Source organism: Chenopodium quinoa, unplaced genomic scaffold (assembly GCF_001683475.1).
Source record: "Chenopodium quinoa cultivar QQ74 unplaced genomic scaffold, ASM168347v1, whole genome shotgun sequence".
Classification (NCBI taxonomy): domain Eukaryota; kingdom Viridiplantae; phylum Streptophyta; class Magnoliopsida; order Caryophyllales; family Amaranthaceae; genus Chenopodium; species Chenopodium quinoa.
Genome location: NW_018745684.1, coordinates 8,336,558 through 8,480,736, shown reverse-complemented (window position 1 = coordinate 8,480,736; position 144,179 = coordinate 8,336,558). Strand labels below are relative to the sequence as shown.

Here is a 144,179-nt window from a genome sequence, read left to right as displayed (position 1 = left end):
TTTTTATATATAAGCTATAATTAAATTTCTTAAAAGGATTTTTAATTACCCATTAATTGGGAATAAAAGTAAGGGTTTAAAATCAAATTTCAGATTATTTTAGAGGGTTTATAAGTGATTTAAAGAGAGTATATATTGCTGGAAATTTGTGTGAAAGAGGTATTAATACTTCTTTATAATTTTGGCTTGTAGGAGACTTTCAAGTGTGATTTTATTTAGTCATGGCGATTTTGAGATCATGTTCAAGGTACATTCGCGTACTTAGTAACTATTTGAATATGTAGAGGCATGTTAGGCTTTGTGTAATTAATTCCAAGTATTATCATGATAGGTGTTGGTTGGAATTGTTGATTTGGATTGATGTTGGTGATTGAATTGTGATGTATGAATTATTTATGGTGAACTGGTGATTGGAATTAATTATATTGGCATGTTGGATATGAACCACACTTTTATTATTGGCATGATAGAGAGCATGTTTACTTAAACTAAGTGTTTAATTTGGTTTGGATTATTGAAAAGGATTTTTATTGTGGTTCATATAATTTTTATTGATGCTTTAAGCATGGGAATTGAGTTAATAAGTGTCTTAGTACACATGAATAAATTTTTATTGCGATGCCTATATGCACTAAAGGTGTTTCTAGCACCGAGGAATAGGATTTGCGACGCATTATGCGTTTAAGGTGTCTTTGACACTGAGGTAGATTAAAAAGGGTTCAACTATTACTTTTATGTGGTCACTAATTATTCAAGAATTAAATTGGTATGTTTGATTGCTTGAATGAATGATAATGTTTGATTATGTTATGGTTTGAGAGTCATCACTGAGTCTAATAATATGTAATAATGTAAAGTGAAAGAGATTACACACCAAACTCTTGGAACGTATATACCTTGAGTATGAACATATTGTTATGCGACTTTATATTTGACCATAACTTCTACTAGGAGTACAGGACGTTGTATTTTCCTTTTTATTACTATATTATGCGCAGGACGTTCAGTCACTTTATGTGACATTTGCCTACCTAGTTAGCTCCCGGTGTAGTTTACCTCAATTTATTTGAGGCAAGGATTTGGTTGGAAACCCGTTCGATGTGTAATCAAAATAAATGAACATTGGTATTGGTCTAATTAGGTGTTGAATGTTTTGTATGCTTGTAAACAGGTGCAACACGGTAAGTTGTGTGATGTTAGGATGAAAGCATGTTAGTGTGTTTTATTACGCTTATGTACTCAGCTTTGCTGATTGTGTGTTTGTATGTTTGTTTGGCCTTGTCTTTACCTTGGCCCTACGAGAACCCATTTCTAATGGTGAGTAGCGGGGACAAGTAGAGAGAAGCTTTTCAGGTGATGAAGCATTTTCATGAAGGGCATAAGTGAAGAGCGAATCATGCTTAGTTCTCATAGGAATATGATGTGTTTTATTTGCTTTGAATATTATTTATTTTATTATGATCATGAGACTAACGCAAAGGTTTTAAATTTTGATTGGGTTTTAAGGGCTTACAATGGTTCCAAATTGTAGGTTGACTTTGTTTGACTTTTACTTTCATTTGGTTTGACTTTTTAAGTTGACTTGTTTTTAAATGGCTTTAAAAGTAGTCTTCCGCTGTGTGTGAGTTTTTGATATTTGCCTTAGCCGTTTTCACAGTGGCGGTAATGTCTTAGATTTTCCTTTTTCGTATTTTAAAAAGGGCAAAATGGGTATTGTAAAGGAAAGGAATTTCTAGGGTGTTACATATTGTGTCATATTCCGCAAAATACAAGTTAATCAATTTGATCAACTTGTTTCGTCAATCAACAGGGTAAAACAGTCTTTTCCATCATTAAACCTGAGACATTTGGGTAATAGCATTTATGTTGACTCAACAGCTTTGCCACACTCGCACGTCTACATGTATATGCTTGAGTAACGACGTTTCCAAGGTTGATCTATCGCACCGTTACGTTAATTTTGGCCGTTATCTCCTCAGCTACCCCATATCTCATCAATGCACCTACTCCCCTTTTAGGTATTCAATTTTTTTGTTTTTTAAATTCATGTATTGATATTACCCAAATTGTGTCCTCAAATTGGGCGTATTACTTTGTTTTAGCACTATGACCTCAAATTTAGATTTGGTTTTGCTATGTTTTATTTAAACCAATTGTATAATAATGATATAAACAAATTACACAGTACCCCAATATCATATTGCTTAAGTTTGGTGGTTGTGGCGCCCCGGCCAGACGCCACCCAGCAGTTCGTAACTTTTTTTTTAATTTTTTATTTAAGGTTTTTGTTTTTGTTTTTGTTTTTTTTTTTTTGGTTTCTGAACTTTGATACTAATTTGAAATTAAATATGTGTTAATAATTTCAAAAAAAAAATCAATGACATAAGAACTTGACGGTGACGCTCGGCTACATCACTAACGTACTCGGCTACAGCACACTCTAACGTACATTAAATCAATTGCACTCCTACTCAGTAGCTGACTAATTGCCATCATTCATAGCTCCCCTTATGTGGATGTTTGATGTTCACTTTATTTACAAAAGAGCCATTTTGATTGACAAGTTAAATTGATCAACAAGATCAATGGGGGTGCGCTCGTCATATTCACATGCACGTGAAAATAGAGAGAAAAAAAAAATTAAAAATCAAGAGGACCACATTATGATTACCACTGGAAGCATATAAAATACAATAGGATGAATTTTTTTTAAAGTACCATTGAGAATATCCAGTGGTACTATTTGACCACCCAATAATATTACTCTAAATTCAAAGGGTGAATGACATATTACCCCTGTGAGACATATGTTTTGCAGCTCACTGTTAGTTGTTTGAGACGACTCTTTGATCATGGGGCTCAAGGTAATGACTTGGTCACCATGTTCTCTCTCCTAACATACACATTTTTTCTTAACAATATTCTATTTTCTTTCTCTTGATGCTCATCCAAAATAGATATTAATGAAAATGATCTTATGCTTCGTATATCACTGAACATATATTTTCATTGAAGTAATAATAGTACAGAGTATTATTTTTTTCATAGCATCAAATATCCTACTACCTCCATTTCATATTATTTGCAACGATTAGATATTATCTAATCACACTTTTATGTCAAATTGTTGCAAATAATATGAAATAGAGGTAGTAGTATAATTAGGGGTGTACAAAAATTGGCCCGGACCTGAAACCGGACCTGAACCGACCTGAACCGGACCGGACCTGACCCGGACCTGTTGATTCAGGTCCGGTCCCGGTTCTTAAAAATCCAGGTTCCCGGTCCCGGTCCGGACCCGGTCCAAACCCGGGGTTTTCAGGTCCGGACCTGAAACCCGGGAAAATCGTAATTAAAAAAAAAAAAAAAGAAGAAGAAAACCAAACTCTGAAAAATTGAAACTGAGTTTTTGTGGACTTATTTGTATTTTCGGTGGACTCATTTGTATTTTTGGTGTTTGAGAATCGGGACTTTATAGACTTTATGTAGTTTTGTAATTGATAATTTTGGTTTGTATGTAATTATTAAATTATGCAACAGGTCTAAAAATCACAAAACAGGTCCATATGCAGGTCCAACAGGTTTTGTATTAAAAAAAAAAACGAAAAAGACACAAAACAGGTCCATTCAGGTCCAAACCCGGACCGGACCTGATTTTTCAGGTCTGGCCCGGAACCGGACCTGTTAATTCAGGTCCGGTCCCCGGTCCTCATAATTACCCAATTCAGGTCCCCGGTCCAAACAGGTCCGGTCCAGGTCCGGTCCGGTTTTGGACCGGTGTACACCCCTAAGTATAATACAATGATAACATTTTTTGACACTCTTTTAATATAACAATTAAGGGCTTGTTTGACATCGTTTTTTGTTATCGGGAAACAAGAATAAGATGTTTCCACTTTTTTGTTGTCAATTTTTAAAATTATCACATTGAATGAGTTTAACTAATTTTTGAAAATTAGATAATACACCCGGGTGCACCATGGTGCACCCGGGTAAACAAAAAAAGGCGGAAAGAACATATAGTGTTTGATAAAGAACATACCTATGTTTGACAAAGAACATACCTTTAATATGTTATTCGAGTGTGATCAGTGTGTTCTTTGAGTAAAATTATATGTTCTTTACATTATAACTTATGTTATTTAACATATGTTGATAAACATATTTTTTTTTGGGTTTAATAATACAAAGTATGTTCTTTGAATTTGGCGTGTATGTTCTTTAAGGTCGTAGTGACGCCCAAATTCTATTTTTTATTATCATGTCATATTTAAGTTACTTTTATTATCGCACATTCTTTGAGTTTGATTAGTGTGTTATTTAGGTATTAACTATATGTACTTTACAATATAAATTATGTTCTTTTTAACATTTGGTATTTTGAAATTTGATATTGAAATCTTAAATTATTTTTAATTGAAAATAATGTTAGAGTAAAAAAAACTAAATTATTATGGGAAGTTGATTTTTTTTTTGGAGAGATAGAAAACTATTTTTTGGGGAAATGATATCTTTGGTAAGGATTTTTTAAGAGGTGATCAACATTGGCATGACTCACATCCCGACCCGATCCGGCCCGAAATAGGGTGGGTTTGGGCAAACCTAAAAATGCATTTTTAGTTAAAACTCGATCCGGGTTCGAAAAAAGCCCGAAAACCCGCTACTTTTCTACGGGTTTGAGCACGAGAAATTATGATATGGCCCGGCCCTACTCGATTATTTATCACTTCTAAATTTTTTCCGTTAATAATGTGTAATTTTTCAGAAAATTTTATCGAGCTTTTATCTCGTTCTTTTTATTATATCTTTATGTTCTTTGGTAATGCATGTTTTTGTCAAATACAACCATGTTCTTTGTCAAATACATGTATGTTCTTTATGAAACACAGGATGTTCTTTCCGCCTTTTTTTTATTTATCCGGGTGTATGATGAGCACTGTACACCCGTGTGTATAAACCACAGATTACTAATTTTTAATTCATTATACTTCTTTCATTCTTTTATTATTTCACCATAGGGGCTGGACACATTTTTTTCGGTAGTAGGAAAAAGGAAGAGATAGAGGGGTAAAAGGACAAGATTATCCACGTAATATAAACATACACTACAGAATCAAGGGTTAAAAGTAAGGGTATATTGGATATTTGTACTGTGAATACATATATTTTGTTTCCTAAAATAGATATGGTGCAAAAACGGAGGAAGTATGACATATATCATATGATTTAAAAAAAAAATAAAAAAAAAATCACAGCAATACCAAACAAACCCTAATGGTCTAATGTATTTGTAGATATTTTTTTTTAAGAGAATGACAATAATAGAAAAAAAAAATGAAAAAGAAATACATAGAGAAATAACTAAAAGAAAAAAAAAACAAAAAATTAATAAAAATCACAATTTTGCTTTTCCTTTGCATTTTTATGGAAACTTTATTATACAATATCCACCATGGCATCCACGTCAGATCAATCTCAGACCATTAAAATCCCTCGTCCAATATTCATCCCATACGCATGGCGGGAACAAGCTAACGCGTGCTCAACAGAAAACAGCAATCGCTCCACAAATTTGACTCCCATGTAAACTTTCTCTCTCCTCCAACCAATTACCTTCCGCCACGTACCCCATAAATCCTCCTTATACACAACCCTCACCTTCTTCCTTCAAGAGTTCCAGAAATTAGGAGAGAGAAAATCAAAATCCACCCAAAAACTTCAGCAATCATCAATGGCGGTGTTAAACGGCGTCGTACTGAAGCCCTCTTCTTCTTCTTGCTGTTATTACACTACCCAGATTGGAAAACTTTCTGGGAATGCAAGAAATTCATGTTTTTTGAATTCTGAAGTTTGTTTTAGAAGAGGGAATCGAATACCCAGTTTGAGGGAATTTAAATTAAAAGTTGGGAATCGTGGGTTTGAAGATGAAGGGCACTTAGATTATTATAATTCTGGGGTTGGAGTTGGGGTTTCGGTTTCCTCTGTTTGTGGAGAGAAAAAGGGAAAGGGGAAAAAAGGGTGGAATGGGATTCCGGTGAAAAAGAGGATGAAATTGTTGAAGGGTTTGGTTAAGGATTTATCGGCCTTTTCTGAGTTAGGGTTTGGGTTGAATTTGGATTCTGATAATAATCTGGGTTTTGCTGTTGATGATGATAAATCCAGAACTATTTCTGTAAGTTCACTTTCTTTCTTATCAATTTTTTTATGTTGTTTTTTGTGAATTTGGAATTATTTCTTAAGTTAATGATTAATACGAGTATGTGTGTTTAATATATCTGAGTTTTGCACAAACTTCTATTAACACGGGTGTATTGTATACAATATGTTGATTCGGCCCTGATTGCAAAGGGTCGACTTTTATGTGATTGGGGGAGATTGTGTATTGTCGAATTGAAATTTAAGTTGGAATTTGAATTGGTATTTGCAATCAGAGGGATTTTGTTTCTTTAAGTGAGGATTTCCTGATGTAGTTTTCAGTTTTTCTATTAAGTTGTGAAAGGACGAAGTTTAATCTAATGAATTATTCAAGGGTTTTAAAAGCTTTTTCGATTTTGTTTTTGGCAATTGATCCTTGTACAAATATTTAATTTATAGTTTTCCAACCCTCTTTTAGTTGTTGTACTTATTGGTTTAATTTTTGGACAAATTTGTGCAGCAAGCAGCAGAGACACTGTTAGCTCAATTGAAGCTGTTAAAAGCAGAAGAAGAAAAGATGAAGAATTGTAAATCACAAGACTGTGAATCCTCCTCTTCCTCTTCGGAATCGAGTGACAGTGAATGTGATGAAGTGATTGACATGAAAACTGTGAAAAACAAGACCATTGTTCGACCTTATGAATCTAAAGAGATTGATTTAGTCAGTGAGAAACCTGCTCAATGTACAAGTGAGCAACTATCTCTAACCTCAGAGCAGAAGTGCAGCAATATGATCCTTGATTTGACCTTAAACAAGGATGTAGGAATCGAAGTTCTGGACTCGGAAACTCTGCAGCTGCATCAGCCGAGAGTGGAAAGTATAGGGAAGAAGATCGAGGTTTGTATGGGCGGGAAGTGCAAGAAATTAGGTGCCCCGGCATTGATGGAGGAGTTTCAAAGAGCAGTAGGCAGTGAGGGAGTTGTTGAAGGGTGCAAGTGCTTGGGCAAGTGTAAAAGTGCACGTAATGTCAGACTTCAGAATGGTAATGTAGGTGCTGATACTGTGAAAACTAGTAACCCTCTCTACATTGGTGTCGGTTTAGAAGACGTAGAGTTGATCGTTGCAAACTACTTTGAGGAACAGGCTAAGGATCAATTGCACGTTGCTGTTGCTGCTGTTTCTTCCTGAAGAAATTTTGTTGCCATTGCTGACGTCTCAGATTCAGTTGTGTAGCTGATATGCAGGTTGAAACAATTCACGGAGATTAAGAATTCCGAACTTGTCTGAAGAATTATTTCAGTGTCTGAACTGAAGGAGGAGACTAGTGAGAAGGAGCTGAAATATTCCTGTCAATGTTAAAATTATTACTTTGGAGAGTGTGATTCTGATTAAGGTTTTCTTCTTTTTGATAAACCTGTTCATTGTACATAACACTCCAATTTACTGTATTCTATATACTACGTAGTATTGTGTATTGATTGTATTTTAGAAACAAGAGAACTAGAAATTGAATAGAACAGTGATTATTTACTCAACTAGAAATTTCACTACTAATAATTTTCAATTTTTTTTTTTTTTTTTTTTGAAAATTGTAATTTTCATTTATTATTTCTAATTTATTTGATTTTGTTTTTTAAACAAGTGTTCTAAAAGACGAGCATTTTTTTATGAAATAAAGTTTATAAAGAAGCTCTTGGGTTTCCTTTGCAGCAAACATGAACTAAGTTTGTTCGATCTATTTGATTGAGCACACTTGGTTTTGATCCGTTTGAATCAAAATCTAGCTTAGGTTCTTTATCTCCGTCTGAGTTCATTACCCACAAAACCCGGTACAAACACATCCCTCATTTTCTCATTTGTACACATTAAGGACAAAGAAACGAATATTCATTATATATATGAATCATCAGTATATAGGAGAGAAATATTTAATGGGGATGTTTTGAGATAAAAGCAACATTCAAATTACAATGAGAGGTTAGAATGAATTACCAATGGGTGATTAAATTGGTTCTTTAATTAGTGTGATTAGTTATCAAAATTCAAAAGGAACTCATTCCAACAACAATTCCAAACTAGACGAATAGCAGGGGAAGAAGGGAAGTTCAGTTCTGAGATGCACAAGCTTGTTCTAGGATACAGATATATCAACAGATGGCTTCTTCAATTTACAAAGTCGCCATGAATTATGTACATTTACAAAAGGACTAATTATACAGATATATAGTACATCACCTTGTTAGTAAAAAAAATATATCAGTTTCTCGGATGTTTCAAACTAGGCTCAGCATCAGTTGTATCTGAGGTACCGCATCGTTTTAGGTAACCATCAAGTGTTTTCTGCTTCATAGGGCTACAAGTAGGCGAGCTGTGTAGTGTTTTCTGCTTCTGAGGGCTAGAAGTAGGCGATCTGTGTGAGCTAAGTATTTTCTGCTTTGCAGGGCTAGATCTTGGTAGGTTGCATGAAACTTCCATGGTATTCTCTTGTCCGTCAAGAACCTAATATGTCCATGAAAAATTACAAATCCAGATTTCATTTTAGCAACAAGAAGCAAAAAGTGCTAAGGAGATACAAATAGACATGCAATTGGTAAAAAAATAAAACCTGTCCAAGATTTTCTAGTTTGCTCTGAACAACGTCCCTTCAATACGGAAACAAAGAAAAAAGTACCACATTAGTTAGCATCATCATCTTTTGATCATTTTAATAACTCTACTAAATTCAAGACAGATTATAATGCAAGTCACATCATACCAGATGATATCATCAACAGTATCATTTGCTAGAAGGTAATATACGTTGACCGAAGAGACCTAGCAGAATGGGAGAAAAGGCCACGATTAGGAAGTTTTGGCTACCTCTAAACGTACATTAATGATATAAGGCAATAATAACTGAATTTCGACTAATAGGAAATGTGACTGGTTGAATACAGAGAATTCAAAAAAAACTTTTCTACTTTGCTAAATTAGTTACCTGGCCGATCCTATGAGCACGATCTTCGGCTTGTATCAAGTCACCGGGGGTCCAAGATAACTCAGCAAAGATAACTGTGCTAGCGGCTGTTAGAGTTAAACCAACACCTCCAGCTTTAATTGACAGCTGAAAGAGGAAAACAAGAAAGTAAATCTTAGAAGTTAGCTTAAAAAAAATATTAAAATTTTTTTTAAAAAAAAAAGAAAGAAAAAAAAAAAAGGTAAGAGTTGTCATACAACTGCAGCCTTGATTGCTTCATTTTCCTGAAATTCTGTAACCAAAGATTGTCTTGATGCTGCTGGTGTACCACCATCGATGCGGATGCAGCCAACCTTTTTCTTCTGGAAGTTCAATAATGAATCAAGAACATGTCAACATAAAAAATATAATTATATAGCACATACATAATAATGGTCTGACCAATAGGTGAATAAAAGAGGAGCTCAGTGGTAGAGCCTACCCCCCTCCTCAGAATGAGGTCTTGTGGTTTTATTTCTATTAGAAATCCTCCTGGCTCCAAGGGGTGGGTCATATAGGCCAATGAATTTGATGAATTATGAAAAACAGGAGTCAAAATTTACCTGTAAAAACTGGTGTATTGCTTCAATCATAGGCTGATGGTGCGCAAATATTAGAAATTTACATCCAGCCTGGCTCAATAAATCCAAAAGGAAAATATGTAAGCAATATGAAAGAATCATCACAAAAGCTAACATACCCAAATATGACAAAGGATAAGAGATCGTGAAAATTAACACTTTGTTTGGATTGAAGGAGATGGAAGGAAAAGAGGGGAAGAGAAAGGGAGGGGGACAAACTCTCTTGTTTGGGTAAAGGATTGGGGGAAGGAAGAGAAAGGAGAGGGAGGGATCCATTTTCCCTCTCTCTTTAATAAGCATAATCCCTCCAAAATTGGAGAGATTTGGAGGGAAAATGGAGCTCACCTCCCCCTCCCTTTCTTTTCCATTCCCTTCCCCTTATTTCCCTCCCCTTCCTTTCCTTCCTTATTTGCTATCCAAACAAAGTGTTAAAAGAAAAGGACTACAAAGAAACACTTGAAAAAATGGCCAAAGAGAATAAAGAACCACAAGGTGATAGCTTCAGGGAAGAGAAGACAAAACAAACTGAAGAATAACGCATCTTTTTATTTTTTGTGTATGTATAAGTAAAATGACACTTTTTCCAACCAACGAAAGCAAAAACCGCTTTCGAAGTTGCAAGCCTTTCTTTAGTAATACTACCTCTGGCTTTTTAAGTTGAAACGTATTCCATTTTAGGAAGTTTATTTTAAGTTGACACGTTTCCTATTTGGGTAACTTTTATACTTTGCATTTACTAGTCTTCCTCCACTTGCTTTATCATTCTCTCTCCTCTCCTTAATATGTGCGCCTAAATTGAACGCGTCAACTAAATAGAAACGGAGGAAGTATATCTGTTCTATTCTTGAACGAATCCAGCATGCGAGTGCTAGTGTTGCTGAATGATGATATTTCTTAAGTGCTCTTCCAATAACCATGGCAAGCATATAACGTAGCCTCCTCTATATGCCAGACATTCCGCTTACTAAGTTCAATTGTATGGAATTAGTAAACGCACACAAACAAAAAAATTGAATAATAAACTATAAATATAATAAAGCGAATATGTAATCAGGTTGATTATATGCAGCAAATTCCAGCCCCTTTGTTTGCTTGATTATAATAAATTATTTACTTCATGAGTAAATTTAGTATGCTGTCATTTATTTGTCTCCCCTATATAGAAAACTTCATGTTTTTCTTGATGGAAATCTTTGTGGATGTAGGCTTATGGTTGACGTAAATTAAAGCAAGTTCTGCTGCAGATATCTTTCTAAACCCAAGACAGCTACTACACATGTTGCTTAGATCTCCAATATTTTAAAATGCTAATCAGCTAAATATTTTTGTAGGGATATTTGTTTAACCATGACTTAAAGCCGAACAAGCATATGGTTATTTAGGTTTTTTTTTTTTTTTTTTTTTTTTTTTTTTTTTTTTTTTTTTTAAAATACTCAAAAGAATATTAACTTGTTCAGGAAATATGTTTAAAATATAGTTGCCATATGGCCTTATTGGCTTATTCTAATGAGAATCTTTTCCACAAAAATTAAAAGAGTCCAAAGTTCTTTGGTAAAATCACACAGATTGACAAAATAAATAAATTTAGAGTAATCCTGTAAATAAAAAAATATATTGATTTTCCTGATCCTTGTTTCCCTCCTTTAATTTATTCTTATTTTGATAATGAACTCACCTCAATGACTGTTCCCAGGTATTCCTTAACTGCTGGAATCTTTGCTTCTGCAGAATCAGTATATATCTGTAGAATAGCAAGGCAAGAAGGAAAAACATAGAGTTACTTTACATAGCTTAAAGATGCAGCTAAATGTGACCGTGTTCGTGAATTTTAGTAGGAATAAAGCAAAAAATGTACCTTATTAATCAAACCCTTTTCAGTAAATTTGAGAGACTCTTGTTCATCCTTGGAACTGCTAGCTTTAATCCTGTCTTTCACCACCCCCAGCTATAAGAAAAGATATAAAAGTATTGCAGTGTTCAGAAGATAGGAATTTTTCAATTGATTGCTAAAGCATTAAACAGAGTAAGTGGTAAAAACAATGTACTTCACTACTTCCTAGGGTCCTTGGTAAGGGTACTCATACAACACTACCAAAATTTTAAAATTCATTTGCAACAAGTATCTGAATCAACAATAAATAATCACTCGGCATTTAAACTTGAAAGCTAATTCACACCATGAAATGATGCATTACCTCGAGAAACAATGCCTTAATTTGTCTCAAGTCTTTTTCAGCCAGATCCAGAAAGACCTAATAATCACCATGCAATGTCCTTCAGTCACTTACAAGTAAATTGAAGATCATTTATTGTATCAGAGTCCAATAAAAGGATGCATAAGATATAGCTGATTTATAGCTTAACATGTAAAATTCATTCACCAGTTCCAAATTTAACCCCTCTTCTATGCTTCATATAATTATTATTTTTCATTTTTCTTTCTGATTACAGGAGGGGGTGCTCCTGACACCTTATCATGCCGTGATTGCTGGTAATACGAGAACAAAAAATTACCACATGATGAGTTCAATCAATCAAAGCCTCAATCCCATAAATGGGGCACATGATGAGTTCACATTGAAGTACTTTGGCAAAGAACAATATCAAGCACAGGAAAATCTTAACAATTTTAACATTAGCTTTGGTCAAGGTAAAGAGTAAAGCCAAAAGAAGTCTTCATAAGCAATCCATCAAAAGGAATTTTTGAACACATAATTTATGAAATGGGCAAAAACCATCAGAAACCAAAAGGCGTCAGCAGCACTGCAGCAGTGTGGTGCAGGCTAGACAGCAGCGTTACCTGCTGCCTACGTTTTACAGGAAGCTCATAAAGAACATCCTTCTTCAGTCTGCGTATCATGAGTGTTGCTTTCATTAAATTGTGCAATTCTTCATGGTTACTTGAACCTTGGTATAATCCAAATACTCCCTGAAAATCAAGGAGAAATTTACATGGCTCATCAAAGTAAACAAATTCGGACGCTGAAGCATGTGTTTAGCAAGCAAGTGAATCACTTACACCCCTGCAATATCGGTTGCCATAATCATGGACATTCTTGTAAACACTAGGATAGAGGGCTTCTAGCTGTATCCAAAATAAAAAATAAATAAATTATAAAACTAAGATAATATAATAACTAAAAAAAACTCAATAGAACAAGAAAAGAGCCAAATTAAGGTCAAGTATCAAGCATGGGTAGATAGAAAATCACCTGCTTGAATAGCTCGATAGGCCTTGACAGAGCAGGAGTTCCACTAAGCAAAATTACATACTGTGCTTTCTGAAATTGAACAGAGAAGTTTCACAGGTCAAAAACAGCAGAAAGAGAATACGGGCAGGGAGTAAAATGCAGCACTTCCTGTAAATTGATCTAAAGGGAAAAAATAGACCCCTATAACCGGGAGAGAGGCAGTTGTCCTCTTTGCTTGAGCATTCTTCAGATAATGTGACTCATCTGCAATGACAACCTGCGTAAATACATAAATTCCAGAGGTGCTTTCTTTATTATTTATTTATTGAATTTTTATAATAAGGTAAATTCATCAACCACAGATAAAGAAAGAATCAGAAAATACAAATTTCATCAATGGCAAGGGTAGCAGCAAGCTTTACATGTTCCCAATTCCACATCAATGATTTATTCTAGCAGGCCGAGGTAAGAGAGGGAGCTAAGAAACCAATACCAAATATAATGAGCAAAAGTGAGACTTGCAATCACTAGTACACTCGAATGCATTGTGCAAAACATACTTTGTATTTATAGCGCTAAACCCTTTTAAAAACTACTTAAATATGTACAGTAAGTAGCTTTCCCTTAACAATGTCACATATGCAAATTTTCTCCTTAACTACAAAATATTCCTTAAAAAGTAAACTAAGAGGTCTACGCATACCAGAAATAGGCTTAGGAAGGATTTTGATCTCCAAGAAATTTCTTTACGAAACCCTAATCAATCAACTCCAGAAAACTAGATTTTTATCTGCCAAAACTTTCCCAAGCTACTAGATATGCTTGAATGCTAGGCCAATAGGCCAAAACACATTCCCTAGCCACCAAGAAATATCAAGCAATACCCTGTCGTGTTGATTAAATAGGTTTGTAGGCTCATTAGCGCTGTCAAAAATAACACTCTGGTTTTTCAGGCCTGCTCTCTTGGTTCATGCCTTTATTATGCCCATGCTCCAGCAACACCATGCTCATTGATTGCAAAACAGTAAATAAATAAAAAATAAATTAAAAAATAAATATAAAAAAGATGCAAAATAAACTAACACTGCCGACACATATTAAAAACTACTGTAAAAACCACCACCTTGAACAAAGTTTTGTATACAAGTCCATCAAAGAGTAACAGTTTACAGCTAAAAATAAAAATATAGTCACCACATGCAAGCTTTTTTTTTTAAGACGTGAGTGGGGAGAATAGGGAAATACTATGAAATTAAGGCACCATGAATCATATTTCAACATACGCAAAAAAACAGATATATTCACCTTAAACTCTGATGCCATAAGAGTCCCTTGTAGCTTGGGAACAGAGTCGTATGAAACAATATTGAACAAACCATCAAGACGAGCAGTCCCCTTGGCTGTGGAAACCACTGAAAAAACCCCTCTATTTGATCCCGAACATTGAGATAATAACACCTGCATATTATTCGAGTCAGATCCCAAAACAAAGAGGCACACATTTTGCCATCCCCAACAAGGATAATCACAAACAATAACAGGCAACCGAAGAGCAGTCAAAATCTGATGAAAAAAATGCAAGCTTATTGAGATAACATAATATAACATGAAACAATAGGATGATGTAGGTATACATAAATAAACAAGAAAAATTCACCTTCTCAACCAAATCAGAAACAAGTATGCAAATTTAGAAAGCAATAAACACATACATCCATACAGACATGGAGAACAAGAAGTCTTCAATCAAACAAAAGAAATTCATTTTATCTTCACCAAAACATAAATTAGAGTATGCAAGTTTAGGTATCATTGATGCCTTTCTATTCCTATAGGGCAGCCTCTTCCTCTCACTCTTGTTCACGGAGAGGTTGGAGGGGTGGGATAACATCCATGAAGATAGCAGGTATTGTCCCTTTTTAGGAAAATTGTCTTCTGAGCCTCTGAGGAGGAGTGTAGGACTGGTTTTTGTAAGAATTGAAGTCAACATGTCCCCAATTGAAACTTATGTAAAATACCCCCACCTCCCAATCCGCAAAAATTGGTAAACCAATACATTGTTTCAAACTGCAAGGGAAAAATGATTCCCACGACAAGTAAAGCCTAAATAACATTTGAGACATGGTGACACTTATTCCACACTTTAGCTCTCTTGATATTACAGGCCAGCACTGCATAACTTTTGAGATGTGATTATTCACAAAAGCCTCTTTTGAGAGTTTGAGATGTGATTATTCAATGTAAAAGAAAAGCACAAACAACCCAAGCATCCAACTCAGAATTATCAAGAAACCAACTGCAGGATACCCTACCCGCTCCACCAACAAAAAGTAGGAGATTTCAACAAGAAAATCCAGAAAAGTATATAAAAAGTATACATACAACAATATCTGACGGAGGAATCTTCAGCCATTCATGTATCATCTGTCAACAAGAAGAAACACAATAGAAAAAAGGATCTCAGTTCTGAGTTCGCCTACATTAGGCTATTGCAGCTAGATTATGATATAGTTGGATATACTGCAAAGTGAGAACAGGCCATAGCAGTAAGACTACCATACACAAATGAAAGTTCTGTGAATATGTCATAGCTGCCACAGAGAAAAGGTATTGCTTTTAAACAGAGATCCAGTTGTTATAATATGGATTTATACATTCATACATACAGTAGCTACAGCGGTTGTAGTTTAGCTCTATGTATGTTAAATATGCTATTATAGTTTGATGGCGACACAAATGTATCTGCAGTGCAATACACTTTTCAGTTAAGACTTAAAACACCAATGGTAGTACTCACAGAAGCCCAGTGCAAACGCAAAGAAGAAGGTGTAAGCACCAAAACAGGCCACGCTTCACGGACACATAAGGCTACAGCAATTGCCTGCAGAAAATGGCATCCAAACATTAATATTTTGAATAATTAGCAACCACTTAACTCTTATTTTTGCAACTTTTAAACAGCTTGGAAGCTCACTTTAAAACAATAAAAGGGAAAACAATACCATGCAGTAATCAAAGGAGAGTTCCCACCCATAACAAACATGTATAACTGAAGTATACACTAAAGAAGCACAGATATATAAAATTACATATGCGCACCTTGATGTTCATGTAGATTACAAATCCATGCTCAACCTTTGTTAAACAGACTCCGGCCATATCAAACATGTATGCATAACAATTTACCCTCAAAATGACTTACAGACAACATAAAGATTCATTTATTCAAGGTATCATCATGACATCGTTGTCTCAGCAGCTTAAAATAACAAAGTTTTAATTAATATTCGGAAAGTATAACGGTATGTGATATACTTTGCCCTTGAGGGGAATGTTGGTTTTACCCTCCCCTTGAAGTTTAAAATCCAGTTTTTAAGAATTGTGAAGGAAAGAAAAGCAATGAAAATGCTTTAGCAATTAAACTTGAGAGAATGATTAATTTTACGAATTTAACCAAATTATAACCTTTTTGTCCAATAGAACAGATGCATATCACCAAGGACCATCATTCAAAAGTCAAAACAATCTAGTGAATAAGGCAGGTAGCTTTAGTATTACCATACTGCAACCTAAGAGTCCTGTGGGCATTGCACATTTAGGTCGAAATGAGAAAGGAAGAACAGCAATCAGTGAAATCAATACACCAATCAGGCAATTATCACGATGACCAACAATATTGTTCCCATCACATAAAAGTGATAATCGGCATCAAATGTTGAAAACAAATGCTGCTTCTAATTATATTGTCAAAGTGGGAGCTGCAAACAGGCGATCAGCATATTGAGAAATATAAAGCCCATTGATGGAATTGCTTCAAGTCATGCCTTCATCCATTTTCGGAGTAGTATATTAAACACAATTTGTATACAAATTACAAGCCTCCAGAGTTCGCACACAAATTACGTGAAACCTCCAATTACCTGTAAAGTCTTACCCAGACCCATTTCATCTGCTATAAGAGCCCGACCTCCCCGCTGCAGCACAAACCTGATAAATTATAGCATTATGAATCAGAAATCAGCTCCTTAGTCCTTACTACAGGAGTACAGAGTCTACAGCAGGTCTAAATTAGGAGCAAGAAACTTGATTAAAAAATGAAAGACAGCAAAGCTGTTGTAATTAGAAAAAGGTCCTTCTTTAAGCAGTACTACAAGGACAGAAAATCTTCATATAGATTTACACAGAGCAGTATCAGGGTCATCTAAAGTCTGCAGGTACCTGACGCCCTCCCGCTGAAATGGTAGAAGCTTCGTTTCTATATAGCTTGGAATCTTGTCATATTGATCTTGCAAAGTAAAAGATTAAGTATATTATTATTAATGCACACTAAATAACACCCCAAGCATGAGCCATAAGATAAAGAATGTCTTTCCAGTGCATAGACAGATAAAAGACAACCAATCCACAGAGATTTTCTCATTCTCTACTCTCGAAATCAGCAAAGCAGTAATATACCTTGAGCCATCATCTTATGCACAATTACCCAGTTCCTAGAACAAGAGAGGGAAACTAACTAGAGATAAAATCATTAATTTTCTTTAAAACCGGGGCAAGACCGGCACACATTGTCCTCCCTACTAAATGAGAAGACGGTAGACAAACACAATCACAAACATTCTACAACGAGGCTTTTCTCCCTTAATACTGTAAGTTATTTTCTTTCAACAAACAGGACAAATATATTTATAGGCTATGATGTTATGTCAAATTGTCAACAAAGTTAATCATTGCTGGCCATATCAACCAGAAACCGATTAACATTGGTTTTGAATCTCAATTTTGTTTGGTAATTGTGCTAAATATTTGGGAAAGTGCGGCATCATGAAAGGCACATGGACCCTCCTTCAATGAAAGATTATCTTAGTTCAACAGCTTCATGCTCTTCATGCAGGGCTCACTATTCTTTTTATATTTTATTTAGCTGTACACTTGCAATAAGAATCTTGTTTGATAGTTCTCCTATGGTGATTAGTTGATGTAGCTAAGCTAGAATTTTAATGTATCTGTATTGTACTGTGATATATCTAGAATGTGGTTTCGCTAATATCTGCAACGTATTTTTAATGTATCTGGACTTCTGATGCTTCTCACATTAATTACGCTTCTCTCATCTCTCCAATTAAGTATGCTTCTCACCAGGAAGAGAGAGAGAGAGAGAGAGAGCACAAAGAGTACAGCATTTCACAACACAATGCCAGTCAAGATTCACCTTGCAGATCCGGAGCAGCTGTTGCAGCAGTTATAGCTCTCCGAACTAAGGGGTCCAGATTTTCCACCTAGAAGTCACAACACGAAAGTGCATCATAAATTAGCTGATTCTCACCTATTTATAGCAATTCTAAATAGATATCCATATTGTGAAAGAAATATACTTTGTACTTTGTTAATGGACACCTTTAACCTAAGGGAACAAACAATGAAAAACTAATGACTTATATAAGCCAGAAAGAAAAAGAACCGTGAGACCAACATTACTGTACAGTTCGAACTTTGAACAGCCACTAGATGTATCAGAGATAGAGGAAATGCTTCACCTCAATTTTCAACCCTGGAGTTTCCCTGAGAATGTCTTCAGCAGTTGACAAAGAAGACAGCGGAAATAACCATAGCCTGTCATTTCAGCACCATATCATAGAGCAAGTAAGCACCAGGTCTTTAGAAACAGTGAAACACATAAAGAAGAAGAGAAAACCTCTCTTTTGCATTCCAGGTAGCTTTAGGAATCTTCTTGACAGCATTTATAAGAACCTTGTGAGCAATGGCAGTGTCAGATACAACCTTGAGAATGTAGCAAATAACCGAAACAAATAATGGCCAGCATACCTGGTTATACGGAAACCTGATAGCTATACTTCCACTAGCATGAAGAAAGAACTTGACAGAATGCTTTGGTCCCTCCTTTGAAGAGTCATCTAATCAGACATCAAGAATTAAAGCAACATTGAAGTATGCTCTTAAGCCGTTAAAATGCTTATATATACTGTGATTATAAAGCTCGTGTTGTAACATAAAACAGCCATAATTTTCCGTGGAACTCCACTTCCAGCAAGCCACAGCCACATTATGAGTGTTATTATGGCAGTATATACTCTTTGTACTTTATTGATATGCACAATTCTGCTGCACTGAGCTATTATTAACCTTGTAGTAACCATAAAACTTGAACTCTGAACCATAAGCATTGCTATTGTTTTTTTCAGGTTTCAGCCCATGCAAATCATCACAAGTGAAAATGTGCTTGAGAACCAAAATTGAATTAGCATGGACATATAATTTACAGAAACTCACCAGCTGTTTTTGGTGCCACGGATGGTGGCAAGACTCTGGACCCTGAAGGGCCATCCACCTGGATATCAGAAGATTGACACAAGTGCATTATCTTATGCAACAAATAGGGTGAAACTAGCAGTAATAAAGCACAACAGTAGGATTTTAAATACGGAGTACTAATTATCCTATCCTTTTTCATTCTTCTTCTCCGCCTTATTTCTATATGAATAAAGAGGAATTATCATCCAGTAGCATAGACCTTTTCTTTTATTTCCACCGCATATTGTAAGAAAAATGAAAAGTGGAATCATCACCTGGTAGCATCAAACTTAGCTATAAAGCATCCTCACGTTTCACCACCAAACCACTACTACTTTATTAGAGATGCATCAACACTATTCCCTTTTTCGTATAATTCAAACTCAAGAGTCAGGCCTATAGCATACTCTACGACATTTTCTCAAGTCATTCTAGATAACATTGTTTTCCTTCCCAACAATCTTAAATTTTTTAAGACATTATAGGTTCTCCCTTCTCTCATCTAATAATCTGTCGTTTTTTTATTGCATAATTATATCCAAGCATCCAGGTCAAAAGTTTATCTCAGTATAAACGACAAAATTATGTATTATTCCCTTTCCCAATGTTCTATTCTGGTACTCAACTTAAGTCTTCTCATTTCATAATCCTCTCTACTTACTTGTGCACAATACTAATTATAGTTTAGCTTAACGGGAACATTTTACATTTGTAAAATACCTGTATTACAATTCAGTCTATCATGAACACAAACAGATAGAGACTAACATATGCTAGCACACAATTCACACCTTCCCCCCTCCAAGAGTCTAATATTGATGAAAAAGCCCCATCAAAGATTACTTATGACATCTCTACCAGATCCAATTTTCTGTTATATGAAGCATCCATCTAATCATGTCTATACTCTTTCAACAAATACGTTGAATACTATTTTTTTTTTTTTAAAAAGGTCAAAGAACCTCAATCACTACAGGAATTTCATTGATGTCATTGAGGCATCCAAACAGCCAACTGAGTACTGATTACATGTTACTGTGCAAAACTTACTGAATGACTGATGATATTCCACCAAGGTTAGGAAGCTTTACAAGGAAGTTCATTAGTATAGAAGTTCCTATAAGTATGATGCACTCTGGTGATATGACAAAAATATCTTATTCTATAAGCAGTCCTAAACAGCTAAACTTAGTCCTTGAACCTGATGCATCATTTTCTCCTGGTTATGGATCACAATATTCAATTGCTCTTTCATAGGACAACTTACCTATCATCTTTGCCTGTAATCCAGGCTTCACTCTTTTCACGTGCAATATCCTTGCCTGAATTTATTGGCCATTTTTTATTAACCCTATTCTGAAGTTATCTAGATGAAAAGTGAACTAGATAGCCCTTATCTGAAATACTTCTGATTATTTTCAAAAATCTTACTCTTTCAATCCCCATCTCTATATTTCTAATATACTATAATGGGAAAATGGGATATCCTAAAATTTCTTCCTACTATCTAGTATCTACTTTAAATTCCCACCGTCATCTGATGTGAACACCACCGATTTTTCCTCTATCCATCATAACAACCCTTTTTTGCTCACAATCTCTCTCTACTCTTAATCCATCTCAATAATTTTTAATTCATATTCAACCACTTTTTGGCCCACACCCCAACTAGATATACTCGTATGCGTGAAATTTCAGTAATTTCAAGCAACTATAGAGTATTCAAGTGAATAGATTTTTTAACAACAAAGGTGCACCTTATTGATAAAAGCATTACTATTGAAACTCCAAATCTCTCTTAAAGCAAACCCCAACGGTCACAAAGATTTAGCATCTTGGCACACAATATCAATTTGATATATGGCATAACCAAAGTTGCCAAAGCTTTATTAACTTTTTTCAAAGCATCAAATGGCTTTCCAATCACCACTATCACTAAATAACAATTTTTTGAGCACTACTGTTATAATGATATTCGAATTTTTACTTGCTACTAGGTTTCGCTCCATTTCAACTATGCTTGAAAATCAATTACTCTGTATATGATTAACAAACTAGTGTATTCTCTTTCACATATACATGCACCCATTGGCGGACTTGGGCTTAGACCTGGTGGGTCAAGTGACTCACCAGGCCCAAAAAAAAATTTTAAGTTATTTTAAAAAAAAAAAAAAAAAAAAAAAAATTAAAATCAGTTTTCCCCAAAAAAAAACCAAACACGAATTCAGTTCAAGACTTCAAGCCCTAGCCTTCTTCAGTTCTTCTCTTCGCCATTGCCAATTCGCCTCTTCCCTTCAATCCTTCATCAATCATCTGCAACTCCAGTTCTTCACTTCTTCATCAAAGAGTAAGTTTGTAATTTTTATTGTTAATTTCTAATCTTCAATTTAATTCATTCTAATTAGTTAATTTTATTAAACTACAATCGCAATCTTCAATTTAATTCAGCCAATTCGCTATTTCGCTGTGCGGGCTGTGCTGCTGGCTGCTCCGCTGCTCGCCGACGCCTAGTCGCCTCAATCAGCGCCTGCCGCCTCCGGCACGGCAGTCCGGCAAGGTATGTTCATCAATTTATTCTTTTTTTTTTGTGAATTTTTTATCAAATTTGCATTACTTGTCTCTTAAAATTAGTATATACGATGAATGTTCATTGAATTTGCATTATTTGTGTAAATTGTGTTTTGACTGTTAAATTGAACTTATTAGTTTATCTGTTTTACTGTTTATGTCATTATTTGAAATTGTGAATATGTGATGTCGGTATTGCCGGACATTGTGTTAGACAACAATTAGACTATTTAACTATTAGTGTAAGGAAGATTATAAATTTATAATTAGATTACAGTGTGGACTGGTTAGTGCTTAGTGGTGCTAGTCGCATATTCGGCTTGAAGTTCCGTATAGTCGTATAGATTAGTGGAGATATTAGTTTGTTGATTTTAGTCTTGTCAATTTTTTAAGCTTGTTAATTATTAGTTAGGATTGTAATCTTGTCAATTTTCTATTTGGATGATCTAATGATCTTTGTAAATAATTTTTCTGGGGAATATTGTTTGATTTAGTTGATTATTCATTCAATTTTCAGAATGAAGAGAAAACGCACTCCAAATGAAATGCAAAACATTACTAGCTTCTTTGCTAAAAAGAATCCTACTTCAACTTCTCTTCCACATCCAACACAAAATGAACAAACTATATCTCCGCCTCAACAAAGTGAACAAACTATATCTCCACCTCAACAAAGTGAACAACATTCATCTCCATCTAATTATTCAACTCAAAATTCCCCTCAAAATGAACAAGGCCAATGTTCTCCTAATGCCCCAATCTTTGGTGAAAGATTAAGTGAACATGAATTTGCTAATCTTCCACAAGATCCAGGAAAGAGGAGAAAGATGAGTCAATTCCATAAAGATGATAGAGATTTAGTGAGAAGAATTTACATTCAAAGAAAGCCTTGTCAGCCCAAAGACTTTATATTTCCTCAAACTTCAATTTTTGGCAAAAACCGTCGCTTTTGTGCTAAGTGGTTTGATACTTGGACTTGGCTTGAGTATAGTGCTAAGTAGTATTATATGAACATTTGGTTGTATTTTGTACTGTTTGAATAATTGGATGTATTTTTTAGTACTATTATTTGGTTGTTCGGTAATTTTTTTTTTTTACATACTTGATTATCGATTGTGACCCACCAGTCGGAAATTCCTGGGTCCGCCACTGCATGCACCTATACAATCCTTTCAAATAATAAACATACTACAAAAATTTCGACAACCCAAAATAACCCTTATTCAAACAGTATTGTTAAGAATCTCCTCCTTCAATCAATACATAACACTCATTAAAAGTAATTGCAACAGAATATATACATAAGTAACATAACTCTCATGAGCTTAAGCGCGATAGTCTCTCTAATATCTTGACTTCACTCATCTCCCCTTCTCCCAAAAAGCAAAAAATTCAATTACAAACCCAAAAAAATCAAAGAAAAATACAAAATTCAAGGTAATTCAGCAAATTAACTAATACTTTTTCATGCTAGCAACATTCAAAATTTCAATGAAATTCAAAATGAAAAAAAGGGCAAAGGAATCAGCAAATTCCAGTTCAATTAAACCCTCAAACACCCCTTACCCCAAAAAAATTACAAGAAATAATTACCTGAGTTGGAATTCTGGAAGAATCCTTGAAAGTCTGAGTAGAAGAAGGGGCGAGAGAATTTGGTAATGGCGGAAGCTGCGAATTGGCGCCGGAAACGCTAGGAGTTGTCGTTGTCGTTGATGCAAAATTAGTAGTAGAATTGGAATTGGAATTGGAGTTTTTACGAAGAGCAATTTGACGAAGAGCGTCTTTTTCGAGGGATTCAAGTTGTTCTGCACTCAAATCCCATTCATCTAACTCCATTTTTACACTTTCTCTCACTATCTTCTTCTTCCGCTGCTGCTGCTCAGTTGTTTTAGGCAATGTTCATTTGTGTGTGGAATTCAAATCAAGAGTGTTTAAAAAGGTAGTACGCTTTAAACTGCGACGTCTCTTTCTTCTTTTGTCATTCCAAAAGTGTAACGTGGAACCCCTATTAAATATTCCGAACTTCGCGACAAAGGAACTAGCAAATAGTTATTAGGGATGTCAATGAGGCGGGTTAGGACGGATATTGGCTTCTCATTTTCATTCTCATCTAAAATTTTCATCCCTATTCCGCGGCGTGTCCAAATTTCATCACATCCCCTCCTCACCTCCATTTGGATATCCACATCCACCTAATCCTCACCTAAGACCCGCCTAATCCCCGCTTCACATATACACTACATAATTAATATAGCATACAAATTTTTTTTTTTTAAAAAAAATAAATCAATGTCAATGTTACACACCTTTTTGTTTTAATATAAGTGTATTACAAAGTATTATATTTACTATTTAACAAATTTTTTTTTATAAAATATTATAAAAGTATATAATTTTGTTTTTAAAATTATATAGAGTCAGGTATGGGTCACGGGGATGTGGCGGGTACGAACTGGGGCAGGGCGGGGATGGGGCGGGTACAACCTAAAATCCACCCCCGCCCCCATCACCCATGGCGGGTATGGTTTTCATCCCCATCTCCGCCCCATCACCCATGGCGGGTATGGTTTTTATCCCCAAAGGTGGGTCTCCTACTTGACTCGCCCCACTGACATCCCTAAGTTAGATGGTGCACCTGATTATTAACGATGACCTCAAAAGCATAAGTGTGTACGATGCACCCAACTTTTTTTTTTAAAAAAAAAAGAAAGAAACCTACTTTAAAAATATCACAAATTGATGGTGTCAAAAAGTAAAGTCTTCCTCAACTGATGTGATTTTTTCTTCATAAATGTTTTTGTAAAGGCAAAGCATCAAGGGGGATTTTGTACTTAGATATCATCTACAAAGGCAAAGATTCAAGTACACATAGGGGATGTTTTGGATAGGCTGACTGGCGAAGAGATTAAGTATGAATCGAGGAATACTAACAAAGCAGCAGATCTTTTGGCGAATAATTGTAAATTGAATATGTCTATCTATTGATGTACGTTTTATTTTAATCTAATCCCTGCCTTGCATCCAAAAAAAAAAGTATCACAAACTCAGGAAAATATATAACATAGAAATTAAAAACAAAATCCTATAAGGATATAGAGACTAAACATAAATTACATTCTCGATTATTACCCCACCTACATTACTAATCACACTAGCTTTGCCACCATCATGTATAAGTGTATAACCCTACTTTTTTTTTTACCAATTAACCCTATCCGTTATTACCCAATACCCATTAAATAAACTCACCCCCACCCTCCCAAAAACCCACTATTACCCGACCTAAAACAACAATTCTCTTATAAGCAAAACTTAGGGATAACAAGCAAATCAACAATTCTTTCTCTCTTTTTTTTTTTTTTTTTTTGGCATATTTCTTTTAGATGTGTGTTGCCAACTCATGATTTCAAATAAAAAAGTCTTCAATAAAAATTATGAAAATTTGATTTTTGAAAGGTAGATTTTGATCAAATCTTCTAAAGAGCTCGGATAACCATGTTTTTTACATAAAAAAATAATAACAAAAGAAGTCAAGGCAAGCTTTAAGAATTGAGTAATAGAGCCCAAAGTCAAAATGTGTCAATTAAATAAACAAATGAAGTACGATATTATGTTTGTTAATATAGTGTTTTAGGTTATGTTCTTTTGAATTTAATTGTATCAATTTTCACTTTGATTCATAATCTTTTGATAAGAATATGAAGTATAAGGTCATACATAGGCCCATAGCTCACACCAAAAAAAAAAATATTCAAACCCAAATAAATAATTCAAAACCTAAGAATATATGTTCATTTTCCATCCATTGATCACAATGAACAACAAATAAAATCATATTCAGAAGTATAATAATCTTATAAAACAAAACACTCACTTCGTAATATATAGTAGTACGCCATCGTTTGTTTTCTATGGTTACGGAGTACTCTTATAATTACCTAACTTTCATGCAACTATTCTCATTTACCAAAATATTTCATAATCCCAAAGCAACTATTCATATTTACCTAAAAGCAAATATATTTCCATTTATCAAAACCTTTATTTACCTCCAAAACAAATATTTTCATTTTACCTACTTCCAAAACATCTTGCTTAATACTTGTAAATAAAATCAAACGTTACTTTAGAAAAGAAACAAATGGAGTAATTCATATGAGTAACCAAAATAATATGGTCCATCTTAAAAAGAATACCAAGTACAAATTTAAATAACATATTTGTCCAGTTTAAAAAAAAAAAAAATCGGTTTCATTTTAGTTGATACATTTTGACTTCAAACACTAACATAACTTACTTTGACTTTGGACACTATTCACATAACTTACTTTAACTTTGGCCATGTTTACTTGACAGTGTAAAATAGGGGAAATGAAAATTTTTCGAATTTCATAAGTTGGATACTTGTTTGGTTGACATGCACAAAAAAAAAAAAAAGGATGTGGAAATTCATGCCAAAACACATGAGAAGGTAATTACCAAGCCGTCATTGGTCAATAGAAATTGAAGGGATTTTTAAATTCCCACATTGCCAACCATGCAAGCAAACAAGTTTTGGAAATTCCTTCATTAGGTAAATAACTTTTTATGATTTCTTAAAAAATAAAATTCATGAAATGCAGTTTCCTACGAAAATTTAATTATCACGTCAACCAAACGAGACCTTTGTGTATGATTAAGTGTTAAGAAGGACACGGTCATGTGAGTTTTATTAGTTTCATACTTTCATCTGTCTATTTTTCAAATATCAAAGTTTTATACGATTACTTACTTATGCATCAATAAACATAACTAAATAAAATGTATAACCTAAGTATGAAACAAAATTACTGCGAAGATTCTGATTTTGACTTGTATGTATAGACATGACTCAAATTATATAACTAATATATAAAGCTAAATTTTTAGCCAGACCACGAGACAACGACATTTGGCGTTTTAACTTTTTGCCAAGTGTAGGCCACAAATTAATTATTAGTACCAGATTAGAGCCCGTGCGGTGCACGGTAATAATAATCCTTTTTCCCATAATTTATTTGTGATATAATATAAAAATGAGGCAACTCATGTAGAATAACAAAAATGTAATGCATATAAAAAAGATGAAATAATAAGGTAAAAATTATTAAAACTACAATTGAGGGAAAAATAATTTATTGTTGATTAGTTGTGTTAAAAATATTTAAAAATAGTATACATTATATTACATTAATGATGCATGTTATTCCCAATAAAACTATACAATGTAGATGTCGTATGACGTTTTATTAATTTAGTAAAAAAATATACAATATACTTCCAAAAAATAAGCTAAGTAGAATAGTTTTTAAAAAAAATAAAAAATTAAAGCTGACATCATATATTGTATTCATATTTTTTTTAATGATAGCCTAACATATGTCCAAATTCTAAAATGATTGATGTAAGCATGACCTGTTTTAGTAATAGTTAATAGATTTTTTGAAGGAAAAAAGTTATAAGTTGGTAAATTATTACAGAAATATTTAACAAAAAACTAATTCATGTTATAAAATAAGGAGAAAAATATGAGAGATGGAGAGAGAATAGATCAACTTATTATTCCATAGAGTACGGATATATATATATACAATATAACTAGGGTTTGCTTAGATAACAATAAACCCTAGATCTAGAATATTCCGGAATGATACAAGGAGGATAATGGATATCCACAAATATTTCATAACACTCCCCCTTGGATGTCCATTATCGAAGAGTGTGCCTCGTTAAAACCTTATTAGGAAAAACCATGTGGGATAAAAAAAAAACTAATGAAGGAAAAAGAGTACAACATTCTTCGTAATACGCTCGAGATGCCGCCTCATTAAAAACCTTACCAGGAAAACCCAATGTGGGACAAAACCATGGTCAAGGGAAAAAGAGTGCAGCGCGTATTTTCTCCCCCTGATGAATACATAACCTGAGATCTTCTAGTGTCGCAACAATGAATCCAATATGATTGGATATCTTCTAATATGCAGTCAAATATCATTCTTGGTCTTCGATCCTCCTAAACTGAAAGTGCATCTCCAAGTCTTCAAGTGAACATGTGCAGTGTCTTCATTTCACCATACATGTATTTATCTCTAAATCATTCCAAACTCTGTTTGAATAAAATTACTTTAAAAGTTAAACTTATGCGATTGGGCCTTCTTTTGGAGGTCGGGAATAATAGAAATTGATGATCATTATTTGATCAAACATTCATTAATAATAATTTGATAACAAAACTTGATATTATTGATGTCGTTCTTCAATTTCATATGAATTGTAATATAACACATGTATTTAGATACGCTAATCATGGTTCTTCTGGACCATAAGCAAAAATTCTCACGCATAAGTATTCCATTGATATCCCTAAATGTTTCATAATTGACACGATAGCTCTCTTGCAAATACAAAAGCAAATCTCACTAACTTACATATGCTCAAACTTCAGGTTGAGAAATCAATGATGTAGTCACATAGACTTTTCAAGAGTTTGATAATAATTGCAATATTCAAGATATAAAATTTGTAAGGCTATAAATACGTTGCATATAAGTTCTTCGGGAACTTCTCTTACATGATTTATAAATAATATTAGATCAACGTCATGTATAATTTCATCATAATTATAAGCCCGTTGGAATATAAATATGTCTTTCTAATTTTCCATCAAAGTTGTAAATATGCTTTACTATACTTTGAATGAACATGCACATACACCACAAATATTGTATATAAACTAATGCATGCAATATGAGATATATAAAACATGATAACATATTAAGGAAAATGTACAATAAGTAATGCATCTAACAACTACTGACATATGCAATGAACAATCCGTTAACCTATGACTTATACATGCATATAAACATACATAGGACTCAAAATAATGCAAGACACTGGACAATGTGGATTTAAAATCCATATTTCATTGAACTTTTGGTCCATAATAAACTTTTGATCATTATATGTCAACATCAAAATGGACATATATTCCAGATCCCTTATTCACTAGTCCATTCTATCATGCATATGCATTATTTGTCGGTTCCATCATATACCGGTATCATCATATAATTCCTTAGGGTGAAGTTGTAATTTGCATGCTATTTCGACAATGATATCTGAATACATTTTTCATTGGTACCATCATTAATTTTTTTCTCTTACATCATAAGCCATCTATTGTAATAATTCAAATATCTATACCACCTTTTGGTATTTATACACTATGGTATTTATATACTATTACACTATTAAAAGTGTTAACTGCACTATCTTGCCACATATCATATCTTTATTTTGGAACCAATTATACAACCCACACTTCAGGTGTAGTAATTCAAATATAATTGGCAAGATTTTATCTCAATGTATACACATAATATGACCAAAAAGTATCTTCAACGCCATGCAACATGAGTCATAACTAAATACAAATCAAATCATAAATGTGCAACATATCTTGATAATATATAGACAAAAGTTGGCATATAACTTTTCAAACTACCTTTTATAGGGATCATCAATTATATTTTCCGATTTTCCAACTTTTGCTATTTCTTCTCCCCCTAAGTTGGTAAAATATCTTATTTATAGGGGCGTCTAATTCTATACCAACTTAGTATACAAATTTGCAATAAATTCTTTTCATTGGGAGGATCACAATCAAAATAATTATCTCTGAAGATTTGTATTAAACAAGTTTTATCTCTTCTAGAGAACAATTTCAATGAAGAATCATTTCTTCATTAACTTTACATTGCATGTGTATTTATTGTAACACATTCCATAATATGTTCTCTTCTGGAGATCAATGTCAATGGGGAGATATGTGTCGTGCAGTTGTACGTTTTTCTTTCTTTTCCAATTTCTTATGTGCTGACATATAATAGCCCCAATCAAAAGAATTATTATACAAGCATAAATCACTTGCTTGGAATTCTACTAGGTAGTCATCTTCGAGATCTTTAAAGATTTAAATAGAGTATTTGGTGAGATTCTGGTCACCTAATAGTTGACAATAACATATTTGTTATTCTGGTGAACTTCTGGTCACCCATTACTCTTGACATTTTCATCAATACAAATTATTATAAATCACTATTCCATAATAGCTCAATCTCAATGTTATGTCTTGCCATTTAACTCATTTCATATATGCAACATTGAGAGAGCGTCAGCACATTATCAAATGAAACTTCAAGTTTCTATAACGGGTAATTATTAAACCCGGATGGCCTAATTTAATTATCACATCCAGTCCCTTCTCTAAATTTGAACTCTAGTCAGTATTCCAACACTAGTGACCACTTTGCTTAAATTACTTTATGCATGACCATGAATATGATGTGATATTAGAACACCAAAATGTGTTTCTTTATATAATTGGCAAGACAATCAACTAATACTTGATCTAAAATTTTATACTCTGCTGGAGCTTTGACTATAATCTTGATATATGCTAAGCTTATTGGATAATTCTATACTCTTCTAGAGTACTCTATATAATCATGATACATATCCGTTTTACTAAATATAATCTCTATAAAGATCTATCAAAATGTATTACTTCCTCAAATTTGCTATTGTCAATAATTGCTTTTTTTTTTTCTGTTTGAAGATTCTTATATTCGAAATCTATTGGGCTCGGCTATGGCTACCACGCTTTAGGCGTGCTTTAGGGATGAAATCTATTCATATCCATTTTCAGGATGGTATCATTTGAAATATATTAATTAACATGTGGCCACTTTTATTAAATAAAACATTAATATATAAGTTAATGTATCTATCAAACTGACCATCAATATATTTTATTATTTATGTGCAAGGATTACATAAAATAATGGTATAAATACTATCTCCCCCTAATCCTTGCATGTGGGGGCATTAAATTAATCCAACTACCTTTAAATCTCTTGCACCTTTTAAGCCATAAATTCTTTTATCAATGCATGTATCAAGCAAAGTAAAATGATTCTTATAAGACTCATATTTGTTCCTCTTGCCCAATTATATGAACCTTTATACTAAAAATTCACAAATTAATATTGTAATAGAATTAAAGGAACTAAAATAATATTCACTAAACCAAATAACTTAAATTAATAAATGACTGATAATAATAATAATGAAATATCCGATAACATAAAAAAAAATCTAAAAACAAATGTCCCATAAAGCATAAAATCATAGTACTACGATAAAATTCTATAATAAATGCAAGCTAATTAATAGAGTTTATTCGCCAATGGATCATAATTTATTCAATTATTTTCTTCAGAATTAGGAAAGAAATCAGCTGCTTCCAGGTGAGTTTTATCACCGTAATCAAAATCACCTTCGCCATCCTCGTACACCAAATTTGTTTCCACTTTCTTTCCTTTCTGTTTGATTGATTGTTGATAAAGGTCTACTAGATGTTTTGGTGTACGACACACACGAGACCAATGGCCTTTTCCTCCACAACGGTAGCATATATTTTCATATTTATCCTTCTCATTCTTATTTCCATCTTTATTGTCCCACTTCTGGTGAGAGTATGATTTTCTAAAATGACCACCTCGACCACGATCATGTCCATGTCCGCGGCCGCGACTACGACCTCGACCACGGCCTCGACCACGACTGCTGGCGTGATCTCTATCCTTTTGCTCTTTCCCACTATGGGATGTCGCATTCGCTTCAGGGAATGGAGTAGAGACAGTTGGGCGTGATTCATGATTTTTCATTAATAGTTCATTATTTGCTCAGCCACAAGAAGACAAGATATCAATTCAGAATATTTTGTAAAACCCTTTTCACGGTATTGTTTCTGCAGGACAACATTGTTTGCATGAAAAGTAGAGTATGTTTTTTCTAACATTTCTGCATCCGTGATTTTCTCTCCACATAATTTCAATTGTGATGTAATTCTAAACATGGCTGAATTGTATTCACTCACAGACTTAAAGTCTTGTAATCTTAAATGTAACCAGTCATAACGAGCTTTTGGTAATATCACAGTTTTCTGGTGGTCATACCTTTTCTTTAGATTACTCCAAAGGACTTGTGGGTCTTTAACAGTCAAGTACTCAGTCTTAAGGCCTTCATGAAGGTGATGGCGAAGGAATATCATAGCTTTAGCCTTATCTTGGCTTGTTGCAGTATTGTTTTCTTTAATAGTATCACCAAGTCCCTTTGCTTCTAAGTGTATTTCAGCATCTAACACCCAAGACAAATAGTTGTTTCTAGTAATATCAAGAGCAACAAATTCGAGTTTTGCAAGGTTTCACATGATTCACTGATATTTAAAACAATATTATAAATTAGGAACTAAGATGAAATATATATATATATATAGTAATAATCACTAATAAAATCCACCATCACCTAAATTAGGCTTCTAATTTGAGTCAATACCAGTAACACCCAGAGAAAACTATTAATCAACCAAATTAACAAACAAGAATTAGGAAAACTCATGGCCAATTAACTGTTATCAAATTGATTACACCTTTCTACAAATTTTCAACGCCACAACACATGAAATCTGATTATTAACTTTTATATCAGGGTAATAATCCCATGCTATTTTTACACAAATTGCAGGCAACAACTCACTCTAAATTACTCCTCGAAAACCGTTCTATACTTCATAAAACACCAATTATATCAATTAAAACCATGACCCAATTAAACTAAGATTCAAGCAACTAATTTAATCATTATAAGTTATGAAAGTCAACTCCCTGTTTCACATAAACCCCATGAAATCATCAAATCCAAGTGATATAAATACACCACGAAACCGAAATGCACAAATAGCTATCAACTACAATGATCATAATTTATACATGGATTTTGATTCTTGAAAATTAGACAAGAAACTAGAAGATAGCAGGCTCATGATGCATATAAGTCGCGTAAAATCGGTAGGGGGAAAACAGTCCATAATTTCGTCAAATTAAAAACCGATTTTATACAAGGTAAGCCTAAATCATGCATTCTAAACTAGGTGAAATCTAATCTAAGGGATAGTAGTAGTTACCTTAAAATTAGAAGTGCAAGAACGTGTACAAACAAGCCCGACGAACAAGAACCGGTGGTATCGGCAGAGCAACGGTGGTTTCGGCAGAGGGGTTTGGGAAATTACCTTTCTGGTTGGTGTTCGTGAAATCAAGAGGTAGCAATACTGGGGAAAATTTGAGAGCATGTTGGGAGTTACTTTGATTGTCGTTTGAGATGCTTCAATTGATATTGAAATCAATCTAGAGTAATGGTGCTGATAACGTGTTATAAAATAAGGAGAAAAATATGAGAAATGGAGAGAGAATAGATCAATTTATTATTCCATAGAGTACGGATATATATATATATATATACAATATAACTAGGGTTTGCTTAGATAACAATAAACCATAGATCTAGAATATTCCGGAATGATACAAGGAGGATAATGGATATCCACAAATATTTCATAACTATTCAATTATTATTGGTTCATAAGATTTCAAAATCAACACAATAAATAGTTTTTTTTTTTTTTTTTTTTTTTTTTTTTACCATTAAACCCCACCATTGTACAACTATATATAATGGTACATTTGAATGTTAATATTGTATTTTTGGCTCTGTTATTTTATACTTTCCATAATATTTCAACCTTCTAAATTATAACTTATTCTCCCTTAATTAAAAGGTCTCAAAATCTTGTGTAACAAATTTAAGTAAATAGAACACAAAATTAAAAGGAATACAATCATTTAAAGATAATATATAAAATTAGGAATAATATTAATATAGTTTTAATATATAAATAGTCAAATATTCCAAAAATAAAATATTTTTGCTAAAAAGGAAGGGAGGTTTTGGAGGGAAAAAACAGCACCAGGAAGAGACACGTGTCATTCCTGGTGTCTGTTTAGTATGTTATATTATTATTATGTTATTATGACATGTAGGGTAAAATTGTTGGATATATTTAGATAGATTTTATAAGATAAAAAAGTTAGTTTAGACTTTTATTTTTAACAAAATTTGGATTTAGTTTTAGGATAAATTTTTAGTTTAGAGTTTTATTTTCAATAAAATTTCAATATTTCATATGTATAAATTAAATTATAAATTCAAATAATTATCTTATAAATTCGTTAATTTCTCACTCGCACACGACAAAAAAGCATTAATGTGACACATTGATATGTATAGTATTAAGTCAACGAAATATAATATAAGACGAAATAATAAAATCAAAATAAGGAAAAGGTAGGTTACCAAGCTGAAGATGACTAACAAACTGGCAACATCGTGGAGGATATGAGGGGGTGTTTGGTATGGAGTTAGTATAGGAAATGGAATGGAAATAAATTAGGAGGGGAAAGGGTAACAAATAGTGTTACCCTTACTAGTTGTTTGGTACATCAAAGGAAACGAAAATAATTATCACCATTTCGTTTCCTCTTGTTTGGTATAACAAACAGAAACGAAAAATAAGAAAAAAATAATACAATATTGTCTATGCTACATATTTTACGGTTAAAAAAAATAACCTAGATAAAAAATATTGTCTATGCTACATATTTTACGGTTAAAAAAAAACAAAATATATATATATAAAGCAAAGTTGGCACTCATTAATTATCCAAACATTGACTAATAAATGTCCATCATCATATGAATAATCCCAACACATAACTTGTATTGCTCAAGTTGCAAATGTTCAACAAAAAAAAAAGACATGGCAGCAACCAAATGCTACTTCTTTTTAAGAAGATCAATTGCATATTGTTTTTTCATATTAAATGGTGCTTGATAGAAGATGCAAAGCTTATGTTCTTTCGCCATCAGAATAGTAGCAACCTCTAAAGCTTTGGATGGAGAAATTCCATCTAACTTCATCACCTCGTCCAATACCTTGTTCACCTTTTCATCCATCCTTTGCTCCCTTTCTTCCGCTTTACACCCTGCACTAGCCATAGTCTCGAGATTAACATTGATATTTTCAAATATCTTCCCAAAATTGTTGGAAACATCATGGAGGGAGGCCACCAAATCATCATCATCATCCCTACACAAACTCTTCAAATTTACCTTGTTCTTTCCTTTCACCTTAGTCTCCTTCGCCTTTATAGAGCGTTTTCCGCATTGAGTAGTAGAATCACTTGCGGAAGAATGACTTGTAGAAGCCTTCACTTTTGCCATTTTTGAAGGAGTTATATGATCATCCTCTATCTTCATGGGGCGTTTTTCGGATTGACTTGTAGAAGAATAAGTGTCCGAATGAGTAGAATTCACATCATCTTCTTCATCACTCTCGACATTGAATGGTTGCTTATCAATCTCTTGATCCATTTCTTCTATAGCTTCAACAAACGACTTACTTGCATCTCCAGTAGCTTTGTCTTTTGCGTATATCTCCGCAAGAGTTTCATAGTGAATGAATGGAACTCCAAACAACCCTTTAGCTTTCTTATGAGTCTACCATATAAGAGAATGCAACAAGTCAAAACATGAAAATCAGAACTGAACCAGGTAACTGATAAAATTTCAGGCTTTTACATGACAAATCCAAATGTCAGTATCAGCAGATCAATCCTTTTCATGTTTGTACACTATATTAACAATAAAATAGGTTCCATAAGTCTTAAGATAAGACTAGTATCATAGCATGAGACATTCACAAAGCTGAAGTACAAGAATCTAACTAGCATTGCTTACCTAATGACTGAACATAGAATCCATGTAACTATTAGTGGATCACATCATGCAGTCCTTAATATTTGTCAGTGTACTACATATGAACTCATGTCATATAAATTGTCCAATAACAGTTTTACAGATTGGCCTTTAATAGCATTACAATCTTCAGAAGAAGAAAAAAATGAACAAAGAGGAATGAAATAGCAGTTCATACCTTCACCCATTCATCGTACACGGCCTTCTCTACTTGCAACAATTTCTTTTCAGCATCCGATCCAACTTATTCATCACTTCCAACTTATTCATGTAACATTTCTTAAACCCATTCTCACACTTCCACTTCGGATCGCAACTCAACTCATGCAAATATCTTATTAGAACCGCATCTTCTTCATACGTCCAATACCTTTTATTTTTACCTCTTCCTCGATTGCTAGCCTCCATTCTAAACAAATTGTAGATTAGAAGGTAGATTAGAAATGAACATAACATGAGGTAAATTAAAAATGAACATAACATAAGGCAGATTAGAAATAAACAGAACAGAAGGCAGATTAGAAGTGAATAGAACAAAAGGCAGATTAGAAATGAACAAAACAAAAGGCAGATTCAAAGTGGCAGTGGCTTCAATATGAATAAAAACAGAAAATACACCTATATATATAGTGTAATCGAAGGGAAAACAAACATACATTTTTTTGCTATTGACCATGTCTACCTCTCGCCCTCCAATCATTAAACATATCTTGGGCTAATTTGTTTCTAAAATTGGTCCAATGATCCAAAGTAGTAACACTTGTAATAAATTCCCTTTCATCATTGGACTCACTTTCGGAATCATCATCGGATTCATTCAATTCATCTTCGTTTATATCATTTGTAGGCATGAATTTTCTAATTAGATTATGCAATAAGCAACAAGCCATCACGATACGTTCATGAGTTCTTATAGGGAAAAATGAAGAACTTTTAAGAATACTCCATCTTCCTTTAAGTAGGCCAAAACATCTCTCAATCACATTTCGCGCCCTAGCATGTTTCATGTTATAGAACTCCTCGACACTTTCGGGTTGTCGATCCGTCCATTCTTTTAAATGGTATCTTTGACCTCTATATGGAGCAAGAAAGCCCTCACAATTCGTATATCTCGCATCAACCAAATAATAATTACCTTCAAAGTTATTAAAGAAAAGGATTACTACCTACCAAAACTAACAAAACTTATACACTCACAAAAGAATGAGCTTCACTTACCTTGAGGTACCCTTAAACCGTTTGGTCTAAAGAGAGCATTGTGAAGTACACGCATATCATGGGCCAAACCTTCAAACCAGGAATAGCATAAATAAATTGCAAATTGGGTGCACAAACACCCAATACATTCATAGCAATTGTTCCTTTTCTTGTTCTATATTTGGGTCATTCTTGAGAAGGCACATTTACATTAATGTAAGTCCCATCTAATGCCCCTAAACAATTCTACAAAAATAAGAAAAAATATTACTTACAAACAATCAAAAAGAAAATCCTAGCAAAATTTAGGGGCTTAGAAAAGACCAATACCTTGAAATATTTTCACCTTTCATCTTCACAATCATCCAACATTGGTGTGGGATTGTAAAGCAATACTTCGTGTAATTTGAGAAAAGCCCTTAGACAAAAGTGAAATTGTCGGCTCACGGTTTCTCCATTTCTAAAGAAATATTGTCCAATAGACCTATTCTTCTTATGGTGAGCCAACGTGTATAAAAACATGGCTACGATCTCTTGAAGCGACATGTTTTTTGTTCCACTCAAACCCCCAATGTCTCTAAGCATCTCACAAATAATATTGAAAGTTCTTCTATTAACGCGAAGCTCACTCTTGCATTTCACATCACTCTCTCTATAAAGCCCTCTCAAAACTAACATTCGTAGCAACTTTTTGTTTCTTTTTCTTTCTTTCAATTGAACACCCTTTATTTTAACAACACACATCATATGCCACATCCAATACATCATCAAAACAATAATAACCATTGAAATAAATCGCAATTAAACCCGATAAACAGCAAAACAACAACAATCAACAAAGAATGCTCCACCAATCACGCAGATTAGCAAATACAACATTGTAATTATATCAATATCTAGTTAATCAACAAAGAATGCTCCACTAATCACGCAGATTAGCAAATACAACATTGTAATATATCTAAATCAGAGTCATTGATATTGTCGAGCGAGTATAGCAATAATCAACAATTATAGCAATAATACAATAAGAGCATAACATATGAAAATAGACTTTCTGAACACAAATAGGTATAGTATATATATCTTGATCACTCTGCAGTCACCAATGGTCTACTGCAAAATTCCACAAAACATAAAAGGTACTAGAAAGGTTCTTTAAATACAAAATTCATGGTTCGTTGTCTTCTTTTTCTGTTCATTAACTCCATCAATAGGACACCTCAATGTACATATCATTATTTCCATAGCCATCAATGTCAAAAAGAAAACACCAGTGAAATTTTACCCACATGTGGATTAATTTAAAATATTTCAATACATAGCAGTATTTTTTTATGCCATATTTCATGCTTTCTTTCTATATTTTTGATTTACATCAATAGTACATCACTTGACAAGTTGATAGGGAATAACATAATCCCTCACAAGTCACAAGCGCATTTCAACATTGTGGAAAATGCACCCAGAACAAGCAGATGAATCAGCATGCAAACTACATTTCTGTAAAAGACTTGTGTTTCTAACTCTAAAGACCAGATCATCTTATCCACTATCACCCCCATCCTTTAGGTAGATGATAGCTACTCAAGAATTATCTAACCATCATGTATCACCAGAAATTTCCAAATTATAAGGTTCTTCATAATTCTAATCGTATGAGCGAAATTAGTAGTCAATAATTCATAAGCTAAAGCTAACTGGTTAAATAATCCGGGTAAGTAATCGGGCAGTAGCAGAGTATTTTGATTCAAAATATGGGTAAGTAATCTAGTCATGTTGCTCTTATAAGCAAATAAACCAAAATCATGGGAAAAAATTTAGGGGGAAACACAATATAACCAGCAATTATAGGCAAAAATAGCAATATAAACCATCAAATTCAGCAGAAAATCAACAAACGAGAAAAGAAAATGTCAACAAACAAGCAAGTCACTGATGTTATGAAATCGAACTGATGTTGTGAAATCGAAATTGATATCAACGAACAACCCTAGAAATTGATATCATATTAACACTAGAAATCCATGAATTTCAATATATAAAATCAAAATACAAACAATCATACTAAAAATAACTTACAAATTCAAAAAAACTTACAAATTTGAGGTAGAAGATTGTAAATATGGAGCAAAATCTAAACAATAGCAGTTTTCTTAGGAGAATTCTCAAGATAATTGTCGAACGAATTTGGGAATTCTCATGAAAAATGTAGAACGAGAGGAGAGAGAATATTTTGTCTTTTTGTGTTAAAGGCAAGTAACGTTAATCGTTTCCCCAAGATTTACCCAGGAAACAAAGGGTGGAAACGGTTACCACATGGTAACAGATTTTGTTTCTTTACCCTTGAACCAAACACATTGTAAGGGAAACGGTAAGCCGATTTCGTTTCCACCCATACCAAACACCCCCTTAGAGTGCTTAGATATGAGAGATTTGAGACAAAAAAGAGGTTTCATGCAAAGAGGGTTTATAATTTGAATGTTTTTTTTTTAGCAAAGCTGGGCATAATTGGTGAGTTAGGGGAAGCTACATACGTTGCAATGTACTAATAATTACGATTAATTTAATTTAATATTTAATGTTAGACTTTTTATTTTTGTAAAAAAAATTTCCAACATTTCTTATGTCAAAATAAATCATAACTTTCAAAAAATATCTTAAAAATATGTTATGGAGTATTTTTATATATTAAAATTTGTTTTAAAAGGTAATTATAAATGAGATCCATTTAAGATTATTTAAATCTTAAATTCATATCAATCTCCTACTTAGCTTCCATATATATGGGCGGCCGTATTACCCGCCTGTCAAACATGAGTATAATTAAAGACAACTTATCATATAATCCAATAACATGAAAATAGGTGCAACGAATCCAAACTAATTTCTTTTAATTGCTCTAGCCATGCTACTTGTGTCACTTTCAAGAGCTACCAGATAGCCTAAAACCCTTTCCTTGCCCAAAACCACCCACATATTTATGAGCGGTAAACTATTTTTTAGTTTTTCAAGTATGATTGTCAATGGATTATTATTTCATGAGTAAAAAATATATATATATTATACATATTTTTCTACAATGTGTATTGCACTCATCCTAAATAAAAAGGAATATTCACATTTTACATAACATTGTTTGTATTAATTATATGTTTTAAAATTTTGCTTATAGATAAAAAAAAAAGGTTTATCTTAAAATTCAATAAACAATCACAAAACTAGTTTAATATAAGGAAAATTTCACTTTTGCTACCATCAAAATACACGTATTTCACTTTTGCTACATGTTTAAATTTTTATTTTATTTTACTACCACACAAAAACACCTTTTTTAAATTTGCTACCTTTTAACGGAATTTGTGACTGTTAGCGTTTGGGGGCCCCACTTAGTTAACTACCCTCCCTTATCTTCTTCTCTCCCCCTGACTCTACCCCTCGCCAACCTAATTACTCCCTTTCTCTTTGTATTGAATTCCCTCAACCCCCAAATTTAACTCCCTTGAAGCTGAGTATTTTTTTTAACCACGAATCTTTCTCTCTCATCTATCAGCATCTCCATCTTTCTTTATCTCAACTTTTCTGCTCATTGAAGGTTTAACAAGCTTGCGTGGAAGGTTTTGACTAGTATGACGAAGCAGGGGAGGACGACCAAATGGAAGGAGTCGTTATCTCCATTATTGTTGGAAGCTGTTGATTCTTCTGACAACGATTGATTACAAGGTACGAAACCCTATCTATTTATAGTGGTCCAATAATGGGGGTAATTTTGCAATAATGTATGTGAGTTGGGGTATTTTTGGGAGAATCTGCAGTAAGCCTTAGATTAGTGAGCTTTGATTATTTTAAGCAATGTTGTTTGACTAATTAAAAATTGATGTTTACATAGTCATGTGGTAGGGTATGGGTGTATGAAATTGCCTTTTTTTTGTAGCAATTGAATAGATTTAGTTACTATTAGGAGTTAAATAGTGTTTGATTTTTTATTGCTATATTGTAGATTAAAAAAATGGTTGATGGTGATGATAATGTTGATATTAAGCTTAGAATATATGGGGGTTTTGTGTTTAAGAACCGTAGGGGGATCCAGTACCAAGTGTATGAAGTTGGGTTCACTTATTGGAAAATAGATGTTCCTCTGACTCACTTATCTGTAGGATATTTAAGATACTTATGTGCTGAAGGGATTAGGGACATTGGATGGGATGTACCTAACATATATGTATTGTGGTACAAAGAAAAGGGTAAGACTTGGATGACTGGTAAAAGGAAGATAGAAACTATTGAGGATGTACAAGGGTTATTAGAAGCTAGGCACAGGGATGGGTATTTAGAGGTATTTTGCACAGTTTCTGAAGACCCTACCCCTAGTGAGGACCCCTAGCAGATTGTAGGTCCAGATAATTACCCAACCTCAAACCCACATGATTCCAGTTCACAGCAAACTGCATCCAAATTAACTCCACAAGTGTCAGGCCATACTCAAACTGTATCCAACCCAACTCAAACACATCCACCCCAAAGACAACACTGCTTTGTGACTTCTAGCCCACCTCAAACCCATGAAAATTCACAAAAAACTGATCAACTTGTTGTGAGAAGGAGCCCAAGATTTGTTGATAAGGGGAAGGGTAAGTTGATTGAAAAAGGTGATGATGCTGATGTGAGGCTGCACAGGGGTAAAGGGAAGGGAACTAGGAGAAGTAAAGCAAGGAGGGTTCTGCAGTTGGAAGAAGAGGATGAATCAGATTCTAGGTCATCAAGCTCAGATGCAACTGATCTAGAAATTGATTGGGAGCCTAGGGAAGATTAGGCAAACAGTGTTGATGATGAGTGGCATAGGCAAACTAGAGAAGGCATCTTAACTGCAGTAGAATGTAGCTTGGAGGTTGTGAGACATAGGGCTGGAACTTTAGAGGGTGTAGTTGTGGAAAGGGAGGAGAAACTGAAACAACTAATTAAGGACATTGGTTGTAAGGAAGTGGAAGTGCATGATGAAGGTTATGAATTAGATGAGCTTAGAAGTTTACATGGGTCAGATGAGGAAGAAGATGATAGTCCCTAGTTTCATGAAGAAACTGATTTCAAAAAAGCAGTTGTGCTAGTGAACAAGTTGTAGTTCACCAACAACACTATTTTAAGGAAAGCCTTGAGGACACATGCAATAGAGAACAAATATGAGTATTACTATCTGCACAATGGTGGTGATAAGATAACCACATTCTGTAAGAGAAGGTGTAGGTGTGAGTGAAATTCCAAAAGAAGCAAAGTGTCAGGGAGCTGCAAGTGTAGTGATAAGGTTAAAAAGTGCAATTTTAAGGTGGCTGCTAAAAGATTGTACAACAGTTATGCTTGGCAAATCAAAGATTTGAGGCTAAAGCATAGGTGTATGAGGAGTAAGATGAATTCAATGGAGAATAATGCTGAGTATCTTGTTGAGAAGTATGTTGAGGAATGGAGGCACAACCCAAGTTGGAAGATAGAAAGTTTTAGGGCTAGGGTGTTGAGTGACTTGGGCATAACAGTGGGGTATTCCAAAGCTTGGCTTGCTAGAGTTAGGGAAAAGCTGGTGATTTATGGGTCAGTTGTAGAGCAATATGCCAGGGTTTGGGATTATGGAAAAGCTGTAATTAAGTACAGTCCTTGCTCTGGGTGTGCATAGTGGTAGAAGGGGAAAAAAGCAGCCCTGAACCACCACTTATTATGAGGATGTACATTTGTCTTCAACCATTGAGAAGTGGTTTCATAAAAGGATGCAGACCTCTGATAGGTGTTGATGGTTGTCATCTAAAGGGAGCCTACCTAGGACAAATACTTGTGGCTGTTGGAAAAGATGGAAACAATAACATATATCAAATTGCTTGGGATACAGTTGAAGTGGAGAATGAATAAGGACACATGGTGCTGGTTCTTGGAGTGTTTGAAAAAGGACCTTGGTGATGTGTGTGAAGGTGGTGGTTGGACATTCATGTCTGACAGACAAAAGGTGAGCTTATATGGCCTAATTAGACTATATATAGTAACTAATATGATGTGAGTAGTTATGCACTAATGTGTTGATTGTTAATACAGGGTCTCCTTGAAGCCTTTGAATTGCAAGTCCCATTTGCTAAGAAGAGGTTCTGTGTCAGGCATATCTGGGCCAACTTCAAGCTTCAATTAAGTGGATCAACCTTCAAAGAGCTCTTCTGGAATGCTGCTAGGGCTACAACATTGGTGAGTCACTAAACTTGAGTTGAATGTAGGAAATGCTTACACTTTGATTGATTTCTTAAACTAAGTTCAATGCCAATCTGCTAAAACTGAGTTGAATGTTTGCTTGCTTAATCTTTGATGTCAACCTTGTGGGCTGATTTGAATGTCAATCTTGTCACCTGAGTTCAAAGTGGTTTGATTCATTTTGCTACTTTTGGCTGAATTTGGACACATTGGTCAGTTTTGGTACATGAAACATTGATTTTGTTCTCCTATTTTTTGTTTGATGTGGTAGGTTGACTTTGAGGTGGCAATGGAATCAATAAAATTCCTGTCTGAAGATGCATATGTGTATCTAGATAACATTCCTGCTAAGCACTGGTCTAGGCATGCATTTTCTTCTAATTGCAAATCAAATATGCTATTGAACAATGTCTGTGAGACATTCAATGCTGTTATAAGAGATGCAAGGGACAAGCCAATACTCACTCAGATGGAGTGGATAAGAAGGTATATGACGAAGAGGCATAATGAGAAATGGGAGGCTGCCAAGAAAATGGATGGGAAGCTGATGCCCTATGTGACTAAGCTTTTTGAGAGGATTGAGAGGGCTGCAAGGCACTACATAGTGCAAGTTTCAAGAAGAGACTCCTATGAGGTTGAGCTCAATGGTGATACAGTGCTAGTTGACTTAGGTAAGATGACTTGCACATGTTACCATTGGCAGAAAACCGGTATTCCATGTGTACATGGGTTTGCATGCATATTAGACAAGAGGGTGGACCTAGAAGACTTTGTGGATGTGTATTACACAAGGAAGACATATATGTATGCATATGAGGAAGCTGTGAAGCCTATGCCTGGACCCAAGCATTGGGAGAAGCATCATCTCAAAGAGCCCCTGCCTCCAGCAGTAAGAGTTATGCCCGGGAGGCCAAAGTCAAAGAAAAGAAAGATGGAGAGAGGACAGGGAGCACCTGAGTGCAGTGACAGACAACCAAAAGCACAGAAAAGACAGAAGAGGTATGGCAATTATGAACAACTTTGTCATTATGCCAACACTTGTGGTAATGCACCAATGCAAGCTCTTGTAGCACCACCTTAGGCCAACAAAGCATGCAAACCAGTTTTGCAAAATGATTGGATGAAGGAACAAAGAAGGAGGAAGGAGGAAAAGGATGCTAGGAAGGTATGTAAATTATCCTGGCCTAGTTTTTCTAACTTGCATAAACTGTTAGATTTTGATGGTTTTTCTTTTTCTTCTTCTTCTTCTTCTTCTTCTTCTTCTTCTTCTTCTACTTCTTCTTCTTCTTCTTCTTCTTCTTCTTCTTCTTCTTCTTCTTCTTCTTCTTCTTCTTCTTCTTCTTCTTCTTCTTCTTCTTCTTCTTCTTCTTCTTCTTCTTCTTCTTCTTCTTCTTCTTCTTTAAAAAATTTATTTTTAATAAAGACTGGTGGAAATTCTTCTTCTTCTTCTTCTTTAAAAAATTTATTTTTAATAAAGACTGGTGGAACTACTGGTCCATGGAGCATAGCTAACAAAAAATTCCCTCAAGAGAGACCATCCCAAGAACCTACAGCCTGCACCCAAGCACCTAGGCATCAACAACAACAACAGCAACAACACACTCAGCAACCAAGCAAGGGAAATGGAAAAAGAAAAAAATTAGGATGTACTAGTTTTTTAAGTACCTAGACTTTTATCCATGTGTTTAATGTACTCTGCAACTATGCTACTAGTTATTTTAGGTGAACTTTGATTTGGCATTAAAAATTGTTTGTAACAACTAAGTACTAGAATTTAACTTTGATGTTTTCCATGCACTTTAGTGCTTAAACTGCTATGAAAAGGAAGACTATTTTATTGCTACAAAATAACATTGCAACTTTCATTCATATAATAATTCAAAGTCTTACATATGGAAGTTGTTGTCTTAAACCAACATCATCTAAATACACAATCATTACCTCTGACCCACTTGCACTACCCTAATCTCATTTGAATACAACTAAAACAAGTACAATCAAAGATACACAACAAATGGTAATTGCTAGGACAGCTGTGCATCCACCAACATAGATTTGTTGCCCTTGCTTGTTGTATTTCTTCCTCTTAGAACTTAGAGCTTTGCAGTTCACTAGCAAGTTGTCATTCTCAGTTAGCAAACACCTTCTTTGCCCACTTAAATCTTCAACTTCTCTTTGCAGTGACTTGATTTCTCCCTTTAGCAATTTTTTGTCCAGTAGAAGTTGATTGATTACATCCCTTTGCCAGTCAGTGCCTTCTTCCTCATCCACCCACTTAAAGCACTTGCAACCCCTAATTTCTATTTTAGGATCATAGAATTTGCAGGCTTTGAACTTCCTTTCAGGGCTCTCTCTTGTCCATGATGTCAGCCTAGCCATAGGAATTCCACAGTCACACTTCCTCTGTTTGAAGGGAGAACACCTAATCAATGACATTATAGCCTGTAATTCAACCAAATTTATCAACAATTACATCCATACATTCATTATTTACCAAACATCACCATCAATTTCGTCCATGCATTTCCCAATTGAAAACCCCTAATTTCAATTGGGATATGAACCCTTATTCGATTAAATTAAATTAACTACCAATTAAACCAATTGATAATCAAATTTAGATTCTGTATCATTCCTAAACACTCAGAAATACAATTAACCAGCAATAATTTGAAGGTAAAGTGCAATTTAATCTTCTAATTGGTTTCACATAAAGGAATTAATTGGCTTAATTAAAGGTGCTCACCTTAATAGCCCTAAATTTCAAACTCAATGTCCACCATATGAGCTAAATCGCTTCGCAATTGATTGAATTTGTCAAATTCTCCGGCAAAATTTGTTTTTCGTCAAAGGGGAATTGATTGATTTTTGTTTATTTTTTCTGTAAGAGTAGAACGTTGGGGAAAATAGGTTAGAAGCAATTATTTAAAGAGAGGAGAATGACAAAAGACCCGTTGAAGTGGGCCCCAAACTGCTACACTAACAGACTTTTCCTACAAATAGCAAATTTTAACGAGGGTGTTTTTGTGTGGTAGTAAAATAAAATAAAAATTTAAACAGATAACAAAAGTGAAATACATGTATTTTAATGGTTACAAAAGTGAAATTTTCCTTAAAACAAACTTGATGTGACCTTATCAAACCTGACCTATACACCCGAATTCCACCCCCACTCGGAGTATTAGTCCTTTTGACCGGTTGCACTATGTGATTTGCATTAAACCAGTTAACTGACAATCCTCTTCATTGCGAAACCCTTGAAACAGGCAAAACAGGCAAAACAGCCATTCTCTTCCATTCAAGAGATTGAACCCAGGTATTTCATCTGTATTCTCTCACTTTCTCTACTTTTATTGCTTGCCCCTCCATTTATTTCTTCTATACTTTTGCTTAATTGCCGTTATTCTTCGATTTCAAAGCAAAACAACAAGTAAGGCTTATATAATTACTTAAAAACTAGTTAATACATTAAGTGAGCTGTTATTATAGACCTGTAATTGATTACAGAATTCATGAATTTCCCTCTTGCATGTTAGAATATTGCTGAATTGATGTATATTTTGTTAGATGAAAAATGTTTTTTTTTTTTTTTTTTTTTTTTTTTTGGGTATATTAATGTATATTTTTGGAGGATGGGATTTTCCTAATACCTGAATTTGTTTTTCTAATGATTCTAATACCTGAATTTGTTTTTCTAATGATTCTATAGTGCTTAAATAGCATGCTTTAATTGCAGTGTGGTGAATATTATAGATTTAGAGTGTTGCCAAATGGCCCAAATGCCAATGGAGTACTTCAGGTTCTAGGATTGAGTTTTGGGAAGTTGGGGTGCAAATTAATTTTTAAATTCATAGAACATATATGCGAAATATAGCATAAGACCGGATCCAAGCTGCCGAATTTTCTGTATACCTTACTTCTGGGCATTGTGTTGGTTTAGTGCTTAATCCAAGTTTCATCAAGATGCCTACAAAAACGGGGGAGAACTCCGATAATGCAGTGGAGCTATTCCTTAAAATAGGATTAGATGAGAAAGTGGCTCATAATACAATTGCCAACAACAAGGTTACCAGTAATCTGTTGGCCGTGATTCATGAGGTAGTAACTATATCCTGTACACTTGTTTCCGTTGCATATGTCAATGTGTCTTTTTTTCTTACCGTCTCTCTGGGAAATCAGGCGGGTGTTACAGATGGTTGCGACCGGACTACTGGAAATCTTCTGTACACGGTAAGTCACCTAACTTTAAAATAAGGATGACATATAGTTCAAGTTATTGAATAAAACCTGCCCGGAGATTGGCTTTTTGCTGTGTTTCCTCCATGTATCTTGAATTGAATAAAGTTGCTTTGCTCAACGGTGATTGAAAATGTTTTGGAGCTTACTTATGTATATAGGGGAAAAGTTCCTGTCAAAATTTCCCGTGGCTTGCTTACTATCTTTAGAGTCATACTGTCACCTGCTTGAAATATAATTATGTTAATCATCTCTTCCTTTCTTCATGCATTTAAATGACAGGTTGCTACGAAATTTCCTGCCAATGCCCTTGTGCATCGGCCAACCCTCTGTGAGTATGTTGTTTCTTCAAAGGTTAGCGCTGGATATCTTAAATATTATTGCCTGTGTTCAACTTATAGTGGTGGGATGGTTGCTACACAAATATTCTTTATTTTTTAAATAATATTGTCAGTTTATTATTTAGCGAATTAACGGTGATGTCTACAATATAAAAGTTATTTTTAGTACTGTTATGTTTTTGTAAAGCCTTCTGTTTCCCAAATGATTTATTTTTGCAGTTGAATTTTTGTAGGTTAAGACACCTGCGCAATTAGAAGCTGCTTTCTCATTTTTCATGAGTGTGGGTCCTGCAAAATTCAGCTTAAGTGACTTTGAGAAAAATTGTGGAGTTGGTAAATAGCTCATCTTGATGGGTTGACTTATATTTTTCAGATAGATGGGTTTATAATTATAATAGGTATGTATGTATGTTAAATATTAACTCCATATATTGATCAGGTATTGAGGTTTCTAATGAAGAGATCGAGCATACTGTTGGTGAAATCTTTGAAGAGCTTAAGACAACAATTTTGGAGCAACGATATAAAACAAATGGTTGGTATCTCATTTTGTAACGATGTTATGGTTAATATACTCATTTGCTAAATGTATAATATGTAAGTGTTAAGAATTCCTGTGTTAGGAATCGATAGGGATAATGAGTATTATTCAAGTAATGCTTGGCTTCTTGCATTTATTTGGGACTGTTGTAGTAGTCAGTTTTGTGTATAAGTTTCTTAAAAAAAACCATTTTGTCAAACAATCTTCTTTGACTAAGTCATGTCATGTTAGGTTAGGTTAGCTAGTAGCTATAATACTTCATTCTTTTGTTTTTTCAGTTGGTGACTTGTTTAGACGTGTTAGAGAGAGACAACCATGGGCTGATCCAAAGATTGTCAAGGTATTTTTGAACTTAATATGAATATTGACATATATATATATATATATATATATGTATATATATATATATATATATATATATATATATATATATATATATATATACATAAATGAGTGAATTATATATATGTTTTTTTTAATATTTATTTTATCAATCATGGTTTCATATGTTGCAGCAAGTGGTAGATACAAAGCTTCGTGAGTTACTTGGTGAAAGGACTGCAGCAGATGATGAAAAGCCAGTAAAAAAGAAGAAGGAAAAGCCTGCAAAAGCTGAGGTTGGTTTTCTGAGAGATATAGGTCTTTTTTTTCTTTCCTTTTTCTTTTCTAATTTTACTGTGCTGCCTTACCCTGCTCTTGTGTCTTGTATAGGAAAAAGCTGTCGTTGCTGCTGCAGCTCCGCCATCTGAAGAAGAACTTAACCCATTTTCTATCTTTCCATCTCCGGAAGAAAATCTTAAGGTGTTTTTGGAGTATTTAATATGCATTGCTCTTTTACTATGTTATTGTTATAAATTTAAGTAATTTTGTGTTTCATTTATGCGCAAGTGATGATACAGTATCTTCCCTACTTATTATGTTTCAATGTGTAGTATTTGAAGGGGCTTATGTGCATGCCATAAAGAATTTTTCTTATTACCTATTCAAAGTTTCTATGCATAAGAATATCTACCTGATAGCATTTTAAGCCTAGAGTTTATCTATAGTGCTGAATTTTAACTGTTTTCATTAGTGATTCATTTTTATTAATTATTAATATTAACAGAAAATGTTAAACTTTTAAAATTTATTTATTGATTGGTTCAGTTAAGTCAAATGCATGGACTTTTTCCAAGCAAATGACTGTGCTAAGTGAAGTAAAAAGAGCTATGAAAACATAGCTTCTTTTGGAGAAAATACCAAGGATTTTCTTTTCCTTTGTGTGACATTGTACCATTTTAAAGTAGTTACCTTGTCTTTCTCATTCACGGCCGTCTTTATGTTGGTCTGCTTATTTTTCAAGATCTTTGATCTCAAGCCTTAATGTGCTTGCTGTATCTGCAAGGAATTGATAAGGTGATACTTATGTTTTCAGGTGCACACCGAAGTGTTTTTTAGCGATGGTTCTGTTTTGAGAGCTTGCAATACCAGGGAAGTTCTTGCCAAACACTTAAAAGTAACCGGGGGAAAAGTTCTTACCCGTTTCCCACCTGAGCCGAACGGGTACCTTCACATTGGTCATGCCAAGGTAGCTTGCAACTTGAAGCTGTCAATTTAGTTGAAACCTTTAAACCCTTTGTTAAATAAAGAATGATTTTTTCTTAATTTCTTATTGTTATAGGCAATGTTTGTTGATTTTGGATTGGCAAAGGATAGAGGTGGACACTGCTATTTGAGGTGGAAAACTTTGTCACTTGATAATTTTGTGAAAATATCTGTTTGGTTCATTATCTGCTATGCTGCAGTAATTTTCAATATATCCCTTTTCAACTTTCTATGGATTTCATTTACTTCTTTAGCTCGCAATGTTTATGGTATGTTGTACTTCATAGCTGCATGTTTGTCAATGCGTGCTATTTGTCTTATGTATCATTCTTTTCATTATTTGAGGTGTATGGACTTGATAACTCTTTTGTGCTGTATAGCATACTAGGAAAGTCTGAGCACTTTGTATAACTGTTTATGGGTTCTGAGAAAAGCTTGATTTTTGGGATTATTAGACTTAGTTTTGTGAGCTCTGATATACCTAAGGTGTACTATAGGTATGACGATACAAATCCTGAGGCTGAAAAGAAAGAGTATATTGATCATATTGAAGAGATAGTCAAGTGGATGGGATGGGAGCCGTTCAAGGTAAAGTATTCTGACCACACAAACGATACAGTTGCTTTCCTTACAGAGCAAACCAGCAAGACTAGGAATCTTACCCTCCTGCTTGAAACTTTGCAGAAAACTTATACCAGTGACTATTTTCAAGATCTCTATGAACTAGCTGTTGAACTTATAAGAAGAGGTCATGCTTACGTTGACCATCAGGTTTGCAATTATATCCTCTGTCTTTGTGTTATTATTTTCTTCATGAATACTTATTGGTCTTTCTTTCTTCTTCTTTTTTTCTTTTTTATTTTATTTTTGGGTTGTGATAAACTTTCGTCTTTTCATTGGACATATATGGATTTTTGTGCTTGACATGTACTACCTCCGTTCCTGAAACTTCTCTGTTTTAGTCCGTTCTTGGAAGGTCTTCACACTTTTACATTATCTATCTATTTTTGACAAGAGTCTTCCCACTCACTTTCTCATACCTTTCCTACTTTTTTTTTTCCTTACACCACCACATTTTTACTATCTCTCTTTTGCTTTTTTCACCTTTTTCTTACTCCCACCCCCTTTTTTACACTCTCTGTCCTACTTATGCACTTTTTTTTTTCCTTCACTCACTCACCACATCAACACTCAATCACCTATTGCATTAATTTGTGTGCAAATAGCAACTATAAAGAACTTTCAAGAACGGAGGTAGTATCTATTTCCCTTACGAAGTGTTGGATTGCAGACTGCTGATGAAGTAAAGGAGTACAGAGAAAAAAAGTTAAATAGTCCTTGGAGAGATAGACCAGTAGAAGAATCATTAAAACTTTTTGAGGAAATGAGAAGGGGAATGATTGAGGAAGGAAAAGCAACGCTAAGAATGAAGCAAGATATGCAAAATGACAATTGTAATATGTATGATCTTATTGCATATCGTATCAAGGCAAGTGCTATGTAGTTTCTGTACACATACCTGACTAATTGTTACTTGACTTTTATACTATTTATAGTGATACTTATGTGAAATAATATTCCCTCAACCTACCTTCTGTATTTGATTCGTTTATTTTTTCTTATGGGGTTCGTGCAGTTTACTCCTCATCCTAAAGCAGGAGATAAGTGGTGTATTTACCCTAGCTACGATTTTGCACACTGCGTTGTAGATTCTCTTGAAAATGTAACTCATTCGGTAAGTACTTTTTTTATTTATTTTTTATATGTTTATACGCTCTCTCTCTCTCTCTCTCTGGCTATTTACTTCTGGTATACCGACTAAGGGTACTTATCTACTTAAGAATTTGTGGTTATCCCCCTTTCTGGATTAGCTTGTTGAGTTGTTTATTGTCAATACATTTGCTTGACTAGTGGAACGTATAGTAGTATTTGTTGAAATTATATTAATGTAATTTAGAATTTGCTAGAGAATGTTTTGCTTTGATAAAGTCAAAGATGGTTTGCTCATGCTAGCAAACATGATGGTCATGGACCATTATGTGTACGTGTACCTCTTTAATTTCCCTTCAATTGTGCCTACTTCTGTTTTATTTTCACCCCTACCAGCTATCATTGATTCATTATTCTTTATCTGGAGAAGCCGTGTTTTTCCATTGGAATTTCCTCTACTGTTTTTAGGCTTTTAATGCACTTTACCTTTCAAAGGCCAATGCTAACCAGTCCGACATTGTCATTACTACTGGTAGCTGTTATAGTCTAATAGAGTCCAAGGCAAACTCTTTTAATCCTAACTATCTTTAATTCTCATTCATTCCGTGCTAGCATCAATCCATCGAAGTCTGTTGAGAGGACAGAGATGCAAAAAGCTTGACTTTAGCTGTCCTTATGTCTCCTGCTACCGATGTTAGACTAAAAAAATGACCATTGTAGGAACTTTGGAACTGCCTTTAAGGTAGTCTGCCTGCTTGACAGAAAGAAGTAGGGTTCTTTGGTGCTGTTGAGTAGTTCCTTGACCTATAGGCCATGTGGTGAGCGACGAAGAAGTACGTCATACACTCATACCACTTAGGTATGCAATGAGCCAACTCTCTGCTTCTTGGACTAAAGGGGATTGAAAAGCTACTATAGATGAAATGCTTGCTGGATTGCTACATTATGACTGCTTGCAACTGGTACTTTTGCCTAACGTAGTTCAATCAACCCCTTAATAAAAGACTAACAGCGGAAAAAGATCATAATGCATGCTCTTGTTGCCCCAATATGAAGTTCGTGAGTTGCTGCCGTAGCTTCTTCCCTTATTCTTCTCCCAAATACCACAAAAAGGCAGAAGGAGTGGGATATTGTGTCCTTCTTAATGTCATTCATTTACATAGCCAAACTTGTTGGAATTCTGAAATATAAGAATAGATTTTCCGGTGAATGCACTTCTTTGAGTAAGTCTAAGCTAATCACCCATGTAAGGGCTATTAGGTTCAATCAAGATCTTAAGGCATGAATGTTTCAGTTCGAGTGAGAGTGGCATGACAAGTATGCCTTGAATCTGATCAAAGACTGATTTCTTAGACAGGAAAATGTTTATATTTTTATCTGTAGAATTAATGAACTCCATAATTTAATCATCATTTGATGGTATATCCAACCCAGAGCAATAATAGTTGCCCGTGGAGACTTATAAAGAAATTGTCCAAAAATCATGATGTGTTTGAAGTTTAAAACTTCATTTTCATGAAGACAAAAGATATTTCAATCAGTGGAGAAATCTCTGCCACTGACGGTTTCTTTAATTCGGGCTACTAAAGATGCTGGGTCCGTGGATAAATAACCATTATCCTAGGTTTATGGAAATTGTCTTCTCATGAAGAGCAGATTAACTGTGCAGGCAGACAATTTTAAAGTGGAAATATCTAGTCGTAATTGACAACATGTATATTTTAAGTTCTTTGGGAACTGTCCTGTTCAATAATTCTGAAAAACCAGCGTTTTCATCACATTTTCATGCTCACGGAATATTATTTCTTTGATCATTTTGACAGGATTGCTTTGATATGGGATTTACCCTCTTCATATTCATCCCAGGACATAATATTGATCCTTTTCTGTCTCTTATGTTATTATCTGAATCATATTATTTCTACTTTCTTCAATTTTTGATGCAGCTCTGCACACTGGAATTTGAGACACGCCGGGCTTCATATTATTGGTTATTGCATGCACTTGGCCTGTATATGCCTTATGTATGGGAGTACTCGCGGTTGAATGTGACGAATACTGTGATGTCAAAGAGAAAAGTAACATTCTCAATTTAGTAATTCCTAATAACTTCAATATATAAAAAATCTCTGTGTTTCAGCAACATGACTTAGTTTAATATCAATGTGCTCTACAGCTTAATTGTCTTGTTACTGAGAAGTATGTTGATGGGTGGGATGATCCTCGATTGATGACACTTTCTGGTTTGCGCCGAAGGGGGGTTTCGCCAACAGCAATAAATGCCTTTGTTAGGGGTATAGGAATTACTAGAAGGTGAAACTTTTGCTGTTTCTCTGCGTGCATTTGCTTTGTCCCTAGGTCATTATGTTAATATTTTCACTGATTGAAAATTTTGTTATTGCATACTATTACTTTGGCATTATATTGGTCTCTCATATATTATTGAATACTTTTTCTTAATAGTTGTGAGGGAGGTATTAGTTCTTGACAATGGAAGTAGATTGTCATGGGGGGGCTTCTCTCTACAATGGGAGAGACAATCAGATAGAAGGTAGATATTGACTGTTTGTGTGTTATTTAACTCCCATTTTCTTTGGCTGCAGTGATAGTAGTTTGATTCGTTTAGATCGCTTTGAATATCATGTCAGAGAAGAGCTAAATAAAACTGCAGCTCGTGCGATGGTGGTCCTGTGTCCTTTGAAGGTCTGGAATATTTCCTTTAATCATTTTCCTAAGCCCAAGTATCTGTCTCGTGTGTCTTATAGGCTCTCCTAATTTTAGGTCGTTATCACCAATCTAGAAGCTGGTAAAGTTATTGACCTTGATGCTAAGAGGTGGCCAGATGCTCCATCAGACGATGCTTCAGCCTTGTACAAGGTCAGCACCAATTTTACTTCTTTAGTTGTTATGCAAAAGAATGTTAAAATAAATGCAAGCAAAAACAGCCTCTTTTAGCCGTTGCTTCAATTGTTGCTTTTTGTCCTTCAACACTTGTGTCATATTACTGGGAGATTCCTGAATAATAGTGTGGGTGACTTCATCTCAGGTGCCGTTTTCAAATGTTGTGTATATTGAAAAGTCTGATTTTCGGATGAAAGACTCGAAAGATTATTATGGCCTTGCTCCAGGAAAATCTGTCTTGCTGAGGTTAGATTTGTATAAACAAATCCTAAAGTTTTATTCCCTTGGAACTTAAAAGTAATTAGTCAAATTCTATCCACAATATGCAGATATGCGTTTCCCATTAAGTGCACGGATGTAATAGTTGGTGATGACAATGAGACGGTTGTTGAAATTCGTGCGGAGTATGACCCTGAGAAGAAAATGAAACCTAAGGTTTGCGCTCTCGTTAATACTTACATAGTTGCATGTATGGGTATTTCTGTTCTAACAATTGAGGATTTATTTACTTTTTTTTTTCCTAGGGTGTCCTCCATTGGGTTGCTGAGCCTTCTCCGGATGTTGGTCCACTTAAAGTAGAAGTCAGGCTGTTTGACAGACTTTTCTCTTCTGAGGTAGTTAGAGCTGGAACTTGTTTTCCATTTACAATAAATATCCAGTAATAATCAGTTAATCAATACTTTTCTAATTTTTGATTGTTCAGAATCCTGCTGAGCTTGATGATTGGCTTGGTGATTTAAACTCCAACTCAAAAGTTGTAATACCCGAGGCGTATGCAGTTCCTCCACTCCGGAATGCTGTACTCAGTGATAGATTTCAGTTTGAACGTTTAGGTATGCTCATTGACTTCCCGATCTCCCAATTCTAGCTCAAACATTGTACACTCATCTATGCTATATATTAAAAGGCGTTTCTAAAGAAGTTTAGATGTCACATGGCACCTTTCTCAATCAATCAAGTCTGTGCTTAAAAATATGACTTGTACAAGATTTGAACCCACGACCTTTAGTTTTAAAAATATAATGTTAGCCACTAAGCTATTACCATATTATATGTCATTCTATTAAAGTTAAATATAAATAATGATTTCAATCATGAAATTAATGCAGTAACTCGGGGCATCGCCCGGGCCGAAAAACTAATATAATAATAATTACGTTGTAAAAGCATGATTTTGTGTTCATGATCTCATTATAATTATCTTTCAAATAAACTCTCTTTACAAAAAGGAGTTGACTCCTCCAAAGCAATACTTTTCTTGCATCATCTGATTGTTTTTTTTTTTTGTTTTTTTTTTTTGCTATTTTTGGTTTAGGTTACTTTGCTGTAGACAAGGACTCTACTCCGGAGAAACTGGTATTTAATCGCACAGTCACATTAAGAGACAGCTATGCCAAGGGTGGGAAGTAGGCAACGGGTGACTGGCCTGGTCAAGAGAGTGTTCCTTTACTGTTGGTATTGGAGGAAACGGAGACCTGTAGATAATGCTGTGAGTTAAGCAAGATGTTGTCTAACAGTATTATATTTCACTATTTGTATTACAAGGAGATATTCGATCTGCAAACATGCATCAGAATTTTTGTTAAATTATGTTAAGACTTTCATTATCAAAATTTTGGCACTTGTGAGAAGAATACATGGAAATCAACCTATATGACAATTTTCTTGCAAGATCTAAAAGATACTTCGTATAATTTTGTCTTTAAAGAAAAACGTGTTCTTTATTTCAAATTTGATTGTGATATATGCTTATAGGAAGGCACTTAGTTTGACAAAGCATGGTTGAAGGATGAGTTTGAATGGATCGATTAGGTTTTGGATACCACTCTTGAGTCCTAAGACTTTAACTAACTAAACTCGTTGATATTCAAAGTATTGTGCCTCATTCTTCTTTCTATTTGTATTAGAAAATTGTTGATGCTTCGTTTGCCCTTATGGTTCTTTAAAGAAGAACTGATTATAATACTTCGTCAATAATAAACTTATTGTAATTCCATGTTTCATTTGAATACATGACTACTTTAACACAAGTAACCCGGCCTAAACTAAATTGATTTGATCACACCATAATACAGTATGACCATCAATTGCTTTTACGAACAATATTCAAATTGAATGACTCGTCACCTAACGTATCCTGAGTTGAACCGGATCCAAACAATGCAACTAAACTGATAGTGGTCACGTTGAAGTGGATCCAAACATCGTGAATGAACTGATAGGGAGATACGGAAAGTACTCTTATCTCCGGTAAGGTCAATATAACCATTTCGGAGCTGGCATGAAATGGATAATTAGTCATCGAGCCACCAGGACGACAGCAACAGCTGAAACCCAGAAATCCAAAATGCTCAATGATTCTGACAAAATTCTAGCTTGGAGTTTTTCATACTGTTATGTTATGAAAGTCCACCAAGGAAATTTCCTTGTTATTTCCCACTTCAAGCTTCAGCTTCAATCTTCAATTAGATAAGCAATACAACAAAATATAATTATAAGTATAAATAGTTTTAAGCTTTCATTTTTACTTGGTCTCACTCTTTCAACTTACAAGCTTTTGGGTACAGGTATGCAATGAAGTAATGCTTTTTTTTTTTTTTACTTACTGTAAATTAGAGCTATATATGTAGGAATTTGTGTTTTTTTTTTTTTTGTTTTTTTTTTGTTGAAACATATATATGTAGGAATTTGTTTAATTCTTGTTTAGGGAGAACTTTGGTTGTAAATGTCGTATGGCTTTATACTAGTGAAAAACTTTCCGTTCAAGCCTAAAAAGAAAAGTGTTTATGTGTTATACACTTATACTCTATATGGCCTATATCTTATTATATTTGTGTTACTACTTACTACTATCAGGCAAGTTTATTTTCTTAATCAAACATCTTACTGAGTTTCCGGTTTCTAGAGTACATTTGATCCCCTTAGAGCGTTGTAAGATCATCGATATGATAGTGTCTTACAATGTTGCATACTTGCATGGAAATGGAAATGCGAAAAGAAGTTGTAGAAATGGAGAGATAAGGAAACACTTAGACAAACTTTCATGTAAACAAATAGGAAATGTGGAAACACTAATACAACAAATCAACTTTTTTCGCTTGAAGATGTAAAACCTTATTGAGTAATCTTAAAATGCAAACAATGTGTCGTACAGTAGTTAGTTTGGGTATGTTTATAGGGAGCAGTAGTATAGAAAGCTCATTTCGGGATTTCAAGATCCGCAAGGGTCAAGTAGGAAGAACTTCCAAGTCATATGAAGAAGACAATACCCTTGAGTTTTCTTCGCGATAATCATGAGCTTTATGAGAGTTTTTGTGCATCATATCTGTTTATAATATGATCTTATATATTCACTTGAACCAGAAGAGCTAATGAAAGACTGTTTTTCCTGTACTCGGTTTGAGATAGGTAATTTAAAAGGTACAACTCGAGTATTTAGTGAAAAATCAGAAGATGGGAAGGAAACTATGTCTTACGTTCATGGTCATATGGTTTTGCTCTTGGACATTGTCTTCTTCTCTCGTTGAAAAATCTAACGAATGGATTAGCATTGAGCTAAAGAAGTGGGAATTAGACCTGGAAAGAGTGACTGCTTCAGGCATAAATGTTAGACGTAATCATAAGGATTTAGATTCAGCCATTGTATATTTGAAGAACTTCATGGATACTCAATATTATGGTGAGATTAGCATAGGCACCCCTCCTCAGAAGTTCAATGTGGTCTTTGATACTGGTAGCTCAAAACTTTGGGTTCCGTCTACTAAATGTTTCTTTTCGGTGAGTTTGTGCTATAGTTGCTTTACATGTAATTGGTTTTACTTAACATCAGCAATCAGAGTGTTTATATTACATCTTTTGTGTTTACGAGCAGATTGCTTGCTACTTTCACTCCAGTTACAGCTCAAGGATATCAAGAACATACACCAAGATTGGTAAGTACTCATGTTTTTTGATGCCAAGAACTTTTGTTGCATAGTGTTTGGTGAGGCTATTTTTCACCTAGCTTACAACTTCTTGTCACGAGGAATTACTTAAAACGAATGGAGAACTGGATAGTTATGAAAGCATTGTATTTTCTAAACAATTAAAACATCCTTTCACTTATAAGTTGTAAGCTAGCTCTTGTCAAAAAAAAAAAAAAAAGTTGTAAGATAATTGAAAGCATCGTCTATATATCCCAAGGAAGCGCCAAGTGTGCTGAGCTGCTTATTTGATTTTCAACAGGCATACCTTACAAGATACCGTATGGCTCTGGATATATAGCGGGCATCTATAGCCAGGATAATGTCGATGTTGGTGGTCTTATTGTCAAAGATCAGGTTTGTTGTTTCTTTTTCTTTTTCCATTTTTTTTTTATTATTTTTTTTTTATGGTGGGGTGTATAGCTAACCACAAATTTCAATGCTGCTTCTTCTCAACTTTTGCCTATGTCTTTCAGGTGTTTGTCGAAGCATTGGCAGAAAAATCAATAGATCTAATTTTTATGAAGTTTGATGGGGTGCTTGGCTTAGGATTACAGGATATATCTGTTGGGTCAGAGGCACCATTATGGTACATATTATTCGCATTCTGTATGTACTTTATTCCTTTTCCTTTCCTGATACACAATGATCGCCTTAGTTTCATCTATTCGACATTCCAGCTTGTATATAAATGAAGTTTCGTAGAGCTCAAAAATGGTCTGGTCATGTCAGGTTTGTGTTCAGGTCAAAATTAAACGAGTAAGGAAACCCATAATAACTTGCTTCAATTGTTCAATTGGTTGACAAACCTGTGGAGTGTTGTGGTCACTGCTCACTAGAACTAAGCTCATCCTAATGACCTTCCTACTGTACTCCCTTTATAAACTTTGGAAGAACTCTGTATGTTTTACTGCCACTTTATTTTCATTTTCAAGTTCAATTCCAACGGAGCAAAATTTGTAGTTCTCGTGTTGGTTCGTGTCAACCTATCAGGCTATTAATTCGTATCAAGTTAGACCAGAGAGACAGATTGTTAAATTTGTAGAAGCACTTAAACTAATCAAGCCCTTATTGCAGCTACTGTAATAACTATCTGATTGGCGCGTAGAATGCAACTTAAAATGCCCATAGATGCTGAATTAGCTTTTTTGCCTCTGATGATCTCTGCTCCTGTTCACCTGTTGTACATATCTTCTGCTTCCTTGTTGTTGCATTATCATAACAGTGATCTGTCATTCTTTTTACTAGGTACAATATGATACAGCAGAAACTTGTGAACCAGCAAATCTTTTCTCTATGGCTTAATCACAACCCACTTAGTACCGAAGTTGGGGGTGAAATTGTTTTCGGTGGTATTAACTGGAGACGTCACAGGGGTGATCATATTTATGTACCAATGGCTAATAGTGAATATTGGCAGGTATTTATAATTTAGGTTATGAATGTTGATATCTTGTTTTGTTCTTTTTTCATGATACTTCAACCATGATCTTTGTTATTGTCTTAACAGATCAAGTTTAATGGTCTTGACATAGCAAACAGTTCAACAGGTACATTAACCAGCTGCATATTTAGCTAATTTACGTTCATGGTTTTATACAATTATTACAATGATATGTAAGAAGAGGGCCGGAATCATATACTCCCTCCGTCTCTCAATAAACTTCACTTAATCCGCCTTTGGATTTTGCTGAGACTGTCATTTCCTTACAATATACAGGTCACTGTTCGGAGGGCTGTGCTGCTATAATCGATTCTGGAACATCCTTACTTGCTGGTCCAACAGTATGCTTTATAGACTTGAAATTTCGCGACTGTTTTGATAATAACTTAGGCAGTTCTTAACCAGTTGATATCTATGTCAGATGATCATCGCAGAAATTAATCATGCAATTGGAGCAGAAGGAATAGTCAGCTTGGAATGTAAAACTGTTGTTTCAAACTACGGGTCTCAAATATGGGATCATCTAATATCAGGGGTTTGTCCGGCGTTTATTTGATTTTTACTCGATATCTGCTAGTTTCTTCTCTCTTGTATATTTGAGAAACTTAGTCACATTCTTTTCACTCATCTCCAGTTAGAACCTGAAAGAGTTTGTACAGCAGTCGGCTTATGTTTGTACAACAACAACACGAGTTATATGAGGTTATTGTCGCGATTGCCTTGTTACATCTTATATAATCAATTGTGTTCACTCTGTTGAATTCTAACCAAGTCCTTGGAACTCATGCAGCGACGGAATTCATACAGTTGTCGATGGTGAATACGAGGAGAACTCATCAACTGTCAACAACACTGCATACTGTAGTTTCTGTGAGATGGCAGTAATCTACTTACAAGTGCAAATAAGAGAACGGAAAGCAAAGGAAATAGTACTCAATTTTATGAATAAGGTAACATATTGATAATGTTTCACTTTAAATGTCCAGGTGAATCTGTGTAATCTGTGACTGATCATAGTCTTGTTCAAGCTATGTGAGAAACTTCCAAACCCGGGGCAAAAATCGTTTGTCGACTGCAAGAAAATCGGATCCATGCCGCCGATTTCATTCACCATCGGGGACAAAGCCTTCCCTCTCATGCCAGAGCAAGTTAGTTTTCTCAACTCATTTTACCCTTTGTATGTGTTTGGTTTGTTGCTACAACTTTTATGTTTTAAAGCATTGGTGAAAGCCCTAAAGGAACTTGTTTTATTTTTCAAATAGAGAACTTATAAATAAGTAAATATTTAATCATTCAGAATTTAGGTTCAATATTTTCTTGTAAGGATCTATAAGACATACTTTTGACAATTTCTCTTTTAATATGTATGATTATGTACTCCGCCGGTTCTCCTTATTGATCTTATAAATAAATAGGTAAATACATGTAGTGGGATAAGCAATAAAGAGGCTATAATGACGTAAGGCTTATAGGCCCCTGTCAACTTATTGTATTAGGTCCTCAATTCAATACATTAAATACACAGACCATTTATATGACCACTAAAATTTAAGGACCCTGTTCTGCCGATCACCTAATGCACCCCAAAAACCATCATTAAATATAAGAGAAGGTGAAAGAGTTAATTAATGACGTAAGGCTTATAGGCCCCTGTGCAACTTATAATAATGGGCTCTCTATTCAATATATTAAATACACAGACCATTTATATGACCACTAAAATTTAAGGAATCTGTTCCGCCGATCACCTAATGCACCCCAAAAACCGTCATTAAGGATAAGAGAAGGTGAAAGAGTTAATTTATTTGCCTATAGCCCTATACATATCAATTTTTTGAATTTCCTCCCAAGAGTTCCAACAAAATGGAGCATCACTGCATGATCATCATGGTATACATAGCTAGCATTGATATCAATTTTTTTTTTTTTCGTGCAACACATTTTGCACAACACGATATGGAGAAAACTATGTATGACATTGACATACGTAGTATTCACATTGTATGTCTAATTTAGACAATTTAGTTTTGCAAAGATGTTTTTCCTTGGTGTGCTATCTATGGCCAAAATCCCCGCAAAAAAAGGCCAAAATCTAGATGTATGCTGTACGAATGTATGACTACGTTTTTTATGGAAAACATTTTTCAAAATTAATTTTTTTTTTTTTATTTTTAGGAAAAATACACTTTAATAATCTCAGTTATTGCCAATTTTCTTCTAATAATCTCAAGTAAGGTTTATTTTTTAATAATCCTAACTATGACCTGACTTTGCCTCCAGTAGACCCAAAAATCGATTACTTGCTGAAAACGTAAACCTTTTTTTTTAATTTTTAAACGCCACATGTCAGCACATGATTGACTTAATATTAAAAAAAAATAACAAAATAACAAAAACCATCCCAGCCACCCCCTCCTCCCTTCACCCACCGTGAAACCCACCATGAAACCTTAGATCATTGCAGCTCTCTCGTATAGGGTACCCAAAATTTACCCTTTTTCTTCGCCCAACACTGCGGCTCCGCCGCCACCACCATCGCCCCGATCACCTGTCCCCTCCAACCACCCGCAGCCCCACGCTGTTGTTCACGACCACCCACGAAACTCCCTTCTCTCTCCCTCTCGTGCCTCTTTCTCTCTCCTCCGCGCTGACGAACTACCACCAGCGCCACCCACCTGAATTACCACTGTTCCTTACTGCTACGCTCCCCCTCCTCCTTCCTCCTTCCTCCTCCAACCCCCAAAACCACCAGCCACCGACACATACAACAATTAAATTCGACCTCCAATAACCGACGTAGGGAGGTTGGGAAATTTTGCTAGCGGATCTAGGCGGAAAAGAAGATAAGGAGGGAGGTTGGGGTGGTTTCGCGAGCGGGCAAGTAGGAGGGAGGGTGGTGGTTTCACGGATGGTTGAGGGTTAGTTTAAGGTGATTTCGGGGGTGGGGCTGGGGAAGGTGATTGTTTTCGGTGGAGTGGAAGGGAAAAAGGGAGGATTCTAGTGAGGTGGTAGCGGAATCCGGCTGGGCTAGGGGGATGGGGGTGGTTGGTAGGGAGGAGAGGTTTTTTTTTGTTGAACCAATCACGTGATGCCACGTGTCACAACAACCTGTTATATTAGGTTGATAAGCGGCTGGGACTGCTAGTGGCAAATTGACCTAATAGTTAAGATTATTAAAAAAATAAACCTTAGTTGGGATTATTAGAAGTAAATCACTCATAGTTAGGATTATTAAAGTGTATTTTTCTAATTTTTATTGTATGGTTTATAAAGGTTGGAAAACAATTTTGCAAGAGCGAAAAACATTTTTATTGAAACGAATGAATGCTCTTTCCTCCTTCTAGCATGTACAAAAACAAACAAATAAAAAATATTTTTTTATAACTGTGTTTCCCATTGAAATTTTTTCCGTGAAAAATTATTTTCCTAGAACAAAAAGTATTGGCCTTAAGGAGTGACTCCGTTTCACATTGAGTTCACCCAATAACTACTTCCTCTATTTCTTTAATATTTTCATATTTTTGACTCATGCACAATTAACATATTCTCTTGACTTAATTTTGTTACTATTATGAAATGAATAAATTTTACTCCATTAGATTAGTTACAATGTTTATTATGTAATATATGTCACATTGAGTACTTAATTTTGTTACTATTATGAAATGAATAAATGTCACACTAGTACTTTGTGAAATGAATAAATGTCACACTGAGTACTTTGATTATGTAATATATCATTAGATTAGTTATAATGTTTATTTTCATTTTTTTTAAAAACAATTTTTATTAATATAGACAATTAAAGATATTAATAGTCAAAGACTAAAAGTCATGTCTTAATAAATATGCCGGTTAAAGACCTTAAAGTAGCACAATCACAAACGAAGTTAATAAATAAATACAATACATAAAATTTCTAAAGATTGGATGTAGGATTAAGAAGAAGTTGGCTATTATTTTTTTATTTTTTGAGAAAAGAAGTTGGCTATTATAATACGCCATCATGAATAAGTACAATTTGGTCTCTTTCTTTGTCATATGTAACTTTTTCTTGCGCTAAAGTCTTAACAAAAAGTGCATCCCCTAATGCATTTGTCTCCAAATGGTACAGTACATCCTCAAAGTAAAACAAAGTGGTTCACATGTGTGTCTCAATGGGTTTGTTGGTGTTGACGTCCCTCCACCACAAGGGCCTATTTGGTAAGTCATCTTATACATGTACTTTCTCTGTTCGTTTTTTCTACGAGTATTTACAACATATACTTGTATAATCTATATATTCGGTACTTCTTTGTTTGATTCATCTTAATATATACTCTGTGATTTTAAAATATCAAATTAATGTAATTAAAATATTACAAGATATGTATCGAGAATTGAGAAATTTCAAGTAGAAAAAATCAGAAGTACGTAGTACAACATATTACCAAGCTTGGTCTAATGAAGAAATTTGCATCTCACGTCAAACTCCACTAGAGACACTTTTGGGGTGGAGATTTCCTAACCCTTTCCCCTATTTTCGAAGTGCCTATCCCGCTAATTCAAACCGAAATTACCTGTGAGAGATTTTGATCCGATGGAACCATTCTCCTTACCAACCAAAACAAAAAAAACAGTTCAGTTTATTGGTACTCTATTTGTTAACTTACAAGTTGAGTATTACTTGTATATACATATATCCTGTGGTTTTTACAACCGTTTAATTGTTGTTTTGGTGGTAGGATTCTTGGGAACATCTTTTTGGGAGCTTATCACACAGTTTTCGATTTTGGGAATCTTCGACTTGGATTCGCCAAAGCTGCTTAAGTACTACTCTGTGACCTCCTCGATAGTCGACATTGTGAAATTCTAATTAAACATCCGATTTAGTAATTTACTCACTTTAAGAAATTGGTGTTGTTTTTATTACTGTAATGAACCTTAGCTTTAATTTAATGTTGGATCTACTAGTAGTCTAGTATTAAGGATATGACTAGATGTTTTCATACAGTCGACTTGTCGAGTGCTACGATTCATAGAATATCTTTCAAGTGAATTACGTTTGGTTTCATCAATTTTCCACCCAACCAAAAAAATAAAAAAATTAAAATAAAAAAAGTAACCACACTTGACACTTCTACTACCTCCATTATATATTGATGTTAGTACTTAGTAGCGAGGACAAAGTCAAACTTGACTGAAAAAGAGGGCCGGTTTAATAAGCGCGATTGAGGATGAGACCCGGTGTAATATACATTCATGCTACTTTAAAAAGCGACACCACATGGGCCATGACCCTCTTAGACCTGAACTTTAGCTTCGCCATGGTTAGTAGATTGAATTAATTTTGGCACTATTTATAACTTCAGTTTAATCGTCATTGTTAATTTTTACTTAAAAAAAATATAGACTAATGACATCACTTGATATTAAATTGTAATTAGATTAAAACTCTAATTCTAATTTTTGTAGTCGTATTTTACAAGCGCCCCTAAAGAAAGATGATTAGAGATAATGATCAAAATTTCAATCATCTTTGGTGGCTTTTATACTTGATTGATAAAGAGGATTATTTTGACGAAGAATTACACCATATTTGAATTGCCAGCTGCCCCTAACTATAAAACACTTTACGCACCCAAAGTTTTTAAAAAGAAAATCTAAAGTCCAACGCTTAAGTGGCGTATCCATTCAATTCAATGTTGGTTGGTATTATTTACCAAAAAAAAAATGTTGGTTGGTATTAGATTAATTAGTACAACAATTTTTCTATACCCTTAATGTTTCGGGTTTTTCTGATGTTCTGCGGGAGAGTTACAATTCCGAGACTGGAACCGGACGTCTGTACCTGCAAAACAACGGAGACTCCTGGTGGTGGGAGCTCCGCCTCCAACGATCAAGTTAGTACTAGATTAAGGAGTAATTAATGCGGAAATTAAAGTGATTGGGTCTATCTAGGTGAGAGTGTTTAATGTAGGTAATCTGCTTTTTTAGCGTGATCAGCCTGTAATCTCCCTTAATGAGGATTAAGGGAGGTATTTATAACCTCGGGAAACGTGCCAATCTAGGTTTAAGTTAACCTTGGGCTGATTGGGCTTCCCTCGGAAGTTGGGCCTGGGTGGCCGGTTTCTCCATTAGGCATGGAGTATGCCACGTGTCATGACATAATAGGTCCAAGGTGGACGAATAAGCGTGTGCCACGTGGCAAGCCCTGACAGTTCCAACTGGGGGACACTTGGCAGGAACTGATTGGCCCACGTGGCGCATTCCGATTGGTGGGAGCAAAATCCCCTAATCATTTGCCCCTCACAGGTGGCACGTGACTGGTCACGTGTTACCTGTGACAGGTGTCGCACTGTAACAGGCGACGGCCTGCTACAGGTGTCACTCGGCGAAAGGCCGAGAGATTCTCCCGCCCAAATTATGAATTCTGGAAGTGACCCTTCGCCTTCTCACTTCGCCTATATAAGGGAGTGTTGACTTCAGTCATTCACACTTGAGAACTTTTTGAGAGAACATTCGGACCCCTGAACTTGCTCTGACATTTTGGACCCTTTCTGCCTACCGCCTGCTCTGACAAGCCGACTGCACAGGATTTTCAGAACTCCATCAACGTCACTCGTTCAGGTAACCGTCGATTCTCTTACTCTTAATTTTCCCTTTATTTTATTCTTTTTTGAAATGGCACCACGGAAGCACACGACACGACCTAGGTTAGTGATCAGCCGGTCACCGGGGACGGCTGAATCTAGGACTAGGAGTGCCGCCTGCCCTTTTCCGGACCCATCTTTGCCCTTTATACAAAGTCCGACTGTATCTGTGTCTATGCAGAGCATGATGGCCAGAACAAAAAAGACTGCCAGGATCTCAAACTCAGACGGCTCCTCCCACAGGGTGCCGATTAGTGAAACATCTGACCAGGCGCCAGATGGGGAAGTGAAACAAAGCGGCTTGAAAGCCGGCAGTTCTGAGGGAGGAGTCAAAGTGACCCCTTCCCATTTTACAGTTGACAATTCTTCATTCTCTCCTGCTCCTTTTAAAGGGGAGGAGGCGGGCCCCTCCGGGAGAGGGGAGGAGTCGTCCTCTTCGGACTCGTCAGAGGACGATTCCGAGTCTAGCTCTTCTGGCCATGCTTCTCTGGACACAGAAGAGAAAAACAGTCGCCTGCAAGAGGCGAGGCTTTCTCACGCAGTTGAGAAGGGGGACGATTGGGCGGAGCCATCCGCCTCTCACCGAGAGCAAAATACCCCCTACTACTGCACGGTACCTCGGGGCCGGATCACGGCCATGCAAGAGAAAGTGGAGAGCTTTATCGCAAACCACACAATGGGCCCCGACTTTTTAGTGTTTGTGCCGGATCCAGAAGACACAGTCGTCTGGCCGGCTGGTACCAGTTATGATAGCGCCTGTTTTGGCTGCTACGAGGCGGCCATCAAGGCTGGGCTGCGCTTCCCACTACATCCGGCTGTTCAGCGGATCTTGGATGGGTATGAGTTGGGGTTATGGCAGTTAGCCCCAAACTCCTGGGTCAACGTACTCGGCTATGTGGCCGGGTGCGAACTGCACGGGGTGGAGCCGAGCTTCGAGGCTTTCGCCCACATGAACTATCTCAGCCGGACCCCTAAGGCAGGCGGTACCGACTGGTATCAATTGACGAGCCACAGGGGCTACCTCATGACGAGAGGTAAAGCAAACAAGTGGAAGGACTGGCGGAGCACCTTCCTCATCATTGAGAGTTCAGACATAGAGCTGAACAAGCGCTTCAACAGGTGGAACAGGAATCCGCCCCTTCTTGCAGGCGGCCGAAGCATGCCGCCTGTTCCCCCCAAGGCTAAGAAAGAGATCCTAGATAAAGGACTCTTCAAAGTAGAGTCGAAGGTGAACTCTACTTCAGGGGTACGAGAGCAAGTACCCCTGCATTGCGTCCCGAGCTTCAAATGGCTCTACGACGAGTACTTTTTGGCCGCCTGTGGCCTCAGAAGTCGGTGCTCAAGAGGTAGCCGGCCTGTCGAATACTCTGTTGTTTCGTGCATTTCTTGTTATGACTTTTATTAACTTTGATATTTGTTTTTACAGCGGACGCCATGAGCAAAATTACCGCCTCCAAGACTGCGGCGGCCATGTTGCGGGCCTCCATCATGCAATAGTCTTCAACCGACTCCCCCAACAAGGGGGCACCCTTGGTGGGCTTCGAACCTTTCACCCTCTTTTTGGAGTTGTGTTTATGCATATACTGACTTTTCTTCTTTTTTAGACGGGCGCTCCAAGAGCTTCTTCTTCCCAACAGCCGGACCCCAAGGCCCGGAGGACGACTGTTGCGAGCTCTCCTGGTTCTGCCAGGAAACATGCGGCGGCTGAGAAACAGCCGGCCACTTCTTTTAAAACTCCAGCTGGGCCGCCTAGAAGTATGAAGTTGTCCTTGTAAATTTTAGACTTGCTCCCTTCTTTACTAGGTCTAATCCGTTTGTTTATGCTTGATGCAGCCGGCCCTCAGGAGCCTGACTTGGTCGAGGTGGCCAAGTCTATGATCAAGGTCGTTCCTCCAGCTGAAAGGGAGGCGGTCAGGGGTGTCGGCACCCTTGACCTAGACGGGATTGCAGGGGTCCTTGCTGAGGTATACTTGGCATATTTTTGAGTATTTGAATTCCAGGACGCCTGTTTTCTTTTTGTTTGGAAACTGACGCCTGTTCCCCTTTTTACTTAGGCCCTGCTCCGAGTGAACGGCCTTCGCAAGCCGCTTGACCGGAAGAACAAAGAGGTAAAGGCTGCAAAAGCTATGGCCGCCTCTGACTGTGATAAGGCAATGTTTCAAATTGCCCAAAATGAAGTTCTGACCATTGATATTCTTTATTATCAGGCGCAGGCTACCGCCGCTATCCGGGCTCAGTTAGAGGCGGCCCAGAAGAGGAATAGCGAGCTGGAGGCGACCATCAACAGCCTCAAGGCCGAGCTGAGACCTCTTCGCCAAAAGATGTCCTCATACGAAACCTTGGAGAAATCCTTGGCGAGCGTAAAGGTACGCTTGGTGACCCAGGAGAAGAGTCTTACTCAGGAGCTCTCGGAAAAGGCCGAGCAAGAGAAGAAAGAGCTGGTCCGGGAGATGATGGAAGACTCTGCTCAAATCCAGCGCATGACTTGGGGCCGCCTCTTCCCCAATGCCGACTTTTCCTCATGGGAAAAAACGTACCGCCAATGTTCTGATACATATAATCAAGAGATCCTGGCGGCTGCTGAGGAAGAGGCGTTGGAGGAAGCGTTGGAGGAGGAGCCGGTAGTGGCGCTTGTGCCACTTGGGGGTAATGCATCAAAGGATGCAGCTGAAGCCGAGTCCAACAAGAAGAGTGCTGACCAGGCGGCAGCTGCTAATATTGAAGACCTGCCCCCTTCTTAAGCTTTAAGTCTTCTTTCCACGGCCTGCGTGCCGTTTGTTTGTATTTACCCGGCCAGGGGGCCGGGGCTCTGAATATTTTGCCGGTCTTTGATGACCGGCTTCTTTTTAATGAATTTTTTGTTTTGCTTCAAATTTGTTTAAGTATTGAATATTCTGATATCCAATTGTACACTATACCGACTGCTTTACATGGCCGATAGTTGCAGATAGGTACGGATAGTTAGTCACGCCGCCTATGCCCCTGGACGACTGGTTGTCTGTTTCCAGGCTAGACGATCAGTCGGCCATTTATCCAATCGGTATTCGAACCATTTTACTGGATCCCCTTTAGGCAGGCGGTCCTGTCATTTGTAAAATTAACCAAGTAGGAAAGTGGTTTGACCAAATAAACATGGTTGTTACCTAGTCGCCAAGTAACTGAGTAGTAGAGGTATCAAGCGGTGGGTACCGGTTGTTCCCCCTTTTTTCGCCAATGTTTGTTGGCAAAACTCATAGGTTGTTAACCTAGCAGGAGTAGTGGTTGAGAGCCCCTCTTTGTTAGAAACAGGCGGACGACTCATACCTTTTAGGCTCCATACTAAGTTTGAGAGAGTGACTATGAGTTAACTTTGGTGTTACTCAGTCGTCGTCACCCCTGCTTGAGTAGTAAAAGTACCAGGCGGCTGAGGCCGGCTGAACCTTTTGATTCGCCAATGTTTGTTGGCTATTAACTCAAGAGGTACCCCCTGCATTTATCCCAAGTAATACAGGCGGTCATCTGACTCAGATGTCAACTGCTACCACTGGTTTGGTTAGTGATAGAGTTATCCTTGTCTCAAAAACGGCTACGTGGTTGCCCTTGGGGACAGTCGTATAGGTGCCGTGTAATTAGTTTATAGAGCAATGTTCCACCCAAAAGGGAGCTGCTCTCTGCGATGAATTTCATCCGGAGGGATGCCGCCGGACGCCTGCTATGATGTTGGGACAGGTCGTATTAGTTTTGAAGATTGGATCAGTTGGCTTGGCGCCTGGACTGATCATTCGGCCTGTGGCCTTGGTTAGTTCTTGGTGAACGTAGGTGCTAAGTAAAAGGAGGGTAGCCGCCTGTTTAGGCACAGGGTCGGCCAGGCCCTGATGATTTTTAGTTAAGTATAATGGGGGTGGCTGTGTGTTTGGAACCAGTCGGCCCTCTTCTATGGAGAGTAGCCGACTATATGTCCAGACGGCATGCCCCTATGGTGAGTAAAATACTCAATGGAGAGTAGCCGACTGTAAAGGTACAGGCGACATGCCCCTCTGAAGATGAGAAATACTCAATGGAGAGTAGCCGAATGTAAAGGTACAGACGGCATGCCCCTCTGAAGATAGAGTAAAATACTCAATGGAGAGTAGCCGACTGTAAAGGTACAGACGGCATGCCCCTCTGAAGATAGAGTAAAATACTTAATGGAGAGTAGCCGACTGTAAAGGTACAGACGGCATGCCCCTCTTAGTACAAAATTGAATATTATGCAAACTTTTATTAAGTAGCCCTTGACTATTTACATCATTCAAAAGAAATATTTCTTAAGATTATCTACATTCCAAGTTCGAGGCAACGGTTGGCCGTCTGGTGTTTCCAGACGATAGGTACCGTCCCTGACCTCTTCACAGATTCGGTAGGGTCCTTCCCAGTTGGGAGTTAGTTTGCCAGACTCATTCGCCCTACCAACTGCTTCCATTTTTCTAAGTACAAAGTCCCCCACTTTGAGTGGACGCCTGTGTACTTTTTTGTTGTATGATCTAGTCATTCTCAAGCGGTAAATTTCATGGCGCAAGACAGCATTGCCCCTCCTTTCAGGAAGTGAGTCTAATGCCAGGCGCATGGCTTCCCAGTTTGCCTCTTCGTCATATAGCATTACTCGAAGAGTCGGCTCGTAGTGTTCTATTGGAAGAACAGCTTCCGCACCATAAGTTAGGAGGAATGGAGTTTCTCCAGTCGCCCCTTTTTCAGTCGTCCTAATGGCCCAGAGAACATGTGGTAATTCATCCGCCCATAGGCCGCCTGCTCGTTCAATCTTTTTCTTGAGACCGTCTGAGATGATTTTATTAAAGGCTTCTACCTGGCCGTTTGCTTGTGGACGGCCGACAGATGCAAAGTAGTGTGCAATTCCTTGGTCACCCAACCAGCTTTTGAGAACAGGCGCCTCAAATTGGGGACCATTATCAAAAACCATAGACATGGGAACTCCGAACCGAGTGATGACATTTTTCCAAATGAATGAAATTACATCCTTCGTCTTGATTCCCTTTACAGCCTCCGCCTCTACCCATTTAGTGAAGTAGTCGACGGAAACAAGTATGTACCTCCTTCCGCCTGTAGCAGGCGTATATGGACCCAGAATGTCCATGCCCCACTTAGCAAACGGTAGTGGGCTATGAATGGTAGTGAGGTCAGTAGCCGGACGGTGAATTAGTTTGCCAAACCTTTGGCACTTGTCACATTTTTTCACCATCTCCATCGCATCTGCTTCTAAAGTAGGCCAAAAGTAGCCCTGCCGCCTTGCCCGTTGAGCAAGCGTCCTACCGCCTATATGAGAAGCACAGTAACCAGAGTGAAGATCGTCTAGAATCTCTCTTCCCTTTTCTGGAGTAACACACTTTAAGAAGGGTTGAAGGTACCCCCTTTTGTGAAGTTCTCCCTTTATTATTTCAAAACTGGATGCTCGTTTTTCCAGTGCTGCCGCCTGTTGATGATCATCCGGCAGGGTACCGTTTGTCAGATATGCCCTGATTGGATCCATCCAGGTTGAGCTTCTGTCTAGAATTCCAATAGGGTCTTCCTCGATGCTTCTCTTCTCCATTACTTCCCAAAAAACAGTTCGAGGAGTATCACAGGAGGCGGATGATGCTAATTTTGAAAGTGCATCCGCCTGGTTGTTTTCTGATCTCGGCACTTGGATCAGATGGAAATCCTCAAGGGAGCCGACTGCTTGTCGGACCGCCTGTAAATACTTGATCATGGCCGGATGGGTTGCTTCGTATTCGCCATTGTACTGACTCACTATCAATTGTGAATCGGAACAGGCGTCTATCTTTCTTGCCCCTGCCGCCTTGCACATGCGGATTCCAGCTAGTAAAGCTTCATATTCTGCTTCATTGTTTGAGGCCTGAAAACTGAAGCGTAGAGCATACTCGTACCTGTCGCCCTCTGGCGACTGACATATGACGCCTGCTCCACAACCATTTGAAGTAGAGCTTCCGTCCACATATACCTTCCAGACTTGGTCTGTAACTTGAGAGTCCGGAGGACGAGTCATCTCAACAATGAAGTCAGCAAAGGCTTGCCCCTTCACTGCTTTTCTAGGCTCGAATGTAACTTCGAGGCTCTGAATTTCTATGGCCCATTTGATCATTCGGCCTAACGACTCTATGATGGTCAGTGGCCGCTTGATAGGTTGGTCTGTATACACGACGACTGCATGTGCCAAAAAGTAGGGCTTCAATTTTTTAACAGCCATGAAGAGTGCAAGACCAAATTTCTCCACTAAGGGATACCTCAACTCGGCATTTTTCAGTACATGACTGACAAAGTAGACCGGGAGCTGACAGCCGTCTCTTTCAGCAAGGAGAACAGCGCTTAACGCATGATCAGAGACGGCCAGGTACATGTAGAGTACTTCTTTGGGCAAAGGGCTAACCAGCCTCGGCAAGGAATGCAAGTGAACTTTCAATTTCTAGAAGGCGACCTCAGCATCTGGCCCCCATTCAAACCTTGCCTTTTTCTTAATTGCCTGGAAAAAGTATAAGCATTTGTCGCCTGATCGGCTTAGAAATCTTCCCAAGGCCGCCAGACAACCTGTTAACTTCTGAACCTCTCGGATGGTACGAGGCGACTGCAAATCAATGACCGCCTGCACCTTCTCAGGGTTCGCCTCTATTCCTCTCTGATTGATAAGGAATCCGAGAAATTTCCCAGACTCAACTCCAAAGACACATTTCTTGGGATTGAGCATGACATGGTGCCGCCTGAGTGTGGCGAAAGTTTCTCGGAGGTCCGACATATGATCTTTCTGAAGTTTAGTCTTGACAATCATATCATCAATGTATGCCTCGACGTTTCTCCCAATCTGATCAAAGAACACAGTGTTTATCATTCGCTGGAAGGTAGCCGGGGCATTCTTAAGACCAAACGGCATGACCGTGTAACAGTATAACCCCTGATCAGTGACGAAGGCCGTCTTCTCCTGATCTTTCTTCCATAAAGGAATTTGATGGAAACCAGAGTAGGCGTCCATAAAGCTCATCAAAGCATGGCCGGCTGTTGAGTCGACCAGGTTATCAATTTTAGGCAGAGGGTAACTGTCTTTGGGGCACACCTTGTTTAAGTCTGTGTAGTCTACACACATTCGCCAGGTGCCATTCGGCTTTTTAACAAGCACCACATTTGCAACCCAGTCTGGGAAGTAACATTGCCGAATGAACCCTGCATCAAGTAATTTTTTAACTTCGGCGGCTGCCGCCTGAATTCTTTCTTCGCCATGGTTCCGCTTCTTCTGCCGTACCGGCTTCTTTTTCGGATCCACGACCAGTTTATGTACCGCCAGATCAGGACTAATGCCTGGCATTTCATGGACTTCGAATGCAAAGATGTCCTTGTATTCTTTCAATAGTTTGTGAATGTCGTCACCTAGGACTCTCAGAGCAGTCGTCCCAACTTTGACTGTTCGGTCAGGACGCGAGTCGTCTAGGATCAGGTCCGTATGCTCACCAGCCGGCTGAGGGCGGAATTCATCCGACCGCTCCTCTGCCAATGATTGCTATTTTCTGTCTTTTCTTGCGGCCCCTGTCTGGGATGCCTTTCTCTTCTTGCCGCCTGCTTTTTGAACAGGCGCACTCTCCTTGACATTGTCAAGGTCTATTTTTCCACCACTCGACCCAGTGGCCATAACAGTGGGCTTGACATCCGAGAGATAGCACTCTCGGGCCATCCTCTGATCTCCCCTTAGGGACCCGACTGTTCCATTATCCCTCTCAAACTTGAGCAACATAAGAGATGGGATTATAACAGCCTTGGAATTATTCAGGGTTGGTCGTCCCAGAATCATGTTGTAAGCCGAGAGTTCTTCTACTACCAGGAACCAGACTACCATGTGTCGTCCTTCCCCTTTTTCGCCCAGGCGGATGGGTAAATCCACTCGTCCCACTGGGTGGACGACTCCTCCTCCAAACCCTACTAAAGGGTGGGATGTCGGATGTATGCAATCAGTCTGATATTTTAGTTTCGACAAATATTTGCTACTGATGAGATCTGAGGAGCTTCCGGTATCTATGAGGATTCGGCCAACTCTCTGGTTGGCCACTTTACATTCAATAACGATTGGGTCGTCATGCGGCCCTCTTACCCCTCCTCGATCTTCTTCAGTGATGACAATCTCAGGAAATGAATATTTGGAGGGGCGTTCTTGGTGAACGGAATTTACATCTAACCGCCTCATATTGTCTTTGTTGCCCCTAATAGTGGGGCCGCCTCCTGAGAAGCCGCCTGCAATGGTGTAGACGACTGCATCATCTGTATCGGAGCTGTCGGCCTGTTGATTCTGTTTGGCCGACTGCTTTTTTGAGGAAGTGTTCCTCGTAGATTTCTTGACATAAGTGTCAAGATCACCTTGTTCAGCCAGGCGGTCCAGATACCGCATGAGACTGATGCATTCATTGGTGTGATGACCAACATCTTCATGATAAGCACAGAATTTATCTTGGTTCCGGTTGTTTGCAGAACCCTTCATGGGGACCGGCTTCTCAATTGAGATCCGTCCCTTGATTTCCTTTAGGATAAACTGGCTATCCTTGTTAAACGCATACTTTGGGGAGTATGGTATGAATTCTTTTTTCTTTTTCTGGGCCGGCTGTTTAGAGGAATCAGCCGCCCAGACCTCTTTTCTTTTCTCGTCTTTGTTTGACGACTGTTTCTGTCGTCCTTCTCTTTTTGTCGAACCTTTTCCCGTCCGACTGTTTTCCCGTTCTACAAAGATCAGTCGCCTGTATATAGGCTTCCGCTTCAATCAAGGCCTCTTGAAGAGTCGCCACCCTCTTTCGGACCAAATCAAATTTGAAGGTCTACCCGTCTTTGAGACCTCTGAAAAAGTCAGTATAGGCTACTTCATCCGGTAACCCTTGAATCTGTATTCTCATCAGGTTAAACCGCCTGATGTAAGAACCAAGCCCCTCCTTCTCGCCCTGCTGAATTGTTCCTAAATCAAGGGTCGTCTTCTTCGCAGGGATGTTCATGGCGAAGTTGGAGGTGAATAAGTAAGCAAGCGTCCTGAAGTTATTTACACAACCAGTCGGCAGGTTGCCGAACCATTGTTGTGCGATTCCTTTGAGAGTCGCTGGGAAACACTTGCACCAGGTGGGATCACCCAACCCTTGAAGGTACATCAGGTTGGTGAATGCCATCAGATGGTCTTCTGGGTTAGTAGTGCCGTCATAGGCGCCTACTAATACATTTTTCACTTTGGCCGGCTGAGCGGCTTCAGTAATTTCCTTGGAGAAGGCCGACGACTGTTCACCAAGTCTAAGCAACCGTAGCTGCCAGTCCATAGGTTGGACATTTTTTGCTGCATGTCCACCAAACGGAGGTGGCTGTAAGAAATACTGTTGTTGCGGTACAAACGGTAAGTTTGGTACCGCCTGGTCGCTATGAAAGCCGTACTGACGGGAGGTGCCGCCTGACTGACTCTCATGATACGACTGAGCATGCCTCATCGAGGTATTTCGCAGACTGTCTTGGAAGTTTGAAGTAGAGGCCGACTCTGACAATCGGTCACTCTTCTTCTGCTCTAGCAGTAGCCGAGCGTCTGTGTATGTTTTCCTCGACCCGTCCGCCTGAATATGACGAACAGGTTTCCTATTTCCTGGAGTAGGAAAACGGTATTTTGTGAAATCAAGGGCAGGTGGCTCCCACTTCCTAGATTTAGGATGAGGGGTCGCCTCTCGCCCTTGAACTGGCTTCCTCTTCCGTGAAGTGGAGGGTTTCTTAGCCGACTGCTCCTTGTCCAGAGCAGGCGGCTTCTTGTTGATCAACTCTTGAATTTCTCCCTTGAAGTCCCTCATGAAGGTCATGCGTTCGTTCCTTGTGATGGGAGCAGACCCGTCAGTCGGCTGTTGCCGAACAGGCGGTGCGCCTGCTGGCTCGCTTCCAGTTTGAAGATGTTCCCGTTCCCTCCTTTCGGTATGACGGGTACGTCGGGCCCTTAGGGTCCCGTCTGAAGCTGTGTGAGCTTCAACTTCAAATTCATTCTCAGTATCGTGGTCCGACTGAACTAGTGGGTCGTCCAGGGGACGCCTCTCTTCAGGAGTCGGTACAAACGTGGATGCCATCTCAAAAGTACTCTCCCCACAGACGGCGCCAAATGTTTCGGGTTTTTCTGATGTCCTGCGGGAGAGTTACAATTCCGAGACTGGAACCGGACGCCTGTACCTGCAAAACAACGGAGTCTCCTGGTGGTGGGAGCTCCGCCTCCAACGATCAAGTTAGTACTAGATTAAGGAGTAATTAATGCGGAAATTAAAATGATTGGGTCTCTCTAGGTGAGAGTGTTTAATGTAGGTAATCTGCTTTTTAGCGTGATCAGCCTGTAATCTCCCTTAATGAGGATTAAGGGAGGTATTTATAACCTCGGGAAACGTGTCAATCTAGGTTTAAGTTAACCTTGGGCTGATTGGGCTTCCCTCGGAAGTTGGGCCTGGGTGGCCGGTTTCTCCATTAGGCATGGAGTATGCCACGTGTCATGACATAATAGGTCTAAGGTGGACGAATAAGCGTGTGCCACGTGGCAAGCCCTGACAGTTCCAACTGGGGGACACTTGGCAGGACCTGATTGGACCACGTGGCGCATTCCGATTGGTGGGAGCAAAATCCCCTAATCACTTAACATTTAAAGAAAAAAAAAAAAAAAACTCTTGAATGCATAATCTAGGATGTCATTTTGTCAACTTTTCATCTGTTCTTCAAATCGTTAATCCTTAAAATCTATACAATTTATTTTCAAACTTTTATTTATTTATTTTTTTGTAAGGATTTCAACTAAAATTATTTTTCATCACAAAGGAATATATTTATTTAACATGGATACATTATAGATTTAATTTAATTTAAAATATGTTCAATTCAATATCGATTTTTATTGTTTATTAGATTGAAATAGTTGTCATAAGTTCGATTTAATTCTAATCAATTTTTTAACACTCTTCATCGTAAATGATAACTATCAATTCAGAAATCAAACACTTTAAGTTATATTTTTCCTTTTTTTTTTTTTTGGTCAAAAAGACTTGTATAATTCAATATCAAATCTTATCATAATGATTATTAGTGATTTATTTTGTTTTCATAATAGAACAAGTATATATACTCCGTATAAAATATACATACTCCGTAGTATAATACTATGCCGTCTTAGGTCCTAGACGTAATATGTTAGTTAGTAAGTGACTAATGTGAGATACATTGCACGCACTTTGTCACCACTTTCTCTCTCCATATTGACCATATATACTCTCGTAACATACATCCCTCTCCCTCTCCCTCTCCCTCTCCCTCTCATATTTAGTGGTTCCAACTTCCTAGTTTTGTCAAACAATTGTAACTAAAATCATAGGATTAAATATACAATAAACGAAGTCACAAAAACATCTAGATATATTGTCTATGGAAAATCCGCCGCAACAACCGCCTTCATCCGCTGTTCCCGACCTCAAAAACACCAACAAGACGGCTGAGCTTGACTCTCCACTCCACACTATCGGGTTCGAAATCGATGAGTTGTCGCCTTCTTGTGTTTCCGGCCACCTCGTAGTCACCCCTAAATGTTGCCAGGTTGATTTACCTCTTTTTTCCTCCCGTCAATTCTTAAAGTTCCATTCTTTATTAATTGTAACATTATTTTATTATTTCAAAAGTTAAAGTTTAGAATTGTTACGAAAATTATTTTTATTTTTCTCCTTACAAACTTTACATGCATCCCTCTTTACATTCACATTCAGTATAAGTATTTTTTTTTATTACTATTTTTTTAATTTTTATGGAATTGGGATTTTTGTTTTTCGTTTTCGTACAAGTCTTCATTAACATTATTCAAAAAAAAAAAAGTTTTCATTAACATGGTACATCCAGGTCTATTATGTAATTTTCAAGTCTTCATCTCAGGTTATAATACCGTATTCAAAACGCAAATCTTTTTGGTTTTTATTTTTTCTTCCGATAAAATTATTATACAGAGTACATCTTTATTCATTCCAAAATATAAGTTATGGTACTCCTTTTTTTTTTTTTAGTTAGAGTAGAGATTGCACAGAGTTTTAGGAAATCTAATAAAATAAGATGTCAGTGAGGTAGACTAGGTTATACGGAGTAAAAAATTGTGAGTATGTATAGATAGTGGTTTATTATTTTATTTTAAAGTAAAGTGGTGTAAGAAGGAGTGGAGATTATTGTCTTATTGGAGGAGTGAGAAATGATAAAAGTGAGTGGGCATCCGCACCATCAATGAGAAATTGATTTTGGCACACCCTTAACTAATTTTGGCACACCCTCATATGAGAAGAGCATAGAAAACTGTGTTTTACATAGAGGTGTGCCAAAATCATATTTGGTGTGTCAAAATAATTTCCCATCAATAGGTAAAGGTTTTCAAAAGGGGAAGTGTAACTTTTAGAAAAGAATGGACAAAAATAGCAATTAAAAAAATGAAGAGAGTATATGTTATTTTGACCATTAATATATTATTTAAATAGGTCAGTTCCGTGTGATGCACGATTTTAATAATAAAAAATTTCTTGTGTGTAATATAAATATTTTAAGCAAAACATAACAAACCGTGGTCTCTCTAGTTAGATTAATTGAGCTAGAATGAAGGACATAATAAATCAATCATTTTCAAATATTAGCTTTACCATTTTTTTTTATTTTTTATTTTTTAAATGATGTCAATAATATTTTTGGAGGGAAAATTTATTATAAGAAGCTGCCACATGAAAGTGATGATGCTAGCGGTAATTACTTTAGTATTAGTTATAGACCTTGTTTGGTTGACATGTGAATTAAATTCCCATAGGAAATTGCATTTCATGGGAAGTTATTTCCCTAATGAAATTCCTAAGAATTTCCTAAATTTGTTTAGTTGGCAACGTGGGAATTTAAAAATCCCACGAATTTTGATTGACCTGGGGGGTTAGGTAATTTACTTCCCTTATTTTGTGGGAAATTGAAATTCCCATGAATTTCCACTTTTCTCATTTTTGCTTTTTTGTGTCAACCAAATAACTCCTCAATTTATCAAATCTCATGAATTTCCACTTCTCCTATTTTATGTTGTCAACCAAATAAGGCCATAGATTACGTATTTACAAAATTATAAATGTTAATATTATAAAATTATATGTTAAATCTAATGAAATACTGGGACAGCCGTTCAAGGTGTTACATGGAGGAGTATCGGCATTGATATCGGAGGCGCTGGCGAGTATAGGGGCGTATTTGGCATGTGGGATGAAAAGAGTGGCTGGAATCCATTTAAGCATCGACCACATGAGGAGTGCTCAAGTTGGTGATCTTGTTTTTGCTCAAGCAACCCCTCTCAGCTCTGGTCGCACAATTCAGGTAACTTTCGATTATCAAATCCATTCATTTATGTCAAAATTATGCATTAATTGGTATAATTAATCTTTCTATATACGGAGCTAGTACATTAACTAGGACAATAAGAGTAAGTGTTACGGAGTATTTATGAATTGTCTTTCCCCTTCCTACTAAATTAGGAGTATCTCCGTTACTCCATGTCACTTGGGCTCCGCTTGTGAGAGGCTCTGGTCTGGAAGGGCCTTCTCCTTATGTTAAAAAAAAGGAAAAATACACTTTAATAATCCCAAATATGGGTAATTTACTTCTAATAATCCCAACTAAGGTTTATTTTCTAATAATCCTAATTATGGGGTCAGTTTGCCTCCAATAATCCTAACTGGTCAACGATGAGTTAATAATGTGTTATAACAGGAGACCATGACACGTGTCAACACGTGATTAGTTCAAATTTTTAAAACAATTAAAAAACATAAAAAAAAACCCAAAATCCCAGCCACCCTCTCCCCCCACCTCCACCCCGGCCCCTAACCTTGTCGGAACCCTAACCCCAACCCTCAATCTCGCCGAAAACTGACCGGCTAACCACAGAAAATGGTTGGCTGGCCTCTACCACCCATCATCGACCCCTGAAACCGCCCAGCTAGCCCTCTCTGACCCCCAAAACCACCTTAAAGGATGCGATTTCTAGCGAGGTGAACCTCGAAATCGACCACCTTAAAGGTCGTCGCAGGCGTGGATTAGGTCTGGAGGTTGAAGATGAGGTAGAAGGTGGTGTGACGTTGAGCGTGTTCTTTTGCAACGGCTTCGGAGTAGCGGCGAAGTCCTAGGCAGCTTCGGTGACTTATCGTCTCCGGAATTTTGAGTTTTTGTTGTCTTAGCAGGGAGGTGGTTTCAGGGATCGGGGGTGGGTCAAAGGGGCTCGCCGGCCGGTTTAGGTGGTTAAGGAGAGGTGGCCGGCCGGATTTCGATAAGGTTAGGGTTTGACGGTGGCTAAGGGTGGCTGGGATTTTTTTTGTTTTTTTTAATGTTTTTTTTTTATATTTTTTTAATTTTTGGACTAATCACGTGTTGACACGTGCCTATTAAAACCAAAAAAAAAAAAAAAAAAAAACTATTCAGCGGGTTATCAGTTAGTGGGACCATTAGAGGCAAACTGATAGCATAGTTATTGGGATTATTAAATGAACCTTAGTTGGGATTATTAAAAGTAAATTGCCCATAGTTGGGATTATTAAAGTGTATTTTTTCCAAAAAAAAAAATTATACAACCTTCGTTAATATTTAGTTGCAATATTTTATATCTCACAAAAATTACCCCTTTGTTGCAATTAAAAGTTAATGGAGGTAGTATTTGGGCTCAATTTATTAATTTTGTTTCTTTTAATCCCTCTATACTCCAAAAATGTCTAGGAGTCCGGGAAAACCAAATGCCATGTTTGGTAAATGGTTTTTTTTGGTGGTTTTTTTATTAGCTTTTGGCTTTTTTATGTGGTCAAACAACCCAAAAAAGTGTTTGATAATTGGCTTTTCGGTCAACGAAAAAGATGGCTTTTAAGCCAAAATGAAAAAGCTGCTTTGAGTAGCTTTTTTTTTTGGCTTTTGGCTTGTTGGCCCACAAATTATCTAATAGTAAGCTAACAGCCAACAATTAAATTTACCAAACACTTCTATAAACAACTGGCTTAAACAGCCAATTTCAAAAGCCATTATAAACAACCAAACATTCCAACTGGTCAAACACTCAAACAAGCTAAGTAAACCAGCCAATCATCAACCACCAACAGCCATTTGCTAAACAAGGCCAAAATAATACAACAAAAAACGAAGAAACTAGTTAAATTTATGTTCCTGTATTTCCAAAATTTTGATTTCGTCTGATATAGAGTACACGTACATCTTAAACACTTGGGTGTACTTAAAGCTAGGTGTATTATACATTAAACTAAGTATTTAACGGCTTACTATTTGGATAACAAGATGACAACTCATGATTTCAATTATCCTGACCTCTATTGTCAATTCTAAATTGTTTATTGGTTGTGTAGTAGTCTAGCTAGTAGAGAAGTACAAAACATCATCTTAGACTTTTAGAGTTTTAATGTTAGACTAGGATATGTTATAAAAAAAAAGTGTTAGACTAGGATATGTTTTTTCAACGTCAATTAGGTGGGTCTACAGTATTGAAACTTTGTACTTTTTGGATTTTTAGTTCATTTAGTTATTTCGGTCATTTTTTAAAATGGATTTTTCACCAAATAATCTTGAGTTAATTTTTTATTCACCATATACTTATAAAATTTTTTAAATTCATCATATACATTTGAGTTTCCCAATAATGTCACCAAATGCCCAAATGACTAAGGGACGTTAACTTCGTTAGTCATTAGAGTAAAGTATGCCACGTGGCTGTATCTTATTGGTTGTCTTTTAAATTAATTAAATTTTAAAATAATTATTTAATTCATTATAAAAAAAACCAACCCACCACAACCCAACTAACGCCGAACCCCCAACCACCACCCTGTCCCCGTCACCCCGCGCCAGCGCGACTTTTCCTCTGAACCCCCACGCCGACGACCCACCCCAGCTACCCAGTGCCGGTACCCTTTCATTCCTCTAAACCACCTTTTCCCCAATCCTCAAAACCTCCTTTCTCCCTCGAAAAACCCTCCCTACCCTATGCCGACGAACCTAAATCGCCCCTCCCCTTTCCATCTTCACCCCGAACCACCACGCGGGAACCCTAAAATAAAAAACCCTAAAATCAAAATCTAGGTTTTTGATTTTGGGGTTTTAGGATTTCGGGGTGGTGATTTTTGGCTAAGGTAGGCGGCAGCGACGTAGGGGAAGGGGTCTGGCTGCTAGCGAAAGGGTTTCGGGGTGGTGGTTAGTTTTCGGTGAAGGTGGAAAGGCGGGGAGAGGTTTTTATGGTTTAAGGCAAGGGAGAGGGGGTATGGTGGTTAAGGGGAAGTGGGGGCATCGACACGTGGCTGGGGGAAGGGGCGGTGCCGGCGCGGTGGGGAGGGGAATCTAGTCACCGGCGGCAGGGAGGCTAGGCTGGGCTTGGTGGCGGTGGTGGGGAGGTGGCCTAGTGTTGGCGGAAGGTGGCTGGAGGTGGTTTTCTTCTTTTTTTTTTTTGAATTTTTTTTTAGTTTTTTTTTAAAATATTAAAAAAAAATAATTTTAAATAACCAATAAGATGGCGCCACGTGGCATACTTAATTCTAATGACAAACGAAATTAACTGTCGTGAGTCATTAAGGGCAATTTGTGACAATTTTGTGAAACTCAAGTGTATATGGTGAATTTGAAAATTTTCACGGATTTATGGTGAATAAAAAAATTACTCATGGGTGTATGGTGAAAAATTCGTTTTTTAAACTCCGAATATTCCATTTATCGCTTATTACATTAAAGTCAATGAAAGTGTATAAAATTATTTGTTGATTAAAGTGCATGTAAGTGATGTAACACTAAAAAAAAAGAGGGAGTAATCAATATCCACATAAGATCTACACTGATAAGCATAAAACTCCTAGTATTATAATAAATGAAAAGAAATTCAAGAAGTATGCAACAATACTAAATTAGGTTGAGTAGTTTTTTGATAGGGGTTTGAAGAATTTTGAATTTTCAAAGGATAAAGGATAGTCAAAAGTGTATGGATACCCTTATCATTAGCATGTGGTGTGTTTAAAGAGCCTAATTTTCTTGGTGGATTGCTAATACTCCGTATTTATTGGAGATATTAAGCAAAATATAGAGAAATTATGACTTAGAAAACACACTTTCAATGTATTTATTACATTTATATGGATTACATTTAATGCCTAACTTTTAGTTGAAAAAGAACGCTATTAAGCCTAAACAGTAAATAGTAACTAGCATGTGCCTTAATAGCCTTAGTAAAGCCATGAACATTAGAAAACTAAAGCTAGGTGGGTAATTAAACATGCCCCACGATTTACTCCATTGACCTATTAACTTAATTCAACTACTACTAATAATTTAATAAGTCATAAATTACTTTTATTTAGGAGAATTGTTAGGTGTTGATACATCAACTTATTGACTATAATCTAATTCATTTTTGAAGCAACTTTTAACTTTCTTTATGGCCCAAATGAACCATAATAGCATTACATATTACAAATGGAGGAAGAGAGGTTTGAAGATGTAACTTACTTCGTATTATATACAATTTTTCAATCTTTGCCACTAAGTCAAGAATTCATTGTTCATTCACGACCGCCTCTCGATCTCTCAGGCTTGACAGTCTTGGCTTTTGTTGTTAAAAATGGCTCAAATCATAAAACACCAAAGAAAAGACACAATTATTCTTAAATAGGTAGGTAAGCCCAACTACTAGTAATATGGTATGGTGCTTGGACATTATCTTCAGCCATATATCAAGATAAGATGATGCTTTCTCATCTTTAATTAGTGTGGTATGGCATGATGGCTTCTAAACCTAGTCACGGGTGTAGCCCACTTAACTAAGACCTTGTTTGGTTGATAAGGGAAATAAATTCCCATAGGAAGTTATATTTCATGGGAAATTATTTCCCAAATGAAATTCCTAGAAATTTCTTTAACTTATTTGGTTGTGACAATGGGAAATTAGAATTCCCATGAATTTTGATTGACCTAGGAGGGCCTAGGTAATTTACTTCTTATGTTTTGTAGGAAGTAAAAATTCTCGTGATTTTCAACTTCCCCTATTTTTGTTTTTTGTGCCAACCTAACAACTACCCAAATTACAAAATCCCAAGATTTTTCACTTTCCTCATTTTTTTTTTTGTCAACCAAACTAGCCCCAAGTGATAAATGAAAGCGATTTGTCATTTGGATCATGTCATCTATAAGGTGAGTGATATAGACACCTCCCCGCCCCTGTGTTTCACAATTAATTAACATAACAGGATTGTTTATAAATTAGGGAATTCAATACTATTTCTGTTTTACTAAGATTTTCCAACTTTTTGTTTTAAAACATTTTTAAGTTCTACTCGCATTTGATTTGTCAAAGAAATTCTATTATTCCACCCTACTTGACCCATTTTATGAGGCTAGTCTTTTTATTACACGTGCAAGTAACCGCTTATATTACTTTATTCATTTTCCTTAGATTAGTACAAGTAGTTGGGAAGAGTTTCGTGGTAGGAGGGAGTACTTGTTTAGGACCATATGAATTAAGTTTTGAGAAAGGGATTGACACTTCAAAAGAAAGGTTTTGTCTTAAGTACCACTTGTTCTTTAATTTGTTACACACTTATGACCTACTGATTACAAAATCTCCCATACTTAGTGGAGCCCAGCGGCCCCAGCCCAAACTAACCAGACTCAAAACGAACCCATACTAGCTTGTTTACAATGAAAGACAAAATTTTATATGAGACGTTCTTATACAATTAGTTGTTTCTATGACTCTATGAGGTTACAAAAAGCTTACAATGGACCGCGTTAGAAGTTACTATATAGGTTGTGTAAAATCATAAGGGCGAGATAGTTACACATTCACCTAAGATTTATCTCATTGAAATGTTGGTTATTGACAGGTTTGGGAGGTAAGATTATGGAACGCCGATGAGACGAGTATGAAGAAGGATCACATAATATCATCAGCCAGGGTTACTCTTGTTTGCAACCTCCCTGTACCCAACCATCTAAAAGAGGCTTCAAAACCTTTTCGCAAATATGCAAAATTGTAGGTTTTGACATTGCAAAGAATGGTGGTCTTGCAGTTAATGTTTTACTCTCTTATTTGTGATTGAATTAGCAGCAGGACTGAGAGAAAAATGCACATACATTTTACATTGCCAATTTTACAAGATCATGCAAATTTTCAGTGTTTCTTTGTTCTTTTTTTTCTTTTATTATTGGGTAGAAAAAATGTGTATAATTTCAGTTTTAAGATAAATACTCAGGTTTGGATGTTTTCATGTAAAGAAAAGAATGATTGGGCTAGCAAGTTGTTATGACCTTGTCCTGATTTTTATCCTCTGCGATTCTGCATTCTGTTAAATCTTTTTATCAATAATTATGTAGAAGTGCATAATCAAAATACACTCGTCGTATGATTTTCAATCAGTATTCCGTTTTTTGTAAAAGAATTTGGTTTGTGTACATTTTTTTTTGTTTGCAAGGAAAAATCAATTTCTAAGTAATCAGTTCTTCAATTGCTAAAATGAAACAATAGCAGAACTAAGTGTGATACGTATACTCGGATAAAAATAAGTCCACCAATTAAATGTTGGTGCAATGGCAATTGGAGCTGTACTTGGTAGTGAGAACCGCGTGTTCGATCCCTCACAACAACAATTGGGAATTTGGAAGGGATTGAAACCTAACCATCCAGAATTGAGCCTCGAAAGGGTGAACCAAATGGAACACAAAAAAAAATAAAATTGAAATCCAATCCCAACCAAATTGAATTAGTACCCAACTGATTAAAATTCAATAAAATAGAACTAAATTAGAGTTTACTACTATCCTCCTAAAACTAGGCCCAAAATTATATCAAAACCCAAAATAATAGCCCAACCCCATGAAAAAAAAAGAAGATTACAAACAATATTCAGGAATTCAACCAATTTTGCTTAACTTTGTGGGGTATACTAAAGAAATGGAAGGTTTTTTTTTTTTTTTTTTTTTTTTTTGACAAGAAGCTCTAGAAAAGAAAAACAAGACATAACGATAAAACCATAAACTAAAAAGACCAAAACGCAAATGTCTACGACGAGCTTGAACAACTAGTTAATGAGCTGGGACAACCGGGGAACGTGGCACCTTACGGATCACGCAAGCAGGGAAACGCTGAAACGAAGATCGAATATCTTGAAGAATCCACTGGCAAGAGACATCCCCATCACGTTGCGGTTGCAAGAAAGAAAAAAGGGTCGAGCTGTCAGTGTAGACCAAAAGACGACAAAAACCCCAACGATCAGCTGCCCGTAGGGTCCATAAACAAGTCAGTAGCTCTGACTAAATAGAAAAAGAGGAAAGGCAAGCTTTGGAACAACCTCCTAAAACCAAGGGTGAACACACATCTCTAAAAATCCAGTCTGCTCCTGCATGGGAATTCCGAGAGTTCTACGCTCCATAAAAAATAATGCAGACATCAAAACCAGAAGAAGAGGAACCCTGTAGGCAACAATCAGCAATTGTATCATACCTATAATGAAGAATGCTCCCAGAAGAAAACACTCAACTTCTAAATTCTCGCACCAAAGCACTTCTAGCAGTCCATTCCTTTGCCAAATGGAAAATCATAGCTGGAGACACCACTGCACTTCTAAAGATCTTATAATTACGCTCAAGCCAAATGGCCCAACAAAAGCAGATAAAGGAAACCAGAACATCCCAATTTTTCGAGGTACGAAGATCAGAGATTAAATCAACAAACCAGGCCAGAAAGGGCTTATGAAGTAAAAGAGGAGGTGTGAAAGAAGTCGAAGCAGAGACCAAAGAGAAGAGGTAAAGGCGTAGTCACGAAATAAATGAGCTGAAATATCTTGTGCCTGATGATAAAACACACAAATAGAATTTACAGGCAATCCCCAAAGTTGCAGATTTCCCAAAAGAGGTAAAGCGTTGTTAAGTAATTCCCAACAAAATCACTAAAGCTTCAAAAGAAGATGCAAACCCCATAACTGCTTCCATCAGAAAGGTGGAATGATAGGTGTTGGTGTAAAAGTTAGTGATTGACTTAGAAACATAGCATAAGTTGATTTCGTGGAAAAGTTTCCATCCCTAGAAAACTTCTAGTAGACAAAATCGTCCATCGACTGGCGTGGGCGCTCCAAGGCCAAAATGCAGAGCGCCGACGACGAATCAAAGAGACGATGAACGGAAGTCGAGTCCCACGCGTAAGAATGCGGATCAATGATAGAAGAAACATGTGACGGTAGAACCGACACACCCGGAACCTCCCTAAAGGCAATTGGATCCCCAGGAACCCAATTATCTTCAAGAATCCGAACCCGAGAACCAGAACCAACCTTCCAAGCAATACCGCCAGAGAGAGAAGACAAACTTGTAAGAAGGCTACGACAAGTCTAGGAGGAACGAGGAACGATACAAAAAGACCGAAGGGAAGGGTAATTTGCTAAAAATAACCTCGAAACCAAAAGCTGAGGATGATGATGTATGCACCAACACTGGCGGGAAAGAAGAGCAACATGCGAAACTTTCCAAATCATGAATACCCAGACCACCCAAACCTTTAGGCAAATGAAGAAGCGACTTTGGACGTAACGCCAACCCTCGAGAGGAAGATTCAGATTTCCACCAAAACCTTGCTAACAGAAATTCTACCTTGGAGCAGGCTAAAGCTGAAACCTTGAAAACTGACAAGAGATATGATTGAACGAGGCTACCAATATCGAATTAAGGATTACTAATTTCGCTGCCGAGGAAAAGCCTAAAGCTGCAAAATCAGAAAGACGCTTAACAACCTTATCAATCAGAAAACTAAAGTCAGAGACTTTACTTCGACTTAACTCCACCGGAAGTCCTAAATTGGAGCCTAGAGAAGTTTTCACTAAAGGTGTAGATTGTGAGAAAGATAATCCTTATAATCATCAGGAGTATTTGAACTGAACTTAACCAACGACTTCTGTAAATTAATCACTTTTCTCGACAAACCATAGAAATCAAAAAGTAATGACATTAGGTTGTCGCAAATGGTAGGAGAGACTTGCAAAAACAACAACGAGTCGTTTGCAAAGAACAAATGAGAAATTGAAGGTGAACCCCTAGCGATACTTATTCCCTGAATGAGAGATTCCCTTTTTCCGCCTTCCGAAGCATGGCCGAAAGAACTTCCATGCATAAAACAAAAAGATAAGAGGAAAGAGGATCACCCTGACGAAGACCACACTAAGGCTGAAAAGTCGTGGAAGGATTACCATTAACCAACACCTGATAAGAAACGGTGGAAACACACTGTCGAATAATGTGAATCCAGTAAGGAGGGAAACCATAAACCTCTAAAATCGTAAATAAGAAATCCCAACAAACTCGATTATAAGCCTTGTTCATATCCAACTTAATGGCCGCGAAAAATCTCTTCTTCGCTTTTGATTTGTTCATGAAAGAAATTACTTCATGAGCAACCAAAGCGTTATCAGATAACAGGCGACTAGGGACAAAAGCATTCTGAAAATCATCTACTAGACTCGGAAAGACCAAACAAAGCCGACTAGTAAGACATTTCGCAATACACTTATAGAATACGTAGCAGAGGCCAAAGAAATGGAAGTTGATAATTAACGTTTGGATCATAGGACTTTCTGCTATGGCTATCATTATTTCAGGTTGATTTTCAGAAATAAACTTAAATTAGATGGACCAATTATGTTATTATCCTAATTATTATTCCTAGTGGATCTTAATGGTGCCATAATGTTTCCGAAAGTTGATTATGGATTTATGGGGGCAATAAAGATGGAAGATTTGAGAACTACAGTAATTATGTACTCCCGTTGTGATCGTCAAATGCCCTGTATGGTAATTAGTTGTTAGTTGGTTGATATAGCTAATTGTATTAATTGGTTTGACTACCTGGTTATATTAGATTATTTGACTAGTTGGTTGTAGATAGCTGATTGTGTAAAAATGTTTGGTAAATAACTATTTATTGTTAGTTGTTTCAATGTATTTAATATTCAAAAAGTTAATTGTTCAATAAGCTAATTTAAAAAAGCTCTTATAATAGTTTTTTCTAAAGATCTTTTTGACCTCAAAAAACTCTTTTAATAAGCTATTTACCAGACACCAAAATTGAATTTTTAAAATGGTCAAATTTTTAATAGTGTTCGATAAGCTAAAATCTTTTCAAAAAACACTTTATTATACAAGACCTTAATCTTATTGGTGCAAAAATACAAACAAGCCAATGAACTCTATATCGCTAAAGGTCAGTTACATACTTATGTGTAATATCATTATAGCTCGTACTACTAACAAGATTGCATTACAATGGGTGAAAGACAATCCATCATGTACAATTTACATCGGTAACAATCGTTTTTCACTTCACTAAACTCTACAAGAAATTTTAAAGATATCTCCTTAGTAGCTTGATTGATCAACAAAGCTTTACCAAACATTCATTATTCCTTTGTCTTCGTATGCAATAGACAGTTTCAGTAAACGCAATCAACTAAATGTTGTTCCTAAATCCTAATTGATCTCTTCTAGTCAATTTCTTAGCAATACAACCTCTATTATCTCACATAGTCACATCGCACCTCTTTATATTGAGAGATTTTGAATAAATGTCCAAATCTCAACTGAAAAACTGAACTAATAATAAGATGATGAACAAATTTAACGCTACTGATGGAGTAGACAATATACTACTACACGTAAAAAGAAAATAACACTGTCAAATAGTCATCTTATACTTGGTATAACTAAAGTATATATATTGGCATGGAGTACAACGAATGGATACATGAGTTTGTACTCAGTATTATTTTATACCTAACGATGCTAAGTTCTCAACTACCTTAATTCCCATATTTATAGTTTGATAAACGTGTTTAGTCACTCCCTATGCCCCTACAAGTGGACAAATTCATCCCTCCCCCAAACTTCTCTACAACCACCACAAAAAGATGATTTAAACTCCATTGAAATCCCACTTAACCACAAGCGCGCCTAAATTGAATGAACCAATCTTTTAGGGATGACCTTAAAATGAGATATAGGACAAATCATTGATAATATATTTTTTTTGAACAACCCATTCATACTGTGGTTCAAATACTTTGACATTTAAACTTTAGAAGAATCAGTCAAGTTACTTAAAAATTATTAAACCCAAAGCATTGGCCGAGTTACATACCTACAAGTCTACAACTATACAAAATTACAAGAAAGTTAGGATAATATACATTTACCGAAAAAGATGCACCAAACAAAAAACACACAATATACCAAAAAAAACTTCCATCACATCCATGACACATTGACACCCACAACATAATAACACTATATTTTTATAACAATTTCTATCTACAATAAATAATCAAAAGCAAAAGGTTCCAAAGTTGGCCAACGCTGAAAAAACCAAATGGAATACCAACCACCTTCTTCTTCGAAGACGGAAGAGCTTGACTTTCCACTCCACGCAATCGGGTTCGAAATCGACGAAGTGTCTCCCGCTAAAGTCACCGGACGTCTTCTAGTCACCTACAAATGTTGCCAGGTAACTTTAATTTCCTTGCAATTTTTTTGTTGATTTGTTTTGTGGATGAATTTGATGATGATTTTGTAGAGTTCATAGTAAAGTACAATGTACAAAGATTGGCTAAATTAGAAGTGTCACAGTTTCAGCAATAATTCAGCTGTTACTTTCTTATCTGCTATATCTGTCCTAAAAAAGTTGCTACTTTTTATTTACTTTGGTTAAGAAATTGGTACGTAACATCGTAATACTATAGTTCTGTAATTCTTACCAAGTAGATTTCCAACTATTTTTAGTTTGTTGCATTTTGGGTTTATATTTATTTTATTAATAATAATTTATTAGCTGATATTTAATTGGTTGATTCTTTGGTCCAAAATTATATCATGTTCTCTTCAACCAAAAAAAAAAAAACTAGCAATCTTTTGTTTTTATTGTGTTTTTTTTTTAATTTTTTTTTTATCTTAATTTCTTTTGTGGCCTAAAATACTCCGTCTCATAATATGGGCAAACTGAGCTACCAAAGAATTTTTAAGGAGATGTGATATAAACCTTTATGAAAATAAATATCATACTGTCCTCGTCATATTTTTTTTTTTTGAAACATATATTCACTCTCTCCTCGTCATAAATTAATCATTCATAATATGGTCTTATTTCACCCAAAAAAACTTAGTCCCAAGTACTACTCCTGTAGGTTAAAAAAAAATAGGTACTATTCCGGTAAAATTTCATTTTATCCAGAAAGTCATATTTCTAAATTTTAAATAAAAGTCACATTTCATCTTATCTACTCAAAATTTTTAATTCATTTTATTATAATTTTTAATTAAATTAATTTATTTATTTAATATTATGGTAGTCATATTTCAAAAAACCACGGTAAAAACATTCATAATTACTCAAATTCTATCATCTCATTATTTTTGTTTTATTCATCTTTTAAAAAACATGTGCAAAATGCAAATAAGTTTTTATTTTATACAGTATTACTAAGGAGGGGTTTGGTTCGGATAATGGAAAGAAAATAAATAAGAAGAGGGAAATAAATCATTTAATTATTATCTTTTCATTTGTTTGGTTTGACCATGGAAAGGATTCGGTTAAACTTTACTTCCTTTGTTTGTGTTTGAGGAGGGTAAGGGTATTTATTACCCTAAGTTTTTGAGAGGTAACAAATGAGAGGTAACCATTACCCTTAAGTCACGATAATTATTACCAAACCTTCTAATCAAACACTCGGTAACGGTATCGGTTTAATCGAATCCGTTTCCAATCCAAAAAATACACTAACCAAACATGCTCTAAATGATTTTATAATTACTCTCCACTTGAAATTACTTACTCGTATTAGTAAATTGTTTACAAATATGTCAAATGTATATCTAGAAACTTTGATGCAGCACTTGAGCATTACTGATACAGTATTACTTTGACAAGTTGGGGAATATTACTTGTTACTTTAATGTGAGGTACAAACTTAATAATGTACAAGTACTTATTCAATTATTTGTTACTTTCTAGCATGATATTGTATGAGTACTGTCATTAGTAATCTTGTAAGGTTAATAATTTCAGATAAGTTTTAATATGTTAGTAATAATCTTTAATGATTAATGGATACGCAGCCATTCAAGGTGTTACATGGAGGAGTATCGGCGTTGATATCAGAATCATTGGCGAGTATGGGAGCACATCTAGCAAGTGGGCTAAAGCGAGTGGCTGGAATCCACCTTAGCATAAACCATGTGAAGCGGGCTGAGCTAGGTGACCTTGTTCTTGCGGAGGCCGTTCCCATCACACTTGGCCGTACCATTCAGGTCTTTCTTATGCTTTTGTTTCTTTTATTTATGCTTTAGTTATTGTCCTTGTGACCTTTTGAACCAAGTTTTATACCGTATGATTACATGAAACAAACTCTTATCACAAATTCACAATAATTATAATTTGTTTTATAGTCACAATAATTTGATTTTTTTTTCTTCTTTTTTTTTTTTATGGCGAGAAGGCCCATCCTAGAGGGTAGGGGGGTTGATTTACTTTCTAGCAAAATAACTCAGTGAAATTTAACCTTTGCCTCACATCTAAAAGTCAAAAAACTAGTAAACTAATCCAACCTCCTATCTCTCATTCAAAAACTTAAAATGATGGGAATATCATCCTGTCTATCTAAAGTTCTTACCTGTACAAAGTGTTAAAATTAATATTTTGAGGGCGGTGGACAATTAGGTGAATATTAGTATAAGATGTTGATGTATCAAGAAATTCTTAACACTTTCATAGTAAAGTATAATTATATTTTGTGATAGATGTTGATTTATTGATTTAGATACATTTTAGTAAGAGGCAAAATTCCACCTACCATACTACCACCCTTTTTAATTAAGTCTTTATTATAGGATAAAAAAAACGTTGAACTTTAACTAGGATGGGAAAATTTAGGAGGTCCACTAAGTCCATCCTCATCTACCAATTGAGAATTTGAGGTTAGGTGTGGGAATAATTATTGACTTGCTAGCATCTTCCAAGCAACGAAAGTGACTAATGTATTTGTGTACACGATTTTTTGTTTGTTATTAGTAACGTGCAAATAAAAATGATGAAAACTAATTAAAGATTGATGGATCATCTTCCTTAGGCTACCGACATGCCATAGCCTCATACGTAGATTATCATATATGGTACAACCAATTGTATAATGCAAATGTAACATTCTCATTTATTTAGCAATAATGTTTAGTTGAAACCTATGTACGGTATAAATGGTAGTACGATTGGAGTTGAAGATGATCAAGTGGGGTATACAAGTACAATTACCAAGTGCCCTTCTGATATTTTGGAGGGTGTTTAATGTTTTTGTGAAACAACTTTGGAGTTCCTTGAAGTGGCTGAACCAATCATCCTTGATAAAAAATTGTGGAAAAAGGATGACACATCTTTTTGGGAAGAATTTTGAAAAAATTTGTGTTAATTTAACTAGTTTAGAGGTTTAATTGCTTGAATCCACATAAAAGCTACAGAGTATTTTGGTTGTTCGGTAAAAGAGCTTTTTTAACGAGTTGATTGACCTCAACTAGCTAATTTGTAAAAAGTTGAAAAGTAGAGCTTTTTAGATTAGTTAACTGTAAAATTTTAGACAAATGAAAAACGTTCTATAAGTGATTGTTTTTAGTTATATACAATTATTAATAATGGTCTAAGTAATGTATATAAATAATGTAAAAGTTAAAATGAAAATGACACGGAGTCACGCACTGACTGCAATGTGCAAGAGTAACTAATGGTGAATATGTCGCATTTGTTCAGGTGTGGGAAGTGCAACTATGGAAAACAAACCCCAACAACTCAGAGAGCAAATCCTTGGTATCATCTTCCCGTGTAACTCTGATTTGCAACCTTCCTGTGCCAGAACATGCAAAGGATGCAGACAAACATCTTCGAAAATATGCCAAGTTATGAGTTTCAAGTGATCGGTAACACAAGACTGTAGATGATGAAGTTGACATGTTGGTGTATATAAATGGTCTAAACCCAGATCACTCCCAACTCACACGACACAAGAAGGCTAGCAGCATTGCGCCATTGTTATTTTCTCTCGTCCGATCCCCTGTCTGAGGGGTGGTACATAGTTGGACGAGTGGATCATTCTGACTTGGTAACTTAAAGATGATGATGATAATTTAAACATTTGGATTGAATGCATCAAATCATTGAGGTTATTACATTATTATGCAATACTTTCTCAAAAGATCCACCTTCTGTTACTCGTACTCTTACTATGATCTCCATATTAGGAATGCGAAAAACTCAAAATAGATCACCAAAAGTAAAACAGAACTTCCCTGACAGAAAAACCAAACATGTATATAGAAAAAATTTCTGGACAAGATTGAGCTCTTGTGATTGGCTAAAAGCCTAGCAGAAATGATCCGTGATAAGCAAAAGACATGGCAAAGATCAGCTGGAATTTCATCACCGGACATTTAACACAATGCTTCTAATACTCGTCACATATGAACTGGCAATTTACAGTTCATTTTCTAATGTGAAGTTGAACAAGAAGGATTGGTGAAGCAATAAATCAGATCTATTTTTTCTTTTTCCCACCCTTGCCAGATTTTGCAGGTGCATTACTAGAGCTAGAAGTTGATTCTTGCTTCTTTGTAGTTCTTCCAATATGACGAGGTACCATTTCTGCAATTTTCAGCATCAGATGCTTTCCTGTATAGTGGCAGTCAAAAAGTGAAGATAATAAGTCACTGAAAAAAATTACATTTGTAATACCAACGTAAATATAATCAATATGTTGCAGCAAGAATATAGGTAACACTGCACATGGGAGACGAAATTTCATTAAAAGCATTCTTCCACCCAGCATAGTTTCCCTCTACAAGGTACAAAAATACGTATTCCCTACATTTTTTTATCATTCAACAAAATCACTTTGGCATTGTGACCCATGTCAGGGCATAGCAGTTTAATAGCAGAGGGAGGAGAATGGAGAAAGAGTGCTCCTAACTTTTATACAAGAAAATCGAATACCTTAGTTCAAAAAAAAAAAAAAAAAAATAAAGTAAATAGGATTGAATAGTGGATTGAATAATCAGAAAGAACAATAAATTCACATTAGTGAAGGAAGAGGAAAGGCTCTAAGGCTAAGCCAATAGATGTCGAAAGTTTAAACAGTACAGTACAGTCCAGCATACTGTATATTGTATACTAATCTTCCAAAGCAAATATTATTTGGTCATTAAACCAAATATATATACAGGTGAAAAAAGTTTTTGAGATCATGCTATTGTCATCCAAAACATCAACAGAACACACAGGAAGCTTTCCTTTTCAAACAGAAAACTCAAATAATTACTGGGCAAGTTGTGAGATAATTGCTTTCATCAAGAACTCAACCTCAGACACAACCACCAACAGCAGGACCATACTTGGGAAGTCGGGAGTAGCTAATTAAGTTCGTATCAATATACCAGGGCAATTTTTGTACATCATCTTGATAGTGGTAATTATTGATTTTTAAACTTGGAACGTCCAGCAATTTGACGTGTATCAGCACAAAAATGATTATAACTCTAATGCAAAAGTCAAAAGCTGAAACAGATTTTGTATGGCAAAATGCATTCATATCCAAACCATCAAACCATTTAAATGCAAATCAGATTCTTTTGCAAGTGCTTACAATGTTCACGTATTCTTGATTTTCTATACTCCTTGGCTCACCCCAAATAAAAGTTTCACTTGCCTTTCTACACATGTTTTTAAGAAGATGAAAAAAAAGGGATTTGGTTGATTAAAAATGAATGAAAAGAATTTGGGTGAATATAAAAAACAAGATATTAGGGATTGGGTGATTAAAATTGTATAAGAAAAGATGTAAGGATTGGACGACTAAAAAGAACTAAGAAAAAATTGTAGAGAAATGAGGCTTTTCTTAAGGAACTAGATTTTGGGTGAATTTGGACTTTAATTTGGGGGTGTGGGGGAGTATGAAGATGATAATCTAACCTACTGTTAAACAAGATTGTTCATAGAGTACTAAATTACTCCCAAGGTAATAGAAAATATTAAGGAAAAAAAAAGAAGGAAAGTACAAGAGAATCTCAAAAAAATGTTTACACATGTAAAACAATGGAATGCATCTATGACATGCCTTTAAACCAAGAGATTCTGAACATGAATTTGGAAAATAAAGTCACTAGCTTACTCAATGCTTAATTTTATTTAGCACGAAATTTTCTAATCAACAGGAATAACTTGCATAAGAACTATTAAATATCAGGAACTACCCTTACATACCAAACTCCAAACACCATTGTACAATGTTTATCAATTAAGATGATTAGAATAGTTAGGTTAGACACAGAGTTAAAAAAAAATGCCTCAAAGATTAAATTGTGACATGAGATATTCTTGATGTGGAAAAACACAATAGGGTTAGTACAACCATCACTCCACCTCTTACGCTTGCAGATATGAGTATTACAACATAAAAGAATGATATCAGTCATCAATCCTACGCCACTCCAAATGGCTACAGAAATACCAAAACGTAACTTTTTATCTATATTCCATCAAGTGTTATTTTTAAACTAATTTGTTTATAAGAAATGAGTAAATTTTTCTTTCTTGCTCTAGATAAGTACATATCATGAACTTTCCAAGTTTCCATCATCTTTCTATCATTTTACAACTTGCAATCATCTATCAGATAGTGCATATATAAATACATTTATCACTTCATCTATCTCCATTTTCTGCAAATAATCCTAAAGCCAACATGAATGGGAGAGAAGTATCCTGCTGAATGCACCTTAACAATCCTCTCCCTCCATCTTATCTTCTCGCAGAGAAAATTTAATAAACATATTACCCTCTCAATTTTGGATCTATACTGTGTAGTTGCTACCGCTTTAAAAAGTATATAACCCCAATTATAGGCAATCAAACAAAGACAATCCGCACTGTAAAACAAAATGTTCCACTTCTTTGGTTCATCTTACACTAACTTGCACTCACAACCTCACACAACAAAACTATCTCTGCTACTTAAGGTGGACCAGAGCTAATGATATCATTCCTCCTGCATGCAAATGGTCCTCTTAACTAAGGCCATCAAAGAGCCCCTAGACCTTCAAAATAGCGCTCTCAAGTCTTGTCTCATTATTCTCTCTTTTTCAATGTTATTTAAGAAACATATGTCCACACTTAAGCAATTATTGATAAGAAATGCAACATCATTTCAAGGTTACTCCTTTTTTTTAGGAAAAGGTTACACCTTATCCACCACCCATAACACACATAACAATTGGGATTATTGTTGTACATTTCCTGAGTACAGGGCTTTATTTTTTTATTTAATCATTAAAGTTAATCTTAATGGTGATATATCCTGTTATGATACAAACAATAAAAACCAATATTCAGATGAAAAGAACCAAGGAGGATACCCTTTAGTAGGGGAAAGACCAAATGCAGACTCAAGAGAGACGAGTAAGCAAAGGTATTATAAATGCGAAAGGGTTCAAAAATCAAAAGAACATGTGATCCCAAGGAAGAATCACTGCACAAAAATCATGGACATTTCCAAGCACTCTAGTTTGGGATTAAATAGGAAACCAAAACTCAAAACAATGTCTACTCTTCCAATACAACTCAGACCAAGATATGCCAGGTGTCCTAAAGAGTAAAGACTAGAACTAGAATAGTCGAAATGGCAATCACCAAGTAAAACACTATTTGAATAGAGTTGCATTTTCACTTGTAAACGCAACTAAAGGGGTCAACCAAGTTCTTGGATATCAAAGCTCTGGCTGAAATAGCAAATATCAAAAGCAAACTAGACCACGGACAAGTTTAAGTTAAGACTAAACAACTATGAAGCATACATACTACAAAATGGAGCACGTTCATGGTGATATATGCTAAATGATGGGGTTGATGAGACTCATTTGTCCACAAATAATCTTCCTATTAGGTTTAGGCAAGCATATTAAGGGTTATAGTAGGGTGGGATAGGTTTTATTTTTTAGATAGTGGAGAAATAAGAGTAAAATTTTGATTGAGAGATAGTTAGTGGTGATAGAGCCCACATCACATGGGATGTACAAAAAATATGTGAGAGAAAGAGATTGTGCTAAGTGTAAAAGTCATTGGAGCTTAGGCGCAAAGTGAAGACGCACGCCTTTTGTAGGCGAGGAACATATTTTGTATAATAAAAACTAATTAGTTTAATTTGTATAAATCTAAAAATTGAATAATGAGAAAAGGTGAATGGGCTATGTAATAAATATCTAGGGTTATTCAAATGGGATTAAGGGATATGAGGTTTTCTCTATTCTAGTATTTGAGTAAGTCTGAATGTCAACATATGGCGCAAGAAGCAACCTAGAAAAAAACACAGGCACACGCCTTTTGTACGTCTTTCCGTCTCATAAAGCTAAGGCCCCAGCTCTTAACGCCTCGCTTTCTAAAACTAAGGCTGCTAGGGTCCACATCACTTGGGTTGAGTAGGTTAAGTTTTCATTTTAAGTAATAGGAAGTTTCTTTGTGAACAAAAAGGAATACAGGAGAGTTATTTTTGGAATTGGAATACTAATAACCTCAATTGATCAAGGCTATAAGTTCACAACTTCACATTGGACATCTATGTATGAAAAGTAGTAGGATGCCATTATAATATATAAAAGTGGTTACTTCTGAAAATCAAGGGCAATCTTCAAAAGTTTAAACCAATGCAGCTGGTCAGAATATCAGGAATAGCAGTTGATCAGAAAATATGAGATATATACATGAGGTAAGCCTACCCCTAAACTTCCAACCCCAGGAACAGAAGTTTTGCCTCCAATGTCCTCTAGGACTTTTTAAACCTAAAATGTCAAGCTGATCACATTGTATAAGATGGATTACAGTCTTTACAGATGCAATTCAGTGCCCAACAAATTCAGTCTTTTCCGTTAAATACATAAGAAGTGCTCGGTATACAGTGTATTAAATTGGAACCTAGACATTGGACTTCACTTTTTCACCCAATAAATCAGTTATTCTCTGCCCAAGGCTATGAAAGGAAATTTCGGTATAAAGAACATAAAACCAAGTCCACCACTTGCTTATTGTATTTTTGTTTGAAAGGTAAAACACTAAAACTAAACTGGCCAAAAGCTCATGACATCAACGAATCCTAGCAGATTCAAACTTGGAATGGTGGAACGGGAGCACTGAATCTATGGCTCAGTAGTACAACAAAGAACTGTCACACTGAAGATGAAAAGATTGAGAACAGATACCTATTTACCTACAAAAATCATCAAAAATCTAATATACTCCAGTAGCCAAGACATACACTATCTACCTCTAATCTCAGCTCTTTAAGGGTGCATCGAGACATACACTATCTACCTTCACCAAACCGATCCTCAAACAAGTCCACTGTTCTACACACAAACACACCAGTGCTGTTTCAAAAATATCCATCTCACCCCAGTCACACCCCTCTCCAATTCAATATAATTGATTATCATGTCATTAAACTTCTATATTAACACCATAATTTCTAAGCAGAATGATCCCATCAATAGTCTAAAGCCTTAAACCCTCTCAACCGGATCTCCACATGCAACGAATGAATTATATACGAACCAAAAAACACATTTTATGTTATAAAAACAACACAATAAGCAACCAAAATACGATCAACAAAGGGCACAATGGAGAAATTCTTACTCGACGAAATCTCAGGGTTACATAAACTCCCATCTTCTTGTTTTAGCAATACTCTCACCCTCCCTCTCTGCATAAAATCCCTTGGATACGCCTTCTCAGCCTGCAATTACAATATCACATACATCAACCACAAAATTCAACGAAATCAACAAAATTAACACCAAAATTGAATACGAAAACCAAAAATTACAAACAAATTGACAAAATTAACACCAAAATTCAATACGAAAAACAAAAATTACAAACAAAAATCAAACCTCTTTGTGATAAGGAAGATTGAGAAATTTGCAGCAATCTCCAATTTCATCGCAAGTAGGATTTTCACAAGCTTTGGTAGCGCAAATTCGGCGACCTTCAGCAATTGTTTTCTTCGAATTGATGTATACTGGGTATAATACCACCCACTTTTTCACATTGGGCAATTCGTCATTCATCTTTTCTTCTGTAAAAACCCTAATTCGATCAAATTTTAGGAAATTGATAAAATTGATGCAGATAATCGTAAATTGGTTCGTTTGATCAATAAGTAAAAATTAAATTTCGATGATAAAATTGAAAAAATATGAGATTAATTGAAGAAAATTACAGGAATTTGGGAATGTAGTATGGACTCCGGTTGGATCGATGGTGTATCGTATGAGAGAGAAAGCAATGGTGTAAAGTATGCTTAGTTTCCTAAGCCCTCACCAAACAGTGTACAGCTAGCAAGCTAAAGATAATTATGACAAAATATATCCTAGGCAAACTAAATATTCACCAAAACAAATATGCTCTTAGATATATCTCAATATCCCCCATAAGTTGGAGCATGAGGTTCGAAAATGCCCAACTTGGATAGAAGAAAATCAAATTGCGCCATTTCTGAGAGCTTTTGTAAAAATGTCCGCCAATTGAGAAGTAATCGACACATGAGATAAAGTAATTAATCCTTCATTTATCGCATCACAAACAAAGTGACAATCAACTTCTATATGATTAGTTCGCTCATGAAAAACTGGATTCCTTGCAATATGCAATGCCGATTGACTGTCACAAAATAATTTAATAGTTTTAGGATGTTACACACCCAAACTCAACAATAAAGCCTTAAGCCACTTTAACTCGCAAGTGACTCCTGCCATGGACCTGTATTCCGCCTCTGCAGAAGATTTAGAAACTGTATCTTGCTTTTTAGTTTTCCAAGAAATCGGTGATTTTCCTAGAAACACTAGCCAACCTGTCAAAGAACGACGAGTTAGAGGACACGCCGCCCAATCCGAGTCACACCATCCTTCTAATGTGAGTTCACTATCGGAACGTAGCAATATACCTTGACCGGGAGTCCCTTTCAAGTATTGAACGACCCTCAAGGCCGCTTCCATTGATCTTCACGGGGGGATTGCATGAACTGAGATAAAATGTGAATCGAATATGCTAAATCCGGTCGAGTCACAGTAAGATAAATGAGTCGTCCCACCAGACGACGATATGCTTTGGGATCCTTCATAAATTTGCCAGTTGCGTGAGCAAGCTTATGATTCTGTTCAATGGGAAACCCACTAGGCTTTGCTCCCAGTAAACCTGTTTCAGAAATAATATCCAGAGTATATTTTCGTTGACACAAAAATAACCTAGAAGAACTATGGGCCACCTCAATGCCCAAAAAATATTTAAGAGTTCCAAGATCTTTCATCTTGAAACAATCACTAAGATAAGCCTTGAAAACCTTAAGAGTAGCGGAATCATTCCTAGAAATAATAAGATCATCCACATAAACTCAGACATTAATTTGGGATTTGCCATTAGTATATGTGAACAAAGAATAATCAGAATAGGATTGGAGAAAGCCATACTTTTTCAAAGTCGACACCAATTTTGCAAACCAACAACGGGGAGGTTGTTTCAAACAATACAGGAACTTGCGCAACCTACACACCAAAGAAGGATCCGAACTTTCAAATCTGGGAGGCAACTTCATGTAGACCTCTTCATCTACGCCACCATGCAAAAAAGCATTATGAACATCCATTTGATGTAACTCCCATTTTTTACAAGCTGCTATAGCGAGAAAAGCACGAATCGTAGTCATCTTGGCAATCGGAGCAAAAGTTTCTTCGTAGTCAATTCCAGCTTGCTGATGATTTCCAAACACCACTAATCTTGATTTTAGACGCTCAACTTCGCCATTGGACAAATATTTGGTTTTATAGACCCATTTACTACCAAGAGCACGTTTCCCAGGAGGGAGACACTCCAAATCCATGTACCATTGTCCTCTAGAGCACATATTTCTTCTTTCATAGATTGGCGCCGTCCATCATATTGCATTTCTTCCTTAAAATATTTTGGGTCTTTACCCTTAATAATAGCTGCAAGGAATCTTTGATAATTTACGGAAATATTTTCACGATTTATGTAATATGCTAAGGGATAAGGAGTACCAGAGGAGTGATCGGAAGGAAGAGAGAGTGGACTTTTAGCAAAAACCGTATGTGTCACATAGTCACGATGCTTGACGTTGGGAATTTTTTGTCTAAATCCACGACCCAATTGTTGCTCATGAGAATCGTCTACAACGGAAGGCGTGTTTAATGACCCATCAGAGACTAGCCCATCATCAATCGAAGGGGTGACTGTGGGTCGAAGAGGCGACCCATCTGTCGCTGGAAACCCAGCGGCCTTAACAGAAGGCGAGCTGGGCTGTAGAGAGGGCCCATCAGGCGCTTGAAAGTTAGTACTCAACTATAGGCAAGCTGGGCTGGTCTTGAGATGACGCAGCGTGTGCTGGATTGGGCCAAATAGGCGTTGGGTCTGGCCTGATGAGTGGTTGGACTTGTTCCTCACATCTTTGGTCGACACTTTCAATCCCTTCCTCTAAAATTAATTCTGCAAAATCCTCATGGACTTGTTGGTCAACATACTCATTATTGTGAATATTCGCAACCTCCGGACTCCCAAACGGGAAGACCTCCTCAACAAATTTCACATCCCGTGAAACAAAAAATTCTTTTGTATTCAAGTCAAACAATCTCCACCCCTTTTGGCCAAACGGATATCCCACAAAGACACACTTTTTACTACGACTAGCAAACTTATCTCCCTTGGTTTTTTTATTATGAGCAAAGCATAGGCACCCAAAGGTTTGAATAGCATCAAACAAGGGAGGCTTGTCAAAAAGAATTTCAAAAGGTGTTTTATTTTGTAAGAGTGGGGATCGGGTGCGATTAATCATGTGAGCTACAGTGAGAACACACTCCCCCCAAAAATAAATTGGCAACTTAGCTTGAAATCGCAAAGCTTGACCTACATTCAAGATATGTTTATGTTTCCTTTCTACACGTCCATTTTATTGAGGAGTATCCACACATGATGTTTGAAATAAAATTCCTGTTGTTTCGGGGTTTTTTGAGTGTCCTACGGAAGAGTTACAACACCAAGACTGACCTCTGGCTGCCTGTACCTGCAAAACAACAGAGACTCTCAGGGGTGGGAGTTCCGCCTTCGACGATCAAGTTAGAACGTGTATGAGGAGTAAAGTGCGGAATGTAAATGTGATCAGGCTCCTCTTAGAAGGAGTGATCTTCCGGCTGTTTGAGACAGCCTCAATATCTGAGCTTTTTGCTCTCTGATTTGTGTGGATTGAATGTGTATTCAATATGCATGCCCCATCAACTGATGTAAATGATCAGTATTTATAGAGTTTTTGGGAGAGGTGCCTCTTAGGTTATTTAACCCTAGTTGATGGGCTTCCACCGTTTTACGGTTTCTAGGGTTATGGGCTTAAGGCCCGTTTTCCCCTTTGAAATGACACGTGTCATGCTCTAACTGGCTCATTGAGCGCTGAGCTTAGGGACACATGTTGCATTAGCATAGGTCCATTTGTCAGGGGTATTTTTACCCCTAAACATTAGCCCCTCGGAAGGAGTAATCTCTCTTTTAGGAGGGATTGTTCCTTTCGAATCTGAGACCCCTTAAGCCTCTTTGGTCGGCATTTGTCTAGTTCAATGAAAGAGGGATTTGATTAACTTGGAAAATTTTGATACCTTGAACGGTATGACATTTTCAAAGTTAATCAAATCATAATAATGATTGCCGCTGAACTAGACAGATGTCGACTCTTATTTCTTTTAGCCCCACTATGCTGATAGCCCCAGACCAGGCGGACTATCGACCATCGAGTAGGGGGTAAATCGCTCAATATAATCTGGCCATTGGCCTCATAGAGTTGTTCTAAAGGGAACAACACTTAGCCGCTAAGTTTTTGACTTAGCTTATATCCTCAAATTTAGCCGACGGTATTGCTTTTGAGCAACAGCAGGCGGCATCTGACCAAGATAGTAACTGGGTACCGCTGGTATTTAACAGCCAATAGTGTTGTTATTTTAGTCTCATTTGATCGATTCAAATGGCTACGAACTTACCTTTTTTGACAGTCGGTAGGGCCATTTGTTTTAAGTTTATAGAGCAATGTGCCACCCGAATGGGAGATGCTCTCTGCGATGAATTCACCTAAATGGGCGTCGTCGGACGCTTCCTCATGTTGGAGCAGACGGATTGTTTAATTTAATAAGATCAACCGGCCATTGGCCTTGATTTGATCACTCCGGCCATTGGCCTCAATTTGATCATCCGGCCATTGGCCTTGATTTGATCATTCTGGCCATAGGCCTCAATTTGATAATTCGGTCATAGGCCTTAATTTGATCTTTCCGGCCATAGCCATAGGCCTCAATTTGATCATCCGGCCATTGGCCTTGATTTGATCATTCCGGCCATAGGCCTCAATTCGTTTGTTCTAAAAGAAGCAACACAACCGCTAAGTTGTTTAGAATTAGCTTATATCTACTCATGTTGGAGCAGATGGTTGATTTAAATTTTGCCGCCAGCACATTGCACAGGCGGTGGTTCTACTGAAGCCAATTCAACATACTTTTAGACCTTTTTCGGCCGGTATGCTGCCTTTGAGGGATACTTAAACCAATATTAAATGTTTTCAAAAAATCAAGTAGGATGTGGTATTGAGAACCAATCAATAATAATAAGGAAGCACACAATACTCATACTGAGTTATTAGAATGGTACCTTCCGATGGAGGATTTTTGTCAATATGTTGGACGATATTGAGATGCCTCTTGCTGATTCATGATACTGAGCTCTTCAAATGATGACAGACGGCCATGGGACGCCGAGTAACTAAGCTCGAGAAACGAATCTGCTCTCAGCTTATACAGGCGGCTCAACGAATTGAATCTGCTCTCAGCTTATATAGGCGGCTCTCTATTGAGATGCCTCCTGCCTTGAAAATTACTCATGCCAACCAAACTAAACCAGGCGGTTGATTCTACCATGCCGCTTGGTTTCAGATTCAAATACAAGTGCCGGTGGGTTGACAACCCATATACATGCGGCAAGACTTCAAGCAACATACACACGGAAAGAACCAGAAATTGTTGTGGTACCCAGGCGGCACCATCTCTAGACCTTTTTTTCTTGAAGATGCTTTAGAAATGAAAAAGGTTGGCTAGCTGAATCAGCAGGCGGAAGTCAATCAGTTGCTTGTTAGGTACCCAAGCGTTTCTTTGAAGCCTTGCTTGATGATACCCCAGACGGTTGATTCAGGCGACAAGGCCTTAACCCAATTTGGCTAGGCTTCAACCCATATACATACATTCAGCTTTAATGGAGTAAAATATGCGCCACCCATCCGGTTAGTGCATGGCTCAGCTTGATATATGCAGCCATTTTTTTTTGGGCAGAATAGTTGCTGCTTGAATAGGGTTGAAGTGCCTCCTCCCAGGGCTCAAGTGACCGAGCTTCTTGCCGCTTGGGACACTTCCCACTCAAACTAAATGGTCACATGCAAGTGACACTTATATTTTCGTACATAGGCTCATGGTATTTAAATATACCCATAATGATAATTTTCTTTTTTGAATCATAATAATGATGAGCACTTGTGGTGGCAATCTACATACATGAGGCAAAAATTCATGCAGTGCACAAGCGCTGGAACATGTGTTCACAGCCGGTTTGAGTGGCGTAACGTATGCACGCTAATTTTAAACTCAATCAAGAGGCTAGGGATGCCGCCTAAATTTTGAACTCACAAGAGGTCGCTTGGTAGCGGTGCACCACAGCCAGCCTTGGCGTTGCAGCCATTGGAATTTGACAATCAGCCGGTTAATGTTTGGGGGATGGAAAAGCTTTTTTTTTTTTTTAACAGAAGTGGAAGAGAGGGGAGGCATCTTCTATGATGCCACCTGACCCATGCCTCTACTGGATTATCGTGCAAATATAGATGAGTAAAGGAGGACGAAGCACACGCATTCCAATTCGGACTGCCCATGGCCTAGCTCGCATATATACAGCCGGTGCTAATGCCGGTTGTGTGGCTTGGGCTGGCCAGATGCTTGGCTTTCTAGGTGCATCATACTACTCAGTCCGGGCTATTGCTCGGCTATCTTACATACAACCGGCTTTCGAAGTTATCCCAATGGGTATCCAGCCACGAGAAACCAGCTAACCCCCTTTGATAACCACAACATGAAGACCTTCGTTGAAGGATGATAATACAACCAGTTTTAATGCTTTATAACCGGCTTCTTGGTGGTTAGAGCTGGCTAGTGGGCATCCGAAATTGAACTTATTCCATGCTTGTGCTCACTCAAACGGAGGCAAATCATGCGCCACCCTTCTTGTACAGCCGGACATGCCGCCTGACCGGATGCTTGCCGGCTGTATATGCGGGAATGGGGGCTGGTGGCTGCTGTTATGATTGCCAGATTCATGTTTAGAAGTGCATGGCGTTGCAACACATGCTAACACAGCCGGTTTTCAGAGGTGCAACACAGGCGCCATACCCATTCGGGCTAATTATGGATGCTTCACCCTCATACAGCCGGTTCTTTGAGGCTACCCTCCCTAAACACCAGCTGTTCCACTTGATTACCACGCCTGGCCAGGAGTTGGGTGGTTGCGGCTGTGTGGTCAAACACCATATACTCACGCATTCCACAGCCGGCTTAATGCTAGTTGTTTAAACTTAACCAACCGAGCCCCACATACACTTGATGCGTTTGCTGCGAATGCCGCCTGCTTATATGAATTGGCCTGCTACTCGCTAAATCTTGCTGGCCTTTTTATAAGGCTGCTGCCGCCTGCTAGCTTGAGGTACGACATTTAGGTGCCGCCTACTCAAGCGTAGGCGCCCATGCTCAGCCTCACACTCACGACCGGTTTAAATGGCCGCGTGTATGCACGAAAATGGAGGCTTGCTGACTGCATACTCTCAAATCAAGCTTATTGCATCATAATGTTGCCTCCTCATGCATCATAATGCCGCTTGTATGCCGCTTGTTGGCATTCAAGGTTTGGCATTGAAGAGCCGAATGCTAATAGCTGCTGCCCCCTGCTACAATCATACGGCTGCTGCTTTCTTATCCTCAAGCAAGTAGCTCGGGCTCACAAGTATTCATGTCAAAGCCGAATGGCTTTTTGATGTGCCCAGTTGCTTCTTTGTTGAGCGATCTTAAATACGGCTCCGCCCCACTTTATTGAGCTTTGCTGCTTGTATATATGGCGTTGAAAGCTTGTTGGTTTTCTAGCATACTCAACCGGCCGTATGCACTTATGTAAGGTAGAATTAGCATAGATAGGTAGTCAGAAATAGTACTTTGCGAATATGCCGAATATGGAAGGTACTCTTGTATTATATATATACCGTCTGACCCTTGTATATATATTGTACAATATATACTTAAGTAGTGCTGCATGCTTTCTTTTTCCACCTAGTGAGCTAGCTGTCAAGGACTTAGAAGAATGGGAGTAAGCCATACGTGGCTGGTACATACAAGGCCGCATGGGTGTTATCCAGCCATGCTCATCAACATTTCAATTTCTATGATGCCGCAAGGGTGTTGTCCAGCTATCATTTTTTTTAATATAATCATAAAAATAATATGATAATAAGAATAACTTACAAGCTTGACCGTCTGACTCTTGGCATTCGGCCATATGACGCCTGTAGTACATGGTCGCCTGGTCGGATGCTTGGAGACTGGTATGTTGCCGGCTGCTATAACCATACGGTTGCCGCCTATATCCAAGAAAGTAGCACACAAGCATCCTTATTATGCCGCTTGTGTGTTAGCTGCTGATGGCGTTAAAATATCATTGCATACAGCCGACTCAGCACCCTGATCGGATGACTTGTTACAAGATGGCCGGATTCTTAGTCATTGAATGGCCATGGCATTGAAACATGTACTTGCGGCCGGCTTCTTTATTGCAACCCATGCGCCACTCTTACATACAACCGCCTGATTATATAAGCTGGCCGGCTGCTTATGATGCCGCCTGTTGCTGACATTTAAGTTTGGGCATGGATTACGCCGGCTGCCCCTATTGAGTGCAATTGCATGCTCTTGTTAGGGAGAGTGCCGACTATATGGTATGCTTACAAGGGAGCTTGTGGACGACTGCGTATTAAGCAGCTCCTGCTCACATGCATGGACGGACCCATTGGACTCTGCACAGAGGTCGCCTACATATAGCTGGGCTTCAAAAGTATTTGAACTTTGTTTCATTGATCGGCTTAACTGCCACTTGTATGCCAACATGCTTAGGCATGCCGGCTGATCGAGAGACCGCCTGGTGACATAATTGAAAGGAATGATGTCCTTCCAACAAGTGTATTATTCCGATAGAGGGTTCAGAATTATTACAGAGCTAATTCTTCAGTAAGGTCAAGTGATTGGAATGCCTAGGTGGAGGCCGCTTCCGATCAGTAATATCGAGGTACAATTGATATTACAGCTTGATCTTAACTGAACCCTTCGAGTCGAACCAAATCGAATCTCCGATCCGAGACGACGAATTTATCCAAAAGGATTTAATGAGTCGACAGAGTTTTACGAATACAGACGTCGGAAATCGAGCCTAGGGCGTCGAGACCGAACGTCGCAAAATCACAATCGACAAGTATGAGCGTAGCCATAGCTAGGCTAGGCTAGCTCAACGCAAGCTTAGGCGCGCCATGTGTGTGCTAGGCGCACCATGGTGTCCTAGGCACCATCGCAGCCTAGGCGCGCCCTAGCAGCCCATCGCAAGCTAGCAACGTGCTAGCATGGGTGCCTGGGTGCGCATGGCAGCACCATTCGCAAGCACCAAGTGCTAGCATGGTTGGCTGCCTGGCAATGGCGCACCATGTGCGTGGATGCTTGTGTGCTAGCCTTCGCATGGCAGCACCAAGCATCGCACCACATGGGAGAGCCTGGGCGCCAGCGTGATGCTAGGCCTCGCACAAGCAGCCTCGCACTACAGGCGCATTGATGCGTGTGGGCAAGGAGGCGTGTGTGTGCGCATGGTGCGAGAGACAGTGCAGCCAGCATGCGTGGCTCGCTACCAGCACGCATGCTGGCTGTGCTAGCAATGAGGCGCGAAGAGTGTGCGTGTGTGCATGGGGCTGCTGGGGGCCAGTGCCAGCACTAGGTGCTAGCAGCGCCCAGCACCAGCACGTAGCACTAGCACAACCCAGCAGCAGCGTGCACTGGCTGGATGGCTGGGTGCTGGGCAGCAAGGCACGCTAGCTGGCAGCCCCAGCTGGCACACTAGCTGGTAGCCAGCTAGCACACCTAGACCCGGTTTTGGGCATGGTGTGTGGGGACCAATACATGGCCTTGTGGATCAAGGCAATGGTCCCCCCAAGCCTTGGTCCTCACTTAGCTTTCTCTATATTTGTGCCATGTGTCGATTTGTGATTGAGTTGATTAATTATTTAATTTTGGAATTAAATAATTGTCAATTTTACCAACTCTCCCACATTGATGGGAGATTGAGAATTAAGGGATCATTTCCCTATAAATACCAAGCTTGGTATTGGGATTTGATACAACCTTGAGTGGAATTAAAAAGGCAACTCTTGAAAAGAGTAAACCTTTGATTCGTAAAACTCATAGTTATTTTTGTCCGGGTCTTGACTAACCTTCAAGACTTAGGACGCTCAGGTCGGGTCGAGGGTACGATCCGTCGGAGATCTCGTCTTTTCGGGATTTTGAAGTAAGAGCTCTTTAGGAGCGAAGCACGCGTCAAAGGTATAATTCTTGTTCTTAATCTTGTTTGATTAAGTTTATTATGCTTGTTTAATTGCTTTAATTAAGGGGCGGGTCTTGGTGGGTTTCCTTCCGCGTAGTGTCGGGTCACTACGAAACCCTACAATAATGCCGCTGATAGGCGGTCGCACACCTAACAAAAATAACCTAACTAATCCTCCTAACTATGTAGTAGGGTAAGTCAGGGTCGATCCCACAGAGACTATGGTTCACCTAAAATTATCTATACTCAAGTTATTACTAAGCAAGAATCAACAATGGTGGATTAAACTATATGCTAAAATATGGAAAACTAGAAATAACAAACGAATATGATAAATCAAATAACTAAAACATCCAAGATCAAGTATCACCACAATTACGATCGATGCAATTATATTTCTACCCCTAATATACGATTCCAATCGAATGGGGAAAAGTAAACCCTAATCAATACCAAGGACCTCTCTCGAGTATCAATGGCTTCCCTAACATACAATCAAGCCTATTCTCATGGTATCATGCAAATTAGAGACATTAAACACATTACTCTAACTTCCCAATTATCAACCCAACTATTCTCATGTTGAATCTCAAACCCTAAATTGATCTACCTAATTCCGTTTAAACCCAACTCTCGCTGTGATAGAAACAATGGAATAATAAAAATACTAATTATCTCTAAACTAGTATTGGCATAATCACAATCAATTTATCATAGCAATTGCAAAAGTCATTAGAGAATTTAAAGATTTAATTCATGCATCAATCATAATTGGGCTACCCTAGATCTTGGAATAGGGAATCTACTCACTCATAATTAAATAAACAATAACAATAATAATTGAAGAAAACATAGTTAAGAAACAAGAGATTAAAAGAAAATACCGAATCTTGAATTGAATTGAAGGCGGAAAGTGTAAATCTTGAATCTTGAATTACAAAAGTAAAGAAAATAAAAATAGAGAGAACTAGTTCTTAATAACGTAAAAAATAAAAGGCTAGAATAAAACTTAATGAAATAATAAAACACCACTTAGTGTAAATATAAGCCTAGAAAAGATAAGAAAATCGGCAAAAGGCTTGGCGCACAAGAATCCCAGGAGGCACGGACGTGCCTTCTCATAGGCACAGATGTGCCTATCTGCGTGCATTAACTTGGGTAGCTTCTGACTTCCAGGCATGGACGTGCCTAGGTGAGGCACGGACGTGCCTCCTGACGAGTGCTAACTGCAGTCCTGGGCACGGACGTGCCTCCCCTGCTGCGCGTATCACTCATCTTAAATTAGTCATAACTTCATATCCGAAGCTCTGTTTGAGGCGTGTTATATATTGTTGGAAAGGTCTTCAAGTCTAATTTCCAATGCAATTTGAATCACTCCATTATCATTTGTATATCAAAAGTTATGAGCATAATAGTGAACAGGTGTCATATTTGTCAAGTATTTCATCAACGTTTTGCTTCATTTTCACTCAATTAGCTCCGTTAATCCTGAAATACATCAAAAACAACGAAACTACCCATAAAAGTATCGAATCATCAAAACTAAACCAAATTACACCAAAATAGACTAAAACACTCGACTAAGCTAATAAAACCAACCAAAAATAAGCTAACAAATATGCACAAAACACGACTTATCAGCCGCCTGTCTAAGCATAGGACAATTTGACCTCATGATGCCTGTAGCACTTGTCGCTTGGCCTCATGATGCCTATTGTGCTTGACAGTTGGCCTGATGACGCCTATATTACATGGCCGTCTAACGCTTTTGCACTAGAAGGTTATTTCCTTGGAGAACACAGAAGGCTGTTCAGCAAGTTTTCGCAGACGGAGCTGCATGTCCAGATGTTGGACGCTTTGTGCCGCCTGCCCCCTGAAGAGGGTCGACTGCATACATGACTGTCCATACGACATGTATGGCTGCTGAAGCGCATACTGTGCCAAATGGATTATCTGAGGACCAGAATGAACGGACAAGTCGCCTAACTAACCCCCTCGGATTGATCATGAATGCCTCATTGAGGTATTCTGGAAGTTGTCTGGGTTGGTCGACGTTGAAGTCGACTCAGACATTTAAGATGGGGAGGAGGCACCCGGTCTTTTACCTCGACCGTAGGCCGCCTCTTATCAGCAGGCGGTACAGACTGCTGTGAAGCCATCTCAGTAGTACTCTCCCCATAAACGGCGCCAAATGTTTCGGGGTTTTTTTAGTGTCCTACGGGAGAGTTACAACACCAAGACTGTTCTCCGGCTGCCTGTACCTGCAAAACAACGGAGTCTCCCAAGGGTGAGAATTCCGCCTCTGACGATCAAGTTAGAACGTGTATGAGGAGTAAAGTGCGGAATGTAAATGTGATCAGGCTCCTCTTAGAAGGAGTGATCTTCCGGCTGTCTGAGACAACCTCAATATCTGAGCTTTTTGCTCTCTGATTTGTGTGGATTGAATGTGTATTCAATATGAATGTCCCCTCAACTGATGTAAATGATCAGTATTTATAGAGTTTTTGGGAGAGGTGCCTCTTAGGTTATGTAACCTAGTTGATAGGCTTCCACCGTTTTACGGTTTCTAGGGTTATGGGCTTAAGGCCCGTTTTTCCCTTTGAATGACACGTGTCATGCTCTAATTGGCTCATTGAGCGCTGAGCTTAGGGGCACGTGTTGCATTAGCATAGGTCCATTTGTCAGGTGTATTTTTACCCCCAAACATCTGTGGTTGTAAAATATTCAAGTAAATAATTAAACTCGGTCCCATTATCACTTTGGACGACTTTAATTGTTTGAGAAAATTGTCTATCAACCATAGCAACAAAGGACATAAACATTTGAAAAACTTCCAATTTATCTACCAACAAATAGATCCATACTACTCTTGAGAAATCATCAACAATTGTAAAAATAAACGAGCTCCAAATGACGAATCGTGTCGATATGGACCCCACAAATCACAATGTATTTTCTCAAATATTCTAGAAGCTTTATTTTCACTCAAAGGAAATTTATCTCTCAGATGCTTAGCATACATACATACTTCACAATTGATATCTAAATGATCTTTACTACTACTAACATGAGGAATTAACTTAACTACTTTTTCGGAAGGATGACCAAGTCGAAGATGCCATAAATCCAAATTTGATGTAGCTTCAACACTTGACACAAATTTTGGTTTTCTAAAATAGTATAGTCCATCTCTCCTAGTTCCCGTTGCAATCAGCTTCTTCGTTTGGTCCTGTATAGCAAAAACATTAGAATCAAATTGGACAATAGTGTGTAAATCATCATTAAGTTGAGAGACAGAGAGTAAATTGCAATTCAAGTTTGGAACATAAAGAACTCCAGTGAGGGTTATTTTATCCGACAAATGAACGGATCCCATCAAAGTAGCTACCACTTTTGCACCATTCGGCGACCCAATAGGGAAATCAAATTTTTGAGTGTCAAATAGCCAAGAATTATTTCCAGGACATGATGAGTTGCACTAGTGTCGATAATCCAAGAAGAGGCATCAAACTTACTGGTTAATCTATTTTCTGGAATTTGAGAGTTACCAACAACTCCCGCAATAGCCTTCCATTGCTCCAGTGTAAATAGTTTAATTAGATGAAGAAGTCGAACTGGCAGCCGCATTAGCACGTACCTGTCCTCGTCCCTGCCACGGCTTTTTGTTCTCAGGCCTACCCACAAGTTCATAACAATGACTCTCTGGATGCTCTTTTTCTTACAATATCCACACACAATGTCTGCCCTGCAGCTAGAGATTTCGTGTCTTGTTCTGCGGCACTTATTGCAGACGAGTTTGTCGTAGTTTTGACCCTTACCACGAGCCACACCTGCTGCCACCTCAGACCCTGTACGCACAGCAAACCCAACAGCCTCAGTGGGTGTGGATTCGGCTTCCTGTTTTGATAAACGAACACGTTCTTCTTGAGTCACCAACTGGTACGCTCTGTCAAGACTTGGAAGTGGGTCTTGAGACAATATATTTGTGCGTAAGGGAGAGTAAAAATCAGAATATAACCCCATTAGAAAATCATGTAAACGCGCTTGTGCTCGGTGTTCTTCGTGTAGTTTCCCAGCCAAACAAGAAGCACAACAAGAGCAGGAAATCAACGGCTCGTGACGATCTAATTACTGCCACAAAGTATGGAGCTTGCCATAGTACACAGAAACAGGCATTAATTTTTTTTGCTCACACTTTGCGATTGAAGAACGCAATTGTTGAATACGCGGACCGTTAGTTTAAGCAAATCGTTGCTTGAGGTGATCCCAGAGAGATTTAGCTTCCCTGAATTTAAACAAAGTTGATTTTAATTCGGGGTCCATTGTATTGGTGATCCATGAGATGAGCATTGCGTTGATCGTCGTCCAATCAGACTTCGTACAAGGGGGTGATGGTGCATTGATCGAGCCATCTAAAAATTCAAACTTTCTTCGAGCTTCTAATGTTGTTTGAATGTCAGCAGCTCAAGAGTCATAATTCTCTGTTGTAAGGCGAGTAGGAGTGATGAAATCCCCTGGTCAGTCTTGCGAACCGAGGTAATATGGTGAATTGGGTTCAATTTTTGTAGGTGGTGGTGGTGGTGTTTCATCACCGCTTGCCACGGCTAATAATTAGCTTTAAAAGAAAAATTCTTTGGCCTGATACCATGTAAAGTTGTGATAAAACTTTGGCTTATTTTTATTCATTCATCCGTAGAATATTTATAATACAATATGCTTAGTTTCCTAAGCCTCACCAAACAGTGTACAACTAGCAAGCTTAAGATAATTATGGCAAAATATATCCTAGGCAAACTAAATATTCACCAAAACAAATATGCTCCTAAATATTTCCTAAATATATCTCAATAAATGGACTGTCTGACCTGAGAGTTTTCTAACTCGTCTATCCATAACAGGCGTATAGGTGTCCGACTCTCTACGGAAGTGATTTTGCTATTTTTTTCGAGTTGTTTTGTTGAAAAAAATATACTCGAACTTAATCTTGCTACTAGTCAGAAATTTTACTTGAACTTGTGTTTAGAGATGGTAGGTGTTTGTTATGTGATTATGGGCGTGTTCGACATTAGCTTTTGAGCTTTAGACAACATAGTGGTGGGAATAGTGTTTAGTGGCAGAAATATCTTTTATCAAAATTTAGAATTATTAGTTTTTGAAGATTAGAGGTAGCTGTTGAAAAATTTATCTTTAGTTTTAGGTAAACTAAATTCCCTTCAAAAAAAAAAGAAAAAAAAATTGATTTTATATGTAAAAGCTAGTCAACTGCTACTTTATCGAAGACTCATACTTTAATTATCTATCTTTACAGCTAACAGCTTATTGACAGCTAACAGTTACTTACACGGCTAACAACTACCTTCATAGCTATATTTTGTTGAAGATGTCCTATATAATTTGCAAAGTCAATAATTATGTGTTTTTTATTGTTGCGTACATACCTTTGTATGTTAAATAGTGAGGTATTTATAGGATAGTGGGGGTATTATAGGTACGTAAAAGGTATGTACCACGTAGGTGTGAACTTTGGTCCCTAATAAACTGTTGCATGTATAGATTGATGAGGTAAGACTGATAAGTAACCTATACGTATCATGATTTCATCTTAAGTAAATTGATGATATCATTTAACCAATATTACAGATTTCTAGCAGTACAAACTATTAACCAAACAACATTGTAAACTATGTCTAAAAGACTACACGTTGAATTACTTAGCAAATACTAGTACCTTTTTTTTTTTTTTTTTTTTTATTTTAACAAAACAACTACTCGTACTTAAGTAATAACCCGGGTTTCCTGTCATGGGCAACATTAGTAGCTTCCTCTTTGTATAGGTGAATCGCTAAACATCGCACGCAAATCTCCACATAAAGCCCACAAATTTGTATTGAAGTTACCTTATTGCCCTTTTCGTTTTTTAAAAAAACCACTCACTACATCTCTCTAAAAGAATCAGAAGATCTACCTCTGTCGAGGCGGCAAGGGAAAGAGGTGGCGGCGGCGGCGGAGGCGGAGGAAAGGCGGCGACTTGGTGGCAAGCTAATTATTTAAATTATTTTTTTTAAAAAAAAAATAAGCGGCGAAGGTGGGGCGCCTGGCCAGGACGCCCACCAACTGGCGGTGGCGCCAGCTCCGGCAGCCAGTGTCGGTGGCGTGGCGTGTGGCTTGGAAGCCCAGCCAACGGTAGAGGCGTCCAAACCAGGCGCCTGCCCACCTGCCTTATAATTTTTTTTTTAATTTTTTTTAAATTTTTTTTGGAAAATCAGAAAATTTGTGTTACTTTTAAATAATTTTGTTTTATATCTAATTTTTTTTAATGTGTTTGATTTTTTTTTAATATTTATTAATTTTATGTGTTATTTTTTATAAGTCTAGTATATATATTTTTTATAAAATCAAATAAAAAACATAAATTTCCACATCCTAAATCAAAACATAAATTTATTAAACATAATTTAAAAATAAAAACTGTTTTTAATAGAATTCCGGATTTTCAATTTTATTTTTTTTTAAAAAAAAAAAAAAATTAAACGGTAACGGCGGCGTCTGGCAGAAACGCCAGTGCACTGGTGGTGGCGCCTGGCCTGGACGCCAGTGCACTGGTTGAGGCGCCTGGGCTGGACGCCAGTGCACTGGTTGTGGCGTCTGGCTTGGACGCCAGTGCACTGGTTGTGGTGCCTTGCCTGGACGTCCTTGCCATGGTTCCGGCGTCCAAACTAGGCGCCACCTCGTTTTCCGTCGAAGACGACGTATCTCCGGCGTCCCTCGCCTCTCCGGCCTCCCCTCCAGTCTCCCTGGGCAACCCTGTACGACTCCACATTTGTTAGATCGAGATTTGTTCACTTTGGGTACAATTTTAGAAATGGGCAAAATTGTCAAACCATGTCTAATTTGTGGGCTTTATGTGGAGATTTGCAGGTGATTGTTTAACAAATCCCTTGTATAGACATCCATGTATAAAATATAATGAGCCTTCCTTTTTACCTCGAGTGAAGACCAAATTGGCGATAATGAATTTTCACTTACCAACACCAAAGTACTTTACAAAGCTAACATTCTCAAGTAAAAATTTTTACACTAGTCATTTTTAAAATGATTATCATAACTTGCATACATGGTGCATTTTCATTGGCCAAAATTTGATGACTTAGTATTTCTGTTTGAATTTTTTTTTTAATCTTAAAATTAATCAAAAATGATTTTTCTAATTTTTAGAGTTCATTTATAATTTCGAAAATGAATTGTTATAGTTTCTAAAATTCTATTTTTTATTTTAATAATATTTGAAATTCTCTTTTTTTTTTTTTTTTTTCTTTGATGATTTCTGAAATTGAATTAGGACAAATTGTAAATAACCACCCCTCAAAATAGCCTATTTAGAACTAGCCAACCTTTTTTACGAGATTATTAAATTCCATCTCTCAAAATCAAAAGCGTTAGATTTCACAACCTCTAAATAAAAGTTTCGTTTTAAAACTTGCTTCATTAAGGTTTTAGTGGTCATTTTGGCCCTTTGAGCTCGATTTGAAGTCAAAAAGCTATAAAAAATGCCTCATTTTTGCATGTGTCACGCACGCCGAGATAATTATTAGCGCACAAAACGAATAGTCTTTCTTCTCCAGTTTGGTGTAAGATTGAGGTAGTTGTCTTCTCCAGTATAATTATTAGAATGAAAGACTTGTCCAGTTTAACTATGATTTCACCCAAATTGTAAGGAACCATATTTCTTATACACCACAATTTTACAACATTATTCACAACTTGAGATTAAAGATGATGATTTTTCTGTTGTACTAAGAAATATCTTGAGAAATAAAACCCTATAAATAATAGTATAATACTTCAATACAATTAACTTGACTCTTAATAACCCTATTTCTGTTAATCCTTCTTTGTCATAAGAAATTGGTAGAGTAGTCTTTGATGATTTGGAACTCTCTCTCTCTCTCACACACACAAACGTGCGTGCACATGTGTGCCCGCGTGCGTGAACACACATGCACTATATATATGTATATCGATAATGAATAAAGGAGTTGAACACCAGGCCAAGCAATACTTGGTTTGGTAGGAAGGATTTTTATCTCACAATCATAAGGTTATTGTAGGATCATCCTCAATATATACAACTTGGGGATAGGCCTGTAGGGGTTCCCTTACCTACCTTTACCCGACCCTACCCTAACTCCTAATGGCCTTGTCCGTGTACTAAGAGCGAGTTGACCTATGAGAAGCTCTGATTCGATATAGTAATAGATAAAAAGGATAAAGAAGCTTAAGTACATAAACTTTCACACAAATTAAACTTCACAATCCAATTTGATGGCATCACCTTATCATCTAGATTAAAATGTTGATGCTACAACAATCCAATTTAATGCATCACTCATCATCTAGAATAGAATGTTGTTCCTACAAAACTACAATCTTGATTCTTGAGCACGTGACCATTGACATGGATCACATCTTCATTCATCAAATTTTGAAACAAATTAAATTGATGAGGAAGCCTCATATGAAGAGCCATTCTAGAACTTCTAGGAATTTTAGCTTTCTATCCTATAAATTTTTTGTACATTTTAAATATTTTAACATTTAATTTTTAATTGTAATTACTTATTACTCTGTAAATTTTTTTTTTTTTACTTATTTGAATTTATCTGATCTTATTTAAACTTATTAAAACTTGTTTTTACTTGTAAATTGTATTTAGATAGCCCTATAACCTTAATCATAACTTATCTGTTCAAAACTTATTTTATTAGAACACTAGTTTTGTGCCGAAGGATGCCCAGATGGTTGATATATAAAAGTTTAGGATAAACTTTTTAGATTGTATGTTAAATACGATCATATAATCCCTTTTATAATGCAGGATATTTAGACATACAGAACTGATATGATGTTTTATTAAACTAAAATTATTTTGACTGAATTGAAAGTATTTTTTACCAAAACTAAAATTATTTTTCCTGTTTAAAACTTATTTTCACTAATTCTCTATTATTTTTGTAAATAAATGATATATATTATATATAGATCTTATTTTAAAGAACTTTTTAACACGAATTTTATGATGAAAATAGTATCGAGTTATAAGATATTTATTAAAATTTATAATTAATTTTGTATATATGAAATATTAGAAGTATATAGATAATAAAACTCTATACAACATATTTATCTTTAAAAATCTATCAAAATTTCGCTTACTTAGCATAATATGGGTCATAATACTTATTTGTCGCCTAAGTGGCATGCCACTTGGCGAAAAACTGGAATGCTAAGTGTTGTTGTCTTGTGGACTGGTTGGGAGACCAACTTTATTTATTAATGACTAGTACAGGCCCCGGGCAATGCCCCGGGTTCCCATTTTGAACAATGTACTATGGTTACTTGAAATTGTGTAAATGATTACATTATTTTTAGTTATTGGAAATTTAAGATATTGCTTATCAAATATATATATTTTTATTTATTTATTTTTTTTAAAGATTGATTCATAATCTAACCAACATATAACAATTGAATCAAATAAAAATATCTTTTCAAAACTACGATTGTTGTTGTAAATCGTACATTGTTATTTAACACATTAAGTGATAAAATCAATTGATTCATTTAGATAAATTATATTGAAAAAATAATATATAAAGTATAAATTTAATATATATATACATACATATATATTATATATATATATATATATATATATATATATATATATATATATATATATATATTAGGCATTTTTGGAGAGCATTCGGAGCACCACGTAAGAAATATACTTATTTCGACCAATAAAAAGAAAGATCTGTATTTTATTTTTGAATTAAAAAATTATGTCGCCACTGCACCTTGATAAAAGTAACGAATTAGATTTGATATATCTAAAATTTTAATGCCACGTAGATTATAATCCACGAATTAAATTATTTTAATGAAAAAAAAAGTAAAAATATAGGAAAATATAAATTTATTAATTCAATAAGATACTACGAGTATAAGAAATCCAAAAAAAATACTAAGAAATATTTAAATGATAAACGTTTATAATAAAGTTTGATACCTATCATTATAAGATAAATTTTGATAGTATTTATAATAAGAAATACAAATTGTTCGTTAATTGTAATTAAATTAAAAATTGTGATACTTACCATTATAAATTGACACATCATACGACACAAACAAAATTTCGTATCAATAAAAAAACCCCATCAAGAGAATTTTGTGTTAATTTTTGGTCATCAATGGCCGGGTGATAAAAAATTATGTCGCCACCTAGATAAAAGTAACAAATTAGATTTGATATATCTAAAATTTTAATGCCACGTAGATTATAATCCATGAATTAAATTATTTTAATGAAAAAAAAGTAAAAATATAGGAAAAGATAAATTTATTAATTCAATACGATACTACGAGTATAAGAAATCCAAAACAAAAATATATAAAATATTTATATGATAAACGCTTATAATAAAGTTTGATACCTATTATTATAAGATAAATTTTGATAGTATTTATGATAAGAAATACAAATTGTTCGTTAATTATAATTAAATTAAAATTTGTGATACCAACCATTATAAATTGACACATCATACGACACAAACAAAATTTCGTATCAATAAAAAACCCCATCAAGCGAATTTTGTGTTAGTAATTTTTTGTTATTTTTGGTCATCAATGGCCGGGTAATTTTTAGCTTAATTTTCAAAATCCTATGTTTAAATTAGTATTTCTAATTATTACTTACATTGTATTAATTTGGGATACTCAACAATTATATATTTATGTTTTATTTACTAAATTTTTTTTACATGCAGATCTAACACATCATTCAACACAAATAAAATTTCGTATTAATACAAAACCCCATCAAGCGAATTTTGTGTTAGTTTTAGGTCATCAATGTCCCGGTAATTTTTAAAATCTTATATTTAATTTATATTTGTAATTATTGGTTACATTGTATTTATTTAGGATATTTAACGATTATTTGTTTATGTAATGGCATACGATTAGATGTTGTATATATACTTAATACCTAGATGGCTTTGGTTATTTATGGAGATGATGAAAAAATTCCAATGCATAGATTTGATTTTATATTACAACAATTTTTCATTTATTGGTAAATATGTTGATTTATTTTATATAAATGTAAGGATTTAATTTATATCAATTTCAGTTTGTTTAACGATGTAGAGGTTGGTTGTGGATGAGGTTGGTGATTCTATCAAAATAAAAGATATGATAAAACAATGAATAATGATTTAGGATTTAAATTATTAAAAATTTATCATTTCAAATTAAAGATTTTACCGGAAAAAATATCATATTTACAATTTATTTATATTTAATAAATTCATATAAATTATAGTAAAAAAAATATTAAAATTTTGTAATTTTGTCTGAAATTATTAAATATAATAAATCAAATAATTAAAAATCTTAGATAAAAACACTGTGCATCGCACGGGATTCCATCTAGTTTATAATATATTAGTGGCTTAATTGGGTCATTCACTCATCTGCAATATGTCTAGTACTCCGTATATAATTTGTGTTAGAAGGTTTTTTTTTGTTTTATTTATTTATTTCTTTAATTAATTAGTCTATAATTGACAAACACATTACACATAAACAGATTAAACACATTGACTATGGTTTTTTATTAAATAAAAAATAAGTAGATGGTCTTAGGAGTCAAGACTCTCAACTCTCTAGTTTATCCTTTCTCTTTCATTTATTTTTTTTTTATTTTTTTTTTACGATAGCAAGGATCATAAAATAACTTGTCATACTAATTCGATTGTCAAAAATCATATAAAAACTACGGACTATGAATTAATAAAGTCATAATTTTTTTATATAAAACAAAATCACAAACATATAAGAAAATTATTGAAACTGAACTAACTTTTAGAATTGGGATAAAAATACTTGATTGATAAAAGATTTGATGGTAGTGAAAGAAAATTAATAATGCTTGACTGTATTTAGAATTGTAATTATATATGGTGTATTTATGTAGGAGTAAAATTATATGGTTAATAGGATATTATATTTCGTATAGAGTAAAATACTTATTTTTTTTATCCTTAAAAAAAATTCAAATACAATCATGTTACCATCAGGAATTTGTTGATGATTAATGTTCTACTCAAAGGGGGATGAGGAGGCAATCTACTTGTATAATGATTGCTTGATAATTGATGTAACATGGTTTGTGATATTATTGTTTTAATTATTGTTGTAGACTTTTTGTATTTGAAATTTTGAAGTTTTTGAAATATTACTGTTGTATAATTATTGTGATAAAATTTTAAATCATTAACCCAATTTAATTTCATTTTAAATTATTTTATTATTAAATATTATTTGAAGTATATTTAAACTCAAATTCTAACCTTTTAATGTTAATAAGTAAATCAAATTTAATTTAATTTTAAAATTTTTGTAATTAAATATTATTAGAAGTATATTGTTACTTAAACTCTAACTTTTTAATCTTAAATAAGTAAACCCAATTTAATTTAATTTTTAAATTATTTTGTAATTAAATATTATTAGAATTACATTGATACTTAAACTCTAACTTTTTAATCTTAATAAGTATTGCTTAGTTGGCGTTTACGTGGCGCAACACTTGGCGAAAATTAGATATCGATTAATATATGTGAATCGCTAAACATCGCCCGCAAATTACCATATAAAGCCCACAAATATGACTTGGTGTGACCATTATGCCCATTTTCTAAAATTGAAATAATCTCGGTTTAAAAAATGTGGAGCCGTACTGGCTCGCCGGGGGAGACCGGAGGGCAGGCCGGAGATGCGGGGGACGCCGGAGGTACGTCGTCGTCGACGGAAAACGAGGTAAGTCACCGTTAAAATTCACGGTTTACCGTCGGAGTGGCTCCGGCGCCTAGGATGGACGCCCAAACCGTAGCCTGGACGTCCAAGCCAGACGCCAGAACCACCACAGTGGCGTCCAGCCCAGACGCCCAGACCACCAGATTGGCGTCCTGGCCAGGCGCCACTCTACTGGCTGAGGCGGCCCTGCCAGGCGCCAGTCCAGTGGCTGTGGCAGCCCTGGCAGACGCCACCTTTATATATTAATTTTTTTTTTCTTTTTTGATTTTGTTGTTTTTTATTTATTTATTTATTTATTTTTTAAAAAAATCGAAAATGATTTTTTAAAAAAATTCGAAATGGGTTTTTTTAAAATTAATTTTGAAAATTCAAAATAGGTTTTTTTAAAATTAAGTTTGAAAATTCGAAATGGTATATTTTTTAAATTTAGTTTGAAAATTCGAATTGGGTTTTTATAAAAATTAAGTTTGATTATACATAATTATGCTTTTTTTTGTGTTAATTCTGTGTAAATATAGAAATTAAATGTATTATCCGTTAAATGTATTTATTATAATATATAATTGATGCAGGATTATGGTGGAGACGGAAATGATTACAGTGGGATATTTGGACATGATGGTCCATTCGAAGAAGCTCAACAGGCGATTGATTGGGCAAAACAGGTTGCAATTGCAGCTGGATTTTGCTTGGTAGTAGTAGCTCATAAATCTCAACGGGATGGTAGAATGGATCGCATTTTGATATGTGACCGTTATCGCAAAAGAGAAGAAAGAGATTTTCGTACAGCCACTCGGTTTGATACAAAGCGGAAAGGTTGTGGGTGTGAGTTCAGAGTAAAGGTTCGACAACTACGGAGTCGTGACGGTTGGGAAGTGATTGGTTACTCTAAATGGGGGTATCACAACCATGAGATGATAGTATATGAAGAGGGTCATCGACAGCTGAGCGGCTTAAGTCCTGCTGCGAAACTAGTTGTGAAAGAAATGAGTGATGCTCAAGTCAAGCCTGCTAAAATATTAGCATCTGTGTTAGAGAAATTTCCAGAAGACCATCCAAACCGAAGACACATCTACAACGTCAGACAGCAACTCAGGTTTGAACGGTCAGAGGGAAGGAACCCTATACAGCAGCTGCTACACTAGGCACAATCATGTGGTTACCTGTTCTGGTTTGATTCTAATGAAGATACAACGGAGGTGACTCATCTTTTCCTTGTGCATCCTGATTGTGCTGATATGATCAAGTCTTGGCCATTTGTGATTTTGATCGACTCAACGTACAAGACAAACAAGTACAAGTTCCCACTGGTTGAGATCATGGGGATGACTCCGAAGAACCAGAACTTTCTCATTGGTCATGTAATCATCAAGGATGAGACGGCTCCAAGTTATTATTGGGTGTTGGAGAAGCTGAGAAACTACATCGGGCCTAATGTTCATCCAGCAGCCATCGTCAACGACTGTGAGGAACCCCAGAGGGCGGCCGCTGCAACTCCGCAGTCCATAAGCGGGCCACCATCGGAAACTGGTCCCACGTCCCGGTCATGATATCCGGCCATTGCACGACGTAGTCCCTCGACGATGCAGGTCGGACCGCCTTCATCGGGCATGCCGGGGGAGGAGGGACAACTTGGACAAATCCAAGCTGGCGAAGACAACGCTGGGGCATGTACGCCTCGACGATCTCACGATACTGAATGAGTCCCGTGTACAGGGTCCTGGGTACCCTAACACTAGGGTTCGGGCTGAAAGGCATCCAGTTCACCTGCACATAGTTTTAAAATTTAATAACATGAATAAACGCCACAACCGTGGCTATGGCGTCCAGCCCAGGCGCCAGCCTACTGGTTGCGGCGTCTGCAGCTGGCGCCACCACCGCTGGCTGGGCGTCCGGCCAAGGCGCCCCTCCTCCGTCACGGCGGTTTTCCCTTTTTTTTTTTAACAAATTGTACCTTGCCTCCTTGAGACCTCCTTCCCTCCGCCGCCGCAGCCAATTCCTTGCCTTGCCGCCTCGACATTGCCGTTGTTTGAATATTTTTTTTTTGAGATGTTGAAAGAAGATGAGCGATGAGAGTGTGAGTGATGAGAGTGTGAGTGTTTTTTTTAGGTCAAGGGCAATATTGTCAAATCAAGTGAATTTTGTGGGCTTTATGTGGAGATTTGCGGGCGATGTTTAACAAATCCCTTAATATATATCTGGATGATTTGGTATCTTCTTATACATATGCTTTTCATCATGACAAAGTACGGTGAAGGTATCTTTTAGATATGATGTATCTTTTTGTAGTTTTGTTTGTAAATAAATATCTATGTTATTATTAACTTGAAATTATATTTATTAAACTTAAATTATTTTCATAAAACTGAAAGTATTTTCACCAAACTAAAATAATTTTTTCCTGATTAGAAATTATTTTATTGATTCTATAATGTTTTCTTAAATAAGTTAAATAAGAGCAAGATTAGCGCAGTCTTGTCTTAAGACTTAAATCTGTTGCCACATCAATTATTAACTTAAATTTAATTTTTTTTTTTAATTTAAGACTCCTTAAGACTCAGCCAAATTTATCTTTTCATCCCTAAGACTCATTCTAGATTTCTTTAAAAAATTAATTATTATTTTTTTCTTTATTATATTATATTTTAAAATTAAAATTCACATTATGCAATATATATAGATGATGCATAAAAATAAATTATAATGGAATTACATGACATTAAAAGATTTTAAAATACATAAAAAATACATAAAAAAAACACATATTGCATTAAAATAGTTGTTATGTAAAGTAAAATTGACTAATGTAAAATTGATCCAAATTCAAATATCATTTCCCCCAAAACGACTCCACAAATGTTCAACCAAATCATGTTGCAATTGATGATGTCTTCTAGTGAGTCTTGTTGCAGCTGGATGCATATATACACTTTGTTTACAATTTTTTTTATGTAAATCAAATAATTAATGTTTTTAAAAAATAGAAAAGTTAATTAATTTTATATAATCAAAACACTGTGTTTTGATGTGTATATAGGTAAAAACAAAGTGTAGAAGTGTTAAGTTGAGTCTTAACTTAAGTCTTGAATTTTCAAGACTCCACTTGAGATTTTGTTAAGACCAAGCCACACAAATGCATACAAAAAATTAAGTCTTGTCTTAAGACCACAAAATCAAAAATTGATGATGTCACCTAGAGTCTTAAGACCTAGGGCTAATCTGGCTCTAACAATGCATTTTGTATGCGGCTAGGCACACAATCTGGCCGAACAAAGTAATGCCTATAAAACTGACCGAATAAACCCTGTAATCACTAGTAGAAAAAAAGAATTAGGCAACCCCCCTATGGCAACGGTTCATGAAAACCGTTGCCAACTTGCTGTGAGCGCCATTTTTTTAAAAAAAATTTGGTTTTATTTGGCAACGGTTAACCGTTGCCAATTGATAAAATTTAAAAAAAAATAAAATTAAAAGGGGTAGATTGGCAACGGTTAACCGTTGCCAATTTAAAAAAAAAATTCGGGTTTTTGAATACAAACAGCAAGCTGTGCAAACGTTCTTCTTCACCTCCAAAAACGCGCGCCTTCCTCTCCCCAAACCATTCCTCCATTGAATTGAAGCTTCCATTGAAGGGTTTTGTTCTTCTGCCTCCCTCAAGAACGCACTCCCCTGTTCTTCTGCTTTCACCCCTCAAGCACGCACGCACTCAGCTCTTCTCCTCTGCCTCCCTCCATATATAGCAGCTCCTCCATTATTGAAGTATGTAGCAGCTCCTCCATTGTTATAGCGCTCCTCATTGCTAGGTAAGTCATAATAGCGCTCCTCCATTGTTATGGTTTTTGAAGAATTGGTCTTTAAATTAGTTAATATTGACTATGCAAGTTGCTTGTAATTGCTAGGGTTTGTCAAGAATTGGTCTTTTGTGTTAGCATGAATTGGGTCTGTGATGTTGGAACTTGAATAGAGTTATTTATAGTTAGAAGTTCCTTGGTATTGAAAAGATGATATACCCTTGTATCTTATTACTATAATTTGACATATGTTTGTGATGATACCGTGTCTGTCAAACTGGCTTCGAATGAATTGAATGAAATTTTAGCAATGCACCAACTGCCCTCAACCTTGTTGCTGCTTTCATTGCTGAATTTCAGCCAAAGACATGGATAGAAAACAGTTGTTATTGTATTTAGTACAAGCTACATTTACCTATATTTCTAAATTGTTATGAGAACTTTATTTATCATCACTAATAAAGTTGAGAATTTTATTTTGTTTATAGGATAATTTAGTCCTTTTTATTTAAAAGAACAAAGTTGAGAGTTTAGGGTTTAGGGTTTAGGGTTTAGGGTTGAGAGTTTAGGGTATAGAGTTTAGGGTTTAGGGTTTAGGGTTTAGGGTTGAGAGTTTAGGGTTTAGGGTTTAGGGTTAAGGGTTAAGGGTTAAGGGTTTAGGGTTTAGGTTTTAGGGTTAAGGGTTTAGGGTTAAGGGTTTATGGTTTAGGGTTTAGGGTTAAGGGTTTAGGGTTTAGGGTTTGAATATACTTTTCTTTATGAGTTGCTTCTCACTATATATATGCGTGTTTCAGGCTAAGAAATGGGTGTCAAGGGCTTCTAGGGTAAGATCATCAGTTTGTAGAGTGGGCGGAAAACATCCTGGTATGGTATCTTACTCTGACTGTCCTTGTTCTTGCATTGCTCACTAATATCATTCTTATCTTTTCCCTTAATCTGGTTTTCTATTTGTGTTCTATATAGGTTACACTGAAAAAGATTATCAGGAATTTTTGGGCGAAGCATAGACCTTGGCATTGACCTTCTATTTGAGAGTGTTGAGCCTTTATAGGTACTCAGGTATATATATATATAACTTTATGTGCTTTAAATAAGTTCTTGGTTGCACAATTTTGTGGAGATGGTGTGTGATATAACTTTGGTGCATCTTCTATCATGATGTGTGATTAAACCATTGGTTTTTAATTGATTGCATGTATCATCATATGCCTAGATACCCGTTCAAGGCTTTCTCATTAGGAGAAAGTCTTGAATAGTCCCCGGTTGGGACTGTTCTTGAACGTTTACTCTCTTTTAGGTGGTGAATGTATGTCAGTTTTTTCGATTTTAAGGAACATCTTGGCTTAGCAATTCCTGGATCACCATGTTCTCTGGGTACATATGTGGGTAAGTAATTACCTACGTCGTGTACTTGGAGAACTGGGGGGAAATGCTGCCGGATTTTCCTTAAAATTGGAAATCTGATATACATTCACTAGTGAGAGTAAACGTTCAAGGATGGGTTAGGTTGGAGTGATAAGGACCCTTTGGAAGCATATATACATTTTTGTATCTATATGAATGTTATATGCATGTTGTGTGTTTGAATTTGATTTGTATATATAATAGATGTAGCAATTATACATTATTCGTAATATGTTGCCATGTTTAGAGACAATTTACTTAATGGAGAGGGATCGTGGATGGATGTATGGTAGACGTGATACATTGGAATTATTTAATGGGGTTCAAGAGTTCTGCGAGACGGCTTCATCTTATCAGCGCAGAATGGGTTTCGAGTACCTCTATTGTCCTTGTGTTGATTGTAATAATGTGAAGGTGGTCAATAGTGTTGATATCATTAGAGATCATGTAGTTTGTCGTGGGTTTAGGGTTAAATATCATGTGTGGATTTGGCATGGTGAAGAAGGAGAGTACAGTGGGGATGTTATTGGGTATGATGTGCATGATGATAGAAGCAATGATATCTGTGTGGACGAGGAATACAAGAATGATGAACATATTGATGATGATGGTGCTGAGGAGGGATTTGAGGATGATCATGTGGATGAGGTTGAGGATGAAGGTGTGGATGAGATGATGCGTGGTTTTGAAGGTGACGTGTTTGAGTCATTATCGGAGGCTTCTAAAAAGCCTTTGTATCATGGGTGCAAAAAATACTCCAAACTATCAGCCGTGCTAACTCTTTTTAACATTAAGTCGAAGCATGGGTGGACGAACAATAGTTTTACTTCCTTGTTGAGCGTGTTAAGTGAGATGTTGCCAAATGGAAATGAAATTCCTAAGTCTTACTATTACGCTAAGAAGCTCATGTGTCCATTTGGTTTGGAGTATAAGAAGATACATGCATGTCCTAATGATTGTATTCTTTACCGAAATGAATATGAAAAATTGGAGGAGTGTCCAAGATGCAAGAAGTCGTGCTACAAGCGTAAGAGTTGCAATGCTGGTACGAAGGGACCTCCTGCTAAGGTGTTGTGGTATCTTCCCATAATTCCTTGGTTTAAGCGTTTGTTCTCTTTACCAAAAGACGCTAAAAACTTGAGGTGGCATGCAGAGGGAAGAAAGAAAAACAGAATGCTGAAGCACCCAGCCGACTCCCCGCAATGGAAGAACCTTGATATGAAGTTTGGGGAATTTGGTGATGAAGTCAGAAATTTAAGGCTTGGTTTGTGCACGGACGGGATGAATCCATTTGGCACTCTTAGTACCCAGCACAACACATGGCCGGTACTTTTAGTGATCTACAATTTGCCTCCTTGGTTGTGCATGAAACGGAAATATGTAATGCTTTCACTCTTGATATCGGGGCCAAAGCAACTTGGAAACGACATTGATGTGTATCTTGCGCCATTGGTTGATGACTTGAGAAAGATGTGGGACGAAGGGGTTTCCGTGTTTGATGCTCATAAGAATGAGATGTTCACATTGCGTGCAACTCTTATGTGGACCGTTAATTTTTTTCCTGCATATGGCAACTTGTCTGGGTATAAGAATAAAGGGAAAAAGTCATGTCCCATTTGTATTGATGATACGCCAAGCAGACGCCTTGATCATTCTTTCAAACAGGTGTATTTGAGGACAAGAAGGTTGCTCAGGCGCGATCACCCGTACCGTCGGCAGAAAAAGGCTTTCTATGGGACGGTGGAGGAGGGGACTGCTCCTAGGCCACTAACTGGTGAGGAGGTTTACGCTCGGGTCAAGGGTGTACGAACAGTATTTGGGAAATCTGAAAAGGCGGCGGAATCAGTTGCTCTCTTTAAAAAAGAATCAATCTTTTGGTTGCTCCCGTACTGGAAAGAACATGACGTTAGGCACTGTCTTGATGTAATGCATATAGAGAAGAATGTGTGTGACGCTCTTGTGGGAACGCTGATGAATATTCAAAACAAGACAAAGGACGGAAAGGGTGCACGTTTAGATTTGGAAAAGATGGGGGTGCGTCCAGAATTGTGGGTTCAGCAAAGGGTTAGTAAGGGAAAGGAACAGGAAAAGGAAAAAGAAATGGGTTCGAAAAAGGGAAAGGGGAAGAGCAAGGGAAAGGTCGCGGATGCGTCGAAGAAGAAAAATGAGGGAAAAGCCAAAGAGGGGAAGGCCTATTTACCTCCGGCTTGCTACACATTGTCAAGGGTAGAAAAACGGAGGTTTTGTGAATGTCTGTATGGCATTAAGGTTCCATCAGGGTACGCATCTAACATGAAAAGATTTGTATCCTTAAATGGAGAATTGAAGCTGACAAGTATGAAATCCCATGATTGTCATGTTCTGATGCAAGTTTTTCTACCAATTGCAATACGTGGTATTTTTCCAAAGCACGTGAGGGAAGCTATTACAAGCCTCTGTTCGTTTTTCAATACAATATGTAGCAAAGTGCTTGATCCTTGTACCCTTGATGCTTTACAGGCGAATGTGGTTGTTACTTTGTGCAAATTTGAGATGTACTTCCCGCCCTCGTTTTTCGACATAATGGTGCATTTGATTCTTCATTTGGTGCGTGAGATTAAGTTGTGCGGTCCAGTGTTCTTGAGGTGGTGCTATCCTTTTGAAAGACACATGGGTACATTGCAAGATAAAGTTAGGAATCGGGCTCACCCGGAAGGAAGTATGATTCAAGGGACCGTGGCCGAGGAGATTGGTAATTTTGTGGCCGACTATGTAGCCGTTGCTGAACCTATTGGTATTCCTACTTCTCGACATGAAGGGAGACTTGATGGTCATGGCACAATCGGGTCGAAACGAATGTCACCTGATCGAGAGAAGTTCTTACAAGCACACCTATATGTGTTGCACCATGTTGCAGATGTTCACCCATATTTAGACGAGCACATGGCTAGTTTGCGTGATGAGTTTCCGTCGAAAGGTGAAAGGGCACTGATGCAGTTGCACAATAAAAAGTTTGTGAGTTGGTTTCGTGATCGAGTGATGGGTGGAATGGATGAGAGTGTCACAGCTACAGTAAGGTGGCTTGCTTATGGTCCTAGGGATGATGTTCGCTCATTTGAGGGATATGACATAAATGGGTACACATTTTGGACTGAGCGTCAAGATTTGAAATCGTCCTCGACCCAAAACAGTGGTGTAACGGTTGTGGAATCGTCAAGGGAGTTTGCAAGTGCTAAGGATAAATCACCCGTTGATGCAGAGTTGACATACTACGGTCGAATTCAAGAAATATGGGAGCTTGATTATTATGACTTCACGATTGCTCTTTTCCGGTGTAAGTGGGTTGATAATATCAGGCGTAACGTCAAATTTGATGACTTTACTCTTGTAGATCTTGGCAACCTGAATGATAGTGTGGAACCATTCATCCTTGCATCTCAAGCTAAGCAGGTGTTTTACGTATCTGACCCTGCCGACTCAAAATGGTCTATTGTGCTAGCCGGCAAAAGAAGAATCCTTGGCGTTGGAGATGTCGAGGATGAGGAAGAATATGATGCCTTTGATGACTCAGCACCTTTCACCGTTCCTAGACCTGCTGTGCCAAATGAGATAGACGACCAAGCCAATTACATGAGATCCGACCACGATGAAGGAATATTAGATTGAGGTACTGTATATTTTCTGTTAGTTTGAATTGCAGGCGTAGAAAGAATAAAAAAATCACATTTTAGGTGAAAATGAATGAAATTGTTGAATTACTTGCCCATTTTTCTTATATTCTTTTAAATGAATAAAGTAACATGCATCACCATTTTCAGAGTTTATTTGTATTATAATTCAGCAATTTATATATGATTATAAGTTTACCTTACAATTCAGCAGCTAATAACGTGTTATGTTTGTAATGACAGGTTTTAACATCTAATGGCGGACGATCGATTCAGTGTTCGAGTTGAGGATGTTGAATCTAACTCAGATGATTCATCTAATGATGGGGACCAGCCGTATGATGTGAACAAGGAAACTGATTTGGGTGAGCCAGAAGATCAGGCGCAAGATGTATTGGAGAGAATGATAGATGACGTTGAAATTGCAGCTGAGCAAGCGCCTCCAATCGATAATGCCATTGTGGAGCCATTTCGTGAGGATCAAAGTGGAGCGGGGGTGCAGGCACCAGCGAAGAAAAAGCAGAGGGGTCCGAAGACATCTTTCAAGAAACCTGTCGGTCCTATGGTGTTGGAGTATGACAGGGTAGGGCAACCCTCAGGTAAATGGCGTCGTCAGTATGCTGGTCAAGTTGGGATTTGTGCACGCAAAATCCCCATTACGCTTCGTATGAGCGACGTACCTACAGGCTTGATTGACACGTTTTGGAATGATACCAGGGTAAGTTTGATTTGATGTGATTATTTATAAACAATTTCAATTTATTGTTATGTTATGGGAAAACCAATAATGTTTGTTATTTGTGCTTGCAAAGTCTATTTAACATTCCAAATGAGTACGCCAAGCGAAGGGTGTTTGAATCCTTACTTGCGGCAAGATTCAGAAGCTTCAAGTGTAACTTAGTTCGTCGGTTTATCACAAAGAAACTTGTAAGGAAACCAAAGAACAAGAAAGGAGGTGGCAGTGATGATGATGTCATCGATGAAGAGAAACTCCCTTGGAAAATATGGCCTAGCATATCGAAGGATGATTGGGAGGCTTTCGTTCATCAAAAATGTAAAAAAGAAGAAATTGTAAGTTTAAAGAACTCTGATGAAAATTGTGTTGTAATTTATCGTCTTTTTTATTAGTAATGAAACTAACATATATATCTTTTTATGTAGGAAATGAGGGAGCAGAATTCCAGGAATGCATTGCAAAAGAAATACCACCATCATATGGGAGCAATGACGTATGATGAATGGAGGGATACGTGGGTGAGTGAAGGAGTATACCCCACTGCGCTTCTAGGGTCCTCCACAGCGTCGTCTGACTCCACGACCAGTACTTTGGCGAGTCGTGCTGGGGATTTCTTTTGCTCTATGCATTCGTGGGACAAGAAGACCGGAAAATGGTCCATCAAGGCTCCGGAAACCAAAGAAATGACAGATAAGCTAGTAAGAAACTATGAACTAGTGAACTAGATTATCAATTTTCATGTATATCACTTTATATAAACACTGACTTCATGTTGCCATTTTGTTTTTGCTACAGCTTGAGTACACCGGAGAGCTTGTTGAAGGCAAGATCGTCCCGACGGTAGAGAATGACCCCTTCACCTTGGCTATGGGAAAGCCCTACCATCCGGGACGGGTATTAGTTGCTGGGGGAAGCTTTCTAGGATGGGAGAAGGTAATGGGTCCCGAATATACCAAATCTGGAAGATCCCGAGCAAGTGTGAACTCGCCACAGAACTTCGATGCCACAGTGGCATCAATTAAAGAACAAGTGCGCAATGAGATGCGCGAAGAGTTCAATGCATGGGCAAAGCAAATGAATTTGCCGACCTTGCCCTTTTCCTAGACAACACCGCCGGCCGACGCAAGTAGCCACCCACGAAGAGAAGGAGAACAAGAGGTAAATGATTAGAATTCAACTCTATAAGTTTTGATATGTTGAGTTACGTGGGTACGGTTCTAATTAATGTTTCACTATCAATACACTATTGCAGATTGATACTCCTTCACATGCGAACTCAAGGGGGCTTGATACTCCGACACCTCATCACTTTCCTATTCTACAGGTGATTTTGTGCTTACTTGTTTGGATAATGATATTTGTTTTTGGATTGTGTTGTGAAATGGTTAAGTTGGCTGTGAAATGGTCAAGTTCGCTGTGTTGTGTTGTCAGTATGCTTTGTTGATGTCATGTGTTGTTGTTGTTTGATCTTCCTTCTCATTCTCCTCATTCTCCTCTTCCTTCTCCTTCTCCTCATTCTCCTCCTTCTCCTCCTCCTTCTCTTTCTCCTTCTCCTTCTCCTTCTTCTTCTCCTCCTCCTTCTCCTCCTTCTCTTTCTCCTTCTCCTTCTCCTTCTTCTTCTCCTCCTCCTCCTCCTTCTCATTCTTCTCCTTCTCCTTCTCTTTCTCCTTCTCCTTCTCCTCCTCCTCCTTCTCTTTCTTCTCCTTCTCTTTTTCCTTCTCCTTCTCCTTCTCTTTCTCATTGGGAAGCGGAGAAGGTAGGAGAGGCTGCCGGAGGGGCTGCAGCAGCTATGCAGCGCTGTGCAGGCTCGCAGCAGCTGTGCAGCCTGCAGCTGCTGCCCTTCGCGCTCGGGTTTTTTTTTTTTTTTTTTTTTGCACTCGTTTTGGTTTTTTTTTTTTTTTTTTTTTTTTTAACTAGCACCTAAGATACTTAGTGATGAATATGTAATGCTTGAAACAACCTTAAAAAAGCAATTTCACAAGTGTGAGGTTCATTTACAGTATTTACGGCTCGAAATGGCCTAAATGAGTTCTAACTTGCCCATTTTCCGTGATTTTAGCTCAATGCTTGATTTAAGTCCTATATTACACCTAAGATACTTAGTTATGAATATTTATGGCTTGAAACGACCTTAAAAAAGCAATTTCACAAGTGTGAGGTTCATTTACAGTATTTACGGCTCGAAATGGCCTAAATGAGTTCTAACTTGCCCATTTTCCGTGATTTTAGCTCAATGCTTGATTTAAGTCCTATATTACACCTAAGATACTTAGTTATGAATATTTATGGCTTGAAACGACCTTAAAAAAGCAATTTCACAAGTTTAAGGTTCATTTACAGTATTTACAGCTCGAAATGGCCTAAATGAGTTCTAACTTGCCCATTTTCCGTGATTTTACTCCTATATTACACCTAAGATACTTAGTTATGAATATGTAAATGAAGTATCTTCGTAATTGGTGCAGGAAGAGACCCGTTGTGAAATTCTTCACCCGGGCGAATCATATGATGGACCTTTGCATGTTGTTGCCTATGGTAGTGCACAACCGGCCGAACAAGGTACGGTCCATCTTCGACCTCTTCTGCCTGAGCATTATTCTGTTGGGATCCATTCTGTGGTTCCCGGGTCCAAGGACCTTTTAATACCTGTGCCCGTGGAGGAGGATGAGTTCACTACACTCTGGGCAGCAAAAGGTAGTTTTGTGCAATGGCCATCTGCTTGGATACGGTTGATGAACCAGGTAATTAAGATTTAGATTTCACGCTTTAATCCTTTCTTCCTAAGTGTTGGATGGAAATCTTTTCTAACCATTTGTGTGATCATACTTATTAGCCATCGAGGAAAAGCCAAACGCCAAAGAAGAGGATGGAGGGGCCAAAGAACAGAAGTGAACATGGCTCGGTGAGTGGAAAGGCGTCGTTGAAGAGCCCTTCACGAGGCTCAGCTACGCAAGCTACTCCATTAGTTGAAGACACAGTGCTTCAATCGCTATCTCAAGAGTTAGCTTATTTGCACAACCGTGTTTGCGTGTTGCCTAATGACAGCCCCATCCAAATTCAACTTCCTAAGGAAATGTTCCACTACGATGATGATGCAACGGCATGGCTATTCAAAGAAGATGTGAAGGAATTTCTAAGTGGTGCAATGCTTAACATTTCCCTCATTCAAATATCCATGAGGTAATTCAACTGGTACTCAATTTATGTTATTCAGTTCAGTGGTGTTTGTCGTTTGGTTTTCGATTAACATTGTGTTATCATGCATGCAGAGCACTCCAGGAGCAAATATGGGAGCTTGAATCTCCTTGTCAAGTTGGGTGGTTGTGCCCTGAGCAGATGTCCACTGCTAGAATCTTAGGCAACTCAGCTGACGTGTTGTACTATGCTGAAAGGGGTATCAGGAAATCAGTGAGTGCAGGAGACAAGTTTATATTCGTCCCATACTATGAGGAGTACGTCTGATTATGCTAGTCAAGTTTATTTGTTTTCCCAGTTTATTTGTTGTAAAAGGCTAACTATTGATTTGTTTGTCTCGTGTGTAGTTATCATTGGACCCTACTTGTGATTTGTGTTTCCAGTAACACAATCTTCTACTTTAATTCTGCTCGATTACCTCAAGTAAGAAAGCGCCTCGTGAGGTCCATACTGCAAAAGTAAGCATCCAGTTTGTTTCACTTCTTGTTATTCATTTTCATATCTGAACTCATATGCATTGATTATAAACGTCAAATTTGAACTTATTACTTTGATTTTTTGTAGTACCATGAAGAAGATAAATCCTCGATCTCCTCGAGTTCCTACATGGAAAGCACCCAAGGTAATTCACCCATGATGTTGTGATTTTATTACTTTACAATGCTTAAGATGTTGCTTATTTGCTATGCATTTTGATTCATATGCTTTGTTCCTCATGCTAGTGCCCACAACAGGAAAACGGAGTTGACTGTGGCCTATACGTGATGAGATTCATGTATGACATAGTGATGAGTCATTGTACAGACACACGTCAGCTTGAAGAGGTATGCCATTTTGGTTGAAATTGCGTCCCAAAACCTCTTATTTGCTCTTTTCTTGTAATCTCAAGCATTAGTCACCTATAACTAAGTGATAATGACATGTTTTAACTAGTTATGAGTTCAATAGACATGAATTGTAGAAAATAGGCATCCTAGTAGCCAAAATGACCTTACTTGAGCCATTATGGTTGAAATTGCGTCCCAAAACCTCTTACTTGCTCTTTTCTTGTAATCTGAAGCATTAGTCACCTATAACTAAGTGATAATGACATGTTTTAACTAGTTATGAGTTCAATAGACATGAATTGTAGAAAATAGGCATCCTAGTAGCCAAAATGGCCTTACTTGAGCCATTTTGGTTGAAATTGCGTCCCAAAACCACTTACTTGCTCTTTTCTTGTAATATCAAGCATTAGTCACCTATAATTAAGTGATAATGACATTTTTTAACTAGTTATGAGTTCAATTGACAAAAAATATAGAAAATAGGCAACCTAGTAGCCAAAATGGTCTTACTTGAGCCATTTTGGTTGAAATTGCGTCCCAAAACCACTTACTTGCTCTTTTCTTGTAATCTCAAGCATTAGTCACCTATAAATAAGTGATAATGACATGTTTTAACTAGTTATGAGTTCAATAGACAAAAAATATAGAAAATAGGCATCCTAGTAGCCAAAATGGCCTTACTTGAGCCATTTTGGTTGAAATTGCGTCCCAAAACCACTTACTTGCTCTTTTATTGTAATCTCAAGCATTAGTAACCTATAACTAAGTGATAATGACATGTTTTAACTAGTTATGAGTTCAATAGACAAGAAATATAGAAAATAGGCATCCTATTAGCCAAAATGGCCTTACTTGAGCCATTTTGGTTGAAATTGCTTCCCAAAACCTCTTACTTGCTCTTTTCTTGTAATATAAAGCATTATTCAACTATAACTAAGTGATAATGACATGTTTTAACTAGTTATGAGTTCAATAGACATGAATTGTAGAAAATACGCATCCTAGTAGCCAAAATGGCCTTACTTGAGCCATTTTGGTTGAAATTGCGTCCCAAAACCACTTACTTGCTCTTTTCTTGTAATATCAAGAATTAGTCACCTATAAATAAGTGATAATGACATGTTTTAGCTACTTATGAGTTCAATAGACAAGAAATATAGAAAATAGGCATCCTAGTAGCCAAAATGGCCTTACTTGAGCCATTTTGGTTGAAATTGCGTCCCAAAACCTCTTACTTGCTCTTTTCTTGTAATCTCAAGCATTAGTCACCTATAACTAAGTGATAATGACATTTTTTAACTAGTTATGAGTTCAATAGACAAGAAATATAGAAAATACGCATCCTAGTAGCCAAAATGGCCTTACTTGAGCCATTTTGGTTAAAATTGCGTCCCAAAACCTCTTACTTGCTCTTTTCTTGTAATCTCAAGCATTAGTAAACTATAACTAAGTGATAATGACATGTTTTAACTAGTTATGAGTTCAACAGACATGAAATATAGAAAATAGGCATCCTAGTAGCCAAAATGGCCTTACTTAAGCCATTTTGGTTGAAATTGCGTCCCAAAACCTCTTACTTGCTCTTTTCTTGTAATCTCAAGCATTAGTCACCTATAACTATGTGATAATGACATTTTTTAACTAGTTATGAGTTCAATAAACATGAATTGTAGAAAATAGGCATCCTAGTAGCCAAAATGGCCTTACTTGAGGCATTTTGGTTGAAATTGCGTCCCAAAACCTCTTACTTGCTCTTTTCTTGTAATATCAAGAATTAGTCACCTATAACTAAGTGATGATGACATGTTTTAACTAGTTATGAGTTCAATAGACATGAATTGTAGAAAATAGGCATCCTAGTAGCCAAAATGGCCTTACTTGAGCCATTTTGGTTGAAATTGCGTCCCAAAACCTCTTACTTGCTCTTTTCTTGTAATCTCAAGCATTATTCACCTATAACTAAGTGATAATGACATGTTTTAACTAGTTATGAGTTCAATAGACAAGAAATATAGAAAATATGCATCCTAGTAGCCAAAATGGCCTTACTTAAGCCATTTTGGTTGAAATTGCGTCCCAAAACCTCTTACTTGCTCTTTTCTTGTAATCTCAAGCATTAGTCACCTATATATTAGTGATAATGACATGTTTTAACTAGTTATGAGTTCAATAGACAAGAAATATAGAAAATAGGCATCCTAGTAGCCAAAATGGCCTTACTTGAGCCATTTTGGTTGAAATTGCGTCCCAAAATCACTTACTTGCTCTTTTCTTGTAATCTCAAGTATTAGTCACCTATAACTAAGTGATAATGACATGTTTTAACTAGTTATGAGTTCAATAGACAAGAAATATAGAAAATAGGCATCCTAGTAGCCAAAATGGCCTTACTTGAGCCATTTTGGTTGAAATTGCGTCCCAAAACCTCTTACTTGCTCTTTTCTTGTAATCTCAAGCATTAGTCACCTATAACTAAGTGATAATGACATGTTTTAACTAGTTATGAGTTCAATAGACATGAAATATAGAAAATAGGCATCCTAGTAGCCAAAATGGCCTTACTTGAGCCATTTTGGTTGAAATTGCATCCCAAAACCTCTTACTTGCTCTTTTCTTGTAATCTCAAGCATTAGTCACCTATAACTAACCCCAATTATTATTATTTCACTTCTACTAACTCACGTTTTGTGTATTCTAAGTTTTGCAAGGGGCAAACGGGACTTCCATACACAAGCGAGGAACTCCATGTAATTCGGGAGATGTTGGCGACCTACATCACATTTAATTTGTAAATATCGTCATACATTTTTGTAGTATATCATCTCTTCATCAATCCTAGGCTTAGCGTATTAATTATGTACTATACATGAAACATTTTTCTAATTTATATCATCTCTTGCGATTGTTATTATTAATTATTTATGTTTTGTTATTAATGTTACTAATTATTGCTACTATTATCATATATAATAATAATAATAATAATAATAATAATAATAATAATTATTATTATTATTATTATTATTACTATTATAATATTAATAATAATTATTATTATTAATATAATAATAATAATAATTATTATTATTAATATAATTATTAATATTGCAGCAAAAAAAACAAAAAAAGGTGAATATTAGTGCAGCAAAAAAAAAACAATACAGGTCATTGGCAACGGTTAACCGTTGCCAATGTTTTAAAAAAAAAAAAGGCGCGCCATTGGCAACGGTTAATCGTTGCCAATTGCTTGAGTTGGCAACGGTTTTGAACCGTTGCCAATTTTTTTGGGATTTGGCAACCCTCAAATATTCAACGGTTCAAAACCGTTGCCTTTGGGGGGGTTTGAACCGTTGCCAATTTGCTGGTTTCGTGTAGTGAATACTAACTGATCGAGTAACCTCTAATACTGACTAAGTAACCCCTATCTATAACACTGATTGAGTAACCGCTATATATAACACTAACCAAGTAAACCCTATAGCATTAACGAAGTAACTCTTGTAATAGTTGATGACACGGTTTAGCCAGTTACATATAAAAGTTTGTGATTAAATATATTATAAATGGATCTTATTTTGCAGAACTTTTCAAAACAATTTGATGATGGAAATAGAATAGAGTTATAAGATATTTATTAAAAGTTATGATTAATTTTGTATATATGAAATATTAGAATTCTATCGATAATAAAACTCTATACAATAATTTTATCTTAAAAATATCAATCTAAAAATCACTTATTTAGCATCATATGTGTCATAATAATATCTATTTTTTGCTTACGTGGCGCAACACTTGGGGAAAAATTGGAATGCCAAGTGTCTCTGTTTCGTGATCTAGCTGTGAGACTGACTTTATATATTAGTGACTAGTTTTGTGCCCGAACGATGCCCCGATGGTTGATAAAATTTTAAGATAACATTTTTACTTGAATGTTAAATATGGTCAAATAATTTTTTCTAATAATGTAGGATATTTAGCCATACTTTTTAAGTTTTGTTTTTAAATAGATATCTATGTTATTATTGACTTGAAATTATTTTTATTAAACTTAAATTATTCTCACTGAACTGAAAGTATTTTTACCAGACTAAAATTATTTTAATTGATTAAACTTTGTTTTACTGATTCATTAATATGTTTTTTAAATAAGTTAAATAACAATACACTTTGTATGCGGCTAACCTCACCATCTGGCCAGACAAAGTAACTCCTATAAAAATGACTGAGTAACCCGTGTAATACTAACTAAGTAACCTTTAACATTGATTATGTAACCTCTATGTATAACACTGATTGAGTAACCACTATAGCACTGACCAAGTAACCCCTATAGCACTAACGAAAAACTCTTGCAATAGTTGGTGACACGGTTTGGCTAGCTACGTATAAAAGTTTGTGATTAAAGATACTACTCCCTCCGTTAAATATTATCTGCAACCAAACTGAAGTTTACAGTTGCCAATGCAAAAGTTAAAGGGCATTGATTAGAGGAATTGTTTAATAGTAATTATACACAAACAGGAGAGAGAAAGTAGGACCCCCACTTGTAAATTCTGGGGGGAAATCTGCAAGTGGAGGAAAAGTAGTTTGCCTCCCATATTTTCACCGAAAATTTCACCAAATTTTGAAATTCATTAAATTGGAAATTTCAGCCAAATTTCAAGCTTAGAATATTCCTCTTATAAGAGGCATTAAGAGCTTCCAGACACCATTTATGAGGGGTATAAAACCAGCCTCCATAAGTGGCAGAGCATTTAATTTTTACATCCAATTGTTTGTCACAAAAACTGACATTGTTTAAACACAAATATGAGCACTTCCTAATCTGATATCTTCACAAAAAAATCCCCTGAACTACAATTAGTGCTGCACATCTTCCACCATAATTAGCATTCAACCTCCACTGACTTCATATCCACATAGGGTAGCTTCTTCTTCCAAAAAAAATCAACAGCCAACCCTTTTCATCTTCTTAGATCTGAACACACACATACATAAAAGAAAACATGGGAGATTTTTATGAAGAGTTGTTTTTAGATGTGGACCAACTGTTATCAGTGGAAGCAATGGCAGAAATGTATTATGATGAACAAGAAGAATTGCAAGATGAGGATATTGAGCAATATGAATCAGAAAATGAAAACCAGCAAGAAGAACAACAACAAACAGACAGTGGGACCAGGGCACAGAACACAGTCAGGGAAACCAGCACATGCAACAAGAGGCAGAGCAAGGGACTCAAGCTGCTAGTAGAAAACAGCTAACTTTGCAAAAGAAAAGAGAGATTGTTGATGCAATGCTGGTTACAATGCAAGATGGCATGTTAACTAAGGGACACATGAAACATTTATCAATCCAATTTAGAGTTCACAAGTCAACAACCAGTAGAGTTTTCACTGACATTAAAAAGCAAATGACACAGGGGAATATGATAGATGTCAGGACTAAAAAGTATGGGAGAACTGGTCCAAAGCCAAGGGAATTTTCAAACGAATTCCTACAGTCAGTTCCTCTGTATCTGAGGCAAACTGAGAGAAGTTATAAAGCTACCCTGAATATTTCACATGTAACTCTTCACAATTTGAAGAAAAAGGGGAGGCTCAGGACACATACATGCAGCAACAAACCTGCTCTCACAGCAGATCACAAAGTGGCTAGACTCAAATGGGTACTGTCACACATTAACCCTGTCACAGCAGAAGGGGACCCCACTTTTGTTGCAATGGATCAAGTCATACACATAGATGAAAAGTGGTTTTACCTCAATCCTGACAAGAGAAGATTTTATCTCCTTCCAGGTGAGGAAGACCCTTATATGGCACAACAGTCAAGGAGATTCAAGCTAAAGGCAATGTTTATGGCCTTAATAGGGAAGCCACTGTATGACACAAGTGGGGGACTCATACATGATGGGAAGTATGCCATATTCCCATTCACAGTCAAAGAGTTAGCAAAGAAATCAAGCAAAAACTGAGCAGCAGGCACATTAGTAACCAAGGCACTCTAAAATGTCAACAGAGATGTTATAAGGGACATGCTATTAACAAAAGTCATTCCAGCAATTAAGTCAAAATGGCTAGAAAGTCTATCCAAAAATGTCATCATTCAATGGGACAATGCAAGGCCTCACTAGGTTCCTAAAGATGCAGAGTTCATTGCAGCAACCACATCAAATGGGTTCAACATTCAACTGGTCTTCCAACCAGCACAGTAACCTGATCTAAATGTGTTGGATCTAGGGCTATTTAGGTCAATGCAGTCCTTGCAATATCAATCCTATCCTAAGGACCTTGATGAGCTAGTTGATAAAGTGCTTGAGTGTTATAACACATTCAAGCCCCAAGTGAACAAGTACATTTGGGTGACTTTGCAAAGATGCATGATTAAAATTCTTAAGGCACAAGGTGGTAACAAGTACAAAATACCACACATGAACAAAAAAAACTTGAAAATCTGGGAATTCTACCAGATCAAGTGCAAGTGAGGAAGGAAGTTGGGTTGGATGCTGTGGAATATCTAAACAGCATGTTTAGGCCAGCCAGTCAAGGTACTCAAGGTGTACTAGAAGACATGGAGGTTGATGCAGACTAGGGGACTCAAAAAAACCACTGAAATTAGGGAAAGTGAACAACACTGACTGCCACACATAACCATCTAGCTTTTTCTGTTTTTCTTTTTAGGGTTGTTTAAGTTTATGTGCAAGAATAGGTGGTTAGGTGTATTTTGTTGATATTAGTATCATGCAAGCATGAAAGGCAGTCAGATGAAAGTATTTTTGTACCCCCTATAATTGAATGAACATGACAATGACTTTTGATGTGTGGGTAAGTGATCCATCAATAGAGTTTTCACATTGTTGAATACAACACTTCAAAGTAGAGGTACCTCAAACAAGAAACAATCTCAACCAGGAAATTGTGTGAGCAAAACTCTACTGTGAAGTGACATTCAATGGAGTCCTTTCATCATTTGGATTACAAATAAGCACCCAATTTTTAAGAAAACTTAGATAGGGGACTCACAACTTGAGTGCATCATAAGAAGACCAATTGGGACTCCTCTTTCAAAACACATATAGGGACTGAAAATGTAGCCCTTGCAAACCATATTACATACTAGCCTCATCATTCATCAATCAAATTCCCCTTATAAAATACCATTTCCAACATGATAAACAACAACTATTCAACCAACACCAATTCTCAACAGCAACCCACAATAAACCAATCAAGTCAGATGCTAACATAGTATACACAACCAAGCAAAAGACAGCATAACCAATCTCCAACCAACACCAGTTCTCAATAGCAACCCACAATAAACCAAGCAACTCAGATATGATCATAGTATACTCAACCTAGCAAAAAGACAGCATACTCAATCTTCAACCAACACCAATTATCAATAGCAAACCATAATAAACCAAGCAAATGAGATATGAACATAGTATACCCAAGGCACCAAAATACACCACAATCAATCTTTAACCAACACCAATTATCAACAGCAAACCACAATAAACCAAGCAAATGAGGTATGAACATAGTATACCCAAGGCACCAAAATACAC

The 144,179-nt window shown here is 36.7% G+C and overlaps 9 protein-coding genes and 1 long non-coding RNA gene across 11 annotated transcripts; 7 read left to right on the top strand and 3 right to left on the bottom strand.

Annotated features, from left to right (window-relative positions):
• Positions 1 to 5,533: 5,533 nt before the first annotated feature.
• On the top strand, positions 5,534 to 7,671 carry LOC110717875 (diacylglycerol O-acyltransferase 3, cytosolic-like). The gene is made up of 2 exons (XM_021896659.1): positions 5,534 to 6,172; positions 6,656 to 7,671. The coding sequence occupies exons 1-2, from the start codon at positions 5,732 to 5,734 to the stop codon at positions 7,322 to 7,324; spliced, it is 1,110 nt and encodes a 369-aa protein (XP_021752351.1). The 5' UTR covers positions 5,534 to 5,731; the 3' UTR covers positions 7,325 to 7,671.
• Positions 7,672 to 8,143: 472 nt separating this feature from the next.
• LOC110717874 (SWI/SNF-related matrix-associated actin-dependent regulator of chromatin subfamily A-like protein 1) lies at positions 8,144 to 23,711 on the bottom strand. The gene is made up of 24 exons (XM_021896658.1): positions 23,374 to 23,711; positions 19,192 to 19,249; positions 18,727 to 18,815; positions 18,596 to 18,651; positions 18,438 to 18,513; positions 18,113 to 18,179; positions 17,122 to 17,188; positions 16,824 to 16,890; positions 15,701 to 15,784; positions 15,286 to 15,327; positions 14,209 to 14,361; positions 13,103 to 13,180; positions 12,925 to 12,993; positions 12,732 to 12,797; positions 12,513 to 12,641; positions 11,908 to 11,964; positions 11,568 to 11,657; positions 11,388 to 11,453; positions 9,695 to 9,763; positions 9,350 to 9,454; positions 9,114 to 9,239; positions 8,892 to 8,950; positions 8,742 to 8,778; positions 8,144 to 8,635 (listed from the first exon to the last, which is right to left on the bottom strand). The coding sequence occupies exons 1-24, from the start codon at positions 23,614 to 23,616 to the stop codon at positions 8,393 to 8,395; spliced, it is 2,196 nt and encodes a 731-aa protein (XP_021752350.1). The 5' UTR covers positions 23,617 to 23,711; the 3' UTR covers positions 8,144 to 8,392.
• Positions 23,712 to 31,064: 7,353 nt separating this feature from the next.
• Positions 31,065 to 31,529, bottom strand: LOC110718031 (la-related protein 1-like). Its single transcript, XM_021896833.1, has one exon. It carries the CDS (start codon positions 31,527 to 31,529, stop codon positions 31,065 to 31,067), a length of 465 nt encoding a protein of 154 aa, XP_021752525.1.
• A 14,579-nt stretch (positions 31,530 to 46,108) lies between these two features.
• On the top strand, positions 46,109 to 55,923 carry LOC110717330 (glutamine--tRNA ligase, cytoplasmic-like). Its single transcript, XM_021895988.1, has 24 exons — positions 46,109 to 46,246; positions 46,871 to 47,028; positions 47,110 to 47,160; positions 47,449 to 47,520; positions 47,741 to 47,840; positions 47,947 to 48,042; positions 48,327 to 48,388; positions 48,564 to 48,665; positions 48,760 to 48,849; positions 49,463 to 49,615; positions 49,709 to 49,764; positions 50,130 to 50,220; positions 50,317 to 50,403; positions 50,924 to 51,121; positions 51,269 to 51,367; positions 53,289 to 53,420; positions 53,519 to 53,655; positions 53,946 to 54,045; positions 54,124 to 54,219; positions 54,389 to 54,489; positions 54,573 to 54,678; positions 54,768 to 54,857; positions 54,947 to 55,076; positions 55,559 to 55,923. Exons 2-24 carry the CDS (start codon positions 46,894 to 46,896, stop codon positions 55,651 to 55,653), a joined length of 2,379 nt encoding a protein of 792 aa, XP_021751680.1. The 5' UTR covers positions 46,109 to 46,246; positions 46,871 to 46,893; the 3' UTR covers positions 55,654 to 55,923.
• An 850-nt stretch (positions 55,924 to 56,773) lies between these two features.
• On the top strand, positions 56,774 to 64,706 carry LOC110717692 (aspartic proteinase-like). The gene is made up of 14 exons (XM_021896457.1): positions 56,774 to 56,810; positions 57,652 to 58,020; positions 58,115 to 58,175; positions 58,468 to 58,562; positions 58,682 to 58,794; positions 59,454 to 59,625; positions 59,716 to 59,755; positions 59,926 to 59,990; positions 60,071 to 60,184; positions 60,284 to 60,351; positions 60,440 to 60,599; positions 60,678 to 60,797; positions 63,764 to 63,852; positions 64,374 to 64,706. The coding sequence occupies exons 2-14, from the start codon at positions 57,697 to 57,699 to the stop codon at positions 64,456 to 64,458; spliced, it is 1,506 nt and encodes a 501-aa protein (XP_021752149.1). The 5' UTR covers positions 56,774 to 56,810; positions 57,652 to 57,696; the 3' UTR covers positions 64,459 to 64,706.
• A 12,815-nt stretch (positions 64,707 to 77,521) lies between these two features.
• On the top strand, positions 77,522 to 85,625 carry LOC110717410 (1,4-dihydroxy-2-naphthoyl-CoA thioesterase 1-like). Its single transcript, XM_021896096.1, has 3 exons — positions 77,522 to 77,861; positions 79,452 to 79,643; positions 85,184 to 85,625. Exons 1-3 carry the CDS (start codon positions 77,694 to 77,696, stop codon positions 85,334 to 85,336), a joined length of 513 nt encoding a protein of 170 aa, XP_021751788.1. The 5' UTR covers positions 77,522 to 77,693; the 3' UTR covers positions 85,337 to 85,625.
• A 4,413-nt stretch (positions 85,626 to 90,038) lies between these two features.
• LOC110717523 (1,4-dihydroxy-2-naphthoyl-CoA thioesterase 1-like) lies at positions 90,039 to 94,596 on the top strand. The gene is made up of 3 exons (XM_021896246.1): positions 90,039 to 90,840; positions 92,448 to 92,639; positions 94,126 to 94,596. Exons 1-3 carry the CDS (start codon positions 90,706 to 90,708, stop codon positions 94,276 to 94,278), a joined length of 480 nt encoding a protein of 159 aa, XP_021751938.1. The 5' UTR covers positions 90,039 to 90,705; the 3' UTR covers positions 94,279 to 94,596.
• Positions 94,597 to 94,632: 36 nt separating this feature from the next.
• Positions 94,633 to 100,791, bottom strand: LOC110717524 (signal recognition particle 19 kDa protein-like). 2 transcript variants are annotated; one of them, XM_021896247.1, is made up of 4 exons: positions 100,637 to 100,791; positions 100,308 to 100,492; positions 100,051 to 100,150; positions 94,633 to 95,040 (listed from the first exon to the last, which is right to left on the bottom strand). In XM_021896247.1, the coding sequence occupies exons 2-4, from the start codon at positions 100,482 to 100,484 to the stop codon at positions 94,907 to 94,909; spliced, it is 411 nt and encodes a 136-aa protein (XP_021751939.1). In that variant the 5' UTR covers positions 100,485 to 100,492; positions 100,637 to 100,791; the 3' UTR covers positions 94,633 to 94,906. The 2 variants fall into 2 exon arrangements, with proteins under 2 accessions (XP_021751939.1, XP_021751940.1); XM_021896248.1 differs by having other exon boundaries at positions 100,308 to 100,503; positions 100,637 to 100,773.
• A 35,391-nt stretch (positions 100,792 to 136,182) lies between these two features.
• LOC110717400 lies at positions 136,183 to 136,603 on the top strand. The gene is made up of 3 exons (XR_002510750.1): positions 136,183 to 136,237; positions 136,344 to 136,401; positions 136,502 to 136,603. It is a non-coding gene; the product is annotated as an uncharacterized LOC110717400 (long non-coding RNA).
• A 5,314-nt stretch (positions 136,604 to 141,917) lies between these two features.
• On the top strand, positions 141,918 to 142,583 carry LOC110718030. Its single transcript, XM_021896832.1, has one exon. The coding sequence runs from the start codon at positions 141,918 to 141,920 to the stop codon at positions 142,581 to 142,583; it is 666 nt and encodes a 221-aa protein (XP_021752524.1).
• The last annotated feature ends 1,596 nt before the right edge of the window (positions 142,584 to 144,179 follow it).

Bases quoted from the DNA above. Each gene is read 5' to 3' on its own strand.
- LOC110717875 (XM_021896659.1), top strand. From the start codon at position 5,732: ATGGCGGTGTTAAACGGCGTCGTACTGAAGCCCTCTTCTTCTTCTTGC. The intron at 6,173-6,655 runs GTAAGTTCACTT...AAATTTGTGCAG, and splicing joins ATAAATCCAGAACTATTTCT to CAAGCAGCAGAGACACTGTT.
- LOC110717874 (XM_021896658.1), bottom strand. From the start codon at position 23,616: ATGGAGTTAGATGAATGGGATTTGAGTGCAGAACAACTTGAATCCCTC. The intron at 19,250-23,373 runs GTAATTATTTCT...TCTGATATCCAG, and splicing joins CTTCCAGAATTCCAACTCAG to GTGGATGGCCCTTCAGGGTC. The intron at 11,454-11,567 runs GTACATTTTTTG...GCTATTCTACAG, and splicing joins AAAAGGGTTTGATTAATAAG to ATATATACTGATTCTGCAGA.
- LOC110718031 (XM_021896833.1), bottom strand. From the start codon at position 31,529: ATGAAAAATCATGAATCACGCCCAACTGTCTCTACTCCATTCCCTGAA.
- LOC110717330 (XM_021895988.1), top strand. From the start codon at position 46,894: ATGCCTACAAAAACGGGGGAGAACTCCGATAATGCAGTGGAGCTATTC. The intron at 48,043-48,326 runs GTTGGTATCTCA...TTGTTTTTTCAG, and splicing joins GCAACGATATAAAACAAATG to TTGGTGACTTGTTTAGACGT. The intron at 54,679-54,767 runs GTTTGCGCTCTC...TTTTTTTCCTAG, and splicing joins AGAAGAAAATGAAACCTAAG to GGTGTCCTCCATTGGGTTGC.
- LOC110717692 (XM_021896457.1), top strand. From the start codon at position 57,697: ATGGGAAGGAAACTATGTCTTACGTTCATGGTCATATGGTTTTGCTCT. The intron at 58,795-59,453 runs GTACATATTATT...TCTTTTTACTAG, and splicing joins GGGTCAGAGGCACCATTATG to GTACAATATGATACAGCAGA. The intron at 59,756-59,925 runs GTACATTAACCA...TACAATATACAG, and splicing joins CATAGCAAACAGTTCAACAG to GTCACTGTTCGGAGGGCTGT.
- LOC110717410 (XM_021896096.1), top strand. From the start codon at position 77,694: ATGGAAAATCCGCCGCAACAACCGCCTTCATCCGCTGTTCCCGACCTC. The intron at 77,862-79,451 runs GTTGATTTACCT...ATACTGGGACAG, and splicing joins TCACCCCTAAATGTTGCCAG to CCGTTCAAGGTGTTACATGG. The intron at 79,644-85,183 runs GTAACTTTCGAT...GGTTATTGACAG, and splicing joins GCTCTGGTCGCACAATTCAG to GTTTGGGAGGTAAGATTATG.
- LOC110717523 (XM_021896246.1), top strand. From the start codon at position 90,706: ATGGAATACCAACCACCTTCTTCTTCGAAGACGGAAGAGCTTGACTTT. The intron at 90,841-92,447 runs GTAACTTTAATT...ATGGATACGCAG, and splicing joins TCACCTACAAATGTTGCCAG to CCATTCAAGGTGTTACATGG. The intron at 92,640-94,125 runs GTCTTTCTTATG...GCATTTGTTCAG, and splicing joins CACTTGGCCGTACCATTCAG to GTGTGGGAAGTGCAACTATG.
- LOC110717524 (XM_021896247.1), bottom strand. From the start codon at position 100,484: ATGAATGACGAATTGCCCAATGTGAAAAAGTGGGTGGTATTATACCCA. The intron at 100,151-100,307 runs GTTTGATTTTTG...TTGTAATTGCAG, and splicing joins ATCTTCCTTATCACAAAGAG to GCTGAGAAGGCGTATCCAAG. The intron at 95,041-100,050 runs GTAAGAATTTCT...GCCACTATACAG, and splicing joins TAACCCTGAGATTTCGTCGA to GAAAGCATCTGATGCTGAAA.
- LOC110718030 (XM_021896832.1), top strand. From the start codon at position 141,918: ATGCAAGATGGCATGTTAACTAAGGGACACATGAAACATTTATCAATC.